This window comes from Emydura macquarii, unplaced genomic scaffold (genome assembly GCF_026122565.2).
Source record: "Emydura macquarii macquarii isolate MOO-44397 ecotype Brisbane River unplaced genomic scaffold, CSIRO-AGI_Emac_v2 contig_2636, whole genome shotgun sequence".
NCBI classification, from domain to species: Eukaryota; Metazoa; Chordata; order Testudines; family Chelidae; genus Emydura; species Emydura macquarii.
In genome coordinates, this window is record NW_027132773.1 from 16,833,531 (window position 1) to 16,977,709 (window position 144,179).

At 39.1% G+C, this 144,179-nt stretch overlaps 2 protein-coding genes and 1 long non-coding RNA gene across 3 annotated transcripts; 1 reads left to right on the forward strand and 2 right to left on the reverse strand.

Moving 5' to 3' along the window:
* Positions 1 to 3,938: 3,938 nt before the first annotated feature.
* TMEM168 (transmembrane protein 168) lies at positions 3,939 to 33,502 on the reverse strand. The gene is given in 7 exon segments (XM_067564232.1): positions 3,939 to 6,700; positions 11,029 to 11,303; positions 14,005 to 14,147; positions 25,953 to 26,459; positions 26,462 to 27,219; positions 32,292 to 32,436; positions 32,826 to 33,502. Coding segments are annotated over 5 exon segments (2,100 nt in total). The 5' UTR covers positions 27,089 to 27,219; positions 32,292 to 32,436; positions 32,826 to 33,502; the 3' UTR covers positions 3,939 to 6,152.
* A 1,968-nt stretch (positions 33,503 to 35,470) lies between these two features.
* Positions 35,471 to 40,517, forward strand: LOC137163847 (uncharacterized). Its single transcript, XR_010922854.1, has 3 exons — positions 35,471 to 35,665; positions 38,981 to 39,253; positions 40,215 to 40,517. It is a non-coding gene; the product is annotated as an uncharacterized lncRNA (long non-coding RNA).
* Positions 35,943 to 86,850, reverse strand: BMT2 (base methyltransferase of 25S rRNA 2 homolog). Its single transcript, XM_067564234.1, has 5 exons — positions 86,638 to 86,850; positions 66,594 to 66,735; positions 64,872 to 65,036; positions 44,886 to 45,000; positions 35,943 to 39,365 (listed from the first exon to the last, which is right to left on the reverse strand). The coding sequence occupies exons 1-5, from the start codon at positions 86,777 to 86,779 to the stop codon at positions 38,736 to 38,738; spliced, it is 1,194 nt and encodes a 397-aa protein (XP_067420335.1). The 5' UTR covers positions 86,780 to 86,850; the 3' UTR covers positions 35,943 to 38,735.
* Between the last annotated feature and the right edge of the window lie 57,329 nt (positions 86,851 to 144,179).

Sequence of the window (144,179 nt, forward strand, 5' to 3'; positions counted from 1 at the left end):
ACACAACGGTGATGGGGTCAAGGAAAGCAGATAATACTGCCAAAGGCTTGCTTGTGTCCATACATTTATTCTTCATCCCTACTCTGTGCAAGTACTTTTAAAGGGTCATATTCTCTCCTTTCTTCCTTATATTTCTTGAACAAGCACATTCAGGCACACGGTGCTCATTAAAAAGAAATCCAGAACTCTTCATTGCCTTTCTATTATCCTATATATTAATATTGTTGATTTTACTCATCCTGTACTTTAGCTAGGTGTTATCAAAGACGGCTGTATCTGAAAAACTTGTTTTGCATGCTTCCTCTGTATTTTTTCCGTGCCTTAGCTTCCTACTCAACAGCTGGATTATTTCTTCAACTGCCTTTTCTGAAATACAAGGGCAGAGTTATTTTAACCTGCTGTTCAAATTGAATTCTCTCCCTGAAAGTCATTTCTGTTTACATTAGTGTTCTATTTATGTTATTGTGCTATTAGCTAGGTTTGCTTTTATATGAAGGATACATTTGCTTTGCAACTGCATAATACATTTAACAACATCTAAGGAGGAACATACAATTTTAAAGTTCAAACAAGAATTAAGGAGGGTTAAGTATATGACATTTTCTACTAGAATCATGATCATGAGAATTGAATCAGATTATGCTCTTTTCTTTTTCTTATACTCACATAGGACCTCTCATTCCAAAGTTCTTTAACAAATGTAAAAGCCTTAAATACAAACTGTAGAGATCATGTCACCACTAAAATGCAGTAATCATCTGACAGTGCTCACCAATACTATACAGAAATTTAGGACAAGTAGTGAAGGATAATTAACTGAAATTACAAAGGCAGTGTAAGGACAGCAGAATGCGATTACCTGAGGTGGAATTTAGTCATGACACCTACGTTAACATCTTCATTTTTGCAAGAAGTGCCACTGGATCTTTAACACCACAAGTAGTCAGTCTTAGCTACAAGTCTCATTGAAGAATGACACCTCCAGCAGCACCTTTAACTTAATGCTGGGCATTGTTTTAGTACTGGTTCAGAAGGTAGAGTGCCATGCGATCTGCTAAGTCACCAACAATACATCTTGCGGCACTTACATGTTCCATAGAGGTCTCCCATCCAAGCAGTGCCTGGCTCAACCCTGTTTTTTTGTCAAATGTAGTATGATCTGTGTTACAAAGAAGTACTGTCGGAATCTCATCAGTAGATACTGAGAGAGTAGTACATGCTCTGTTGTGACTTCTTCAGCATTCTGTAGTGCCAGTGTCTGATGGTTTCCACTCAGTCTCCTAGGGCTTGATCCAACTCAAAGAGGAGCCTCTCCATTGACTTTCATGAGAGTTGGAGAAGGCTCCTAGTGAAGACAACGTAGAATAGTCAATCAGGCTAAATAAAAATGCTCATGCAGATGTAGCCTTTGAGCATTCATATTAGGCTATCTACTGAGAGAGAAGGAGGGAAAAAGAGAGCCTAAAATAAATAGATTCTTGTGCCAATGATTTAATCTAGTAATATTACTTTTAATTTATTTTAAAGTATCAAACTTTAGAGTATCCTTGATGATTATTTTCAGTTAGTTCTGTTGTGATTTTTATCTACAATGCACTGAAACAAGCCATGTTTAAAAACCATGTCAGTTGAGAGAGACTACAGTAAATGGAAGATGAATGCATGCTGGAGTGTCAAACCATGAACCAAAAAAAGAAAACAGCATTCAAAACAGTAAAATATATTTGAGTAATAATATTACAACGCACAAAAATTTGTGTACAGAATCTAAAACCAAACATGTCCGGTAAGAAAAAATCTCCCCAAACAAAAATTCTAACATTATTTATAAACAAGGAATTTCACCCAATGACATTATCCAGTGCAGGCAACTAACTGAAAATGCTGTGTAGCCACTCAGGTTTTGCACACTGTCAGTCAGATTATCGCCTTGCAAATGGAAGGGAAGAGGAATTTATAAGTTAAAAAAAATCATAGAAAATGTTTTAGTGGAAGAGCAAACAACAACAAAACCGAAACTCCCAAAGCACAAGTGAAGAAGTGGCGATACAGAAAAATAGTGCAACCATTTTAAAAAAGGAAATGGATTCCACCTGTGGTTAATCAGAGAAAACCAGCACTGTATATTTGCAATATGCATTCAAGACAATTGTTTTCAGGAGTCAGTGCATTTATTTGTTTCAGTAAGGAGTATCCTGTAAAGGAGGTAACTGAAATGTAAACTGAGCCAACATGAAGTGAACCCACAGCTATGGTAAAAACACACACCTTTTGAACAAGTGGCTGACTGTACAGTGCAGAAGTCAAGTACCTGTGAAATAAGTTTAAATCTTGAGTTATCTGCAGACACCATACAGCTTACTCCTAAGTATTTGCTCAAATGTGATAATTTGCAACTGTTTGCTGAGGTGCGAAACTCTTTGGAATCAGTTTTAATAGCATCTTATGGCACCAAAATTCAAATATGACCCCAACACTGCACTGGGATGCATGCAGGCAGAGTTCCACTGGGGCAGTGAGTCTCACTGAGGTCTGCCTGCATGGATCTTGTAGCAGGGCTGGAGCTTGCAATTGCAAATGTTCCTAAAATCACTTCTGCTTAACAGTAGGCAGGTCACAGTTCCACAGGATTGTCCACCACATAGTCTATGCTACACCATCTATCAACAAACTCAACAACTTGAGGTACTGTTAAATGTTGTCTGTCCATTCCTGATCAATCTTAGGGGTAAATTGATGCCTCAGGCATTTCTGATGTACTACCTTCTCCAGAGGGGTCTGCAGCGACATGAAGTTGGGGCATGGCCCTATAATTGCGTGGATGCCACAACATCTATAGAGAATTCCAGCTGTATCCCTGCTGATCTTGAGCAGAGCCAGATGCAGTACGGCTCACTAAGGAATTCTGCAGCCACTGGTGCTGATAGAAAGTGGGGATGTGGATGTTAGTGCCACTCAGAATGAATGCCTTTGAGTTCCGTAGGCTCCCAACCCCGGTGGCTCTTTCTTTGATTAGAAACAGATGGGTAGCATGTTCTTTTGGACAACAGGGGAAGGAAGATGCCAGACAAAAAGCCCAGTTAGTATGGCTATAAACAGATCTTTACATTTAAAAATAGCACTATTAGAATACTGTTGTTGTTCTTAAAAGTCTAAAAGTGAGGGATTTTTGAGTTCAGGTGAAAACACAAGTATTTAAAACTCAGGAAATTAGAATGTTGTAGTTAAAACAAACACATAGCAAAATCTAAAAATACTCAGTTAAGGTTCCAAACACCAACTTTACCTCTGCCTTCTTAATCAATAACACCATCCCCCATCTTTCCACTTGACCATCCCCACTATCCTGGAGATAACCCAGAAGACCAGTAGATAAACTGTAAACCCATCTCTTAAGTAGAGGCTGGAGGATCAGCCTTCGCTTGCCTTCCAGGTACATGCCACAGCAGATGTTATTTGACATATTACCCTCTACATTTGATCCCTAAAAGACCGTGCCCAAGCCCATCATTGTACTATACACTGGCTACCCCACACTAGGCTATTCACACTCCCAGCACAGGTCAGAGATTTCACATTTCCACATGCAGGCAAAATATCAACATTTCTATATCCACTCACAACATATAGGCCACAGAGCTCCACTATACTTTCCAATCATGGGCTCCCTTTGTACCCAACACTGGCTACAAGGACGAAAGCCAGTTATGTCATTGTACAAAACAACATACTGATGTAGTTCATATAAACACAAGCTTTCTCCAGTTGCAATTAGAGAATAAAGGATTGTCCTCCAGTCCCTAGTGAATAAGCAAGGGGCAGGGTTAAGGTTGGTGATGAAATCATCAGTATTCCCACATTCGTGTTTAGTTTTTGAATTACTGTGTTCTAATTTCTTGACTTGAAAATGTTTGTATTGCAATGACCATGTCCCAATAATGATGCAAAAAGACATAATTAAGTTTAATTCTGTTATTACAAAAAGCGTTTTGTCTGGATACTGTAAGCCATCTAGATGGAGCAGTCCATTATTGCAACCACCTTGTTACCAAAACTGCAGCCAAAATAATGATAATTTTACCAAGACAAATAACTGCCTTTTTAAAGATTCCTCCCACCTGTCCCCAAGGTTTGCCATTCAGAAATAGCTGAAAAATACTTTTGTAGACTAGCCCTACAAGATCAAGATAAGTGCTTCCTTTTTTGGAACACAGTGTTCTCTGTTCCTGTATTGCTTTCTCTTTGGAATTTCTTAGTTACCATTAGCTCAGTTTAGTTATTTTGAGAATGGAATGAAAGTTCACAGTGTATATGATTTGCTTTGCCCCTCACCCATCTCACCCTCCTTTTTTTGTGTGACAGGGAGGGAATGGTGATTTTATTGCTAAACTAACTTGCACAACAAAGGATAATAAAAGAAATTTAGGGAAACTAACTTGCCAGTGAATTTAACACATTGGAATTGACGGTTTGAAGGAACAATAGAGTTAATGGGATTGTTGACGTGTCCAGCAATTACTGCTAGAATATTTCCTCTCTTGTAGGGTTTACAAACAAATTATATACCAGGACTGGCAGATTATCTAAATGAATTGACGATTCAGTTAAAAAACCTAACAGGCTACGATCTCTCAGAAGTCAAAGAGTTCCAGAGCTCATAGCATTGTTTTTCAGGTGTTTAAACCAGTTACATTTCAGGCAACTTCCTCAGCTAATGTCATATTTATAAAGTGACTTGCATTTATACCAAAATGCTGGTGAATGAATTATGTAAACCCCAAATTTTATAAATTATTCACACACATTTATTCTGAAACCACATTAAGTGGATCCACCCAGTAGCCTGCAACTCTTGGTCTTCTGCATTTCAGGTGAGCAGGGGCTACCAATATTGCGGAGCCACAGAGTTCTGCCTTTGGAAGGAGTGTTACCTCATATTAGCTGACAAACATCTCTGACTGAAGGAGCAGTGCTGACAGGTCCTCCAAAAAGAGGGATACTCAGAGCTGAGAGGACTCACTCCCCCCACAAAGGGAAAACCCTACTTTCCCTGCCAAACTGCCTGGTTTCAGTTTAAAAAAAAAGAGATAATCATCCCCCTGGGCTCCAATCCTGTACCCAGCATTCCACAGGACTGGAGTCCTAGGCACAGCAGAGATTTCAGACAAGAAACCTGGAGGCAAGGTTACCTCTGAACTTTCCATTTTATTATTCATACATAGGTTTTTTGTGTGTAAACTTTGCATAATTTCTTTCTAGCTAGCTTCCTTTATTTTGAGTTTCAGAGGGAATAATTCAAAAGCCAAACTGTTGGAAGTCCAGGAGAGCTGACGGGACAGAACTCCTTTTAGCACATTTATTATACTTTATACCAGTTCACTCTTTTAAAAAAGAAAATATCACCTTAAAGAGACTGAATTTATTTTGAAAAAATATTGAACATTTTGAAAATCTCTCTTTGTTGGCTGTCAACAAGGACATGGTTGGAACCATAAAATGTTCTTTAAAAAGAGCCATTTTATTCCTGCTGTCTGGGGGGGCAACTCCCACTCTTGTCAATGGGAGCGTCAGGCATGGACTGAGAATGCTAATGTAAATTAACCTAAATATCCTTGTAGCTACCTACCTACAGTGCCTCTTGAGTTTTTAATTTTTGGCTCTCTAGTCTACAATACTCTGAACTTCATCATTGAAGTGTGAGGGCATAATAAAATGATTTGAACATTGGTTTGTTTCCTTTCCTGAAGCTTGAGATGGATATAATTGCCAAGTATCATCATATGAGCTATTGCTTATCAAAGCCTGTAATTTGTTGGTTCTGAATACAGGCAGCTTTCTGTTTAGCACATATGAACATGCAAACTGTCTCAAAAGTGCATGGTCATATTTAATAAATCTTTACATGTGTATATACAATTCAGTAACAAAATTCAAATATTATAATCCCACCCTCCTTATTTTAGAATGAAACTTCTAACCCCTTGCATATACGGTCATTGCTCAAAAAGATGACCACACTGAGTATAGCTACTGAAGTAGCAAGATTTCTTCAACAGAGAAAACTGTTACATATAAAAAATTGCAAGTCAATCGAATTTGAGAGAGTGAGAAAGTTCCCTGAGCTCCCACTTCTAATAATCTTTGGTTCTTAATTACGATTTGACAAGTTTGAAGCCCTGTCCTGTGTCCAGCACTGTGGGAAGAAACCAACTCATTTTTAATCTTTTCAAGCATCTAAAACAAGCCTTACAGACCCAGAACAGATTGAGACCACAAAACCAGTTTGCCAAATGCACCAATGGATAGGTAACACGAGGGAAGTACATCATCCAGTGTTTGGCAACATCACTTCCTGTTGGCAAATGTAGAGTATAGTCACTCCAGCGTTTTGACACACCGTACACTGCTTTCACTGCACGGCCCTTTTCAGACCAGCTGATGCTATTGTCAGGGTTACAATTGTATTCGACCCATTCTCTGGTAAAGTCACCAAGCTGTGGAGGGTCTGCTTCCTCAATATCTACCACTCTGGCCAGTTCTGCTCCTTGTATTGCAACATACAAGTCATTTACTTTTCTTACTTCTTTAACCCAAGGCTGGGAGTTCTCACAGTCTAACACAACTATAAGTCGTGAACAAAAGGAACCATTTTTCTCTCTCCACCATTCCAGAAGTGTGTCAAGCCGTAACGCATCACCACCTACAGGAAAGCAGAAACATATATACATTAGTATAGTTAAATTTGCAGTTTCCAACAGTAGGCCTGTTTTAGCGCTTTGTATAAAGGTGACAGGCTTCTTCCACTGCAGGGAAATGCTAACTAATCCAGCCAACTCAATGTTGCAGCTGCAATCATCAACTCATCCTGGTTGTAAGGGAGGTATAAGCGAAACCCTACCCTATTGTGAAATAAATTAAGCTGAGCAGCCTTTAGGGAGGAACCCTGGGAACAGCTAAGCAGGGGGAGAACATGTGAGCTGTACTTTACATTGTTCACTTTGTGTTAATTTATTAATAAGTCCAAACCTCAGAATGGGGTATGTTTTAAACCTACTTATTGAGAAGCAGAAGGAAGGAATCCTGCAAACATTTACACATGTGAGTAAAAACTCCACTGACTTCAGTTGCACAACTCACATGATGAACTTTACTCACAAGTGTTTGCATACTGGAGCTATAACATGGGTTTAGATACACAATATTAAGGACCCAAGACCGAAAATTTTGGCCTAATTTTTAAAAAAGATTTATTTTTAATAATCTAAAGTGACATTAGTAACAACAGGTAAGGAAATTATATTTTTAAAGCAGATATGAATTTTAAACTAGCAATGCCTCTTTAGAGATAATTTTAAATAGTGTTTAAATTATTTGAATTTATATACAAAATATGTACCACCAAAATATTTTAATTGGAAGAACAGAAAGTATTTGGTATATCAGACAGAATGCAACAAATTTATATATTAGAAGCTGAAGACTGAAATATGAAAGCTTACATTTTATTTTGGAAGTAGTTCTCCCCGACAGTATGGTTTTACTTGACTTCCAAAATATGCACATTTGTTGTATGAGAATTGAAACTAGACTAACTAGACTCAATTTAATGCTTTGTTAGATGTGATCAAAGTAGTTTCATCTGCACTCTGTTTACAAGCATATTTCAGTCAGAAAAAGTGGCATCCATAGAATCATAGAATATTAGAGTTGGAAGGGACCTCAGGAGGTCATCTAGTCCAACCCCCTGCTCAAAGCAGGACTAACCTCAGCTTTTTAAATTTTTAAACCATCTTCTTTTTAAATTGGTTTTACATTCAGGATTTATGGTGAGGATGGATGAAGAAAGCCAGTTCACTTACAACTTAGTTCTGGGTACAGAGCTGATATGTAATTTTTTTCTTAGTTTGAAATTGTAATAAAGATGAGGAAACTTTATTGTAGCCTCTGACTAAATGTTTATAAACTGACTTAACCCAGACCTCAAAAGTGTTTAATTTGTGGTAATTTTATAGTAAAATGAATCCTGTTTTTTGTTCACTTCCATATGATAGTCAATCAATCAAGGCTGTTATCTGAGTAGCCATTTCCTTTTAATGATTACTATCAACATATAGGATTCACCATACCTAACTTGGCAGTTGCATTTGAAATCAAGAATTTTTAGTGACAATATAAATCATGTGAGTGAAGCTCAAGTGGCTGTTAATAGACTTAAAATATGCTCCGATTTATAGCTATGATATTTTATAATATTTGCTTCATTCTATTCAATTTTTTAATTACTTACTACCTTCCTAAAACTGGATCAATTTCTACCAAAAAAATTCTGATCGGATGCTTGATTTAGTATATTTTTAAAGACCTTTTTCTGCAAATAGCACCCATGTATTTATTTCATCCATTTGTAAGGTGTCTAATTCAAAGAATCCAAAGTGCCATCCAATAAAAAGAAACAAATCCAATAAGAACCATCAGCCAGCCAGAATATGTGGCTATGAGTGCAGTTCTTATATCTCCCATGTCAACTAAACTCCAAGTAGTTTTGTCAGAAGGTGGCATTTTATTAGCAGCCATGGAGATGTGTAGCCAGAAGAGGTGGCATTCACTGTCTTAGAAGAACAAGTGATACTCAAGAGTGTAGGGGACATCATCTCTATCTGCAGAGTCCTATCTTTGAGAGATGGCAAAAATGAATTTGTAGTTTGTAATCTGTTACTTCCAGAGAAAAACTACATTAAGGATGGAGTTAAGGTTGAGAGTACATATTGTAATGTAAGTAAAAACATTACAGGGATGGAATTATCTCCAAAACAAACAAGAAAAATCGAGGAAATTCAGTGTCAGCTTCATCTTATAAAAAACAGAAACCTGTAGTATATACACACCAGTTTAGTGCAAAGTGGTGTGATTTATCCAGTAAACTGTATCTCTTTTAGTCCTGCTTTGTTCCAGTGCGGTGTGTCTAATTTTGGGATTTGTACTGGTGCAAATTTCTCTAATATATACAAGCCCCAAATGTAAATTAGGAAAAAGTATTTCTTTACTATTTCACATTTTCAAAGCCACAGGAATGAGTTTCTTGCATTTTAGTATGATCATATGGGGTATAGACAATTCGGAAGAGGCAATACTTTGGAAATAACCAAAAGAGAGCCAATTCAGTTTTTCTGGCCCTCCTACACAGTTGCATACCAGTGCTAACCCCATTGGCCTCAAACATAGGTCAAGATCAGCCAACAGCAGAGCTAAATGCCAAGCCATGGAAGAGACCCCTGGATGTGTAGCAGCCTCTGACGCTTTCAGCAAGCGTCACAGGCAGTTAAGCTGACAGCTCCAGTAATACAAAAAGCTTTATAGTCCAATTCTTGCCTTTTGAATTCAGTCTGTGAACATGACCTCCCAGGCTGCTTTATGCATGATCAATTAACAGTTTCTTTTATACACCACTGTGCTACTTCCAAGCTTCCAACAATGAAGAAACATCATTAGTGAACTAATAAGTACAGTAAGCCTCCCTTGAAGATGTCATTACAACGCAAATACTACAGTGCTACTGCTGTGCTACATTGTTGTTTAAGCTCCCAGAAGATACTACATTCTCTACTATATCTGAATGTTAACATTTCATTGTTGTCATCTCTATGAATCCTCTCCAGAGGTCAGAGGATGGTACAGATTAGAGAAACTAATGACTGTCTGTTCTATCCCTCACAAAACATCTGTCTGATAAACTATGCACAATTATATTATCCAATACCCTTCAGCTTATACAGCTGGTTACATTTAAAAGAAGTTCTATCAGGCAGGAAAATCAAGCTACACACCATGGTTTACCTAGATCTCTCAATGGGAAATTGAACATGAAAGTGATTCACGACAAATACTGATTGTCTGCCCCTTTTCTTTATGGGACTTTACACTATCTCTGAGTAAAAACTGGAGATGTGCCTAAATGGAAACCATTCATGGGTAACCTAGAAGCAATTTCCTCTCAAGAAAATTCAAATGCACAGAAAAATTGTGTCATGGTTTTTAAATCCTTCATTCTTTTTATATTTTATTTTTTATCATGTTTCTTCTCTATATTTTGAAACAGCAGCACTCTCATTATATTGGCCTTTATTGTAAAGTGAAGACAGAGCTTCCCTTCAGGAGATCCTATAGCACAAACTGACAAAGGTGTAAAAAAATGAAGTGGCATTGTCTTCCAAGAAAAGGAAAGCTTTAAAACTTGAAAAATACTTAGGGTAAGTCTACATTACATGTGCAATAACAGCACAGTTGCAATGCTGCAGCTATGCTACCACAGCACTGTAATGTATACTTGTTACAGCAATGGAAGGGGTTTTTCTGTCACTGTACGAAATCCACTCCCTCGAGAGGCGGTAACTAGGTTGACAAAAGAATTCTTCTATCAACCTAGCAGTGTCTACACTGGCTTAGGTCAGTTTAATTACATCTCTTGGTGTGGATTTTTCAAGTTCCTGAGTGATGCAGCTAGGTTGACTTAAGTTAGGTGTAGACCTGACCTCAATGTTAACAGAGGGGTCCACATTCTGCACCCAAAATTGAGTCATCAAGTTAACACAGCAATTTCGGAAGCCTACTTCCATGACAGCTGATGAATGAGGTGTAACCTACCAAATTACTGAAAATTACTCCTAAAATTTAGGTATAGTCTATACTGGGAAGTTAATTCGGATTAAGGTAAAATGTGAATTTAAAATGGAATAGCTATTCCTGAATAACTCCATGTATGGACACTCTTATTCCAAGCTCACTGCATACACCAAGGGCTCCTTGCATTCCTCCATTCCGCCCCACCACCCAAAGATCCCTTTGTGCCACCCTCCCTTTCCCTCTATTTCAGGCACTTGCTGCAACCCCCCCTCCCGAACCGCATCCTATTAGGGCTCCATGTGTTCCCAGTCTCCTCCGGTATGATTTTATACGAATAAAGCAATAATGATCTACTTTTAGGTTCTATCATGAAAAAAGGTATTATCAACAGTGCCAAATGCTGGTTACCTGCTAGTGCCCATTCACCAGTGCCATGGGAGTGACCACTATAATATAAAACATAGGTGTCATGTCTGGGTCCATCTGCAGTCCGGAGTTCAAGAAAAGATTTCAGCTTAGAATGAAGTGTATCAAAAGAAAGTCCACTTGTAGAATAGTCACAGCCATATGTCTCAATCATGTGATACGCAAAAAACCTCTGGATGGTGTTGAGCATGCCTGTAGACCTCAAATTTAACTCTTGCACATGCTCAGGTGGAAGAAGTGTTGGTTGACCATCAGGACTAAAACAGAAGAAAAAATATGTAATTATGTTTGATTATTGTACTCATCGCATACTTGTAGCAACTGGTGAAATCAGTTCTCTCTATGGGGAATATTTTGTCCACTATTGATATTTAAGTATTTAACTACTTTGGTGAAATACTTACTGCAAGGCTTGAAATCAAAATGCTCAATTGCAAACTGCATATACAAATGATTTTGTGAATCACTAGGGCTTATATGTTAGTAAACAACACACCACGAAAGGGAATCATATTTTGTCTCCCAAACCAGCACGAGTTAGGAGCATTCCAGAGGCTGTGTGCAGCCTGTAGGTGGGAAAAAGCATCAGTCATCACTTTCCATCAACACTCTTCAAGCACTGGTCCTGGGGGGCTTGAGAGCTGTATCAAGCCTTTTCACCTGAGTAAGGCTGTAGAAATGCACAGACGGTGCAGGGTGAAAATGTGAGGTGTTTTGACCCAGAGGATCCCTACCAGAGCAGAACAAGTGAAAGAAAAGTGATTTTGGTGCACATTTTCCCCATTACTTTTGTTTGAAATAAGTCTTTTATATAACATTATATCCATTTCCTTTTTTTGGCCAAACTGCTTTGGTTTTGCATCTACTCACTCTTATAGGACCTAAATAGGTTTATAGCGCACTGATATAATTATTAAAAAGTAAATACATTAATATTGCATATGCTTTATCTGAACAATTAGAGAATGGGCTTATCAAAATAACTGAACTTCTTTATTATTAATAAGAAAGGGTAACATTGTCAGTGTCCCACACTGTTTTTCAAGACCTTACTTCAATTTCTCAGTGGATAAACTAAACTGCCAAAGACAGATTAATTTAGCACAATGTAGGAATTGGATTTTGCCAAGGATAAGAAAGGTAATGTTATTTCTACTGTAATGTAAATGTATTAAATCTGCTTTTTAAGCCCTCACAATAATGGCTCAAGTGGGATATTAAGTCCTCAGTTTGGTGGCTGCAGAACATGGGCAGCTGAGGATGCTATAAGAAAGCCTAGGAAGTTAATGAGACACCATTTTATTGTGGATAAAATGACAACCCTTCTACATTCTAAATGGAAGAGATGCAACAATGTATTAGAGGGACAAATTCACTCCTATCAGGATCATTCTGCCATAGGAGCGGTAACAGTTTTAACTCATTTATTATCCTGGTAATTTTCTTGGGATTAAAGTTTGCACTTGGGAAAAGAGGACTAAACCACTGGACCATCTCTTTCATTTAGACTGCAGAACAATTGTATTTAATCCTCAGTGGTTTCATCAGGAAGCCCACGGACCTGGCCATAAATGGCATCCATGGAGAAGTACCTTTCCTTCAAAATACCACTCAGTGCCCAGAGGTTCCTGGACTGCATAGCTTGTGTGTTCCTCAGAGCACAGCTGCCCCAGACCACACCTTGGACAGGAGTCTTCCAAACCACAATGGGGGAAGCAGCATAAGTTACTACATTTCTGAAACTAGGCAACCACTTCTTGTCTCCTCCAAAACTCACCAAACTCCCCACTGAGGGGCTTCTGGGGAGTCAGAGGAAGGCTAGAGCATAATGCAGAGGCAGCATTTTCCCTTTCTTACTCACCCTCATAGCCATATTCCATGGATGCAGGCTCCCTTTATATAGTAAGCAGATGGGAGAGCACGATGGCCATCATGCTTACCAGAAATTAATTATTTTTACATGGGTTAACATTGCAATTAAAAACCTATTCATGCTATTACTATATGCATCAACAGAAATAACCAGTTGAAAGTAGAACACTTAATAATCTGTTCAAGGCTATAGCATTTTAAAATGTTTTTCATGGTATCTTACAACCGAACATCAGCACAGTCAATCTTTTTTAAAAAGGGGAGCCACAGGGGAAAAAAAAAAAAAAAAAAAAAAAACCAAACAAACCCATGGAACTTTTTCTTGCCCATGAAATCCATAGCCATAGCAAGCTGGATAGTTATCATACACATTCCAAATTTACAAATCCCATTTCCATGGAAACTCAGGAAGATATACATTTCATGATTTCTCTTGTGTCATTTAGAAGATAAAGCTCTTATGAAGGATTTAAATGAAAAAAAGGGATTAAAATAGGATGTTTCAACCTTAGAAGCTGTTTTTTTGTAGTTGGATGAGCAGGTAAATGATTAGTATCAAAGAAAAAATTTTTTACTGCAACATTTATTTTGAAAATGTGAATTACAATAAATACACAGATAACGTAGTTTATAAATAATCCAAAGTCATTCTCACGCCTACATATTTTTAGTACCAACACTGATAGTGTATAAAATTGTTTTGAACATGATTTCATTGCCTGCTTAGATTATTAAGTCTTTTTACATAAAATATCTGCACTGACTCCAGAATCTAAAGGCCCTGATTCTGCAACACGTATCACATGGAATCAGCAGTCTCTTCTTTGCATTATGTTTTGCAGGAGCAGGGCCTAGCATATTTATCAGCTTGTTAAAAACAAGTCAAATGTGTACAGAATTTGAAGTTATATGGTAAGTACTTAAATATTATTTTTAGAAGGCAAGCATAGGGAAGGAGACTGTTCATTCAAACACAGCCATCTAATATCTAAACTAGTAAACCACTGAATTACCTCTCATGTGTAACAGCTGCACTAATTCCAATATGACGTTGCAATGTGCATACATTTATCATGGTAACTATACCTGCAGAAGTTGGTGGGAATCACAACAGCATAGCCAACACATGTTCCTCCCAGGCAACTCCCCAGTTCATGGAAAAGCCCATAAGCCATGGACTCCAGAGGTAAAACAATCAGAAATACACTCATGAAGATCCCATTCTTTGGCTAAAAAGAAAACAGATATATTTATGTATTATGATATCCACTTGCAAATTCAAATGAAAAACGCCATGTTCAGATTTTAGTTATTTTCTTTACAACTTACCTCAGTGATTTGTGAAAATTATTTGAGCAAATCTAATTTGGTGCTGAAATGTGAGGTGTAAGTTATTATATGCTATAGATAGTCAAAGATAAACCTAATTACACAGTGCAGCATTTTAAAAACAGACTTTGGGCCAATTTCACTGGTAGCAGAAGCAACTTCCCATAAATAAATATATTTGTACCACTTAGGCAAGCACTGATTTTGGCCCCAATGCCCTGATCCTGCAAACCCTTAGGTACATGCTTAGCTTTAAGCTCGACTAGTGCCACTGATTTCTGAGGCTAATCATGTATGTAAAGTTAAGCACGTGTGTAGGTGTTTGCAGGATTTGGGGCACTAGTAAACATGATGGAGAATATTAGATATCACATATTAGATGACAGTATACTGTATCATGTAATAGGAATACAAAATTCAACTATTATTTTCCTCCTCTTTGCATTAATCCCATCAAATAGGGTGCACTCTACAAGTCCTGTCCCTCCAAAGTGCTCTGTTCAATGCCGTATGCTCTATCACAACATATGCTAACATGCTTTCCTTTATGACATCCCATAACTTCTTCCTGGGTCAGCCAGTCTTTTTCCTTCAATCTTGATCTGTTAGATTCTCTTATTTGCATAGTTGTCAGGAATGTGCTTAATGTGCCTAACTTGCAAAATTCAACTATTCATTAGCCTTTTAAAAGCTCTTTTTGTATTAACATCTCAGTATTATACTCTACAATACGACTGTACTAAACAGAATATTTATGGGTACTTTCAAAGCACTTTACTCGAAAATGACATTTATCAGATGCAGAAAAACAGTATCTGGCCCTTAAAAATCACTAGAATCCTACAACACCTATATTGCAAATCTCCAGAATGTGGTTTTATGCCTTTTAGGGACTGAATGCAGCCCCTCCACATATACTTAATAATGTTCATTATTTTAGAAGATATTTGTTCCCATATTCATCAGAAATTTCACCTTGACATTTCAGAAGTTTATCATGCTAACAGCTGTTGCTTAATTGACACTGACTCCTGGAAATTCAGGTTTCTGAGATAAGGAAATCTCTGCATGTTTTGCATAATTGTTTTAATATGATGTAAGACTAAGTTTAACAAAGTATTAAGTGCTTTTGCAAAGTAATAGTCATCATGCAATACACAGCCATTATAAGCAATTTGAAATTTATCATTATTTTAAAGTATGTCAGTGAAGTGAGCTTTCCAGCGGTGGCCTTCTACCATCTGGTAGCCAAAGCCTACTAAGTGACATGAGATATGTGACATAAAATGATGCAAACCCTACTGTGTAATACTGCAACACTAGTTATTTAATTACTGCCCAGGATATTCCATTACTAACTGATCTTTTGAGTAATCAGTTGGGACTGTGGTCTTTCAACTTAAATATTTCAGATAATGCTATGCATAGTTTGGAAGATAAGGTATTAAGAAAGTTATTTGTAACTTAGATTTGTAATTTAACACCAATTAGGCCTGTTCTCCAGTTATGCACTTTCCTTGGATCTGTCTAAACCAAAACTCTTTCAGAACTGCACTTATACTGAATTTATTTTTTAAAATAATTTATTTTTGTATTATTTAAAACTTAATATTTTCATAATTATTTTTGGCTTACAGTAAACAAAAATAATTAAGGCCCAGCTTAGCTAGGGGTTGGTCCTGCATTGAGCAGAGGGTTGGACTAGATGACCTCCTGAGGTCCCTTCCAACCCTAATATTCTATGAAACACTCTTTCTTCCAAAAGGCAACATCTGGTGGTGAAAGTTTAGTGTCTACCAGACCACATAAAATAAAATTGCTACATTATGAATTTCCATTTGAACACTTCCCTCCCCACTTCTTCAAAACACACGCACTATTGTAGTGTTTTGGGAGGCAGCGAACTGACAGAGGTCTACAATTTACTATGCTGCTTCCCAGTACACACCAAGTCTCTGGCAGGATTTGTTAAGACTCTTAGGTCACAATCATGCAAACACTTACACATGTGCTTAACTTCACTATCGTGAGGAGTCCCATCAAAATCAAGTTAAGCACATGCATAAGTGTTTGTATTATTGTGGAGCCTACGCGCCTGGTCAAGGACCTCATCATGTTAGGCACTGTACAAACACAAAAGATGATCCCTGCTCTACTAGATCAGACTAATGACCCATTCTGTCCTGTATCCTGTCTTTAACAATAGCCAGTATCTGATACTTCAGATGAAAGGGTAAGAAACTCTTAGGAGACTATTATGAAATAACCTGCCTATAGGGGAAATTTCTTCCTCACCCCCATCTGTTAGCAGTCAGATCATGCTCTGAAGCACAAAGGTATATATTTAACCCCTTAAAAAGATATATGTAAGATATCTATTTATCCTATGTAATGTAATAAAGGATGTTCTCATTATCCATTTAAATGTCTAATCCTCTTCTGAATTCTATCTGCTGTGTAAAAGCACTGAGATCTATAGATGAAAAGTTTAATAAAAGGCTAAGTTGTATTACTACTAAACTCTTAGTTTCAATGATATCCTATGGCAATGTCTTCCACAGGTTAATTATATTTGATGTAAAAATGTATTTTCTTTTCTCAGTTTCTACACCCTTGTTCTTTTATTATGAGAAGGAGTGAATATGACCACTTGAGTCTCCTTTTCTATATTAATCATTATTTCTGTAAGCTCATATCATGTTCTCTCTCATTCATCTCCTCTCTAAATTTTACAATCCCAATCTTTTCACTCTGTATCTAAATGGAAGGCTTTCCATGCCTCTGACCATTTTCATCACTCATCTCTGAACCCCTTTTGTTTCTGCTATATCGAAGGGTTTCAGTATGTTGACTTATACTATGCATTATAACAATGTTAGTATTATTATGATATATTATGTTAATATTATTTTCTGTTCCACTCCTTAACCATCCTAACATTGTTTGCCTTTCCAATCCCAGCTGCACTGAGCAGAGATTTTTCACTGAACTGTACAACATGCCAGCTCTTCCTAGAAGCAATCACTTAAGGTATCAAGAAATTGCTTTCTAAACCTTGCATCATGTGACAATGCACTAGTTTACACGCAAGTAGCTACAGTCACTCATTATTACTGGTTTATTAGATCTGGGTTATTCCTTTGATTTCCCTCAACACTGTACACTCAAAAGCTGATCAAAGGCCTTATAACCCTACTGGTATGCTATCTGGAATTTGCATCCTTAAAATCCTACTGTGGAATTTTTCTATCACTGAAATCTATAGATTCTTTTTGGCATAGTGCAACTCCGTAATCTTTATGATCTGTGGCATTTTAATATATCTAAAGTGAGAGAATTTGAAAGAACATAAAATAATATCTGATTAGCTTAATAATGGCAGTAAAAATCTTAGGCAGGCAAACCTTCAATTGTAACTGCTAACATGCAGCTGGAGTGTGTCATTGCACCACTAAATCCAAAAGACTTGATGATTGTGGTGCTCAGAAGAACAGATGGCATACAGACATAAGTGGAGACAGAAACGATTTATGTTTTTTCATCTACTCTATCCATGTTCACTGTTTTGGATTGTAGTGGCACAAAAAGCCTGAGTCCTCAGTACATCTGTGACCTTGAAGTGTCCATTTCCTTTTAAGTAACCACTCTGGAATCAAACAGAGCGCAGAGGGACTGTCTGAGTGAGACTACTGAAATCATCAATAGGCATTTTCTCTCACTGCCTTTGTTTTTTGCCCTTGACAGTCTTTCGTGAATATTTAGGATGCATATAATTTTTGTGTGCTCATTTCAAGTAATGTGCAAACTGGGTATATATTGCCAGTTGCTTTTGTCCTGGGTAACTGTTGGTATATTGGACAATAAAACATTTGTGATGTTGGTTAATAACTTGATCTTTCTACTTCAAAGGACTCTAAATCTTTTCAGATGACACTGTTAATGTTAAATTAGGGATATACCTTTGTTAACAGGATAGGAGATTAGAGGTCATTTTACATACAGGATTAATATTTATTGATGGGACATGTCTAGTTCTAAGGGGGCAAGCAATTATTGAAAGTGCCAGAGGAGTAACCAGAAAAGTACTCTATAACAGAGTATTAGCAGGAGAAGGTTAATAAAGATAACACAGAGAAAGAGTTTGAAAGCATTGATAGATAGAAATATGGTAGACAGAAATTATGTCACAAAGAACTATAGACAGAACTACCCTTTAAGGAAAAGAAATGCACGGATAGATTAAAGAAACAACACACAACATGACGTGACAACACTGGGGACTCAAAGACATATGAGCCAAATTATGCCTTCAGTTACACCCATGCAACCCTGAAGTTAGATTCTGACCCTATACGCCTGGAAAAGAAAAGAGAGCTTGGTATTATTGAAATCAGAAACTGCTCTGGACCCTTCAAACAGGAAGACTGTTAAGGAGTAAGATGAGAGAGAGGGAGACAAGGTAAGTATCTACAAATATGCGAAAGGTGTTAGCTTCAAGGAGGGAAATTATATACAGGGGTACACAGCAGAAGCTAAAGGACAAAATTAAGAAAGGGTAAATTTAGGCTGAACATCAGGAGAAACATCATTTAGTCTAAAGGAAATAGACACTTTTGTATAATATTCAAAACATGGCAATTTAGTTCTGCTTTTTGGTTGCCAATCATTTCCATTTTTGTTTCTAAGGCACCAGGACTCATTACAGCTCCCAAGTGGTTAGAGTAATAGAAGCTAGAGATGGGAAATGCCAGCTAACTCCTCCAGTCCATCTCTCTGCCAGTACAAGATTGGAAAATTTTCTGTTGAAAACAATCTTTGCCTAGTCTAATTTTAAAAGTCCCAAGCAATGGGGCTTCTGCTGTGCTTGGGAAATTACTTTTAAAATTAGACTGGACAAAGACTGGAAAACTTTCTACAAGGAACAAAATGGCTTTAGACACAACACAAATATCCCAAAACTTTTTGGGGCCTACATTTATATGATCTTTAGTATAAAAATGAATGTTTTCTCCTTATCCTTCCATTGCCCAATGACCAGGTCCTCAGCATGAACTACAAGATTTGTGCTCTCCAGGTCACCCTGTTTGCACTATATTCAGAATGGACATAGTGAAAGCAACTCAGATCAAAGCATCTGCTCAGCCTCCTTTACACCAGTAGCACTAAAGCAGCCACTGAAGATGGAAGGATGGTGCAGTGCTTAGGACACTGATCTATGACTTGGGAAACCCAAGCTCAATTCCCTGCTCTGTCACGGATTTTCTGTGTGATAAGTCACTTAGGCTCTTGGTGCATTAGCTCTCCAGCTTTAAATGGGGATAATAAATAATACTTCTTTGCCTCACAGGAATATTTTGAGGATAAACACATTAAAAATAAAAGATGGGGAAATGCTTTGATGTCTACTGATGAAATGTGTTATATAAGATTATGTATTATCATCATCATCAATTTATCACTGCCCCCTAAAATCCTGAATTTCATGCAAACTCTACATTCAGTCTCTCTTTTCCAGACTCCAACAAGGTCAAAGGGTAGATAAAAAATTTTTCTATATCCTGACAGGTAGTGGTATGGAGGACAGGATCTGCTACCCCTTCTTTAATGCTTAGGTACAAACAGAAGAGATTCCTGCTAATCACTAACAAATCTCTCTCCATCTCTGCTTGCTCATTTAGAAGGGATGAATGGACTGGGACAGCAGACAGCCAAGACTATAATTTGAGCAGATGTAGGGAAAGAGGGAACGGAGACACAAATAACGCAGTGAGTGGGTATGAGAGATGACCAGTAACTAAGGGAAAGCAAGGATCTAGGATGAGATAGAGGAAACATCTCAGACTGGATTAAATAATGGGGAGAGATTTTATGGATTTGGGGGAGGAGATGGGGGTAGTGAGAAAGAAATTAAATGAGACTGAATGGATAGGTTACAAAAGAAATAGTGAGATAGAGCACATGAGTAAAGTTAGGAATGAGGGAGAACCCTGAACAAGAGAAAAAGGGAAGGAGGAACAGATGATTGGGTATAAAGGTAAGAGAGGAAGAAGAGGCAGAAAGAAGAGAGACAGGATTTGGGAGTGAGTGCATGGAGTAAGGGTTTGGCAAAATATGGGGGGGAGGGGAGGGAAGAAATCACAATGCATGGGAAAAAAAGAGCAAGGGATATGAGGGAATGGAAGGAAATAGGGAACAAACAACAGCCAGAGGGAAAGACATACTAAAATATATAATAGGAAGAAAGTGAGGTTTAAGAATGAAGAGCAGAAATACAAATTACATATAAAGCAGTTACTTCGTAGACAATTTACTGCAACAAAATAAATAAATACCTGTAAATACTTGTATCAACTAGCTTTGCAAACTCAACAACTTAGCCCAGGAGAGTAATTTGTTTTGGAGGGTAAGTAAAATACCACAATATTTTCATTACCATCAAGGCAGTTGGAGAGCGAGTTGGTTTTATGCCAAGCTGTTATGACAGTTTTGCAAGGCTGGTATGAATGAACAAGCGCACGTACAATCACAGTAGAATCTCGCTAATTTACACTAGAGATTGGAAAATACACTGCAAGTTACTGAATTTGTGAATTAGTAAATTGATTCGTTTAAGTATTTATTATGTATCACAGTGTACTTTGTTCCATTATTTTGGAAATCAAAATTTAGCTTTATTTAGAATATCTTATAATATACTAGCCAGAGGCTTGTAGTGCATCTTGTAAAAATAATTTAGACTTAATAATATGAGACTTAGCTACAAACACTTAGCAACAAATCTTTTGGGAAAGAGACGTTTTTGCATATGGACTGTAAAATCTGTGGATTAGTTAGTGATGCAAGGATTTTCCAGTCTCTGAGGGAGTTTATTGCTCACTCCTGATCATATTAAATTAATCCTTTCTAGGGATAACAATGATCTGAAGCCCATAACAATAATTCTGAACAATAAATTTTTTAGCCTTTGGGATAGAACAAATAGCAAGGTCTGGCATATATTCAAGAGTTTCTGAGAAAAGATTTCCCAGGCCCCTCAGGTGTACAGGGAGATTCTGAATAGACCAGTAAAAGGGCAGCCAAAATTGAAAGGCCTTTCAGCAGGTCTGTGCAGGCTTGGCATAAGCCAGGAGGGGAGGGGAGCCCCTTTATCAACCTTTGACTGACCCTGCACCCTCTCCGTGACGCTCTGGTGGACGTGCTGGGATCTGTGTTTCAGGATATTATAAGCTTATTTATGCATGCCCTGTGGGAGAGATTTGTCCCAGCCTCAAGATATGCAAATTCTGTCAGCACATACCTCGCTAATTAAGTACTCTGGTAACCTTAGGTCTAGCTTTTGAAACTCCCCCCCCCGCTTTGATGCATTATTGTCTACTAACAAGGATAAATGGGGGGGGAGGGGGGATGATGATGATGATCTCTGTTTGGACTCAGAGGGTTTTTTGGATCCTACACCAACAGCTGGAAGATCTGGCCAATCGGAAAGCCGCCGCTGTTTCCTCTCAAAAGCTGCCCCAAACTTCAGTAATTATTAAGGGTTGAGGGTTGGGGTGTTTTTCTAACGTGTTGCAGACATGTGTAGTGCTTGAGCCTAAGTAAAAGTATACCTTTAAAGTAAGAACCCTCTTGTGTTGTGCTTGAGCCTAAGTAAAGCATAGTTTTGTAGTAAAAGCACTGTTGTGTTATACTGTTTCTACCAGTCCATCTATCGGCTGGATGGCCGTGTCTCCATTTGACTTATTTACTGACACCACCTCACACAAAGTAAAGTTACCACAAGCTTTGGGTTGGCAGAATCCTGGCTAACAGCAGGCATATAAATTTGTCTGCAAAATTAGTCACCGTTTTGTGAGTTGCAGTAAGCAAAATTATCTGGATCACTTGCATGTGCTAGTCTGGACCTAAGAACCCAATTATGCACAGACTTACTCACACAAGGAAAGTTACTTGTGAATAAATTCTATTAAAATTACAGGGACTGTGTGAAGTGGAAATAAACTTACTCAAGTGTAAGTTTGTGCAGGATCAGACTAAAATTTTATAAGCAAGTAGATCTTTAACAAACTTGTTACTCCTGGACTCAAACAACAGTAGTCAAGAGTGTCTTTTTTCATTAGCTAGCTGGGGATTCCTTTCAGGAGCAGTCTTTGCTGTAGGTTAAACTATTGCAACATGCCCTACCTGAAAGCTGCAGCACCTTCAAAATGGGACCAACTGTACACAGTATATTGCCTATGGTTGACTGTGAGGTGGGAGGGTCCAGAGCTCAGGCTCCAGCCTGAGACCAGAAGTCTACACTGCAATGAAACAGCCTTTCAGCCTTAGTCCCAGGAGCCAGAGTTGGCCGGCACGGGCCAGCTGTGAGTTTTAATTTGCTGTGTAGACATACCCTTAGAAATTCACACATAATGTGCTTATTACAGGATAAGCTATTCCATCACCTAGAAAAATATCTTCCCTTTCATGCAATTGTGCTAGATCTCTGATATGCTAGAGTTAATTATCTATAGCAGATTATTGTGACAACTCAATGCCTTTCCAAGATTTGAGTTTTTAACCTGTGCTATTCATTATGTAGCAGGCTGGCAAACATTGAGACATGTCTGTATCAAATGCTATATTATTAAACTCACTTTCAGTACATTTTTAGAGCAAGGGGAGTTCTATGCTGAAATGCTGCATTTTCTAGCTTATATTTATCTAATTTCAAACAAATTGCCACTTTTTTATACTGAAATAGATAAAAAATGATCCCAAATTATTTTAACTGGTCAACAACAATAAATGCAATTTCATCATACAAAGGTTAAATTATTTTTAGTCTTTAAAAGAGTAATTTAAATATATTTTAAGAGCCATTGATAGTGAGAAGTTGAGAGTTCCCAAGGAAGAAAGAAGAACATAAGCAGAAAATTAAAATGTAACTAAAAATTAGACTGCATATTGACAGTACTGACCTTTACTTATGCAAGGATTTCTTTACAAATGTAAGTGGAAATTTGTTCTTTTATTTTAAATATTTTAAAGAGCCTCTAAAATATTTTGACTTCTTAACACCAAAGTATAATTTGTAAGTGGGACACAATTCATTGATTAAATATCAATCAGTAACTACTTTTATGTTTAACTAAAATGTGTACAATGATACTTGAAAGTTAACTTTATATACCACAAAGGCCCAAAACGTGTTAGAAAAGCTAAGGCTAAACACACAACCTGTCAGAAAGAAGGCACCTATCTGCTATAGCAGCTCACTTGCTATGTTGCCACTGAGCTTAACTAAACTATATTAAAAATGAAGCTTAAAACAAACACAAAAAAAAAGGCAGCACACTATTCCAGCAAAGATTTCTGAATTGCTGGATCAAGTGTAAGTGGTGGGTTTATACAGGTATACTTTTGTAGCTTTTAATTACTCTGAAAACTTGTACAACCCCAAAAATGACAGAAATCACTGGAAACTATTGTAGTAAGTGATATTTTATCATACTTTGCTGTAACATAGTTCGCCAACAGAAGCACATATTTGACCTTTATGGGGACAACCCACACTGCTCTATCAAGAGGTAGTCACACTACCAAGGTAGAAATGTTTCTAGCAGGTGACACTTGCATTTGTAATCTTAGACTACTTTATTGTACTACTGACTACTTTATTGTAAATAAATGACTGATAACATCTTCTTGCTCCAATTCATGACTAGAATTAATTAACTGGATTTTCTAAGGGGGGAAACTATTACTTGATTCAGTACCTTTCCCTTTGATACCATAGTTATTTCTTTCTCCTCAACTGAACAGACAAGTACATATTTCCTCTACCAGATACAAGTGATGTACATCTGATTAATTGGGCCATACATTAATAAAAACCCTCCAATTTCCACTTGTTTAACTGAAAATAAATGCAAAGATCTTACGAGAAATAGGCCTGTTTGAGTCTCATGAACCTTCACAAGCACAAAGTGTTATCAGGAAAAAAGCGTAAATCACATCTTCTTCTGAATTACATATATGAGAAAATGTGCAATTGCAAAACTGTTGTAATTCTTTTCAAGAATAAATACAGCATAATTATCTTAGATTAACTTTAAAACACAGAAATTGTTTATAACCCTCAAATTAAAAAAATAAAGTTACTTTAAAGTAGCATCATATTTACCATGTAGTACTCCCCAGGATTTTAAGAAAGAGTAGGACAAACACCCTATGAAATACTTAGGTGGCTAGCTGGGGACAGAAAGAATTATTTAGTAGTAACGAATAACTTGTTTTACCGTATGATAGTCTATAAAGATTCAAAAACTTTGGACTGGTCACCTTTAAATTTTGGTGGCTCACATAATACTCAGTGGAAAAGTTATATGGGTCACTGTTAGTGCCACTGGTGTTATTTATCTCTTCCTAAGCAGCCTCATCTTTGTCAATGCATTTGTCTCTCCTCTTTTCTTCTTTAGTTGTCTTTTTAAATTAATCTTTTTGGTTTTCTGCATTTTTTCCCCATTCTCTATCTTTTTTTAAAATCTCAGGTTTCCTCCCCTCTTCTTCTTCTCTGCTGTCTGCAAAGTTAGCAGCTGTAGCTATATGCTGATGATTTACCCAAGGAAGTGCTGCAGAGGGAAACTAACCAGGATTCTAGCCAGCTTCTCTCTGCAAACCACTAATGTGCTTGATGCAGAGGAAAACTGATTCTCTGATTTAAAAAATGTTCAGTTTCCCTCTCCAGCAAGCATTTAACACATGAGTCAGCAGCAAGAATCTAGGATCACAAGGATCCTTCTGAATGGATGGCAGAATGATTTGAAAAACATTGCAGGGCCATTTCTGTGTGCTGGATTTGCCTGTTGTAAATTCTTTTGGGGTTGTGGCTAAAGACAAATAAAAAACAACTGACATTTTAAATCTACTTTTAAAATATCTACCTTTAACCCACTCCCAAATTGCTGTGGTGAGTAACACTCACCATGCCTCTGTCTGAAATATTTAGCCAGGTCCCAAACTAAGGTACATTGGCTCAGCCTGCTAAGGAAAAGGCATGTTCCTCCATTCAGGAAAGTCAAATGGGAAGAAAAGGTGAACAAAGGTAAGAAGTTTGTGGGTACTCTGGGGAAATCTTTTTAGAAGATAAAATGTATTTTCAAATATATTTGCATATGGGGCGGATGCAAGGGATATATTTGCAAGGTAGTTTGTAAGGATTTAGATGTTTGACCTCTACTGACATTAATGAGGAATCACATGATTACATTCTTGAAAAATGTATACTTAAATGTTATCTTTTCTTGGTTTCATTAAAACTACCCCATCTAAAATACGTTCACAAACCTATGCACTAACATATTTCAATTTGTATTATATGGCTATAGCAATGTGCATGTTGTCTGCTGTGAAAATTCTGGCAACATAGACAGTGGCTTTATAGATTAAATAAATTGATGTTTTAAATTATTTTAATATTTCTTCCAGCCTTGAATTAGCACCTGTCAGTTTTATCATACCAGATTAGGTTGGCAGATTCAGTGGCCCCACTAAGCCATGGTCAGACAACAAGAATCTGCTTTTGAAGCCAGGAGCTTCACATTAAAATCTGTATTACTCAATTGTATCTTGGCCCTCATACAATATTAGATATCAAATGTTAGAAAACATTCTTTATAATATCAAGGAGGGGGGAGGGAGAGAGAGATAAATATATTATAATTTACCTGCCAAGTTACTGCACCCAAAACTGCAGTTGCAACGAGACTGAAAAATACTAGTTGCTCTGAAATTAAACAAAAATGACGCATTCCTTTAGAAGCCATGACTCGATCAAGGCTGCTGTTCTCTGCCCGGTGGGTATAATAGAATTTGTGACAGTCATTTAATTTTGTATGAAACCCCCAAAGAGTTATAAGAAAAATAATGTGGCAGATCATCCAGAAAATTCCAAAAATGGAAAAACCAGGTATAACAAAGTACCAGAGACCCAAGTCACCTAGTTTAAAGGCTGCTAGAATGAAAAAGATAAGTTCAATTATTCCAACAGAGATGACTGAAAGCCTTCTGCAAATTCTACCGCAGTACAAGTAGGGCTTCCATCGTTCAGTAACTGAAAGTCCGCAGAAGTAAACATCGAGAAGAGGGTCTGAAATCAGGCAACTAAAGAAACAGGCCAAGGCAAATGGGTTTGTGGGAATGTTCAGGGAAGGAAAAAACAATAAAGATGCCAGGGCTCCAAAACTGCCAAATTTGGAATTGCGAAGAAAGACTTCATCCGCAAGTCAATAATTAGCATGGCCAAAGCCACAACCAACAAGATGATACTCATGGATTTTTCAACCAGCATAGTTGTGCTGGCAATTGCAAATCCAACCAACTCCAGAAATTCAACTGATGTCAGCAGAGTTGGTCGATGATGGACACAGCCGCAAATCCTCTCCACCAAAGCACACAATATCCTTATAACTATGGAGGTAAAGAGCAAGTATTTGGTTGCTTCTTCTTTCACATCATTTTTAAAAGAGGAATTATCAAGAAAACAGAGAAGGCCAAGCAAGAATCCAAACCAAAGATTGGAGAGACTCAAACTTGCTGCTTCCATTGAAAAATAGTAATAAAGTATGCTGGCAATTCCAAGAACAAAAAGTCCCAGAATAAAGATTACCAGTATTAATGCATCTGCAGTGTTCTCCCACCTCACATAAAGGCCCAGACATATAGCAACCAATAAGTTGATCCTGGCTAAATAGCCAAGATATCGGACCGATGAATGCATGTTCACTTCTCTATTTGCTTCTTCCAGCCTTGTCATTGCTGCATAGAGACAGTGACTAACACAGTAACGCAGTGATCTACACATGTAAACAGGCAATTAGGGGGTTTTACCCCCTCTACAGAAAGTAACTGTTTGGGTTTCATCCAAGAAATGCAGTGCAGCAATAACCTCCTGAAGTGTCATTTCATCAGTAACAGTCCTCAATTATAGAAGTCCTGAAAAAACAAATAGAAATGTCAATGCTAAAATACACACTTTAAACTTATTTACTAGCATATTAGATACTTTCCTTGTCCCAAAGAGTTTACAATCTAAATTAAAAGCATACACTAAATATCAACTATATACAATATATAGTTTGATGGGGGTGTCGGTCGTTTTTAGTATATTTTCTATAATTGGTGGATTATTGAAAATTATTCAAAACCAGTATGAATTGGCATTCTTATCTTATAAAAATACTCTATAATTTAAATAAAATAATGAGGAATATAATGTTAGCTAATCAAATCCTAACTGACAATACAATCTTTCCATGAATCACCATCACATTTCAGAATATTCCTATGACATTTCTGTTAAATTCTAATATCTGTTAATGGACAGCTTCTTAATCTTCTTATAATAGTAAAATGGTAAAAAATAAAATTTAATGAACCTGCTAAATTCCTGCTCCAGATCTGTTATTTTCATTACAGTCACTCCACATTATTTCAGGTAACAAAACTAAAATCCTACTTTTTTATTAAATCTTTTCAGTATCCTTTGCAATATTTATTTAGATAGGTACTTATAGGTCTACTTGATTATTGAAGTATATGGACGCTTCACAAACATGAATAAATGTATCCCCATAACAGTCTGTGAGACAGGGAAGTATCATTATTCTCATTTCACAGATGGGGGATTGAGACCCAGAGAAATTAACTGATCTGCTCAATGTCTCAGCCAGGAACAAATCCCAGACCTCCTGAGCCCAAACCCAAGTCCAGTGCCTTAATCACAAAACTTCCTTTTTAACCTCTAAATTCCCTGAAAAGAGAGCCAAAAGACAATAACCATCAATTGTCTTTCAAACTGACATATTTCACAAAAATCAAAGTCCTTCTCATCTACCACCATGACATGTAAAATTTCACTAGAAAAAGACTGTTATAATTAGAATCTGATAACTATTTCACCACTTTGTAAACCATTGCATTACACTAACCTGCTGTAACTCAGCTGTCCAATTTAATTTATCAAATCCTGCTGCAGAAAAGGAATAGGATATCTTTGAGACATTCTGAGAGAAAGAAACTTGAAAATATTTTTGGAAAATACTGATTCCCAGCAACTGCCATACAAAACTGACCAATGGTCCATGTAGCCTGGACATCCTGTATCTAACAGAGACCACTACTATTCTATAATGAAAATTTCTTCCTGAACCCAAGTAATGATCTACTTGTGGCTTGAAGCAAGAGGATTGGTGTAATATTTTTAATCCTCGATATCTTAACTGTAGGTAGTGTTATTATCTACAGTAAATATCTAATGTATTTTTAATGTAAATGTTAAAATACAGCTATTTGCTTCAATATCTATTAATTTAGTCATATGTTGAGTAAAAATCAATTTCTCTGCATTTTGAAACTCTTACTTTTACTGCATTTATTTGTATTAAGACAGGGTTCAACAAACCCAGACGCCAGGTCGCCATGGCGCCTAGAAATGTAAGTCTGGCACCTAGTATTTTTCCAGGGGGAGCCATGCTCCGGCCAGGGTGCCACTGCGCCCATGTGGCAGGGCTGGGAGGGGGGAGTGCTGCAGCTGCCGCACTCCAGCCAGGGTGCACCGCCGCTGGGCCCACGTTGTGGGAGAGGGGCAGGGGAAAGGGGCGGGGCCGGGAAGGGAGAGCGACTGCTGCGCTCTGGCCAGGGCGCCCTGCCGCTGGGCCCATGTTGTCTGGCTCCTTAATTTTTGGGCTGGCTCCTAGCTCCAAAACGAATTTGTCGAGCCCTGTAATACAGGATATTATGGAGGCACAGATTCCACTGTGCATTGTGGAGGTTGAATCCATGCTATATATGAAAACATGTATTCATCCCAAATTTACAGAACTTACTCTGTGAGAGTGAATTTTTTGAGAACTTACAAACAAATTGATGAGTTTATGAATTATAATTAGTTATTTTTATTGTCCTATCAAGGACCAGAGTCCCACTGTGTTAGTCACTGTAAAATAAGTATAGGACAAGAGACAACAGATGGATACAGACAGACCAGGGAGTACAAAGATACAGTATCAATCAGTGTGACAGCCAGTGGTCTCAGTGTAAGAGCTGCTTAATAGATGTCAAGTTTTTTATAGGCATCATGGCAAAGGAGATTAATATTAAAAACTATGTCCTTTAGAAAAATCAGTATCTCGGTCAGTCCTTTGCTGACAATGATCTTAATAGAACAACAGACTCTTCCAACTTCCCATACAGTCAAAATTCATAGAAATCTTGTATATAGGCTGTATATGAAGAAATTAGGACTAATTAAATTATTAATGATTGTATCTAATTGTTATGGCATGTGAGTGCCATACTCAAGAAATGCCAGATAAGTACTGGAATTGCCAAAAGATCCTGTTCTGGCTCCCGGAAACAGTGTCTCAGAGTATTCTGGCAGGACTTAAGCACTGTATTGTTATGGCTAAGGTTAAGATTCTGTCACAGGTATTTTTAGCGAAAGTTAGGGACAGGTCACAGGGAATAAACGAAAATTCATGGAAGCCACAACCTGTCCCTGACTTTTACTAAAAATACCCTGGGGAACAGAAGAAAACAATGATGCAGGAGCTTGCAGCTGGCTGGCCACTAATCAGCTGTTCCACAGCTGCTGCTCTGCAGCCCCAGGGCTGGCCGCCAGTCACCTGTTCGGCAGCAGCCCCGGACTGACAGCTGGTCCACCCCTGCCCCAGAAGTCACGGAGGTCCCAGAAAGTCACAGAACCTGTGACCTCAATGACCAAATCATATCCTTAGTTATGACTATATAAGTTCCAGGCAGGGTCAGTTCAACAGATTGATTAACTTTTATGTGGGACCACTGTGACATCAGCGGTAATTAAACTGATCAGCATCCTTCCTCTATTGTAATGAGTTAGTGGTTTGGGAGAGACTGGACATGTGCCAAGAGTGCTCTCTGGTATATGTCTGGCATATTCCCATTTATCCAAAACCCTATTACCCAAACCTCAGCATTATCCAAATCCCTTCCTTGTCCCCCAGCATGAGATACATGTCCTCTGAAGCAGGGCTGTTATGTTGGGGGACAAGGAAGGACTCTGGATAACAAGGTGGTTCAGTTAATAAAGCAGAGACTCAGTCAGGACTGCAAGGAGGAGGAGCCCTTGGCCACCCTGATGCTGAATGACTCTGTGCCAGCACAGGGAGCCTTCTGTATCCCTGCTGTCATGGGAGTGAGTGGACGAGGCCATGTCAGCAGAGCTAGAAGGCTCCCTGCACAGTTGCAGGGCTGGGGACACTTGATCCCTGTAGACAAAAGGTGCAGGGAAGGCTGTGGTCCTGGTAAGGTAAAGTCATGGCAGAGGGTCACTGGCCATATGGCAGCGCAGAGAGCTGTCTACAGCCCCGCTGTAAAAAGAAAGCGTGAATGGGGCCATGCCAGCAACGCTGCAAAGGTCTCTCTGCACTGCTGCAGAGCTAGTGACACCAGATCTCTGCAAGTGCAAGGCATCCTGGTGGGGCACAGTAGAGATTAGGGGAAGTATGAGCCACTGACTGTGGGGGAGGCCACCCTGCCACCTAATGGCTCCTGTCCTCTCAATTATCCAGACCCCTGATTATCTGAATAAAAATCCATGTTCGCCATGCTATTCAGATAATCAGGAGTATACTTTAGTCCCACTGAATTCAAAAGAACTATTCATGTGTATGAAATTAAGCATGTGCCTAAATCAGAGCTTTAGATGGTTAGCAGATTTAGCCCCTCACTATTGCGTTCCCTCCAATGAAATTATTAATAAAATGTACTGCCCGGTCATAATACTGATCCCCAGTGCAAATGGATGTTATTTTCTTTATAACTCCCACGTGTTTAATTAGGTAAGTTAAAAGTAGCAGAAGTTTTCACCTTTTCTCTGGGAGCAAAAGGAAAAGGGCAGCACTCATTATTAGAAGGACATGGTCAAGTTAAATATACTACCTATTTTAATATTCCTTATCTGTGTTACTGAACAGGTCAGGCTATTAAAATTGGAAGAGTTTCTAAATCTCATTTACCCTTCAACATTTATGCTGTTATTTCATTCTGCTTAGGCGTGAAACTAGACTAATCAATGTCATTTATTTTATTTACACAGCACCCTCCATGTTTCCAGTTCTCATTTAACAGTACACTATTGCAATGGCTGAGCTGGAAACACTGGCAGTTCACATTTAAATCCTATTATAATCATCAAGTTTTGCACACCTCTATATGTTTTAAGCAAAATCTAAATTTGGGATGCAAGCTACCAAGACACCGTTGTACTTAGGAAAACATGGGTTCCCTTTTAAGTATCTTTTAATAGGACTTCGGCCTTGTCCAAACATAGAAGTTGAAATGGTTTAACTAAAACTGGTTTGAAAATCAAATTAGATCTTGCTTAGGTGAGGCTTTTAAGGGGTCTTGTTGGAAAGTTTGACCTTGTCTTCCTTCTAGGTTTAACACAACCAGTTTAGCACACATTAAATGAAGTAGGCACTGTCTACACCAGCCTTCTAAAACATGTTAGTTAGCATACATGTTAACAACATACCTTTAAAACCTACACTACACAAAGCTTTAGATAATCTGGAAACTACTTGTGAGAGTACTCGAATATCAGTTTATTAATGAAAATTAAACCAATATAATCCAGGCTTAAATAAAATTAAGGGTCTCTCCACAGCATTCTGCACTAGTTTAAAAGCACACCTTTAAGCTGGTATATTGTGTGTTGCAGACTTTAGCCAACCAACATGGATGGATCAAAGGCTTTGTTACTAGTATGTTCTCTGAACAATATACAATACAATATACAATATACTGAAGAGCAACAGGATGCAACCAAATCCTTCCTGATATCCCTGAATAGCTACAAAGAGACTCTCTGTGACCTTCTCTCTTCAGGGAGAGCGACAGGAACCTTAGAAGTGGGTTTTTCCCCACGCAGCCCAGCTCCCTCCGCACAGGAGTCAAGATTAACTGTTTTGCAACAGCTTGTCATCGCGAAGTTTTTCTCATTTTTACCAGCAGGGTTGGGTTTTTACCTTGGGCTTCCACATTAGACGGAAAAAACAAAGGGATCATTTGGTCCCCCAAGGTGGGAGAAGAAGGTGGGAAGTTGAACCTCTGCACGAGCAGCTCTTTTGCAGCTGCTGCTGTGAACGCGGCGCTCCTCGGCTGGCTCCCGCGCTGCGTTAACACGGGAACAGACAGACAGAGCGAAGAAATGTAAAAGCGAAAGAAAATGCCAAGACAGACGGACAGACAGAGGAACCCAGGCCTCACCTGCCCTAGGAACAAACTTCTCCGAAAGTTTCCTGCCGTTGCTAACCCAGCCCAGCCCAGCTCAGCTCCATGGGTGACACCCCACCCCAGCAAGCCGCCCCCGACCGCCAGCGTTTTACCCCGACGGTGTCACTCAGCCCTGCGCTGAACAAGGGCACCGGCACCAGCGCCCCCCATCCCCACCCCACGCTCCCCGGCCTCCCTCTGGCCGCCCCCGTACCTCCCAGGCCGCCCTGGCAGCTGCAGCCCCGTGGGGCGGCTTCGCTCCCTCTTTCCCGCGCCCGGCCACTCACCCCCGGCGGCGCCGACTCCCCGGAAAGTTCCCCACCCCCAGAGCCGCTGCCGTCGCCATATTGGCGGCGTCTCCGTGTCCCAGGCAGGCTACGGGGAGCGCGAGGGCTCAAAAAACAGCGGCGCGGGCGAAGAGAAACCCACAGGACGAGCGGGTGGGCGGGGCGGCCCAAGAGCAGGGTGGCAGATGCAGAGCCCAGCCGTTTCCGCCTGGGAGGGTCACGAGCCCCGTGTGGACCTGCCCCCGGCCTGGCTAAGGGGGAACGAAAAGGGGCGGAGCCTAAGGGCCGCTCGCTTCTCCGGGGGCTACCCCAGGCCGGCCCCCGCCCCGCTCGGTGGGCAGCAGCCTCCCCGCCGCCCGCCTGAGGGGCTCGGCTGGGGCACCCGACCCCCGCTCCTCAGGGGAGAGCGAGAAAGCCGCAGCCGGGTTAAGGGCCGGAGCGCCCGGGCTACTGGCCGGCAGGGGAGCGAGCACGGCCCAGGGACAGCCGGGGAGTGAGCCCCCCCGAGGACGCAGCAGTGCAGTGCCCACTGCCCCGCATGCGCCCGGGGCAGCCTCAAGCACATGCTACGCTCCCTTCCAAGCATGGAAGGACGTTTACCCAAATTACCAGCAAGCGGCGACCCGCCGTAGTAGCTGAGGAGCTGGAGTAGGCTCCGGCTTGTCTCTCACGCCCAGCGTTTAGTCGCAGGAAACATATAAACCTCCCCCACCTTGTCTCTGTAACAGGCTGGGACAGCCACAGCTACACCAGTGCCTACGATTACCTCCCTCCAGCTTGGCTCAGCCGTGGGATGCTTAGGGCAACAGGGGCTATTTTTGCTCATAGACGTATTTATGGCAGGAGGCTTCAAATTGTGCAAGCAGCTGCCCACTTAGCATCATCACCACCCTGCCCCGCCACTTGTGCGGTCGAAGCACGCAGCTCAATGTACAAGTGCAGAATTCAAGAAAACAAGTTTACCACAAAAGGTGATTGCAGTGAGAGGGCGAGTGGCTTTGATCTAATCCAGGTGAGTATGCGAGCTGGGCCTCTTGGTATAAAAGTAGCTGTAATCATTTAAGAGTTTGTGTAGTACTTCGCACCACATCATTTCATTGTATGCAACTTCAAGTAGAGAGCAGTTTCCTCAATCTGCTACCATTACAGAAATAGATTTGCTTTCTAAATCAAGCAATAACTACAAGATGTAAATTGGAAATGCCCTACTTCAATACAAAAACATGCAAGCAATAAATAATTTAAATTCTCTATCAGGAAAGCTCTTTAGATTTTATGTTCAGTAATGAATTAAGTACATTAATAAAATATAGCAAAAGTTGTTTGATCTGCTGCTTATTTGGGCTGGATATCACTAGTTACAAAACAGCGTACCAAATTTTGAGCACAAGAATATTGTTTTCTTCTAAAAATTCCATAGGGCTTACATGGCCATAATTTCTCAATTCCATAAGGAATTTATTCAGTGGAGAGAAAATGCATGAACTTTTAATACCTCCAGTGTGTGGGCATTAGCTACAGCCTTTGAACAGAAAGCTGGTGTTTGTATTGAAAAGGTGAATCTTAATAGTGCGAGCATATAGCAGAAAGCCTATCAGTAACCATTTCCACTAATAGTTAAAACTGACAGAACAGTTAAAAGATAGATATCTCTCCTGAGAGTAAATCAGTCCCTAAAGAGGTCTCAAGAGAAAGGCACCCAAATAGTACTGCTATTGTCAGCTCAGTTCCAGGAACACTCTTGAAGCAGCCATTAATCTCTTGAAATTTTTGGAGAAGGGGGAAAACTGGTTATTACACACTTGACTGAAATCTCTTTAAAAGTTACTAGCTCTTCCAGAAACACGTCTCTTGCAACTCTCCCTCTAGTATGTTACACTAGCAGACTATCATTCACAAGTAGCTCTAAAAGAAACATCAACCAAAGTGAGAAAACTGACCAGACTATTTAGATATTTACTTTGGTGTGATTTGAGCTACAAAACTTAAAACAAGTTGGCAGGTACTAGACCCCTATTATAAATAGCCATTCTGCTGATTCCTGCAAAGGGACCACATGGGTCTCAACAGGTGCAACTGGAGATTTATTTTAAGAGGTTTATTAAGCTTCTCTTTCAGCTAGGGAGAAAAGTATGAAAAGTTTCTTGCAGGAAGAAACATTAAGAGCAGCCAAGGAACATTTGCTGCTGTTTAACAATGAAGGAAAACCCAGTTAGGAGTTAGCAGAGTGGGAACAGCATTTGCTTTCATATGGAGTTTGTACTTCATAGATAGTTGAGCAGCTTTCATAATTCTGCATTCTAAACAAAAACGTTTAAAAAACACCTCACAATGCATCCAATGCTTACAGTTTATTTCCTCCCAATGGGTTATGGGTGCCTATTTCCAAGTGTGTCTGAGAAAGGAGATGGACACACAAAACATTTTCTATCCACCTTTTAGCTTGAGAATTGCTAAAATTTCCCAGAAAAGTAACTTAAGCTGAATTTCCAGACTCTTAAGGGGAATCTCTTGTAGAACAGAAACAAGACTAATTACATTTTTGCTGAAATGGCCTTGGAATCCTGCATTTTCAACCTTTTGCATCTGCACACACTGCTTTCTTCACCACCATTCTCTCCCATTTGTACTGTGAGCTCCAGGAGAAAACATTTCAGCAGTGCCTCTGATTGATAATTAATGACTGAGAGGAAACACCGTACCTACTGTGGGTACCGCAAGGCTGTGCTCTGTAAGAGTGGCAGAGCGGTGGAGGAAAGCAGGATGTGTTCCAGTCTACAGTGAAGAAGAGATTAGAAGAGAGAAACCAAAGGGAGGCATACAAAGCAGACAGGAAGAATGTGAGTTGTATTTGTTTCTGTTAACTATGAAGAGTTATAAAATATTTAAATAAGATTGTAAAATCTCTCTTCCATCAAAATAATCTACAACACAATTATAAAAAAATTAGGTTACCCAATTTTGCATTTTAGTTACTTTCTTGCTTTATATAATGTTACTCTATCTCCAAAGTATTTTATATGTGCAATGTAAAATTGTTATAATGTATACTAATGAAAATCTAAATATAAACAGCTTGCAAAAAAAAAAAAAAAAGACAGTTCTACTGAAACAAAACACTTTACAAAAGGCTTTTAATTTTTTTTTTAATACATGTGCTTTGCTCACAAAAGTAGTGAAAAAAGACAACAAATGCAAACAAACATTTTGTGGTATGCCTGCTTCCCTCTCCTTGACACTTGGAGTATGGGGATCCTCTTTCACCATATTGTGTCCAGTCATGATTTTGAGGAGTTTCAAAACCTAGAGACATTCTTCTTGAACCTCTAAAGCTGTATCTCTAGAAGATCATGACATCTCTCCTGTTTTGGGAGGCCTGAGTAGCAGGAAACCCTTTTGCCTCACATCACCGAACCCTCCATTTCTGGAAAGCACTTAAGGTATTTAGTTTGGGCAGCAAAAAGAAACACAGCTTCTATGATAATCTGGGTCCCTGAATCACAACCACAATGTCGTCAAGCTGTCAGATAGTTCAAAAATTGAATGTTTGAATTCAGCCTATTTCTTCTGAATATGTCTGGGTCTTAATTCCAACCCGTCCCCATTTGAATGAATAGTAAATGGAGTGTAAATTACATTAACCAGTACAAATATATCTATGCTAGGTGGTAATAAATTTGTATAGCTTTTTGTTTTTTAAAAGGAGTACCAATTAAAATAGCTCATGCACACTTTGGAACATAAGCCGAATCAGTAATTTCTGTAAACAACTGAGAATTTATAGCACCAACATTTAGCTTTAACGTAAATCACTGATTCCAGCAGTGCTCAACTGAGAAGAATGCAGTCTTGATTGCCAAGCATCTTAGTTTAGCAAAAGTGAATTTTAAGCATTAGACATGAATATCAAGCTGTATTTAACTTAATTCAAAATACATAGTGGATTTCTTTTAGATCAGTGGCTTTCTGTTAGTTATATTTTTAATATCCTTTTAATTTAGCATGAGTTTTAATTTAACACTTCCATCTAGTCTTAAAATGATTACATTTTTAAATATAACTTTTGTTTTATTTGTAAATAATTGTGCCATTCATAGTTAACTACAGCAATCAAGTTTGGATGATCAGGGATTCCTTTAATCTGTGATGTGCAAGATATACAAAAAGCTTATGTTGAAGAATAACACAACTTAATACAGTTTGTGAAAATTTTAGTGTAAGTACAGAATAAAGCAAAAAAAGCAATCAAAAAGTTGGAAATTGTGAAACTTAAATGCAAAACTTCCATGGGAGTGTTTTAAAAACAAAACTAAAATAACCACCTAAAAATTCACACTAAAAATGGCAATTGGTAATCACTGGTTAATACAAGATTAGTTTTATGTGGTTTAAAGACATTTTTATTATATGTGAAACTGCATTTATAACACTGGACTAAAATTTTCAAGCCTATTCTAAAGTTAGGTTCTTAAAACCCACACTTTGGAACCTAATTCGAGATACTTCTGGTTTGATAGCTACAAATGAATTTAAGTCCCTAACTTCAGCACCCAGGTTTGACAATTTTGGCCATTCTTTTTAAATGGAGAGCAAAAGTATTTTTAAAAAAAACAAACAAAAAATAATGACCATCTGTTTCTACACCAGTATAGACATTTGTCTGCAGAAGAATATAGGTTTACCATACACATTTAAACAAAATAGTCAAGAATGTGTACAGAGCCGATTTTTGTCTCAGCATCTTAAACTGCAGAACAATTCTTAGAAAGTTACATGAAAATGTCCAACCAAATGCTTTATCTACAGTAGGATCCAGATCTTGCAAACACTTAAGGATGTACTTAACTTCACTTATGTGAGTAGTCAGTGTGGCTACTCATATGAGTAAGTATATATACATCCTTAAGTATGTGTAGAATTGGGTCTTAGCATTTACAAAATTGGCCCACTAGAATTACCATGTGTAATTTGGAAATTCTGCAACTAAGGTTTATAGCTATAAAAGAATACTTAATCTTAGCATTTTTCCCCCACCCATAAGTATTTTGCTTTAAAACTTTATGCAAAATGTAATTTCAGGAGAATATAGAAAACTATCCATTGTGGGCCATGCTGATATGTTAGTGCTACTATAATCATAAAATTGCAAACACTTTCCAGCTTTGCAGTAAAAAATAAGTTATCTAAACCTATTATACTACATCATTTGTTGGGGTTAGTCTCTCATCAACACATGTCTAACTCCTTTCATGCCAGTAAAGTTTTACATGTATGTACAGATGAGAGAGTATGCCCCAATATTTTGGCATTATCTCAATTAACTGAAATAGAAAGAACAACAAAATCTTTAAGTAAAACCAAATGTGCAAGTATTAAAGTTCCTTCAGCCCAAGCTTACCCAGAAACAGTTTCTGCAATACAGAACAAGCTTTGTTCAGGAAAAAAAAATGGACAAGTTTAACCACTTAACATCTTACTCCAAACTTATTTGCACATTTACTGTCAAAGTGCAAATTGCTTTTTCCTACAGAAACTTCTCAGAAATCCACCAACTCCAGTGTCATAAGCTCAACCGTATTAAGAGTTAAAAATACTGAAACAAGACATTTAGCAAATTAAGTAGAATTCACACTTCACAGCACTGAAGAAAAGAATGGTACCTTTCTGAAAAATCCTAAAGACTAACAGCAATTTATGCTATGACATGAGTCATTTTGCATAAAACTCGTATTCTTCACTTTTTGTACAAGAATAAATTTTAAAATTCAAAAGTAGAAAAAAATAGCAAACTCTGTAAACCTTTGCATTTTCTCTATGCAAACCATTTTTATGTAACGAGCCCATGTTAGTATAGCAAAATTAGTTAAGCAATAAAGAAGTTGGGACTTAAAGGGCATTTCAGCTGTTACATTAACTTAAAAGTAATATAGGATCTTCTAGCTCATAGAAGGGGACTGAGCTAGCCTGGCTTTCTCCAGAGTCTGAGTCATAAGGGGCATCAGGAAGCTCCATGAAACTGTAAGCTAGCTGTTCGTCTTCAGTATCTGATCGGACGTAGCAGGAAATGTTAGAGTATTCCTCATCTTCTACACTGTTGAAATCCTGTGGAATATACAGCATCCCTGGGTAGTTCCTGCTAACTAAGTCACTTTTAGTTTTCAGGGAGATTTTCCTAAATGCCATCAGATGCATGTGAGAAAACTTTGAATACTTGAAGCGTTTAAAGCCCAGGGATTCTATGGCAATTTTCCAGCTTTTCATCATCATGGCATGGCGATTCTGGTGGGAGGAGTCTGGAGTGATTATAAGCAGCAAACCATTCAGCACCAGAAGTTCATGGGCCTTCTTGCAGCATATCCATCGTTGATAAGGTGACGGAAAGTAAGAAAGGAGAAGTGAGAAAACCACAACATGGAAGAGTTCTCCAGGTAGAGAATCAATGGGATTTTTCAGCTGTTTAAGAAAGGCATCTATAGCATCTTGCGCAAGCTGGAGGGGTTGCTGAATTTGAAGGTTTAAAAAGTCACATTTGTACACACTCTGGTGAGAGAAAATATTAAAATAGATTAAGATTACTCTCAGCAACAAACATTATGCAAATCCACGGGATGATATATGAAGAGGCCCCTAGCTATTCATCAACCTTTTAATTTTTCTTGCTACTGAATTATTCTGTAGAATCTAAAGTTTAAAAAAAAAAAAAATGTGCCAGCTATCATAGCTGAACAGAAAGCCTTCAAATGTGACTCAATGCACTGACACTCAATAGCTCTGAATAGCATTTTAATCTCAATTGATGTTGACTCTGAAACCTAAAGTTGCAGATTAAAGTGTCACAACAGCTATTTCACTGTTGATCATTTTGATAGAAACATGCAGCTAATGTGCTCGTCCCACAATGAGCATTTGGAGATGCAAGATGACAAAGCCACAAATGTCTCATTATGCCAAAATCTTTTCTCTTTCAATGTAGCTATGCATTGTCAATCTAAACATTGCATCATATTAGCCAAAATTTGGGCAGCATAAATAAAATACAATACTAAAAACAACACACGGGCTACTGTATGGATTTGTAGCTTTCATTTTCACACCTAAGCCATCCATTTTTAAAAAAATTATATGAAGACACAAACATTTCCAGGAGTCTAAAGAATCCTGGAAACTCTCAGAAGAATTTAGGTCCAAATTGCTGCGGAGTACAACCATATTATAAATGGTAATTTAATACACACTGAGAATCAAGCTTTTTTTCCCTCTAAACACTGAACACTGTAAAAAAAATAATTTAGGTGTTAAAATGTTGTTCAATGTGATATGTTAATTTGACATTTTATAGTCACCAATAGATTTTAGTCCTTCTATTCACTTATTACTGATTTCTTTCAGAAAAGATGACATTCCTAGAACAAAACTCCTTGACACTGTAAAGCCTCACTAATTTACATTATTGACAGGACAATCTACTATGAATGACTGAACTGCAAATTGGTAATTAAGTGAAGATGAAAAGCAAAGACAGAAAAACATTTTGTAATGAACATTTGACAAGTGGAGCTTAATCTGATGCTATTTTACAATATAATAAAGGTTCTGCAGCGTACTTTGTACAATAACTCATTCATAGAGACCTCAACACTTGCTGCTCACTTTTCAATGGTAAACACTATGTGAAAGTTATTGAAGTGTGAATTAGAAAGCCTGTACTGTTATAAAGCTATTTGTCACTGTCTACATTAACACTTTGTGTGTGTGTGTGAGTGTGTGTGAGAGAGAGAGAATTTATATAAAGTTGTAAGATGTTATTAGTAAGTCAGGAATCTTTCAACTACTTTCACTGGCTTGCACTGTGGGTATGAAATCAACTGAGAAATATGCAGTAAGTGGAATTAAAATCTGTTTTTGCCAAGGTAGCCACATTATAGGATCTGTGCTATCACATTCTCCACCACTTTGTATTTAGAATAGGATATAACTGTGGTAACTGCATGACATTTGTTGGTAAGTGTTAAAAGAACCCCACTATGACTTCGTGTATTTCCATCTGAAAATTGTATGTAAAAAAGTAACAAGATCACTAGCAGAAAGTTAGCAACATATATTTTTGAAAATAGCAATTTAATCAGATTTGCTGATGCCTCTGTCAGTCAATTAGATGTTGAGAAGATAGACACTCGATAGAAACCAACATGGGTAAAGAGAAGGAATTTTAAAACAATTTCAGGACTCGTTACTTAACAGTGCTTTATCAGAAACTGGAGTTTTTTAAAGTTAGCCGGTAACCACTGGAGTTTTCCTTATGCTGCTTCCCAAGCTGGTTTGTACATCTGACTTTCCATGTTGGCTGCTGTTGTGCTTTGTTAAATGAACACTTTAGAACATACTGTGCTTTTATATGCTCAACAGACAGATAAGGACAGAAAACAAAAAGCTCCTCCCTATGCAGACAACCAGAGCAAGTTCTACGGAATGCTTAAATTTACTGAATGGTTCATAGGCCTTGTCCTGGCTTTCTACATGGGTGGGTTTTACTCAGCAAGAACAGCAAGGCCACCTGTATCTTATTTTTCCTCCTTCAGCCTTCTAAGGGTTTGTCTATGCATGAAAATTAATCCAAACCATCTAATAAGGTAGAATGTAAATTTAAAGATTAGCTATTCCTGATAAACTCCATGTATGAAGGTTCATATTCCAGATGAGAGATTGCACACATGGAGTTATTCAGGAACTATTTTGGAATAACTCCCCTATGCAGACAAGTCTTAAGAGTCAGATGTAACCAGCCAGGGCAAATTTAACTTTACAGTGCTTTGCTGGGATGGGTTTGGCATGCTAAAAATGATTCTTGAGTTGCCGGTATAAGCTTAGTGAAAAACTCTCTCCTATAGATCAAAAAGAAACAGGAGCATTTTGGGCAACAGTTTTTCCCGTCAGTCAGTCCAAGAGCACCCAACTGGATGTTGTACTGTACCTCTAAGTTCTTCTTGCAATTTTACTACAATCCAGGGAGCAAAAATGCATTTTCCTATCTTTTGATTTCCTCCCCACAGCCACCTTCCATTCTGTGGGCGTGCCTTGTTTTGTCTTGAGACCTGACAGAACCGGAGGACTTCAATTTACCACATAAAACTGACATCTTTTTTCCCCACCAAGCACATTTGCTGCCATCTGACAGACAGTCATGAAAAGATTTTGCCTTTGAAAAACTTTATACAAAGAAAGTAAGAAAAAGAATAGTTAACAAGAAGGTTTACTTGATCTTTTGACTTTTAACTGCACTTTTCACACTCCCCTGCCCTCTTTTGTTTTGTGTGAACTGAAGATGTTAAAGGAATTTTTCATTTGGTGTTGTACAGAAATAAATATCAAATCCTCAGGGAAGGGGAAACTGAACCCTTGCTGCTCTTAATGTTCTGGCAATACAAAATTAATAAATACAGCAACAAAATTCTAATATCCTACAAACCCTAATTCTTAGAATACGGCATTCACATTTAAGATTTTGCAATTTTGAAACGTGACCTTTAACACCTGCTCTTTGTTTTGGTTCTCTAGTAGTTTCTACTCCATGACCCCATTACTACTTTTATGGGTCACATAATGTAGGTCATGTAAGTACTTAAACATCTCCCATTCCTAATGGCAGACATGGATTAAGATCCATGAGTTATTAGCATCATCTTACAGTTTATAAATAATTCATCTGGGAATCCTCTCAAGAATAGTTATTTGTTGCTATAATTTGATCTTACATTCATCTATGCAATTACAAAGAATCTTACTTAAACTATTATCTTACTGAAAATGTATGATTATTTTGAGATAATAGTTTTGCTAAGCATGTCTGGAAATTTACATTTCTTTATATAATAGTTGAGACTAGCGTTAAATTGTACAGAAAATATTATATATAGGACTTGCACAAACCAATTTTTCTAATATAACCTTAACTAGCTTTAAAAATAGAAGAAAATCAGTAAGGGTTCATGGACTAAGGGCCAGATCCACAAAGGGATATAGGTATTGCATGGGGACAGAAAGAGAGGGAATTACTCTATAGCCTAGTGTTCAGGGCAGTCACCTAGGAGGTGAGAGACCCAGGCTCAATCTCCTTCTCCACATGAGGCAGAGGGGAAGGAAATGAACTGAATCCAGGTCTCCCACATCCAGGGAGATTGGTCTAATCACTGGGCTAAAAGTTAGGGCCCGTCTATACAGAGATTTAGTGCATGCTAAGCCACAGTGTAAGTGTACAGTGTAGTAATTTGCTGCACATTATGTCACTATTTGGATGCTGCTGCTCCACACTAAAGTTCCTTATTGTGCTCTGAATACTGCTGTAACAGACATCAGCGTTTATCAGCAACAGATAAAAGCACACTAGAGAACTTTTAGCACACAGCAATAGGGTCCACACACTAACTTAACGTGCAGCAGAGAGGTTAGTGCGCTGTAGAATTCAATCCTGGCTTTCCAAGGACTAAGTCTCTGTGGACAAATCCTTATAAGTGAGAAATATCTCCCACTTCTCCCCTACAACCTGCGTTGTATGGGGTTAAGTATCCTCAGACCACACATCGGATCAGGCTGTACAGGCAAGATGGCGGGGGGGTGGGGGGGACACCTAGTTTGAGGATCCCATTGGGACTTGGGCATGAGATAGGCACCCAGACACCTAGACTGAGGCAGCTATGCACATGCTCCTTGGGGTAATGTAGTTTAGGCACCTACATTTAAAAAGCAGCTGAGCTGAGCATTAGTAGTGCTTAAATATTGGATTTAGGCACATAAATCTTTTTAGGGATCCAATATTGAGTGTGGTGATTACACTAACATACAGAGCATGCACTGCTAAGCACAGCTATACAGCAGCAAACAATGAGCCTTTACACAAAGCAGCAGCAAACAACAGAATGTACATCTTTCCCAAAAGACAGCATTATCCTCATGCTGTTAATATTACTGGACCCACATCTATTCTATATATTCCTGACTCCACACCCACAGTGAACTGTCTGAATTGGTATCAAAGAATATGAAAGCTGAAATATTACTGTGTTCAAATATGACTGTTCCCTCTGTTTTCAATCAAATTTGGTCATGCCACTGATTTGAATAGCACTACTCACAATGGCTGCTTTTATATTTTTACTTTGGCTTTATAAGGATTAGTTGTAATCTTTAGCAGCTTCCAATTACAATTCTAAAATAAAAAATATGAAATTGCTCATTCACTTCAGGATTCTTGGAGACATTGGGGGTAGTTAAAGTTTTAAAATAAAAATCTATCCCTTTCTCTATCATGTGACTCACTTGTTGAAGGCACTCATTTTTCTGTTAGTGAGCATTAACCAGACTCTCTAACATAAGCAAGGCGAAGATGGGAAGACAAAAGCAGTACATAATGATTACAGCAGGTTTAAAATATTTCAGGACCTGTCCAAAATACAGAAGTTGCACTGATTTAGCTAAGAAGTTGTGTTGCACAGATTTAATTAAGCTAGTGCAGTTTTGTGAGGGTGGAGGGGAATCAAATGTTAAATTCAGCCATAAGTTCTGTGGTGTTTGTTGCATCCAGCCAACAGCTCTGATTACAGCATATTTATTTTAAGTATATAAATTGAAAAAAAAGTCAAGTCTTCTCTAGCTTGTTCTTAGCTAGTGAAAAAATGAAAACAGCCTTTAAAAATACCCAGCATGTCTAGACATGACCCTTTTTAAACTAAGTTATATATTTACTACTTTCTAGTTAAATTTAAAAGTGACTACTAAGGATTTGCCTGTTTTTTCCCTTGTTTCTTTTAACACTATAATTCATATTATAGGGGCCTGATCAATGTGATAAGCTTAGGTTGTTTTAACAAACTTATCAATCTTAAAAGATTTTCCCCATCAATATGGGTCCTATTGGTGGCCTTCCTCACTCCCTGCCTGCCCCTGAAGCCATTCAGAATACCCACTTTTAAAAACAGACCTATATTCCCTTAAGTCTTTTACCATAGAAATTACCCCCAAAATACATAATTCAAACTAAATATAAATTCAGCAAACATTACATACCTCAACAGCCGGGACAATGTCTATGCCGACAGTCAAGAATTCTTCAAACTTCAGAAATGGATTAAAGCAGCTGCCAACATCAAGTAATCTAGTCTTTCCTGAGGGGGGCAGCAACCTAAGAAAGCAGAAATTCAGTTTTATCAAATGCTATTTGTTGAAGGTATGTTCTGTATTACCATTTCAGACAATTAGAGCAAAAGAAGGTAGAACATTAAGGTGTGGAATAAGTAATAGAGGGGAAAGTTATTTGTACTCTGAAGGCACCTAGAGGAGGCCTACTGTGCTAAGGAGATAGGTTGTATGTTCTTCAGGGCAGGGACTAAGGATAACATGAGACACAACAGCTGAGCACAACACAGAGACTGGGTGGGGAACACAAGGCAACAATTAAACCATTCTGATCAGCACGATAAGCAGCAGCCACAAAACTCAGTATTTACCTTGGTGCTATGAGTCAATTTTTCAAAATGTGAGAGCTACCGAGGGCACTGGCTGAACCAGAATTATCAATATGAAAATGTTGAGGATGAAATTACACCAACATGTTACAATGACTAAACATAAAGATTTAGGAATATTGTGTGTTTTGAACTCCCTTGTTTTTGTTAGCCTGATTTCAAGAGTAATTGAACTAGTTTCACATTATGGTTAAAAATACCTCAAGCGAACAAGACACATAAAATCTCTAAATACATAAAGATTTAAGTATTATTTTACATATAGCATTTTTGTTCTCTTTGTAAAGAACCATGCACACATGACACAAATAATTTTACTTACACATACGTTAGATTACAAATTAGTAGTAGTGAGGTTAAAAAAAATGTATAAAGTGTTTCAGGAAAAGCTTCCTCACCGTGAGATTTTTTATTTGTGTTCTCTCAATGTCTACAGGTAGAGATTTGCCATCGTAAATGTCCAATGTTACCTTAATTGTCAGTATCGTATATATAGCAAAATGTCAGTGCTCTTAATTGCAGAATACAGCATTAGACCCAACATTAAAAACTATTTTTGCTATGTACAATACTAGCTATTTAAATAAATTATTCAAATTCAGAAATCTCTGTGTATGACAACACTTCAGATTACAGAATCTACCAATGTGTATATTATCCTTATAAGATCCAAATTTTTTTAAAGTTAATTTAATGTAATGAGATGACTTAAATTAGCTATTTTTCCTTGGATGCAGGTTACAAACAGGTGATAACTAAAGTTACTAACTGAGGGTAATCCAAAATCTTATTCTAAACTAGAGATGAACATGTTTGACTAGTGCTCCAGAGGGTTAGTCGTGTTAGTCTGTATACAGCAAAAACAACGAGAGTTCTGTAGCACTTAGTCTTTAAAGTGCTACAGAACCTTTGTTGTTTTGACTAGAGCTGCTCACAATATTTTGAAAAGAAAGAATTAACACAGTTAGTGCTAATTACCCTGATCACTGACTGTTGTTGGATTTTGTGTCACACTTATTGTTTTAAAATATTTAGATAATAAGTTTTTTGGGGGCTTGACTACGTGTTCCATATTTTCATATTGGCCCAATCTGAACCTATAATATAAACAAGTAATCAGTCTATGTACTAGTAATTTATGAAGTGGCAGCACAGGTTTCATATCTTCATAACAGTGCAGGTGTCACTGAATTAATTAAATGAATTTGGCTTTGCCATTCTTTCAGCTGGTATGATATGAAGTATTTTGAGAGGTATAAAAAATTAAAGAAAGCAGAGCAGCCCCTTCTACAAATTAGATAACTAGAGAAACACCTCACTCTTAATGATTCCAAAGTCTCTGACAAATTTGCAGTTAAGAAAAGTGAGTTTAGTGCAACCAAAAGATTATGCAAGGGCTAAAAAGACAACGGGCCTCACAGCTTGAGGCAGAGAAATAAAAACTGTCCTTTTCACATAGGGCTCTTGTAGGAAAATCAGAATTTTAATAAAGATAGAGACATGAAGTGCTTTCACTTCCTTCTGTAAATAATTCCTTTTCAATTTGTCCACTTAGGACTAAAAAGGTCTTATAAAGAACATCGGATACAAGCGGGTAAAGAGTAAAAACAAACTACATTTATTTCTTTAACAGGTTTGCAAAGCTGGGCACAACTCCAGAACAAAAATCTATTCTGAAAGGAGCGCGCCCCCCTTTCTTTGTTTAACAGTTTATATTCCCTATCCCGGCCGAGAAAATCCCTCCCTTCTTTCCCCATTGGCTGTGTAATAAAAGGTTTACAACTTTCCCGACCGCCTGTTACATACATTTTCTTCCACATACAACATATAGATCCATGTTCATGCTAATAAGCGAATTTTCTATGCAAGGTGTGTGCTAATATTCTATTACCTTTTTAAGCATGCGCTTTCCTACCCTACCTCTTGTCCTTTCTCTAATGGAATTCTTGTGCTGACATTATCAGATAAGAAAACTCTCCCTCCCTTTTACCCCTGTCTGGTGAAATTCCTGAAGCCAGAATTTATGACTAGATAAGTGCTTCTTCCTTCAGCAGAGAAAAACTCCCCTTCTTTATCAGAGGGTGAAAGAAAGACAGACTCCCTTTCTTTGGCAGAGGGTTAACCCATTGTTTCCCTAAACTTATTTCCTAATATTGGAGCCATGAATTCCTTTTCTATTACTACAACTATTTTATTTCTTTTAGACTCTTAACTCTTTCACTTCCACATCAAAAGAAAACAACAATTTGAAATAAATTCAAGAGTACACAATAGGGACTTAGGTACAGTCTGCCTGACAAGGTCTACAGGATAAGGGCAAAGAAAATAAGAAATTACTAGAATAGGAGGAGCCCAAAAGCTGCTCCCTGAAAATGGCCTCTTGGAAAAACTCCATTACTGCTTTTCTTCTGCTCCAGAGGATTAATTTTCCCTTTGATCTCAGGTTGTAGTTGTATGTACTCTCTTCTAGGCCATAAGCAACTATAAAGTTTTCCTCCATTACTGTATTTCCCCTTTTCTCCACTGGATTATTTGTGTAGGACAGATGAGGAGATGGGTTTTACCAGTTTCTAAGTCTGGACTTATGAAGGAATCATCAGGCTGTTTGGTTACAGCCTCTTGCACTGTTCCATCATCTCCTTGATTAAGGCAGTTTTCAGTGTTGCTGCTGGGGTCCTATTCTGATGTCAGTCTTAAAACATTCATGACTGAAGCACAGTAAATCTTTGCTCTGTTCTCTTCATGGGGTTGTGCTGTGTACAACATCAAAAAATGAAGCAACTCTTTTGCTAAAGCCTACCTTAATATGCACCGCTTAAAGTGATCTCATTTCTTGCTGAGGAGAGCAAAGCTGTAACTGAAATTTGGACACCCAAATTCCTCAGACAGTTTTGGCAATCTTATCCTAAATTTATCCTTTTGTAGATTGCCCGAGCTCTGATTGCAATTTTACATTCATACACTTTTCACTCTGCAACCTGCTAGACCCCTATGCTATAGTCTCATAGTCTGGCAAAGGTAGCTGGGTAACCAAAAAAGTCTTCTGCATATCCTTCAGTGCTATTGCGAGTTAGCATGAAGAGGATCAACTGACTGATACAAGCTGTTCCTTCCCATTCCATAGCATTCAGAACTGTTTGGTCACATGGTGTGACCCTACAGTTGACTCCCAAACTGAACTGTTTATGAAGTGCACCTCCTGGTGATAAAGCCTCTTGTTAGCATTCCTTTCATTTAGACATTTTATTTCAAAATTGCTCTCTCAAACCTCTTGAACCCAATGGATGTTTACCAGAAAGTCTAAATATTGTCTTTTAAGTACTTCTGTCTCTGACTGCAGAAAGAGCTTAGAGAGACTCAGTAAGACGTTCTTCTATTTTAATTTAAAGTTTCTCTTAAATTAGTTAAGAAATCTAACCAAGACTAACTGCTCTTTTTGCCTTCTCAACGTTGACTAAAAAGGTTCTGGCAACAACCGTAGAAGTTTTGGCAGGAGCAGGAAGGAGAAGGCAGGACCTTACACAGATAGATCCCCCGAGAAAGCTCTGCAAAGGTAAGACTATTCCACAGGTCTTCTACATGAAGGATGTGAGTCTCCTGGATTGAGATGGCCCCATCATCTTGAGAGGATCTGAACAGCATGGATCCAAAGAAGCCCTACAGTGGCTGTTTATGCCAGGTGAATCAGAAACCACCTTTGGATCAAATCTCTGACTGACTGAGAAGACTAATGCACACTGTTGGATTCTTGTTTGTCCCTATATTTCTTCAATCTACCTGGTTCTACTTAAAGGAACAACAAGGAGTGCCATGAACTGGCTGCTCTAATGACAGGAAAGGGATCCCAAGGCCTCCTGTCCTGATGGATGCAAGAACTTCCTTGTGACTAAAACAGAAAAGCTACCCAACACCCTGAGTACAAAAACCCAAAGAACTGTTTCACATCACATCACATCACTTGTGGGTGACTCCTGAATCAAAGCCTTTCCCTTCTAAAAACATTCAGTCCCCCAAGACTTCCTCTATCACAACAAGTTTGGATGAATATTTTGTCAGGGCAACAAGCCTTGGATCCCGACTTATTTCCCCCCAGCTTTCTAAATGGAAGGAACCTAATAGTCAAAAGTCAAGCCACACAACCACCTTCACCCAGAAACTATAAACTTGGTACTAGACAAATATTTTAAACTACCCTAACACATTCTGATGAAGGGAGAGGATTGGGTTCTGCACCCACTCAAGTTGTCAGAGAAAGGGAGACTGATTGTTGGAGTGGAATCTTTTATATCCCGGGCTCCAGAATATTGGGTCAGACAGGCATTTGCACACCCTCCAAAAAAGTGTGTCATTAAGGAGAAAAATTTGGAGAGGTGGTGGTGTGGGGAAATTAAACTTTAGAATAAAGTTGAGCTACAATCCTATTGGAAATGCACTTGTTGCCCACTCTAACCTACACAGATTGAGCATCTCTGAAAAAAGTCAGGCCCTGATAATATGTATCAAGTTGTTTTACACAAATGGAAGAATCCTCCATTCATCCTCCCATACGATTGCTCTTCAAAGAACTGGAGCAAGACATGAATGCTTTACTGCACTACCAAGAGACAATGGATTTAGGTTAACCATAGTCTTAGCTAAGGAAAAAAAAGACGCATCACCAAGACAGAATGATGCATTTAATATTCTGATTTTGAGCTGACAGGCACTTTGGAGGAAAACCTCTCTCTATAGATCATAACTCTGAAGCACCAGAGGAGATTTGCAGGGGATTTTTGTCTGCACTTGTATTTTTAGTGTATCCCACCTTAGGTAAAATTTAGTATGTTCTTAGCTCACTATATGTTTAATAATTGACAAACTTGTTCAGGTTGTGAAGGTCTAAGATGAGGCGCCACCTGCTGGATTTCTTTTGGACTAAGAAAGTGGACCAGGAAGTAGTGGCAGTAGAATGCTTCTCCTCTGTGCTGTGTGGGGACAGTTTCTATGCATCCAGTTGAAGAAGATGTTTTACTTCCTCTCCAAGGATGGGCTCGTGACAGGGATCCCTGAAAAGGGATGGGGAAAGGGGTTGGCAGGATGGCATAGCTAGGAAGGGGATGGTGTACCTTTCCTTGATTATTTCCAGGACCTATTTGTCCGAAGTTGTGAGCATCCAAGATGGTAAGAATGGAGCTAGTTGGTTGCCAAACTGATAGTCTGTTTGCTATGTTGTAGCTGATGGGAAAAGGTGAATAAGTGGAGTCTCTCTCGGACCTTCTACCACACCTTCAAAATTGTTGTTTATTAGAAGATGTGCAAGACGTCGCCCCTTGTGAAGTGGGCTGTCTGTAGTTAAGGTTGTTGGAAGGACGTTGATGGCATCATTGAAAAGTGCTGTTGTGGGTAGTGAGGTTACAGTCAGGTTTGAGGAGGGAGTTGGTATTTCCCTGATCTCCTCTTTGGTTGAAGGGTATATATATCCCCAATGATCTTAGTGTAGCTTTCGAATCTTAGAGGGAATGCAGTGAGTTGTTGGTGCCTTCACAGAAGAGCTTTTTGGGCTGCCATACTAGCGGAGTCTAGGGAGGCTTGGAGAGCCGTGTGGGCTATTAGATGTCCTTCAGCTATAAGAGGTAACAACTGTTCCTTTTTGGCCTGAGGAAGGTCCTGGCATAGCTCCTCCAATTCATGGAGGGCCTCATAGCTGGAGCTTCTAAATTGGAGGGTGGCAGGATGAGTAAGATTTCCTCCCAAATAAGTCCAGTCTTTTCTATTCATGATCAGGATGAGTGGATCGGGATTGAAACTGGCAGTTCATTTCATGGACAGCATTAACCACTAGGGAGTTTGGAGTTGGGTGAGAGAACAAAAATTGCATTCTTTGCAGGCACATAATATTTTCTATCCACGTTTGCATGTAGGTGGAATAGAGGCTGTGGTCTGCCAGAAGAGATTGGCTAGTTCAAGTAGTGCTCCATTGATGGGTAATGTGATTTTTGCTGTAGAGGTGGCATGGAGGATGTCGGTTACTTCATGATGCTGTTCCTTGACTTCCTCTAATTACATATGTAGTGCTTCTGCCATCCTCCGGAATATATCTTAGAAATGTCTAAAGTTATCAGCCGCAGTGGGAGGTGGCATGATGGCCTCATCTGGCGAGGATGATGAGAAATTAAGTGCCAGTGACATTTGTTCCTCATCCTGTTCTTCCTGCTCCTCTGGTTGTTCGTCTTGTGTCTGTGAGGACTGTACCTCTAGAGGTTGGGAGAGTGAAAGGGATGGGATGGATGGAGGATGCTGTTTTGTGGGATTGCCAAACTGAAGTCTGTACATGGTCCAAAAACCCCAGTATGGCCAGTTCTGTGCAGGGGGGATGTGGGGTTGCATCCAGGGAGGTCCTTGCCAAGGTTGCATTCCTTGAGATGTTGAAGGGTGTGCATGTGAATCCTCTTCTTCCTCCTCTAAGTCACGAGGGAAAGGAGGAGCAGTTCCTACTAGAGAGAATGAGGCATGGCTTGATTCCAGTGACAGGAAGACTGTGGTAAGTTCTGACTCAGCAGTGGAGACTCCCGGATTATCAGATACCCCTAGATCTGAGGTGTGTATGAATTCATGTGAAATATATGGCATTATTGGTGCCGACGTACAGCACAGTGCCATAGTATGTGGTATAGTAAGGCCAGTAGGTGGCACTGAGGAGATTTTAAAAAAACCAAAACAAACAAACAAACAAAAAAGAGTCATTGGTTTTGCCGGTGTCAAGGTCAGTGCCGGCAGCTTTGGTACAGAAAATTTTGTTGGTGCCAGGGATTTTTTTGGTGCCGACATCTTTGCTGGTGTTGACAATTTGGTCAGTGCTGGCAATTTTGTTGGTGCCGATGAGGGTGCTGGTGGCTTCTTTGGCATCACGAAAGATCTCAGAGCCATAGATGAGGTGCAGGACTCATTTTGGTCAGTACCATCAAAGGATGGCACTGATCATTGGTGGTCTGCTCTGGCATGGTCTGTAGGTTTCTCCAGAGGGATTGAAGAACTTTCTCTTTGCAGAGCCATGCCCTTTGTGAGAAGTCATTGACACCACGCATCTAGCCAGAGATGGCATTCTTGAAGTTTGCAGCTCAGGATCCGAGGAAGGAGCCACTCTCTTATTGCTCTCTGCCCGGTCAGAACATCTTTTCGTTTGTTTGGGCGTGGAGAGAGGGGATCATTAGATGATCTTGTCAACCATGAGGGTCTAACCAGGGATGAAGGAGACCCCAGTTCAGATGCAGCTTAAAGGGACTTTTCCATTAGGATCAGTTGGAGCCTATTGTCTCTGTCTTTTCTTGCCCTTGGTTTTAGGTTAAAGCAGTGGGAGCCATTCTGAGAGATGTGACCCTCTCCCAGGCAGCAAATACACTCTGTGTGGCCATCCATTATGAGGAATGCAGCCCTGCACAACACACACATCTTGAACTTTGGTGACCCGGGCATAGGAATGAGGTGATAGCTTCCCTTTCGAGAGGAAGGGAAGTGGGGAAAGGAAGCCTACTGTATACTAAAACTGAATTTTTATTTTCTGAAAGAAAAGGAAAGAGAAAAAGTTAAATCTAAACCAGCTATGTAAGGGAAAGATGACTATCGCAGCATCTGAAGAAAAAAGAAAATGGGCTCTGCTAAGGATTCCGTTCCAGACCGCAGTGGTAAATAAGGAATGGAGGGTGGTCAGACCGCACAGTGCTATTTATTTCCCGCGCACTGTGCAAGGCTGGGGAGGTGCACGTGCTGTCCAACGGGCACTGCTATTGACAATCTCCGACTCACATGCAAAGGCACTGCCACACCTAAAGTTGAGCACCCATAGAGACATCACTCAGAGAAGAATAAATACATCCAGTCCTCTTTTGTCTCCCATTCCACAACAAACAAATAAATTCCATAGCTAGCATTACAGCTGCACCTTCTAGGATGCTAGGTTTCAAAACTTGTCACTTTGTCTTCTGCTTGAAAATAATGGTGGACCTTCTTATACTTCATTACAGTTGAGGCAACATTTGATATTTGTTGATAACAGTAAGACTGCTACATTTTCTTACAGCACCACTGTTTGTTTATTCCTAAACCTATATTTTTCAAAGACTGATTTTTGGTTCAAAACTTCTCTGTGGCCATTTAAGGAAACCCCAACTTATTATTTTTGCACTGTCAGTCAAATATTATTGCTGTATGCAATTTCTGTTTTTTCTTTATCATATAAGATGAGATCTATGGAAAAGGGGAAGTTGTCATGCTGGTAATTTTTTTTCACAGCCTTCTCTCTTCCCCCTTCAGTCTTGTTCCCTTCTATTTTCTTTGCTTTTTTACGTAGTTATACAGTTCTCTAATTGTGGTAATGATATGACTTTTAAAATACTGAGAGGAATGAATATGGAGCCCACCTATATTTACACTGCCTGTTTTTGCCAATGTATTATTCTGCTTCATGGTAAGTAAACCTGTATTACTTGATGAATGAAATCTCATTTTGTAGGATGAGAGAAGAGAATGGACTATGACAAATTATTGGAACATAATTTTTCTTGATCTGTGGGTTGATGTGTGTTAAGCTGCAAGATTCTAATTTATCAACTGTTTGTAAGTATTAAGCTTTGTTATAAACACATCTATACACATACTACTATTATTATTACTTATTTTTAAGACTGTACTCAGGTGCACTGGGAATATCTGGGAGTGCCACACATTCAAAGAAGCACTGCAGCACCACATAATGCTTCACACCTGTATATAATCTTATCTGCACCAGATCGAAATTTAAGTGTTTTTAAAAAGGCAGAATTTTAACAAGTTCAGTATTTTTACTAGTATTGTATTGAAATGTGCTCCCCAGGCCTATTTCATATGTTTACTTCTAAAACTATTAGAAAATATAGTAAAACATGAAGTACAGACAAACTGTACTAGTTGCATTTGAACTAAATTATTGAACGTAAGCTACTGTTTATTTTTTATAAAATGCCTTTAAAAGATCTTAGAAATGAGATACTGAAAATCAGTTTTAATATTAGTAGCATCCCGGTGGACCAAAATTATGATGAATTCTTGGACATTTAAATATATTTTATATGTGCATGCCAATAAGAATCATTAACATCTACCAGCCTTTTTCCCTGCAAGTAACTGCAATATAATACCTGTTCAATTCTGTAACAGCAGCAACTTTAGTCACATCACAACAGCACTTCACTTACTTAATTCTACAGAATTGTGGATTTATCATGACTAAACCTTTTTTCCCCCCCTGCAACTGTTGCCAATATGATTAGTAGTGCAGGATTTCAAGAGAAACATGTAAAAACAGAATTAATACTACACATAGTCCCATCAGTTAAGATCCTATGAGACTTTCCATTGGCTTCAATGGTTAGGTGATAAAAATTCACTCCAAAATGAAAATGACAAATTCTCAGGTTGGGAAGCAATTTCCACAAAAATAAAGTGCTCTCCTATAAAATACTTATATTTAGATGTGCAGAAACAAAAACAAAAAACCCTTCAGATACTTTGTTGTTCTCCTATGTAACTGATTAAATTTAAGACAAATATTATTTAAGATTATTAAAATCAGATTGTATTTAATTTAAATATATTTTCATTTAAAAATAAACTATTTAAAATTAAATTTGAAGTTGTTTTATGTTAAGTCCTCAAGCTACTAGAATCTATTAAAATCATTTAAATAAGAAAGTATGCTGCATCAATGAGCCTTCCTCAAAATTTGATAAGTTAAGGGTGCTACTTAAAAAAAAAATTACATAGAGAATAAGTGCAAAAACTTCTAACTTCAGAGATTAACTCAACATTTATAAATATGTCAAAATGGCATGTACTGCATTAAGTATTTAAGTTATTTACATTCTTTACAATGGAGCAAATGCTGGTATTTTTCCACATGTAAGTACTTTCAGATTCTGCTGTGCAGAAAAGCTTTTTTGTTGTTGTTTTAGTTTAGGCAGCAGGTAGAGGATATTTTCTTCATTTGGATTAGTTCATTCAAAGTTGAGAAACTGACTGGGAGTTGAAAAAGCTGGAAAGCTTACTTCCTTTTCCAATAAAAACCAGGTGGGAGAGGATGAGATCTACCAATTCTAAAAACTTGATGGACACTGGGTCAGATTTTAAAATATATTTAGGCACCTGGAGATGCAGACTGCTACCTAATCTTCTTAGGTGCTTGGTGGTGAAATCACATTATAGAACTACCTTTATCTTTAGGTGCCTAAGAACTTGAGAAACCCTGTCCCATGATGACCAGAAACAGTCAATTCACCAACTACAGTTAATATTTCCTTTGTATAATAAATCGGTTTTAAATGCAAAACACGTTTTGATTATATTTACTTTTTTTTCTTATGTAGCCAGCACATTTGAACTTGTTATAAACTAACAAAAAGCCATTTTAAAAAAAATATGGTTTTGTATATTTAACTGAATTCCAATTTCCATCCAAATGCAGCTTGACACAAATCCAGGCATAAAAAATGCTGGAAAAAATGTAAAAAACCAAGAATCTATGTAAGTATATGTTAAATAAATGCGTGACAAAATAGTGTAAGTAATGATATAGGTTATCTTCCTGGTTAGCAAAAAGAAAGCTTTAGTGTAAAGGCTATATCTGGTTGCAACTCAACAAGAATGAATCTATCTTTAGGAAAGTAAAAGTACAAATGCAAATCAATTATTTAAATCAAGGTTTACAGCTTGCTGATTCAAATAGTGATTACAATTCTATGACTCAAAGCACTGATTTAAATCATTCCATCTTGTTAAAAATTAAACTGTCCTGCGATCTTTACTGACAAACTATTTTGTTGAATGTTAGTGTATCTGAAAATTTGGAGCAAACATTTTATCCAAGTTATAGGCTATAAGGTGAATACATGTGTTTATAAGCCATTACTAAGTAATATACAAAACCAGGTGCTGAGTTTACACAAGATTCCTCCCACCTAAACCTAGCTGCAAACCCATCTGACTTATCATACATAGCTCATGCATCCACTCACCTTTAACATTCCAAGACAGAATCAAAAGTGAAATGATTCAAATGGTATTTTTCAGCTTCATCTTTAGAGGTAGAAATACCATTTAATAATTTGTCTGTCATCCTTTTCTTAAGAATATCTGGCAAATTCCCTTGGCTATTACAGTATAACCCGCTATTTGTTAGTATTGATGCATCATCTTTCAAAACCTTATAAAAATTAAGAGGTGAGCACATAGCATTCTCTCTAGACAGAAAAGAAGAATGATGTACAGTAGATATGCAACATCTGTTGTTAGTGAGGAGGGAAACTGCTCCTGGATATGGAGAAGTTGGTGCATGGGTGACAATTCTGTTAAATAGAGCACCTCATCCTCCAAGTGTTCTGTAGAATTTTCAAGTCAAAACTTGAAACTTCTGTGAGAGAGAACATGATGGCTCTGCACAATCTTTCATATCAGGAGACTAAAGATTCTCACATGGGCCAGAGGCCTGATGAAGACATAACATTTTAAAAAAATGAAAGTGTTTCTCATAATGTGAGTATTCAGAATGTAGACTGATTATTGGTCATTGTGATCTTGCATGATTCTCCTCCACCTTATCTATTACAAGAAGTCAGAGATCCAATCTTAATATTTTTGCTCCTGATGAGCATCTCTCTCATCCTCCCCCAATCACTCTATGATCAGTGAAAATCTTCAACCTCTTTAGTACTTCCCTCAATAATCTGTTCCTAGTTTCAATGTCATTAATATGATCAGATATCAGCAGTACCATTAAGGAGGAACTGTCAGGGCTCTCTTTCCATCTCCCACTCCTTCCTATAGGCATACCAGTCAAACTGATAGAGGAACAATGTGTCCTGAAGAACTGGCTGCCAGCCTGGTCTTTGGTGTAAGATCTGGAGTATCAACTGATCTGGGGTAAATGACTGATCATTTGCGATTGGAAGTAACCTAATGTGATGTGATTTTTGGTTTTAATAGCCTTTAATCACAAAGTTCAGTTTGTTTGGGTAGCAAGATAAGCTGGAAAGTCTAAGGGGACAGTCTGACTTCATAGCAAGACTGGTACAGTGATACAGGAGTTCAGATTTGTTACTGGCTTGCTGAGATCTAACAGAATATATCACCAGTGTGGGGTGTTTTCTGACAGTCTGATGTGAGTTGGGCACTCCCAGTTGTGAGTCACTATAGAGAGCGTGAGAGGGGGGTCTTGCCCACTTGCTAAGGGTCTAACTGATCACCATATTTGGGGTCAGGAAGGAATTTTCCACTGGGATCAGACTAGCAGAGACCCTGGGATTTTTCACCTTCCTCTGCAGCATGGGGCACAGGTCATTTTCAGGTTTAAACTAGTGTAAATGATGGATTCTCTGTAACTTGAAGTCTTTGTGACTTCAAGGACTTCAGTAACTCAGCCAGAGGTTAGGGGTCTATTACAGGAGTGGGTGGGTGAGGGTCTGTGGCCTGCAATGTGCAAGAGGTCAGACTAGGTGATCATGATGGTCCTTTCTGGTCTGAAAGTCTATGAGACTTGCTTAGAAACCATTGCACTTGGGGATGGGGGAAATTCCCTGGCCTGGGACAGAAGCTGGACAGAGGGAGCTCTCTATCAAGATCAGGCACAATTTAATCTTCTGGTTCTCAATTTTAAGGCCAGGCAAAAATTACACTTTTGCGGGACACGCAACTCCTCAAGGCCATAAGTGCCCATAACTCACCAAGATAGCCTCCTGACATAAAAGGCAATGTTTAAACCCCGGAGAGCCGGGCAAAGCCATCCAGCAATCTAAAGTTCACCACAGGGTAAAAGAATGGAAAGATCAATGGTTCTTACAACAAAAACAAAAAATGTGATTTAATTATTACTAATTACTCCTCTCTCTAACTAAGCTAAGTAAAACTATAAAAAAGTGCAGTTGAGGCACCCTGGACACTGGTCTCAGGCTGAGGTGGTTAAGAACAGAGGGGTGTTTCACCTGCACAGCTCTATATAGCCAGCACGAGGCAGAGCAAAGCACGAGGCAGAGGAGGGCAAATGCACAGGCCAAACCTGCACTGCTACCTAACATCTCCAATTGAAGGCACATGCATACCTGAAGCGGAGCATCCACAGGAACACTACTTTAAGCAGCAGCAGATTTCCCACACTTAAAAGGTCTTCAGTTACTTGTGAGCCTCACTTTTTCATATTGAAAACAGATTTTTAGAGTTCAGTGTCTCAGCTATTTTAGAGTTAATTTCATCCACTTCCTCATTTATTAAGAGCAGGCCTACTTTCTCTCTAGTACTTCCTTTTCCCTTGATATATTTTTAAAATGCCTTATTTCCTTCAGAACTTTGGCTAGTAATTAACTCATCCGAGAATCCGTTTTCCCTCCAAGTCTTCAACAATTCTATTCTTGTTTGGTCGTCTTTCCCTTTTCTGTACAGGTTGTATTTTTTAACCTGATTTTTGAAAATGTCCTTCATGAAGCCACTATATTGTAACAAAACTACCAATATCCTTATTCAGAGGAACTATAATCTATTGCCCATTCTTTATGGTTCCTTTTTCCACCCTCATGGATGAATATGCCCGTTGCATCATACTCGCTACGTACCTATATTCCTCCAAAGATTGCTTTCCTGAATTTTAATTATTACTGCTTTGTTCTGTTATGCCATTTCTTACTATACTGAATTCAATTAACACCATCATGGTAGTACCAAGTTTCTCTATACCACGTTTTCAAACAGGTACATCCCCACAGATAGTAAACTATCAATATTTTGCACAAAACATCTTTAACGAGAAGTACTTTACAAATATCACCACAATACTCTAGTTAGTATTTCCCCCATTTTACTAAAAGGGAGATTCAGGCATTGTTCTAAGCTCTCGGTATAAACAAACAAATCTGCTTTCACATTTCAGTGATAAGAATTTATCTGACAGGTTTCAGTTTATAATCTCCATCCATTAACACTCCTAGCTGCTTTTGCTTGTTTGCCAAAAATCACTGCATTTCTACATGCTCACATGTTCATACTTTTCAAGCGTGTAAGCTAGGTAGGGAAAGAGGAAGAGATTTGTATTTGATCATTCAAAACAGGGTCCTCATCACAGGCATTCTAATGATCCATCCATCCAAAAATCCTCCTCTTCTGCCCATTAGTGCTTCAGTCAGGTTGGACTTAGTGATCTATTTTCCAGTCTTCATATATAATGCATATTTATATATTAGAAGATTAACAATTTATAGTCACCTACACAAAAATAGCTAGCGGGAGAATGAATACTTCAATGTTTATAAAGACTTCAAAAAAAATTCATGGTTGTACTTCAGTCACTAGAAAGTGCAAAGTCATTAACACTTAACACGCCTGATAAGAGATTCAAATCAGCAACAGCATGTGCAGATATGGTGTACATTGTTGACAGTATGCCTCAACTCTCCCAGAAGGGCCACGTCAAGCATAACATGTAATTCAAACGCCATGACCATTAAAACCTTGTCTTAACAGAAACCAAATTACTGTAAATTGTGTTTGTTGTTTGTAATGTGGCCATCTATCCCCTTAGAAAATGGGCAGATAGCCAGAAAGTCATAAGGCAAGAACTGTTAGCTGCTGTTCAGCAGTACCATATCTGAGCTGTTGATTTAGAGGTGAAGGCACATGTAGCAATAAATCCCATTATTAGTTCTTGATAGTGTTACCCCCTTCTCTGACAAGATTTAGATAACAGACCACTGCAGTAATGTCTCATAATATTAATAACTCAACTTACACTGTGAACTACACATTTTTCAAAATAAGTAAATACTCTGCTGTGAACAACGCAAGAAGGTACATCAGTGTCATCTCCAGTATTGTGCAAAAGTACAGTACATTCTTCCGAGTGTGACAATTTCTCCTCCTGAACTGAAAGAAGAAGCAAACAAAGCTCCTTGCTCTAGTTATAGCTGTGATGTGTGGAAGGGTGGAGGGACCCCAGTCCTGCAATAGGCTTTATGCTGGCAGACTGCTGGGCCCATGCAGAGCTCATAAAAGAACCACAGCCTTAATTTGTCATTGTTCAGGGCAGTGTGAACTCTCCAATTCCTCTTCTATAAAATATATTTAAATGAAATGCAGAATGAAATTTCAAGAGCAAACCATTTTAGGCTACATATCCCTTTTGAATTCCTGTAACAGTTCACAAGAGTATGATAAAAATTGCATTTTATTTATTATGATAGCATGGCAGTGCCACTACAGTTAAGGTTGTGTCACAACTTTTGTTTAAAGGTCAACCATTTTAAGTCCTATAAGACAGAGTTGCTGGCTGGATTCCTTTGAAATTTAGTGTGCCTCAGGAGGATGCAAGGTAGGGTAGGTGACCCAAATTTGAGATAATTTGAGTTAGGGGTTGCACAGATAAGCCCTCCTCCCAAACAACTATTTTTCAAAAAGTTTCTAGATGGTGTTTTTTTGTGTGCAGACCTTGAGAGCAAACTGTTGATGTGATGTGGGTCAAAATGGTCTCACGCCGTTGAGTTTTACCCAAGGCAATGCATGGCACCCACTAAATTTTTGGGGATCCAAAGAACAGTATTTACAAAAATGTACACTTTTTACAGTGCACATATGCCAGTTCAAAAAATGGCTAGAGGATTTCCATTCCTGCCATTCTATATCCTTTAAAGTTCAACTCTTTAAATGCTCTAAACTCTGATTAGTTAATTGAATTACTTCAAAATTTGGTGTGACTGATAGCATTAATGATCCAAATTTGGGTACATATGACCAAGAAGTTCCCAAGTTACAGTGCACCCTCTCCCAAAAAACCCCAACAACAAAACAGTTTCCTTCTGCTGTCTTGTACTGTTCGATTGAGAGGTTCTAATGACGGGGTAAATCACAGATCTCATTAAGATTGATGTGACCTCACCCTTCAGTTACCATAACTAAGGATAAGTTAATCACAGGTCCCCCCCAAGACAAAAGGAATATTGCATGGTAATTTTTTTCCCTTTTTGTCCTTTAATGGAATCCTGTGGGTACGAGTGAGTGGGTTGTAAAAGGAGGTGAAGTGTGTGTACATTTCAGCAATGGTGGGTTGGCAGAGTAAAGATGTATTAACAGGGCATACTGGGGCATTGCTAAAAGAGGGCAGAGTTATGATTGCCTGGGTTGTAAGTTTCAAAAGTCTGAGTTTTGCTCAATTCACCATTCTGCAGGAGGATAACATAAACCAACCAACCATAACACTGCATTAATGTAGTGTATTGCCACTGAATATACTTGGCAAATAAAATCAGAAAAACATTTAAAATTCTTTCAGAGATATATACATAGAACAAATACCAAATCTAAATAGTAATGGCAAAATAGTTTTCCCATCCTCACTGCTTGTTGCTACTTGACTCCCAAGTGTGTCAATTATTGCAGTCATCTCAGTGTTACTTTCTTCTCTACCCCCTAAGTGTCTTCTCCACTGCAAACTGAACATGGAATCTTAGCCAAACTATTTCCAATACATGCATTCTCAATAATAAAATTTTGCAGTGGGAATTTTGTTGATTCATGAAGCAGAACAGAATCCATCTTACTCTTCAATAGTTTTAGTGGGTCTGCAGAGCTAACAGCTGTAAAAAGTAGGGAAACCATGGGTCAGCAGGTTTGACTCAATACACAGGCCTGTTTAGTGAGATGACATTTTTACTCTCATTGTTCAGAACCATATTTTAATCTCAACTGACTTGTTATTGTAGTTTCGACCCAGACGGCCTTCTAAAACTTCCAGCAACAGAATGTCCGCAGCTGCATTCTGTTACCTCAGAATACAGTGCTGGTACTTCAGTGTCTTCATTTTTTAAAGAATCTCTCAATTTGAGACATATTTCCTATATTTAGAACTACTAATCTCTCTAATTAGTAGAAATCTTAAGTGTGTCCACTGTACGTATACACTCAGCCTTAATTTTCTCCACAGTTACCTGCTTAGTTTGTCACATCAAGATCACTTAAGTGCAAAGTTGACAATCAGAGAGTATGCAACTTTCTACTCAGTTTAATAGTGCCATGGACTGTTGTTTCAGACTGGTGCCTTTGGCTCCCATTATTCTGCCAAACTGTCTGTTCAGATAAGTTGTACAGTCTGGCTTGGTATTGCTGGGTGCTCAAAAACCAGATACTGATCTGTGTGCACTCATCTACTGTGCAAAATTACAGGAAGTTGGTATTTTGTTATGACCAAATACCTGAAGTACTTTGTCTAGCTTAGCTCCCACTGTTCTTAGGCTTGTCTCTGTTATTACTCCTCTTACCAGCATCTTGAGTGACTTTCCCTGATGAACTGCTTTTCTCATACTTTACAAGGCAAATGATCTAAAGCACAGAATCCTGAATATTAATGAAGTAACCACTTGCAGCTCTGATGGACAAAGACAGGAGCAACTCATTGTATCCTCACAAATAGAAATGCAATAGTGTGTGATGTGAAGACAGGGAAAAAAAAATCACTCCATAAGATACAGGTAAGGACAAACAACTATGCATCTAGGTAGATGTAGGGAGCATTAAGGAGATGATGCAAGTGGGTATAGTCTGATTTAACATTCTTATTATTAAAAAGACCTTGAATTCAGACACTAAATCAAGCCTCCTGTTCTTTCCAGCACCTCAACCCCAAGAAAACCTCTTAAGATCTACAGGATTCCATTCTTACAGACCTTAAATATTATGCACATACACACTGCTGCACAATAGGAGACAGAGCAGAGCAGGGGCCATGGGAAGGGTGGAGTAGAGCAGAGAGTTCACACCTGTTCCATTCCAAAACCTGTGCAGGAAAATTGGAGTGGGACCGTCTCCCCTGACCAGCTCCTTCTGCTTCCTAGCTCTGTCCTGCCAATATTACTATTTAAAACGTTAACTTCTAAATAAGTGTCCAATCACCTCATCTTTGGTCCTGTTCACTATTCCTGTTATCTATTAGATCATCCAATGAATCTTGCTTAATTTCTACTTGATTTTTATTTGTTTAAGTTAGGTGAACATCTCTTTAGTTTATATGCCATAATTTATTACCCCTTTACTAAATCATCTTCTACTGATGAGCAAGTGTAACTCCAACAGAGTAAACAAAATTTTGAAGAGAATAATTCTTAGTTTGATTTTAGGGGAGGAGGAAAGAAGGGAAGAGAAATCTGGCACTCAGGTTGCAACCTGAAGTATGGGGTAGATACTGCACTTCTCCATAATACAGAATAAAAGAAAAAATTGTCAATTTTCTGTTGTATTTCTACCATTTTGCACAGGGACACTTATGGCATTTGCAAGTCATTCTAACAGAGTTAAAGGCACAAAGATACCAACTGATGTGGACATAAGACCTTTGTTAATAACATTATTAACCTGCCCTTCATTTCCCCAACGAATAATACATACAACATGCAATACATGGTGTTCACAGGAGATATGGCATAGTAGTAAAATCTTGAAAACCCTTCCAAAACTGCTAACAAAATGCTGCAGATAAGTAGTCATAAGAGTTGATCCATGAATTTAAGAGCATAAACCAAATTAAATTTACTGATTTTATTTTTAGAAAGCATATATTTTTGTTCTCATTACTCTACCATACTTGTTGTACAGTATAACAGCAAGAGTCCTGTGGCACCTTAAAGACAGTATGTGACAGTTGTACAGTCTGACTCTCTTCTCACCAATTTGATGACCCACATTTCTTGCTGCCTGCCCATTTTAATAAGAAATTTTACAACTATAATAAAAAGGTACAGACGTAGTTTTATTTCAGGATCAAAAGCAAAATATAAAAATAGACTGTTACTCTGAATTAAGGTTAAAAACAAGTCAACCTCCAGGGAAAAATATCTTAAAAATGCAGTACTCTAATTTAAAAAAAAAACAAAAACAAAAAAAAAACCCATCAAGAAACCAAGAAGTTCAAAAAGGTTAGGCTTCAAGGTCATTTGGAAGTGCATAGGTAATGTCCAAGAACTTTGCCCAGGGCTGTTGCTGTTTTGCTTTCCCCTCCCCCCCCCCCAAAAGGAGCTTAATCTTAGACACCCAAGTCCATATTTAGGTAAAGTGGATTGATTTTCAAAAGTGCTTAATATTCAAGCAGTTTTCCACTGAAGCACTTTCCCCCTATGGTTGCCTTTGTCCAAATCCAAGTTGTTATAAATTACACGGAACACTAACAAGATAGGATTGTTCCACAAGTGGTTATTATGAGTTTTTTTTCCTTAAATTAAAAGGACAACTGTCATTCTGACTAAGTTCTGGGCCACTATTTTTATTATTTTTGGAAGATAATGTTATGTGATAATATCAATATGCTTCAGGAAATATCTGTATATACTTAAAGTAAAAACATTCCTTTTATAAAACTCAAAAAAGTTGCATTAGAAATATATTAGGGCAATGTAATTTCACAGAAATCAATTTTACAAGATGGGGAAAAATGTCTCTTGCAAACTTTTTTTTTTTTTTTTTTTTTTAAAACAAACAGCAAAAAGTTAAAACTTACTCCTCCGATATGGTTTCATGATTTGTAAAGCTGAAGTTGGGTAAGGGATTTTCAATTTGGAGAGTCTGGTGAACATTTAAGGCTGAAGATGCAAGAACTGCTCTTTTCTCATCTTTTTCAAGTGCTTTTCTCTTTCCGCCGTTTTGAAAATATCCTCGGCATACACTAAAAAAGAAAATATCCAAAGTAATATTTCAGCAGACCAGTGGTAATGAGGTTTAGCGATACTTACAATTATAGGTACTTTGAGTCTACAAGTTATCTAAAACTTGCAGTGAAATTATTATATTAAACTATGATTATACCAAGCCTTGAGATGACAAAGGCTTTTGTAAAAGTTATTACTGGTATTTACCTATATTAATTTGAACTCAGCAGCAGCATGACAAACTGAGAATGAAGGAAAAACAGTTTTAAACGTAATTCATTTAAAGGATACAAAAACGTAATCACTAGAGTTTCATAACCACGTCCCACATTAAAAGCTACGACACTTATTCAAAGAGGAAAACCCACAATGCCGGAAACAGCACTACCTATAGAATGCATCATTTCCAGAAGACACTTATCCTTACTTCTTTGGCCATTTGACTTCCATATGGAACACACATGAAATGATGAATGGCTTCATTACTTCCAGATGTTTTGACCCAGAGGCAGTAGTCAAAAGCTAGACTACGTTAAAGTGAGGTATAATGATTTTCCCCCCTCTTTTTTCCCCATATAAGCTATACATAAATGCATCCTAGCTTTCAAGGGGAGGTAATGTGGATCTAGTGAAGATACCTTTATCAGTGCTACAGTTAGAAGTATATTCAACCTTCTTCCGCACTTATGTACTAGCTGTGTAGTCTCCCGGATTAGGGAGGCTTAGCAAGTACTTGTAAGACATTTATTGGAAAGGAGGAATATAGCCCCGTCATAAAGACTGGTGTAAGCTGGAATCGTCTCTCCATCTCTGATAACATTGATAACATTGTTTGTACTAGGAATCTTGTTTTAAGATATTTTAATTGTTAAGTTGTCTTTTTATTTTGTCTATATCATGTGAAACCTGAAGTTGAAAAATCTTCAATTTTTTTTTTTTTTTACACTGAGAGAGATACTGGCTTTTGATAGGTCTAATTTCAGTTTCTCAGACAGTCATAATGTCTCTCTGACAAAAAGTCAGTCATTTCTGCAAGAGATACTTTATATATGGAACACTGGATAACACAGGGACGTATTTTTGTATTCTACATCTCTGATTAAATCCAGGTGCAAAAATTGATATGCTTACAAATCCACTGGGAGATAATTAAAACATGTGACTATTATATAGCAAAGATTTATCTTTAAAAAGTCAGTATAGCTACAAAAAGCAGCAGCCAACTTTTAAAAATCCTCTACAAATAAAACTTTATGAATTATTTCATAACAGTATTACCTCAATTTGAGAGTCCAGATTTAGACTAAAGAATATGGTTAGTGCTTGGTAACAAGTTTAGCTGCTAACAGTTTAATCACCTAAAAGTTTTGCTAGATTTTGCTAAAATTTTAAGAATAGTAAGATAGAACAATGGGACATCTGATGCCTACTTAAAAATAACCACACTTTAAAACGAATGCCAGAGATAAGTACAGAAGGCAAGAAACTACTAATATGCTCTGCACTGAAGACTCAGATTGCCAGTTTGAGACTGAGTTTACAATCATATCTTGCTAAACCATACAAAGGTTTACCTGCAACACCATTCAATTCGACCTTCCCCTTCACAAGATTTTGTCCAGTGATTATCTGCAAGATTTTTCATTGCCACAGCATATTCACAAAGAGTCTCCTCATCCTCACAGTGTTCACGCCAGATCTTGTCAAAGTCTCCCACTAAAAAACAAAAAGTGAGCAGAATACGATGTGTTTAATATTGAAATGACAGACAGAGTCTTACATTTTAAACATTATCTAAAGTATCATCTTCTAAATGTTAGCTAAAGCAAAAAAATGCTATACACATGCAGTCAGGTTAAAAAAATATTAATGTTTCCCTCCCTTGTGTTACAAATACCTAAAATATTAAAAATAAAAATTTAAGTTCAGTTTTAAGGTTTTTTCGGAAGGGGTGTGGGGGGAGGAGGTTTAAACCATTTATAGTGTGTGTATTTTACTCAGTTCAGACAGTAGATGAAAATTGTGGTGGTCATTTTCTAGATTGTTTTGCTTTTAGGTTTTCATAAAGATGCAAGCACTACTAGGGAACTTTTCAATAAAAGATTACACTGGAACAATTTCTTGAAAACATTCCTGTTGATATTAGACATTGTAGATGTTGTGACAAAATACGAGACATGCTTTAATCCAAAGTATAATCTTCTCTGGCTAGCTGAGCAAACATCATATGATGTGTGTGTTATATGCATGTGTGTGGATTAGGTATTCTATCAAGACTAGAATTCCAATCTATTTATCTATCCAATCTTAATCAGCCAATTCATAGATAGTGATACAGAAGAGTAAAGCAGTCAAGTAATGAAATGAAGTTAGCTGATCTCTATGAATGAATTTGTCTGCATTTCCCTCCTCTTGCTAAGCTACCCCGCAAACTGGATTCCTATAGTTCAGGTTAACCAAACTGGACATATCAAGACGTGAAAGAGGATGGAAAAGCTAACAAAGTAGCACCCGCCCTCTTCCTGATGCTTCATGTAGAGCACCCCAAAACAGAAGCAAGTTGCTTCCATTATTTCAGTAGTGCCTAACAGCTTGAAGATAACTCAGGGTTAGGTGCTGTCCATGCACATAGTAAGGTACAATCATTGCTTCAAAGAGTTTACAGAATAAAATACACAAGGATCTTTCCAATTTGACAGTACTTCCTCTGACTTTCTTCCTCTGATGCTTCTGCTAGGCATACCACAGGACGAGAGCAGCAGACACTCCCCTGCTATTACTAGGGCACTTGAGCAGTGTAAAGGTGAAAGATGAGAGAAAAAAAACACTTCCATATTTTTCATCCCCTCCTGCAAGATGAGAAAAGGCGAGAGTTGGTGCTTACACCGCATGAAGCAGCAGCAGATTGCAATGGGAGCAGTAATGCAGACAAGGATAGCATATTTTACTTTGCTGCTCCTTGTGGGTGCTGCTGTGGAAGCATCATGTGCAGCTGCAGTGAGAAACAGGCACACGTCAGAGCAAGGCGAACAAAGAAAAGGGAAGGACACAAAGAAATAAAGTGCTCTCTTCAGGTTGTGTGAAGATAACAGCTGAAGCTACTGACTCGGAAAAGCCAGAAAGGAAAGAATAAATAAATAAATAACCCAACCAACTTTCCTTTCCTCAAAATAGCCAGGAGGAATAAATAAAATAAAATATTCCCAAATTAGATGTGATGTTTCCCTGTTACTGCACTGAGTTTAAGAACCACCTCTCAACTATGGTAACGGCCTTAACTAAAAGAAGTTGGGTAGATTTGAGTTGTCAGTTAAGTCAAGAGTTGAACTGGGCTGGCTAAGCACACCAGAGCAGTTTCCATGAAAATGTAATATTGTGCTCCAGAATCCAAACTTTCCTTTAAAAGCCACCATCAGAAAGAAGCATCTAAGTTTAAAGATTTGTGAAGAAGACATTCAAAGTGTGAATCAAGCATAAACGGATGCAGTGATGTCTCCCTAAGTCTAAAGGCAGCCTAAAACAGAGAAACAAAACTGCTCGCCATTCATATCAACAGGAGTGTTAACTTATTAAATCTACTTATGACAATCTAAATGTCAACATGCTTGATTATTTACTGCTGATCAACAAGGAAGATGAGGGATGATTATGTATAACTGCATAATCCTCCTTGAATAGCAAATTGTTTCGGTATCATGAGTGGGCAAAGCATTACCTTTGCACTCCCTCCCACTATTTGACATCTGATTGCAGCAGGTGTGGGTATACAAAAATTTGGTAACTTGAACAACAGAGAAATTTAAGGCAAGCAGCTTAGCTCCTTGTTTTGTCAGACTACCTATCCAAGTGTAGTTCAGGGACGGTAAGCCCTTTACTCAGAAAAATTTCAGACAGCACAAAATGCAGATCATCAACAGAGTAAGGCATATATCAAATCAGGCATTTGAATTCTCTCATCTCAGACAGCATCCATGCCATAAGACCAAGAAGCAGACCACGTACAGTCTACATCTGACAGACAGAGACTAGGGAAACAGAGCAAACAAAAAAAAGCACTAATGCAGATTTGTCTGTCTGCTTCATGACTAGTACACAGCAGAAAAGTCACGCTGTCCCAATTAGTAAATTGGGTGGCTGATCAGAATGCTCAAACGCATATACATGGCACCTTTCATTCTCATTATTTCCCAAACGCACTGAATTAAGAGGTGTGTGTGTTTAAATTGTGTAGTTGGCAATAAAAGACATCAGCAGTTACATAGACATCAACCTGGGAGCATGCATGAGTAGGATGAGCAACAGGAGCACTCCTGAGGAGGATTTTTGGTACAAACTCTCTTCCCCCTGCTGGGTTTCCCTGGAACAGATTTCATGCAGGAGCACCCACATAAGACTGAACACAAATTGGTGGGGTAGAATGAGAAACTGTTCAGGGCCATGGCTACACTAGAGAGCTTGCAGTGGCACTGCTGTAAGCTCTCTAGTGTAGCCACTCTAAGCCAACAAGAGAGAGGTCTCTCACTGGCTTAATTACTCCAGCCCCTAGAGTGGCCATACCTGTGTCAGCAGCAGAAGCTCTCTTGCCAACATAAATGTCAGTGTGGACAGTGCTATATCAGCATAAGTTATGTCACTCAGAAGGGGTGGCTAATTCACACCACCGAGTGGCATAGCTTATGTTGACTTAAGCTGTCATGTAGCCATAACCTAGATTTCTTCACCCTCCACTGTCTGGTAAGACACTAATACAATTCCTGTAATTTCTCTCTCCTGGTTGGTGCATTAATGAAGCATGTGTATGGCCATGAAAATCCAATTTAGGAAAAGTCAACCACTGATCAGCCCAAGATTGGATATAAATAAACTCAATACCCAATAAATTCTAACACAACCTTAATGGTAGTCTTTCAACGGCTCCACCACAGTACTCTGAATCTTGCTAAATTAGGCTCATGTTAATAGGCACCACATGATAAGCTTCATCCAAGAGTCTTGTAGTTATCTAAAAGTTACTAGTGCTTTGATTAGTTGATCTAGTTTACTATTTGTTTACTGAGCCTTCTGAAGTGTGTTAGGCACTTTATAGACAAACAAGAAAGGCAGTCAAGATAAGACAAGATAAAAAAAATAAGGAAGTAATGTGAGGAAAAAAAATTACAAATAAAAGACCATGAGTTAGCTTAGTGGTATTACGCTCAATTTTACTTACAGTACTACCTTTATTTGGCCCATGCCTAGTTACTACCTACCACTGTCTTCTGACCACATTCCAAATTGCCATTATTTTTTCCTTACTAGTTAACCTTTGCATATTGCTTTTTCCATATTTTAAGATTAACTGTAGACATTCCCCCCCAATACAGTAATTTTGCCTCTTCAAATCCTTACCCAAATCTGAGCCCTCACCTACTCTTTTATTGGTAATCCTTTCACTTTCTCCCCCACCCAAAAAAACAACACTTGTCTAGGGTAGATGAAGAATGAGTTCAAATGAATTAAATTAAGCTGTGTCAGAGGAAGTCTGAGCTGTGTTTGTGGTTTTCTTTAAATGGCTGGCTCAAAAAGGTCACCAGGCAGCTGGGTCTGTGAAGTTGTTGCTGCTGTCACCATTTCTGCGGGCTGTCAAAGCAGGACCGGCATAACCCACTTTCACCTGCCCCAGGAACCCTCCTGCTACTCCAGGAACTGGACTTTTAAAACAAACACACATACAAACACATGAGTCATAGGAGAAAACATTAATTTAAACTGAAAGTAAATGAGAAATTAAGTTTCTGCCCCTTTCAAGTACAGCAAAAACTAAAAACAGACCATCTAGCTTTTAAAGCCAGCCTTACTGCCATGTCTTATTTCCCTAAACTACCTCCCTGGTAGCATAAATTTAATATGTGATTTAAGTGATAAATATGATTTAATATTGCACATTTGAGCTCCTAAAACCACAAATTTCCCTTGATGTTGCTTTCTGCTTCTTATTTCTTTTTTTCATATTTATCATGTTTACTCTAGTTTTGTTGCATTGAGAAGGCACTTCATTTTGAGGGAGGCCCTCTCCCATTACTCTCAAAGGCTTCACACGCAGCATGGCCACTAGCACCTGACAAGTAATGTATTCATAGTGCAAACTGAAAGGTTTCATGAACCTCCGGCCATCCCCTGGAATTCCACCTTGAGGACGAAAATCCTCAACTGACTTGAATATGTTTAAAAGCAGAGTTTTCATTTCAAACTGAATATGATATTGATGGAATAAGCACATTCATATATACTTTAAATTGAAAACAAAGTGTTGAAAAGACTCACTATTTGTGGACGGACTCCAAGAGGTGTTGGCAGCATCTGGATTTCAAATCAGAACTAACAGTGAATGAATATATTCTGACTTCATACTTAATAGGGCTTGCCATTTAAGTTTCAGAGTTGCAATGGAAATGTAGACTGCAGTACACTGGTTACAGAACATAATGAACCTTAAGAACTAGATGGGATACAAACTGATTTATGAATCAAAGCTTAGGTAATGGAAGATGCAGTGAAGTTTACAAGAAGGACTTTGCATAGCAACTTTGGACTGCTTGATCATGGAAATAAAAGAGTCAACGTGAAAATGTCTCATTGGCTATTTCAAAAGAATGTACTAAAGACTGTGATCATGATGTGTTCAAGTTTATGTTCAAGCATAACCTAGAAAGAATCAGAAATTCTTACATAAAATTAGAAGGGCTTCCTTGAATAATATTTCCTCCTGTCCTTATATTAAGCTCTTCACCTCAGATAATTATTGCTCCCAGTTCATCTTTACTGTAGGGGTTCCTTTTCAAATTCAGATTTGTAGACCCCTGCAAATCCATGTATATCCACGGATCATTTTTATGGATCGCAGATTGGATGCGGATACAAATTTTGTATCTGTGCAGTGCTCTAAACATAGGATCTCAAAGCAGCTCTCTGCAATTCATAAGATCTCAAAGGCAGGGAGGCAGCCTCATAGGCTATGAGCTGCAGACAGCTGCTTCCCTGCCTTGGAGATCCTATATACAGTACACACACGCACACACACATGCTCCTTCTGAGAGGCACTGTGAGATAGCATGCTACTGCGGTTTCAGTGCAGATGCGGATACAGATAAAAGACTGAGTGCGATCATGGGTCAGATACAAGGTGATTCTTCTGGATGTGGATCCACATTTTTGTGTCCCAATATGGCTCTACAGATTTGAGCGTTGTCTCCGTCTCTCCCCTCCTATGCAACTTAAATCCTATTTGAGCATGGATTCCTAAAAAAGCTGTTCAATGACCCATTCTCCTATAAAAGAAATCAGTCATGTAAGTGTCAAACCCAGGAGATTCTGATTTATGACAACTTCTCATAACATGACAATTTTACAAGCCTCGCAGGTCCTTGCAGCAGCTTTACTTTAAAAAACATTTATGTTTCTGTTTGGTTCCCTCTCTTCAGGGTTGTTAAAAATAACTTATCACCAGTTCTGTATGTCCCAGAAGATTAATTTTTTTAAGCATTTACTTGGTTATCTTTCCTTGCAATTCTGTCACTGACTGTAAACACAACTGATGACCTAAGAGATTCCTTGTGGCAGTATATTCTTTGACATGAGAAAATTCCAATCCCATGTACCTAGCTCAGATGCATTCCCCAGACTATGTTCTCTATCCATGTAAGCCTTCTTCAGGCTTAAAAAAAAAATCCAGTTTGTTATCTTACCCCCTCCACCCCATTTTTTTTTCTAAATGAAGTCTTTCACATGTACACCTTTAAGTGGTGCTAAATGTGGTGTTCATAAAAGGTAGCTTTATCATCAATTAAATGGGTAATTTCTTGGATGAGATTACTTTTAGTTAGAAAAAAATTCCTGACAGGACAAAGTTAAATAAGTCCTGTCAAACAGAAAATTTATCTTTTATTTATATTTAGAGGGGACAGTGAGGCTACAGTCTAAAGAAAGTTGCAGGCCCACTTCCCGTTTCCGGAATGGAAACAAAAACAAATGATTTATTTGAAAAACTTTAAATTTAGATGAACAAGTGACTTAATACCTGAGTGCTGATTGTACGCAGCACCATACAGAATGGAGAGACAGGATCTCTGCAGCAAAGGTGATAGGATACTTCCATACAAGTCTATTTGATTAAGCATGGTTCTTTTTCTCAGTTTCTTCTGCATTTTAGCTCAAGCATGTGTCAGCACCTTGTCTCCAACAGTGGCCACCACCAGATGTTCAGAAAAAGGTGCAAGAACTCTTGCAGAAAACAGCTGTGGGATAATCTGTCCCTCACACAAGCCTCATCCTAACACCTACTAATTGCTGATACTATATATTTGAGCATAAGACTCTAATCACCAGAATCAATACCAGTAATCAGAGCTTTATTGTTGCACAGGAAAAATAAGACCAACAGTTTTAAACATACAGATCAGGAAATCTGTGATATTTTTAATCAAAGCCCAACTTTATGCATGGTTTCCTTTCAGGAGAGTGGGGAGATTAATTTGTGCTTACAATAATCAGCAGGAAGAGTGATAAAATTAAACATTTTTTAAAAAGCCATGGCACTTACCAGGCACAACCAAGACTGAATTCACTGTAACAACTTCCACAAGAATAACAGAAATCCTGACTATAGTTTCTAGTCTTTGTCATCCATCTCCTCGACATAGCTGTCATATCGTGGTAGATTCTACAGTTAAACTCACAAGCATATACTGTTCTTCCCATTGTAGTGCTTCCAATTACATTTCACAAGCTGATTATAGCTAATAGTAAACAAGAAAACTCACATATATGACCAAGTATTACAGAGTGAATAGACAGCACTTCATATTCCATGAATTTCTTATACTAAGGGCTGGTTCACACTTACTGCATGATTCGGCGGCAGTCAACAGGAGTTATGCAAACTACGCAGAGTATTTTTGCGTAACTGATGTTGATTGCTCTGCTTCCCTTCTGCACGCTGTTCTCACTGTGCTGAGCCGACAGCTCAGTGCTACGCTACTTGAGGGGGTGGACTTACTCAGTTGACTTCCTGATCGATTGAGCAGGTCTCACTGACCGCTCAATTGATCAAAAAGATCAATCTGGCGGTGGCGATTTTGACGCCGTCAGTCTGAACATAGCCTGAGTCTTCATAACATATTACCTTCTAGATAGTGATATTTCTTACCCCCTATTGTAAAGTGCTTTGAGAACCTCAGATGAAAAAGTGTGTCTGTCTGTCATGTATGTGCAAATTATAACGCAAGTCCCAGATCACAGAAGACTCCACTGGGGCAGGTCAGCTCTTTGTATGAAGGAGGTGTATAGTCATTACCATCAATCATGCTTCCTTTGCCATTCAGCATATTTAAAACGGAAGCATGGATGCATTTCTGGTCTGGCTTATAATGACTACAGAGTTACCTTTCTAGTTGGCAACTGAAGCAGCAGAGTTCACTCAAACAAAATACACACACAAACTCTTGCCATTCACATTGGAATTTATTGCCTGATCCTGATACCTGATGTTTTTATTTTATTGGGGGGTGAGGGGGAAGGTGAACAGAAGAGACAGGTCCTGATTACCCAATGTACAATTTCAGTTTCCACAAGTTAAAAATTATGCAAACTGCATTCTTAAAATATAACTATCAATGGCTATTAAGAAAAATGATTAAATAATTATTTTAATTTTTTTACTTCAGCTGTTCGTTTTCCACTTCAACAGGACATACTTAATGTATTGACATGTCACATTATATATGTAGCTTTGTTATTCACAATTTAAATATACATAACTAAAAACTGTCATTTTAAAAAGGAACTTGCACTATTTTATCTGTGTACTCTTATTTGTAATATGTTGTAAGAAATCAGTCATCAGTGGTTCTACTCTCAGAAGGTTTAAGTGTTGTAAACTGCAAGAGTAAACTAAAAAGTTAATCAGCTTGAAATAAAGATAGTAAAAACTAATACTCAGACAATAACCTTTTAGATACAACACTATAACATTATCCTATCAAACACATTAAAATGCAAAAAGTCTAAAGTATACACTGAACATAACTTAAAAGAAATTGAAGGTAAGACATAATCACGAGCAATTTTAGAGTGCTTCAAGTCCTTAAAAAGGTACAAAATACATATCTAACTACTTATAATTTACTCTTGTAACTTAAGAGTGTTTTGGTGATTAAATCTAATATTTCACTAGAAGCATGTTTTATGCAACAGAACATATTCTCTCAAAATCTCTAGATTTAAACAAAAAGCTGAGTAAATTACACCAACCCCACAAAGTCAACTTCAAATCTTGATAACACCAACCATTTTCTTAACTTATGGTAAACCTTCTGTTACCTTTGTACATAAAAAAGATGTGCGTTGGTTGAAACTGGGGATCACAATGTTGGTTTTGTTAGTGGAATTTATTAAAATTTTGTTATGTTTGTATTGCTGACAGGGTAGAGCGTTCTATCCGTGGGCAATGCCAGTGTTTATTTATGAAAGTATTTTTAGGAGTTTTCTAAAGCAATCCAGAACTATAAGGGGACTGTATGTAGGGTAGTACACATTTATTTTGATTTGTGTGTCATCTTACTTGCTTATTCTTTTTTGTTTTGTATTTTTAAAAGGGATGCAGACCATTTTATAACAGTGCTAAAATAAGTCAGATTTGGATATAATTTGGAGTGGCCTTGTCCTCAAGAATCTAATATTTATTTTAAAAAAGCCATTTATATGTCACTGAAAAAACAAAGTGATAATTAAGCTGATGCAGAACACGCAATGTGTGAGCTCTCAATGTTGCTCTTCACCATTTAGCAAAAACATTCACAGGACTGTGCATCTCTTTGTTGGTCCCAGAAATTAAAAACAAACATAGCACATTGTCTACTGCTGGGTTAAAAAACTATCATTTTCATGTTTCTACAAAGAAGCTTTTCGATGCTTCCCTTTAATCTTCCATTTTAAAGGAAAGCAACATCTGTTAGTTGCAAGGATACAATGCACTACTGGAAGACTCCAAATTTCAAAAGCCTAGTTATGGTAACATACCATTTAGACCCTTGGGCTTCTGCTTAGAATTTTTTTTTTTTTTTTTTTTTTTTTTGTGTAAACTAGAATGTATTGCCATCAGACTAATTTTTAACATGTCCCATGTAAGAATTATAATTTAAGTGTTTGTAAGAATAGCTTTGATTCATTCACTGAAACAGTATATCAGTTTACACAGCATGCTAAACAGCAATAAATGGCAACAAACATTGTCAACTAGGGCAGTGGTTTTCAGCCTGTGATCCACGGATGCCTGGGGATCTGCAGATTATATCTAAGGGGTCTGCAAAAGAAGATCATTACCAAAGAACTGTGGTTTTCAACCAGGGGTCCATGGACCCCTGTGGATCCGCAGACTATATCTGAGATTTCCAAAGGGATCCGCACCTAACTATAAATTTTTTATGGGTCTGAGACTGCAAATGAAAAAAGGTTGAGAACCACTGAGCTAGGGCAATATTAGGTTAAAAAATTCTTAGAGAAACTCAACACGACAAATTCCACACTGTTCTTAAAGCTTGAGCTGACAACTCATTTTATTGTTTTCCAACTGTCAAATCAGACTCTAGACTTTAGATGAGATTCACCTACTGTACCAAGACCATTTTATATAATTTAAATGATTAAAATGGAATGTATTCTTACATTATAGTCCACTAATTGACTATTTTTCATCCTAGCCCCATTACCAGACCAAGTTAACATAGAACTTATCCAATTCCCTGCAGCAAGTATCTGGTATGCTATGATGGAAAAATACCCAGTGCTCCATTATGTAACAAACATGCCCTCTTTTAAGTACCAGGAAATGGTGCTACAGTACTGGAAGACATGGTAGTGGCTAGGCAGAGAAAAGGTCAATTAAATTAGGAATGCTACCAACTATCTTGTTCCACTTAAAACATTCAGCATGTTCAAAATTCTAGAAATGTACTAATCATCTGCCTTCCTCTGACACAACGTTTTTAGTATTTTAATGGAGCTCAAACTATTTCACAAGACGTGTATCTACTTTTACATTTGTCCAAAACAGAATATACTTTAAGAACTATTTACACAAAAAGGATAATCATATTTCTGATTGCACTTACTAGAAATATTTGCTTTATAAACTTTAATATTAAACTGGCATTTTGTGATCTAATCTGAAAAAGGATGACACTAGTAACTGTGGCAACTAAACATGAGCCTGCTTTCATTTAGCTATACGTTCCTGTGTCCTCAAATGTTTTGAGGCTATGCAGTACATGTTGGTTTCAATTTGTTGTCCCACAAAATTTTAGAAGAAAATTTATAGCAGCTATGATTACATTAGTTAACTTCCTGACTTAATTTTGACATAATATTATAATTACTAGTTTATTTTTAACCTGAATTTCATAGAAACAAACTGCAAAAAGTGCAGTATAACAGTTCTTTGAACATGCAGTAGCAGAGCTATTGTAACAATGCTAATACAGCTTTGCACAGCCTATGTTATCCAAGGCTCATGCAAATTCTAGTTTATAACATATGATAATCAGTACATTTACACTACTTATATAAAACTCAAATGGAAAATATTTTAACAAGAGACCCCCCCCAGTCAGACTATTTTATTCTGGCTCTAAATGCATATTCAGCATACACTGCATAAATAAATGTACGGAACCAATACAAAGGCAAATGAAGACACTTGTTAAACTGACATCATGCACCGACCTGCAATATCAGTTTCAGAAATCCTATATACAAAGCAAATACAATATACCAAACATAAGTCTTAGAATAACTATTTTGTTATTTAAAAGTAATGGTTGAAAACTACGTAAAGGATCACATGACCAATTGTTGCCTGTTTCTAGAGTCTAACATGGGGTATGGGGGATTTTTTTAGAATTATTTGAATCAAAGATGCGTGTGCTTTTTTTTTTTTTTTTTTTTAAATCTTCATTTATAATACATTTCTCTACCAATCAAACTTTGACAGTTTTAGATGTTCTTTTCCTCTGTTTTCAAAGTGGCTTTTTGTTTGGTTACTTCCTTGTTTGTGCAGTTGTCTGTGATGCCACTGTTCAGGTTGGTAGAAACTCAAAAATATAATTTGTTATTTAACTTCTGCAGATCCAGAAAAGGGAGAGCACGAACCATGGGAAACCATTACTAAAACAACAACAACAAAAAACTTGTTTCTTAGGAAAGCACCTTGCAGCTTTCAGCTGTTTATTGTTTTAAGGTCAGTCACATTTTGGGGCTTATTTACATGAAATCATTACTAAAAATTAATGCCATAATGAACTTTTGAATCTGATGGCTATTATTGTTTGAAAATGTAACTTGGTACTACAGGTATTTCCCTCTTACTGGAGTGGAATTAATACAAGTGATGAATGGCACTGGTTCTATATCATGTTCAAATTAAATTTTCTAAAAGAATCTAGAAACTGTAATGCTTACTAGACTTATGTGATATGTTATCTAGAGAAATTTTAAGTGGGCTTGGTATTGGTAGTTTCTACATACATTTTCTTTCTTTTTAAAAGAAGTCAGACGGCCCAGCCTGTTAGTACAATTTCCTGTTTCTTTTATCCACAGTCAAGTATCTTTTTAACTTAACAAGGAGTACCTTCACTGACTATCTAAGGAGAGTTTTTCAAAGGCACTCAACTTCGCTGGTTTTCGATGGGAGTTGAGCACCTAATCTGTCTTTGTAAATCTCCCTTCTAAACTATGTATAAAACCTGCATGTCCAGGGATAAGGTTGCACAGAAGACACTTACTCAGGAAGCTGTCACATGACTGCACAGTTACAAAAGGAAGAATTCACTTAAAGAGATCTACCCACAGTTATTATTTGGGAAGATTATGAAAGAACTGCCTGCATTGCAGGAAGTGAGTTTTGGGGTTTGTTTGGGGTTTTTTGGGTACAGGGGTGGATGAGGACTGGGGGAACGTTCTGCTATGTACACAACTCTTCCTTTCTGTTAGTATTTTTTTGTTAATTGCAAAATACACTTTACATTCTTTGTCAAAGACTTAACATTGTTAAAAGGAATCCTTTTTTTAAAAAATGGGGAAAATTTGTTTTTAACTTTATTGTAAAGTCAGGTGTTTGAAAATAGGCAAACTGAAGGATGAAGATAAGCTCTACAGAGCTATAAAAAAAGTTTCAGTGAACGACAGCTGAACTCAAACAGAAGTGATGACATTTTGATTCCATATAGCACGGTCGAGCAGTGCCATATTAATTATTATAGGCGGCGCTGGGAGTTACATTTACTCAACACTTTCCTTTGGAAGACCCCATTTTCAGTGGCTTGTAACTTGCCAAACTGTTTGGGCTTAATATTTTCTGTTTGGTGACTGCCTGAGGCTGAATTTTTTGTGAGGTTTCAGCTAAAATGTTTCAGCTGTTTCTGAGAACAACATTAAGGGAAACATGTTTTGCCTATGTAAAAAAATTCTTACAACCATAAGTTGAGAAACTGTATGGCCACCATGCTGTGGAAAAGAGACCAGAAATTTGGCAGGGTCACCCTGGTGTCAGGGTTTTGCCTTTTGCCATCCCTGTGAAAGTTCACCTAAATTTGGCAAAGTTATAAGTCTCTGGAAAAAAAAAATCTAAGTTTGCACATGTTCAGTAGAGCCTTCCTAGAATTTGGCAGCCAGATTCTTGAAGATTTCATCTGTATTGAGCATGCTTCATCCCCACAAAGCCTGTGGGCCAAATAAATGGCAATTGTGCCTTCCCCAGGAGCAACTGACAGCTGCAGATACAGAGCAGGACTTTTCCTACAACTGCTTCTCCTGGCTGTGGTGCCAGACACCAGAAAAGAGAGCAGGAAAAAATGTGTCTCGTGTTCTCATTGTCCCCTCCTTTCTTTGCTATGGCAAAAGAAGTAGGTGATCATGTGATTTAAGACTATCAGAATGCAGAGTCAAGAAGGGACAAAATTAGAATGCCATGGGCAACTTTAATTTTCATATTTACTAACTTCTGAGTGCTTGACTTTGCAACCTTAGCATTCTTCTAATTTAGTTTTGGGGTTGCAGTTTATTTATAAATTAAATTTCACATTTCAGAGTTGAGGGTGTTTTTAGTTATCAGTTTTATTTATTCATTGTTACTTAACTTATTTGAACCATAGAGGTCTATGATAATTAAGAGGTAACATCTACATGCATCTACCAGGTTAATTGGTCAGACATGGATTCAAGTGCAAGCAATACACAAACAACAATACACAGCTCTCTCTATACTTCATCACGTACGACCACATCACCACCTCCAAGATGGCCTAGTGCTTGGACGAGATCAGCTCATGAATGAAATAACTGGCTCAAGCTGAACCTGAGCAAAACAGAGGTGATGTTGGTAGGCAGAGGAAAGTATTTTGAGACGTTTGCAGCCACAATGCAATCTCCTTTAAGTTCTAATCCACAATTGGTCTATTCAGTCTGTAGTCTAGGAAAACTCTTGCGTTCCTCACTGACACTAAGCTCTCATATTGTGATGGCCAAGAGTAATGCTTTCTATCCCCTCTGGCTGGCTAGGAGACTCCATCCCATCCTGGCAGACAAGACCTGGCTTCATTATTCATGCCTTCATCACCTCTCAACTGAACTATAGCAATGCAACATATCCAGGGGTGAAATCTTCAGGATTTAGGAAACTCCAACCAGTATAAAACACTGCAGTGCATCTCCTCAGCAAGACAGGCTACCATAAGCACATCACATCTATTCTCCACTTTCTACACTGGCTTCCCATAGAATTTTGAATTAAATTCAAGGTCTTAGTCATTATTTTCAAACCACTTCCTGGCCTGTGCCCAGGATACCTAAAAGACCATTTAAAGCTCCAGGATAAAGACCCCGGTCAACAACTTTTGCTCCTCTAGCATTGTTGAGGGTTCCATTACAAAATGAAAGCTCATCTGTGCAGAAGACAGAATCTTCCCTGGTTGGTCGAAGACTGTGGAATCAACTCCCCAGGAACTAAGGACTATCACAAACCTCACCACTTTCCACTTCAAGTGCAAGGCACATTTCTTTCACCTTGCTTTCTCTAAAACGTAACAACAATATACTGAATAAACACAACAACATAAAGACCCTACTATAACAAGACATTTAATTCCATATTTCTCCCTCTGGTGAGCAGATGAGAGAACAAGCAATATGTAACAGATGTGTAAGCACATTGCTTAATGTACTACTGCAAGGTGCTAGATACTACAATGAGGGGCATGGTATTAAAACCTGAATACAACAGACTATATTCCTGCTCTGAGGATCTAATAGTCTAAGATAAACAGTTCAGATGGGGAACAGAAGTACAGTGTAAGAGCAAAATTACATTTATACAAAATGAAATTATGAAATAACTGAAGTTTATGCATATATAACGTTCATTCCTCATTTTCTATTTTATTTTTATTGCTTTTTGAAAGTATATTGTTTTATATCTAATTACATTTTTCCTTTTTTTGTGGGAGTAGAAAAGTTAGAAGTATATTAGATTTTCTCAGAGAAACACAATTTAAGGCCAGATCAGGTAGTTTCACATCCTATATTTCACAGATCACCAATACCATCCAGCATCTGTACACTAAACCCAACAACCAAAATTAGACCAAAGTAATACAACCCTCAGGAGACTAGACTATTATGTGACACAGGCAAGAATTAGAGGGACTGAGATGCACCAGTGTCCGAAGTCCCTGCAATGTCAGGAAAATGATTAAGTGAGATGTACCCAAATAATTCTGGCAAGTGATCCAGCCCACATGCTGCAGAGGAAGGCAAGCACCTCACTTTTCCAGGTCACTGCCAGTCTGATCGATGGGAAAATTCCTTCTCAAGCCCAGATATGGTGATCAGTCAGATCCTGACCACATGAGCAAGAACCAGCCAGCCAATCACGTGGGAGAGAATGCTCAGTGCTACCTCAGAGCCCTGGCCCTCCTTGTCCAATGTCCCACCCCCAACCGTGGTCATCCAATTTGTTTCAGAATAAGGATATTTCACTTATCAGTCCTTTCATCTAATAACTTGAGAAAAATTTGTCCACATTTGTGCAGAAGTCACTGGCCTGAAATAGTTTGAAACAGTTTATTCAGAATTTAGGGTAATTTGGTTAAAGTGTTTAACCACTGTTGATAAGAATCAATCATGTTACAACTGTTTAAAAAGAGAATTTTAAATAAAATACTCTCTAATAAACACTGATTACCTAATAACCCATATTAAAGCCATTTTAGACTGAAGCTATTTATGTTTCAGAAAATATGGTTCAGAGACAAGTGTGGACAGGGTTGAAGGGTACTATAATCACAAAACTGTTCTATGACCATTTTGGCTTACCCATTTCTCTACAAAACTTTTCCCTCTCATTTACCAACTAAATGCCAAAGGTAAACCCAACACTTGCACTAGAAATGGGTCAGACTGACCATGCCCTGCAAACAGAAAAAGGAAGTATGGGTTAAGAGATGCAAAGTAAAGATCTGAAAATAAAAACAAAATGCTTTTTTTGTGGTGATTGAGAGCTACAGAAGAGAAAACCACCATGTTTTCCAGTCTCATTTCCAGATTAAAGGGACAGATTTTAACATATGGGCTAGGTAATGACTGGTTGCAGCACATGCTTGCCACAAAGAAAATGAAATAAATTAGAACTAATATGGTAATCCATCCTAGAGATTAGTCACACTATAAATAAAATAGTCAATATGTGGGCCATCTAACATGCAATAACGGTGCTGTTGAAAATGGAGAAGCCTAAACAATCATGGAAATAAGCAAAGATGTAACTTTGAGGGAAGTGGCTTTATAGAACATTACTGTACCAACTTTTGAAAGAACTGCCTGACTGTGAATGACCTGATGCTAAATGAGCTTTCAGTTACATACATTCTATTAGATAAGATTATCTTTTAACTAGGAACTTCACATTAAAACAAACATTGTTTTCACACTTAAACAAAAACGTTTACGACTTGTTCAGACCCGCATTAGCCTGTAATATTAAAGCAAACCAATGTTATTTTTACACTGACTCATTTCTTTAAAAAAGAAAGGGGAGTCATGGAGGGCAATAAATCAAAGTGAGGTCAGTGATGCCAGCTGTAAACAAGTCAGGTAATACATGGACTTGCCTTTTAAATTCACCCAATAGTAAGTCTAACTCTAGTAATGGTCTCACTCACATCAGCACTGAAATCTGCTTATTAGAAGTAAGTCTGTATAACAGCAAAAAAATTCATCTAAACGCCTTGGGGAAGTGACTATTTCAATACTTCTCTCAGACGAAGTAACTATTAAAATCCCAATGACAATATGAAAGTGAATTCTCTGAGAATCATCTGTATTATGTAAAGTAATTATATAGTTCTCACTGAAGAAGTTGAGCATGCTCCCTTTTTTCCTGGTAGTTCGTTGCAAACAGTACGCTTGTGACTTAATATATGAAAAAGTACTGTTGGAAAGTCCATGGTGTTGCCTGCTAGATACCACCGTTCAGATGAGATGGGAATTAGCTTTACAGAACAAGGCCTGTCAAATGGGAAAATACAGAAAAAATCCCAGTTACTCCTACATCTTACTGCCTTTATCAAAGATTTGTGAAGATCAGCAGCTTCATTACTACTTGCATAAAGCCCGGTGGATGTATGTTTAAGGATTTAACTTTGTCTTTGTTTTCTGAATGTTCCACACTTACATGGAAATTAAAATGCTGGTGTACTACCAAATGAATGTAGCTTTTCGCTCCTTTAGTAAGCTGCTATTTTGGATTTCATCGAGATAATATGCATTTTACTCTGTATATCTAAGACGACAATACAGAACTCAGAAAACAAGCATTTCCAGGTATTAAAGTTCAATAAGATGTTAAAGCTCTAGAGAGGGAGACTCCCAAGCACGTTTTTAGAAGGTTAGGGTGTAGTGGAGAAGATAAGACTCAGAGCTCCACTCTACAAGTCAGACTTTACAGGAGATAATTATTTCAACTTCAATGTGAAAGAATAATTATACTGATATCTAATAATTCATGAGGATTTCAATTGATTAGATTATAATGGGTGGAAAGTGCCATGCTGTAGAAATATGATTTATCAAACAGTTTTGTTATTTTCCTAAAAAATACAATTCACAGTGTCTGCGAAACACTGAAGGTCTCACTAATGTGCAAGATGCAGTACACAAGTAAAGTCAAACAAGTTTTACAAATAACACAATGTACTTTGCTCTAATAACTGTGCATTCTGAATAAGAAAACTGGTATTAATACCAGTAAATTATTTCCTACATATTCATTTACCAATGGCAAGTAAGAAACTTTTCCTGGGGACAGGATATTTCTGCAGAATTTAAGTTTTCATTAAAAAAAAAAAAAAAGAAAAGTCATTTCTTAGCTGAGGGCTTCTCTACACAAGGGAAAAGGCCCAGAATAATTATTGTAGAATAGCTACTGCTGAATGGATCAACCTAATCCACAAAAAGGCACTCAGTGCAGAATAAGAGTGTCCCAGTAGGACAGTAGGAGTGCCAAATAACTATTGCAGTTTAAATATCCCTAAGTATATTACACTAACTTCCCCTTGACATTTCTGTGTAGAAAAGCCCTAAGTGTGACTGTCTTTTGAATCTGCAGACAGAAGCTGAAACAACAGAAAGGTGTTAAGTGCCAAAAGCCCAAATCCTGGCAACAGAAGACCATTTGAGCAGCTAAACTGTGTGTTGATAATGGTTCCTCAGCCTGGAAGATGAGAGAAATTCTCCTTTTCAAGCTTGTGTGGCCATTATGGGTATGTCTACATTGCATCTGGGAATGAGCCTCCCAGTCCCAGTTGAGAGACTTGTGTTAATGAGGCTTGCTAGTGCACTAAAAATAGCTCTGTAGACACTACAGCTTGGACTTTCAAGATTGAGGGGGATGGGGTGGGCTTGAGAGCCCAAGCTCCAGTCAGTCTGAGCCTCAATGTCAAAATGACATTTACACAGCTATTTTTACTGTGTGGCTCCAGACTGAGAGGCTCACTCCCAGATGTAGGGTAGACATGCCTAGCAAGGCTGGACTGACTAATGCTTCTTGGTCTCCAACATGAAACAGCTGATAGATCTATCTTGTAGATAGCTAAAACCAAATCCCATGCAAAGTTGGGCTAGGATACACAAGGAATGTGTGTTCTCAGGATTTGGCGAGTCCCCACAGAGAGCAGCATAGTACCATTTCTGCAGCAAGGTGGCCTTCAAGCAGCCACGGACAAAGAGGTAGGAATTAGTCTAAGATGTAAAACACTCTGAGATCTAAAGATTAGAAATATTATACAAGAAGCGAGGTATTGTTCTAATAAGAATAGTTTCCAGTTCCTGAATATCTTTGTAAAAGATACCAGCACTAGCTCAACAAGAAATGATGGCCTTGATTCAAGAATTATTGGATGAAATATTATGGCCTCTGTTTTGCAGGAGGTCAGACTGGATGATAATAAACCTTTCTGGTCTAAACATCTCTTAATCTCAACTTTACAGTTTGTCTTATTTAAATCTTCCAAACTGCTATGTCTAATTTCTGGGATGCTTCTGCTATCCCAATCCCATACCAAACATGCACACATTTGAAGCTCTCATGGAGGGTAAGGGCAGCATTCTCAGAGTGACCTTCAGGATCACATGTCCAGGGCTGTTAGTAAGTGAGAGATAGTATACTTCATAATGTAAAAGTTTGTTGCAAGAGCTCACTTCAACATCAGCTATTAAGTTTCAGGATGAGTGGAACTAATGATATCTTATGCCGATGAGACTATATCTATAATCAAGTGCAAAAGAAATGAATTAATAGTCTTGTGTTTACATCACAGTGTATCATTTATCCATAGCACTTCAGCTGTCTGTACATCCCAAGGAATAAGCTCAGACATTTGTCATGAGCAGTTGTGGGTGAGGAAGAACAGCTTCACGGTGTTGGGTGAGGGACAGGGCACTGGACAAATGGACACTTTGTCAGCTGTGAGCAGCCCAGCTGGCAGTGGAGCCCGGTTCTGCAGGATGAAGTACCGAGAGCACCTACAGAGGGCAGCACTGGAGTGGCCAGGAGAGCAGCAGAGCCTCATCACCGCCGGCCCCGGCGTTACTAACCGCAGAGGTGCACACACAGCGCTTCCCCCTTCCTCGCACGTCCAGACTCTGCGCAGCGCCTACAGCCGCAGGCAAAGATTGCAGCTCCCCGCGCCCCCGTGTTTATTGGGGGAGGGGGCCCGGAGAGAGGCACGACGCCGGGACCTGTCCCCCTCCCTTGCGGGGTGCTCCTCGCCCCCCCTTCCTGTAGGTGTAGCAGTTGGAGTCTGGGGAGCTCCCCGGGCTCCTCCCCTGCCCCTCAGGCCCCGTGCAGGGGGCGGCTCCCCCCGGGGCCCTTTCCCCGGGCCCGGGGGCGGCTCCCCTCGCCCAGCTCCCCCCGGACCCTGGGAAGGGGGCGGCTCCCTCCAGGCCCCTCTCACGGCCAGCTCTAGCCGCCCACCCGCGGCTGCCGAGGGGCTCGGTGTGGGGGAGGACCCAGCCCGGCCGTGCCCCGGCATTTACCTTCCCGGTACTTCCTGCGCAGCCGCCGGTGGACGCTCTTCACCACCCCGGAGAGCTTCTCCTGCTCCAGCTTCCTTTCCTGCTCCGGGGGTTGGGGCAGGGATGCGGCGGCGGCAGCCCCGGGCCGCTGCTCGGGCTCCATGGTGCTGCTACCGCGGCTCCTCCCCCCTCCAGACCGCACCGCACGCAGCCGGCCTGGAAGGTGAGATGATCGCGCTGTCTCTATGGCAGGGCAGAGTAAGCACTGGGCATGCCTGGACATGTGACCTGGACTCCCGCATTGCCTGCTGGGAAGTGTAGTCCTCAGCCATTGACAGCGGGGGGGGGGGGGCATGGAACGCACAGGCCAGCCCAGGATCAGATCTGACTCATCCAGGCTTGTATGCAAGTGTAGTTGTAGCCATGTGGGTCCCAGGATATCAGAGAGCCCCAGTGGGTGAGATAATATCTTTTATTGGACCAGCTTCTGTTGGTTTTGGAAGGTGTGTTGTGGCGGGTCATTGTAGCAGTGGAGAGGAAATATTTCTTTATGCAACCCACAGTCAACCTGTGGATCTCTTTGCCAGAGGATGTTGTGAAGACCAAGACTATACCAGGGTTCAACAAGAACTAGATAAATTAATGGAGGATAGATACATCACTGGCTATTAGCCAGATGGGCAGGGATGCAAAACCATGCTCTGAAGTGTCCTATGCCTCTTGTTTGCCAGAAGCTGGGAATGAGTGACAACTTGATGATTACCGGTTTTGTCCATTCCCCCTGAAGCACCTGGAATTTGCTACTGTTGGCAGACAAGACACTGGGCTAGACAGACCGTTAGGCTGACCCAATATGGTCATTCTTATGTTCTTATGAGATATGTCTGCGGGTTTTGCATCTATTGCCCAGGCATGGTCTGCTGCCGCTTTCAGTTGGTGTGTCCTAGACCGTGGGGAGCTTGCTTTTAACGAGAGCTTGGAGAGGTTAGTGGGTTGTTTGAAGACCAAAAGAAGGGGTTCAGGAAAGATTTCTTTCAAGATGGGGTCCCCATTGAGTATGGGCTACAGCGTTTTAAGTGTCGACTTGCCTTTAGTACCTTTCCCAGACCTGAAGAAGAGTTTTGTATAGCCCAAAAGCTTGTCTCTCTCATCAACAGAAGCTGGTCCAATAAAAAATATTACCTCATCCACCTTGTCTCGCTAGCCAGCCTAACTCCCTGCATCCAGTGGGGCCTGATACTGCACCATCACACACTGTGGGAGATCTCTACTGACTTCAATGGGAATGCCCAGGGCCTTCAGGCATTCACCTGAAGGCCTTTCTTGGGGCCCCTGGGAATAATTTACTGGTTTCAGCTTTTGCTCTAAAACTCCGAGAGCCATAGGTTCAAATCCCAGGATCCTCTCTAGTACAAAGGGACATACAACATGTTTCATTCAGCTTGTGCATCTGCCTTCTGGTGACAAGACCTTTATAGCCACTGTCCTGACTGCTTTACAGAGGCTTTAAAGGTACCAGACCAGTTTTCACAAAAGGAGGAGCTTTCTCTGAGATCCTTGGCTAAATTATGCACTCTTGCCAGCCCTTCCTAACTCTTTTGCAGCTTGCTGTGGCCAAGTTGGTTGCCACCCTCCACCCCAAAAGCAGTACTTTTTTTTGTATATGGTCCCAGCTTGAGACAGCCTGCAACTCTAAGGCATAATTTTAAATTGACTGATTTAGGTTTGTATCTATACAAGTACACTCATACTATCTGGAGAGATCGTTCCATGATGCTTAACGGCATAGACAGAGAGAACAGATGAAAAATGTTGGCCATAATAGTGAATGCATTGTTTGACAAATTGCATCTTGCAGATTTGACCATGTCTCTTTCTCCTAAGGCTCCCTTCCTCTGTTTTCTCTACATTGCCACTGACTTTTCAGATTGTACCCAACTGCCAAAAGAACAGACAAGCCAGGCCTCTCTGAGTGGTGACAATTTAAATGGGTCAGATTTTACATCGCACTGAAACAGGTCTGGTAAAATTGTTCCTCCCCAGTAGAGAATATTGTAAAAAGTGCCTTAAAATAATTCAGTTCAAAATAAATTCACTCAAAAAGTGAATCTTAGCAGGTGTGTCTCCATATTCTGAACCTTCTGACCTTCATAAACACTGAAAATACCCATTCTGCCTTTATAGAGCTAACATTCCTGCTTCTGGGCTCAGTTCAACTCAGGACCACAGAGGTCAAGATATCTGTAGGCAACCCACCTAGATTCTGCAGGCAGCTCCCTGGGCTGCTCTGATTTATGGTTGCCTGCAGTAACTCCCTAGGAGCCATACAGCAGCAGTGAATAGCTAGAGTACAGTGTGCTCCAATAATGTAACCTCTCACCCTTGGTTCTCTGCGTCAGAGACTGCAAAAGGTGGCAGCACAAGGCACTTCTGCTAGCTCTATTTCACATCCAGGGATATTTCCTACTATCCGTTGTAGCATGGGGCCCATTCATGCTAGTGTAAAATGCCATGGCAGACCCCAGGCTCAAAGTCTTTATTTTCTTATGAGGCAGAACTGTTCACTTTTTAACATCATTGAAATAGAAATGCTAAACAAGGTACCTCCAAAATAGTTTTTTTTTAAAGTGACTAAATTCAGTCTGGTATTATAAAATCTTAGAGAAGAATCTGCCCAGAAGCCCCTAACTCAGTTTGTTGCCTTCGTGTTTGTGGATTTACACCTAGGCTTTTCTGCCTATTGTCTTCAACTTTTTCCTCTTATATTTGCTGAATATCTCATCCTTAGGGCCACTGGCTGTTAAGAACAAGCTAGTTTCCTAGCTTGAGAATGCTTCTAAACATTGAAGTGAAATCCTGGCCCCAATGTAATTAATGGTAAAAGTTATATTGACTTCAGTAGAGGCAAGATTTAACCCCTAATGTTAACTTAGTGATGAAACAGACTACATATGATATGGTTTATTGGTCTCTTATCAGCACTCTGGCAGCACTGACAAAAGAAATTAGTTTAAAACTAATCACTGAAGACAATATAATTTGGTATTGGTGATAAACTTCTACATTAATAAAGATGGAAGAATTGATACCAAACTGAATTTCCGCAAATGGAATTCCTTCATTTCAAGTGTCTCATAATGACTGCAGAGACCTCCTTTCTTTCTTCATGTTGGGCCTGATCCTATAGTGAGGACCACCCAGACAGACCTATGTACCTGCACCCAGCTCTGCTGAAGACAAGGCACTGGTTTATAGATCAAAGCTTTGATCTAGATTTATTCAGTAGATGTCTAAAAAGTTTATCAATCTCTTTTTAGGTATTTGTATGGACTAGTGCAGATTTTCCACTAGTAAATGTTTATGTACCATTATGCTTTCTGTTGGCTAAAAAGATGTTAGATATTCTCATTTTCAATTCATTTAAAAATACAAGAAAAAAAAAAGAATGAGACATTTAAATTAATAGAACAAATTGCTATTGACATCAGGTCAAAGAACATAAATGTAAGTCTGTGTTATTTATGCTTTTAGTTTTTGGCTTTTCTTAAATCTTTGAAACTATAAAGATGCAATGTATGACAATAGGACACTAAACAAATGCATTATATAAATCAATGGTTTTGCCTCATCTAGAATAGTGTGTAGCATTGGTCATCCCATCTCAAAAAAAGATACTGCAAAATTAGATTGGTTTCAGAAAGTTATTAGGGGGATGGAAAAATTCTCATAGGAAGAGAGATTGAAAAGATTTGGATTATTTACTTTGAAAGGAGATAAGAGAGATGATAAAAATATCTAAAATAATGAATAAAGGAGCTGACAACATTAGTATCCCAATAACTGGGAGCATCTTTAAACAGTAGGCACTTTGTGTGGATGAGTTAAGTACAGACCCCAGTTCACCTGTGTAGAAATGTTGGGACTGGTACCAATTTACAACTCGTGACAACCACTGTTTTAGTACAATTTGGAAAACTCTGCGGTATCTCTAGCATTGTGTACTGCATCATTTTTCGTACTGCAGATATGACAGGCTGACTCATGTAATAAGTTAACCTTACACATTTTTCAGAACTACAAGTGCTAGAAAGAACTGGGAGAGGGAATGTCTTTCCAGCAGGTGCAATGAACACTATGAAAGAAATTGAGCTGAGTGTGAGCTTGACCTCAGATAGCTTTCAAAGTATTAGTGGTTCTGAATCTAGAGAGAAAATTCAGCCTGAGTGAGGTGGGTGTGGCTCCACTGTCTATTCTCTGCATCTCAAGAGGTATGTGGGAATATATTTTGGCTTTCATTAGGGATGGGTTACATAGGAAGTACCTGCCACTGGTATGCATTAACTATTCTCTTGTCTGTTTTTCCTCTGAGGTTCTCCAATTACTTTTCATATCCTCTATTGTTGTATGCTCTTGGGTGTTGGTGCGCTAAACTCTAGTGAGGCTCAAGTGGTTTCCTGTTAATGCTGAAAAGAATAGAGGAAAATAGAAGCAGAACAGCTCTCAAAATAGCATAAAAAAGAGGGTCATTTGAGGAAACTAAATGGTAAGAGGTTTTGAAAAAAAATGATAGAAATGCTATTTTATGTAACACCTATATATTTACCCCACCTGTGGAACTCAGCATCTCAGAAGGTTGAGACAATTGTGTGATTAACTTTAAAGAGTTGGCTAATGTGGGCCCTCATTAACATTTTAAGCTATTAAGAATTTAAAAAATTGTAATGTTCCAGAATTGGATGTTATTATTCTCTTAATAGATTTAAGGGACTGGGAGTTATGACAGTGAAGGCTGGTGGTATGACAATTGAAAAAGCAAGTAGGAGTGGTACTTCAGGATTATTGGCTACATGTACACAGAGAGTCATTGTGGTTTTTCTGTAACTGCCTCACAGACAGGATTATAGAATATTCATGTTAGTGTTAGAAGAACAGTGTCTCTTTTTGCTTCTAGAACATCTACTATACAAATGGAGACAAGAATAGCATGAATTTAACATGCCCCACACTAGACTCATTCCTATAGTTCTTTCATCGCCAGTTGCTATGGATTAGACACTTTGTGTGCTCTAAGACTGATCTGATAGCAGTAGCCCTGTCATATGGATGAGAGAATGTACCATCTTGGTTTACTGTATAGGAATAGAATGCCAAGTATTCTGGAACATTTACCATATAGACTGATGGGAAAATTAACTATATATTTGGAGTCATCAAGAATACTGTGGTAGATTTAGTCATGTGCTGCCATTCAAATAAATCTGAAGGTCCCTAAAACAGTACAGAGTGTCTCTGTAAGAGTTAGCAGCATCATAGACATTCATATTCCTGTTCAGATTAAATAGTTGAGCTAAAAAGAATTTAAAATGATAGGAACATGACTGCTACTTGATCAGATGTCGGCACTGGTCTGCCAGATATAAGAGGCATTGTTAAAGCACTGCAGCCATTATACCCACCTTGGACCTGTAAATTAATGCATGCTTAATGAGGAGACTTGAAGCCCACAACTGGCATAGCAGCCTCTGTTTGCAACTCTCCTGCTTGAAATGAATCGTCTATAGATGCTACTTGTCAGCAAGACTTTCCCATTGGTTCAAAACCTTTTGACATGTGTGGATGACTCCACTACAAAGACTATATGAGGAAACCATTTTTAATAATAACAAAGCTGGTTCAGCTGGTAGTTTTCCGCCACTGTGGGGAGGGCACAATTTTGAAAGCTATTATGATATACTGTGACCTGTATACAAAAACTGTGCTGGCTGAGCCTACTTTAAAATGTTTTCCTAGCAGATGCTTATCGTAATATAGATAAGGCCTAAGGATGGAGAATCAGATAAAACATGTGGCTGAAACAAAGGAGGCTGGTCTTCCAAAGGCAGCCCTCAAGTCCCCAGAAAATCGCAATTGTATGTTTATGTTCTTTGTGTCAACTTGCAGCTTACGTGTTAATGACATAGATCTCCCAGAATCCATGAATCGTATCCACCTCTTCTTTTTTTCCTACTTCCCCAATACACTCAACTACCAGCGTATCAAAACATGTTAAATGATCTGTGCCGGATGGCTGTGTGTTGGGAAGCACAAATCAATTCTGATATTTAGTAAGGAGCCTTTAGTATAGCAATAGCAAATGAAACCTTTGTTATAGATCTTAATAGCTTTGTAATGGAAGCTTTCTTCTCCTCCTCTTTTCACAATTTAGAAAGCTTTTTGTGGGTCAGACACTTGTATTCAAGACAATATTAGAAAAAATTTGTATTACCAAGCAGAGGTGAAAAGAAAAGGCAGTGTTGCCTATTTACAATTTTATCACAAGTGTCATGATATTTAAAGCCTCAGCCCCTCTCATGTTATTACATGGGGATCTCAGCTTTCATTTAAGAAAATAGTAAGTTTCAAGGCCGCACAGTTGTGAAGAAATGCTTTACAATGTAATCCCTAAAAGCCCCCAAGCCAGAAGGTAATAAAAAGACCCAAAATGTGCTATTTAAAAAAAATCTCATTGTAAGCCAATCTCATGATTTTTGAATCATTGAGGCTGTCAGTACTAAAAACATACATGAAAAGGGATTTTGCAATGTCTACTTGAAGATATTCCAGATCCTAGTTCCTTCTGTGAGAGGGCCCAGCTACTCCCATTTCCTTAGAGCCAGGGAGGAGTTTATCAAGCAACACTTACCCTAATAAGTTAGCTTTAGGCCTGGTCTACACTACAGCGTTAGGTCGATGTAAGGCAGCTACACTACAGCCTTGCTCCCACCAATGCAAGTGCCCTACCACATCAACATAATAACTCCAACTCCACAAGAGGTGTAGAGCTTATGTCAGGGTATTTAGGGTGATGCAGTGTCTCTGTAGACACTGCGTTACTTACATCTATTGGCTGTCATTCTTGTCAATTTCACGGCTCTCCTGGAGTCTAAAATTGACAAGAAAGCCAACTCCCCCTGGGCCACTCTCTGGTCTCCGCTCCAAGTCGGGCTGCCACCCGGGCTCTCAGCTCCCCGCTGGGAGCACAGCAACCAACTGGATTCTAGGCATGGATCTCCCCGCCGGGACTTGGCTGTCCCCCCAGGGTCTTGACTCCCCGCTCCCCACTGGAAGCACGGCTGTGCCTGGCAGGGAGTGTGGAACTGCACATGGAGCTGAGAGCCCTGGCTCTCAGACCGCCACACTGTCCCTCTTAGTCAGTGGAAGCACCTCCTGCTGAGAACGAGCACCACCAACAGAAGAAGGGCAGTGTGCACATGTGGTGACTAACATAGGTCAACTTAAGTTTATAGTATAGACATGCCCTAAGTTTAACCTGCAAGCCCCTGTAAGGGTCCTACATTTCTAATAGGGTGGGACAAAAGGAGAAATTGGTCGCTATATTACAAAGTCCCTATCAGTTTTCTTATGCTGGAGGTAGAGTTTCCATGATAAGGTGTGGTGTGAAATCTTTGGGGTTCCAAGCAGGATTCAAAGAAGATGTCTGTGCTCTTATTATTTTGAATTCCACTTTGATATGCATATTGAACATGCAGAATAACTACTGTAATAGAAAAAGATGAATTTTAAATATTCTCAAATACTAACAGTTAAGTAATCTATGTATCACTTTGTTTAGTGCCTACAATGTATAATGGGCTTTGTGACATAATATCAGTGGTTGAGACCATTTTTTGTCTAATGAAAGAGTCATTGGCCCAGAGAGAAAGAATCTGTAGTTTATAGGTCAGGGAATCTCCCTGAGAGGTAGATCACCCAGGGTTCAGTCCAGTGACTCTATTTATTTATACACAGTGAAACAGCTTTAACAGGAGATCCTGAGGGAGCCCCTTTCTCCCTCAGACTATTCAATAGCTCAGTGGTTAGCGTACCTCTTGTGAGAGGTAGGGAACCCTATTAAAACTCTTTCTCCTCCCCAGGCAAAGAGGGAAATTGAACCTTGGGTCTCACATCCCAGCTGTGTACACTAACCCCTGGGCTAAAAGTTATAAGATGGGCACCACCACCTCGAGCCATTTTGTGTGGGGTGTGGTAGGCCCCTAATTCATACTCATAAGAAACAACTTAGGCACCTCAGCTGCCTGACTGCAGGTTCCTGTTCATGGATTACAAACAGAGATAGGCACCAGAGCTGGTGCTAGGCATAAGCAGACTAAGCAATAGCTTATGGCCTCATGCAGCTCAAGGGAGCCCCCTATTCACTTTTTTAGTGTGTGTTGGGGAGGCCCCCATAAATATTCCTGTTTAGGGCCCCCAATGGGCTAGCACTGCCTCTGATAGGCGCCTCCCTGCAGCCTGGATTTGGGTGCCTAGCTCCATGAGAGAGGAAGGGCTTAGGACACAGCTTTCTCTTCAGCATTTCCCTCTGGCTAGTTTAGGGGGCTTTGTGTCCAGCATGCAGGTTTTTGTGGATCACATTCTAAGGAGCCTGTCTCTCCTATTCATTGGATGTGCCTAACTCCTGCTTTGTGGATGGCACTATTGTTTCAGGGATTTTCTAGACACCTAAAATTCCTTTTGTGGATCTGGGCTTAGATGCTACCACTGTTCACCTGTTTCATTCTTTTGGGAAGGGTTATTTAAAATAAATCATTTTCTGTATTCTCTTCATACTTGAGTGCATGTAAGGATTGCTCAGTGACTCTGTCTTGCTTGCTGGTCTGAATTTTCAAGTTAACAGGCCATGTGTGAATTCTTTAAGACTAGTCTTCTCTTCCTACAAAACCTGTCCTGTAAGTGAAGATGACAACCAAATTGCTATAATCTGAATTTGGCTTTCATTGTTGGGGATTGCTGAATTCATATGTACTTGCTATGTCCCAGAAGTGAATGGCATAAGCAGCTATAATTTCTGACAGTAGTTGCTTATCAGTCTGAATTTGAATCTTTTAAACTCAGTGGCAAGATATGAGTCAATACACATAGTAAGTGATTTTCAGTAACTATTGCTTTGTACATACTATTTCTGTAGTAATTTTACAAATGCTCAGTTGTTTCTAATCTAATATTGCAAATCTTTATCTCTTTAATACAAACACACTAATAGCTGTTAGGTAACTCTGAAATGTTAGTATCTGACACGTCTGTGTGTGGAAATACTGATAAATAAACAAAATGGTTGAGTAGATTTTGAAAATGATTATAGTTTTGGATGCAGGAAGTATCAGCCACTGTGCCTATACTAAACTTCTTTCATTCCTGTCTCACTGTGTGTGTTGACTTCCTTACAAAAACACCAGTAGGTATTTGGTACATTTCTTTCTCTCTAAACATTTCCCCAGACTTGAATCCCCAAATCAAAGCAGATTTTGCAGCTGAATTAGTAAAGCCTGAACATAAAGAATCATTTTCACAACCCCAATCAGTATAATATGATGAATTTTCTAATAATTCATTTATATGAATTTTATGGTGTTCATTACTAATATTGAAAAACTTCACAAACCCTGATGGATTTAGCCTCATAACCAGGGCTTGATTACAGCACACTATGGAACTGAGAGATCCCTTCAGGGGGCAGTTCACCCCTCCGATGCTACTCTTTCAGGTTATTCATAGCACAGATGAACATCGATACATTGGTTGTGCTTGGTTCGTATTTTGAAGCTTTTCTTCACAGTCATAAGGGCTAGAATTTTTTTTTAATGAAAGCTTGAATTCTGATCCATTCACATGACCTCAGGAGGTAAGAGTCTATACAAGGGGCCTCTAGTGCCTATGGTTTAATCTGACTCACAATGTCTATTTGAGGTAAAAAGATTACCCTCACTGCACAGATGGACAAACTGGACAAATCACTTAGGCCTAAATCCCAGATTTAGGTGCTACTGTGATCCAGAAAACCCCTGCTCAGCTGCTGCCTAACCTATAGGCACCAAAAATCACTTGGTGACTAAATTTTCGCTGTAAAGTTCCCTGGGTACCTAAGTTTCTGCCTCTGGGCATGCAACTGCTGCCTCAGGGAGGCATGTGGGTGTCTATCTCATGCCTAAACCCCAGTGCACTCCTCACACCAGGTGGAGATAGGTGTTGCTCCACCTTTCTCACCTGCAGGGCCTAATTTAGCATGCTCAGAGCTACCAGGTTATAGGATATTCAGATATGAGTCTCTCTCAATATCTCTTGTTGAAGCCGTTCCACTTTGTATAAATAAGTAAATATGAATTGGGCCAGAGAGAGAGAAAGAATGACTCTATAGTCCACCTGAGAGATGAGAAACCTCTTCTCTCCTCAGCAGGTGGGGGGGGGGGGGGATTGAACAAGGCTCTTATGCATCCCACATGAATGTTCTAATCACTGGACTACTGGTTATAAGTAAGGGCCTACTTCATTCCCAATTTCACAGATTTCATGGAAATCGTAATCATGGAATGGTAATCATGCAGTATCACTCCAATCATAGTGGATAGTTGATTGAGAATGTCTATCAAGTTGCATGATGCAGACTAAAGTGAGCACGGCAGTCATTACGGTAGATTGTTGATTGAGAGTGTCTCAATATTTATGACAATAAGTGAGCATGACAGTCTTCAGGTTGAGTGAAAGGATCATTGTTGCATGTAAAGATTGTTACACTTATGAAATAAACAGCAGGATCTTATTCAAGGGACAAGGCAGTATGCCACATTTATTATGAATAAAGAAAATATTTGAAAAAGCAATTGCCTAAAACACACTTACACACACATGCACACAGTTCTGCAGGAGGGATATAATTACCAGCCTCTGTGTTGCTTGAGCTGAATCACTGGCCAGGTGACTCAGACACGAGGATGGAGCTAGGCTCTGTCGGTTGCAACACAGTGCTCCTTGGGGTTTGCAGAACAAGCCCAAAGTCCAGGGTTGCTTTTTTTTTTACTTTTATATTTATTTATTTTTATTTGGATCTATGGATTTTGTTATGTTAGATAGTTTTTTTGTTTGATGTAATTGTTAATTACATTTGATATCGCAAGTGTGACAGCTTTCCCATTATTCTTTTATTTTTGTTTTATACTTTGTTTTGTTCCTGTCTTTGGGTGTTAACGCCCCTGTTTTTTGGGGTTATTTTGATTTTCGGCCATCTGGGTTGTAAAAGTTCTTTAGACAAAAGCATCTTCTCTTCCTCCTGCCCTTGGAGGCTGAGAACCATTACCTCAGTAATTACTTCCTCGCTGTCTTATTTCAGCAGACTTAAACTGCATTCACTCCTCATTTATACTTACTAAAAATTATTACATTTTTATTTTATTATATTGGTATATTATTTTATACTTACTTATTAACATAATAAAATCCTTATACTTAAACCAATTCTATTAATACTAATTTTACTAAAAGGGAATAAAAGAAATCTTATTTGCCCTCTCATTGCCCCATGATTTACACATCAACCACGTTCCTGATACGCCTTGAGCACTTTACTTCACTTGTAAATTATCACAATTAGATTTCAGGATGTTCCCAAACATTCATATGTAGATCTTCACAAACAGGGCCCCAATGTGTCATAAATGTTAAATCACAAAATGTTTAGGCAGGATGTTTCCACTCAATTGTTCAAGCAGTCAATTATCATAATGGAGCCTGGGTTCGCATGAACAGACAATCAATGTGTCCGGAACATCCCTATCTATAATGCCTAGTTTTGTTCTTTCTCAGTGTGAGGATTAACCCTTAAGCTTCAAATACGTATCCATGGTCTGTGCCTGCTCTGGTTCAGGCCTAAATCACAGTGCTGTGGCCTTCATTATCCCCCTTTTGACCTTTCAATTCAGGGGATTGAATGGGTCATTTCCCTTTGTGTGTTATAGTTTGAGGGCCAAGTACTGGGAGGCGATTTGAATACGTTATTCCAATTTAACATATATTCGCCTTACTCAGCAAAACATAAAACACACTCCAATAAGACATACTATACGTAATATCAGAACTATTAGCAGTGGGTGTAGGGCTATTGATAGTGGTTTTTTTGAGGTAGGGGACCAGCCTGTAAAAATACCACACTAATGATAGGCTGTTAATTTTTTTTAATTTATTTTGCTATTTTAATTATGTTTTTATTTGAGTGCATGATTTGAATGGTGCAGTTTCCAGCATGATTCATTGTTTGCTGTAATAGCTGGGAGACCTTGCTTCCCTTAAACAAGATGTCCGTTAGATCCTGCCAGTTTAAGCCAATGTCAATTGAGAAATTAGCAGATTCTACACTTACTACTATTTGTCTTTCTTTTTTTTGCTTTGGGGAGGTAGTAGGTATGTTTTTTTGTATAAATTACATTGACATTACATTTTAATTTGTTTACAGGTGGGTGGCTAACATTTTTATTTTTTAATATATTTTTTATGAGATTACACAAGCACATATACCATTATACAGTACTTGAGTTACATTTTTTAATTTATTTTATACACATGTTTTTAATGACATGTTTTTGCTGCATGGTTCAGGAGCGACAGGCAGGGAAGAGCACACCCACTTTTAGGGGTCCGAAATAATACATCTCCGGGTATTTAATAGCTTTTCTTTTTTTCCTGCCCACTGGCTCGAAATGCGAGGTAACCAAAATGATCCCATAAGCAAAGTTGGGAGCGGGCTAACTTTCCACAGTTCTGTTTCCGGTGTTTGCTGGTGGGCCATTCTGACAGTGATTTCTTCCATTAACAATTCCGGTCTGACCATGCTTGACACGAATTGTATTCAGTGTGATTTATAAGTGTAAAACAGTGACCTTCTTCTTTGTTTTAACAGTTGTGACAACACTTTAACATTTTCAGATATTACTCAATACATTCTATGTTTTAAAGTAGCCAAGCTGAGAATCTGCATTTTAGAACATTTAATAACTAAGGCTGTTTTATTACTTATTTTTATTTGTTTTTTGTATAGCAACTAAGTCTTGGTATTCAACCATTGCCACATATTTTATTTTGCTTTTAGGTTTTTTAACTTTATTTGTACTAAAATCTATATTGGTATGTATTTGCTTTTGTATTAGGCTGTTTTGTAGTTGGTACAAAGAACTTAACTTATTCTTAATAACTTTTAAATCTACGGTATTCATTAATTCTGTGCTGGCTCCAATTCCTTCCAAAATTGTATTGGTTATTTTTTGTTTATTTTTACCTTGGGGATTTTGGTGTGTTCTGACCCAGGCTAGTAGGATTGGCAAAGAGTATGGGGTGCAGATGGGTTCCAGTTTAGAGACGTTTAACCTAGTCTAATCCATGTCTACTTTTAATTTTACGAGAAGTGGGTTTAGGAGGGCTTTGACAGGGCTACTTCATAATTTAAATAGCTTTGGTTTTTTTAATGGCTTGCGGGGTGTTGGTTATAAAAACATAATTCTGCATCCTTGCCTTAACACAGGCTTCAGGAAATAATCTTATCTTCACTTCCTTTGGGATGGGACAATACCCAACAATGACTGATAACGCTAGTCCGGATTTAACATATCCATCCAAATGTAAGGCAAGTACAGATATGCGTCTGATTCCATGAGGTCTCCTAGGGGCCCTTCTATTTTCACCCCCACTTTTTAATGATCGCTTTTATCTGCAGGGACTGTAAGATTAACTTGTAAACCCACCATTCCTTCCCAAACATACAAATGTGTGTTCCCCAATGACCTCAATGGCCGACTGGTGTTTAAATCATACCAGGTTATTAGAATGCCGGGATCCTGAATATGAAGCCAGGATTGGTCACCGTCAGCAGGGCAGGAATGATTCAAAGTGTGGGCCGGGACTGCTACAGGGTCCTTTTTGTTGCAGCTTCCAGCTTGTAGATCAGGGAAATTTTTAGAAAAAATAGCAACACTTGCCAAAATATATACTCTGATATCGTCTCCATTTTCTGCAGCTGGTCCCAGTTGTGGGCTTCCCATGAAACGCTTGTATATTGGCGGGCGGATGGTTTCTGGCTGGCAACACGCCAAGAGCAGGGCACCAATGCACCCTATAGTAATAATAATAATGCTGAACCAGAATTCCCAAGGGGCTATCTTCAGTAACGACATGCAGGCTGGTGATTCGTTTAGTCTGTAAAGAATCAGGAGATGGTTACTTCATGCAAAAAACTTCAATTGTGATATGTGTATCCATTTTAACTTCCCCTCCTTGTCAATATGGTATACCAATGGACTTAAGCAGTCCACGATTGAATAGGGACCTGTCCACTTGGATTTTAAAGTGTGATCCTTTTTGCCCAATTTTAAATACATTATCTGATCCCCTGTTTCCCACAGGGTACCATCAGTATCCTTCTGCTGCTGGGTCTTTGCTATCATTTTCTTGATAGCTTGATCAACTTCATTCTTCAGGGTAGCTTTATTCTCCTGCAACTGCTTTAACCATTGATAATGGTCAGCATGGGTTACCTTGGGATTTCCGTCCATCTGCTCCTTAATTTGTTCTGTTTTAATTATTAGCTTTATTGCCTGCCAGAAGAGGATCTGGTATGGTTGTATTTTAGTTCTTAAGTGGTTACTGCTTCGGATTGCTGTCAAAATTAAAGGTAATTTCTCTGGCCAGTCTTTGCCAGTGTTATTGCCTACCTTTCTTAGTGCCTCCATGATAGTGCGATTCATTCGCTCCACCTGTCCCGAGGACTGTGGTTGGTAGGGGATGTGGAATTTCTGTGTGATTCCTAAAGCATGCAACATGAGGGTGAACACTTCCCCTACAAAGGCCCCTCCATTGTCGGAATCTATTTTGGGGGTTTCGTACCTACATACCACTTCAGCAAACAATTTTTTTGCTGTAGTCCTGGCACTGTTATTCCGGGTGGGGAATGCCTCCACCCATCCTGAAAAAGAATCTATTATTACTAATAAATGTCTGTATTCTTCCTTGCTCCGGGGCAGCTTGTCTATGAAATCAATTTGGATGCGGTGCCAGGGTCCCAATCGTCGCTGGTGCATCATTACCTGTGGGCTTTGGGACTGTGCCTTGTCCCTAGCACACTGCGCACAATTCCGGACCCAGGTTTCCACATCGTCCTTCATATGATCCCACTTCGCTACTTGTCTTAGTCTTGTTAGAGTTTTTTTTACTTCCTTGTGCATAAACTGATGAGCCACACTTACAAGCTCTTGTGTTTCTATTTTTTCTGGTGTTTGTCAGGGGTTGGTTGGGGTATTCCTTTTCATGGCCTTTTAAAATTGATTTCTGGTTATTGCCACCACATCATACTGGCAAGCTATTGCATCCGCACGGTTATTCCAAGTGGTTTCTGTCTCTGATTCTTTACCGTGTGCCTTAACATGTCTGATTCTTAAAAGATTTGGGTTAGCCTTTACTCAGGTGTGGATCCATTTCTATTCACTTTGATAGGCAATTTTTTTGCCTTCTGCCCCCTTCCAATTATTCCGTTCCTAATTAAACATCCAGTATTGAATTCCTTTCATGCAGAAGTCACTATCTGCATAGATGTATATTTCTCTTGGGGTGTTTTTATATTGTTTTAAAACCTGGTATATTGCATAGAGTTCAGCATGCTGTGCCGATCTATGGTCCAGGAATCCTTGGAGAATTTTTTCCTCCAGATCGATGGCAGCGTACTTAATCCATTGCTGTCTCTGTATTACCATGGAACTGCCATCCATGAACCAGACATGCGCCTCCCTTCCCACTGTATTTAATTCTGCAAAGGGGGGTGCTTCCACCCATGCAATCCTTTGCTCCAGAGTCACCTCTGGGCACTCGTGCCTTTTTCTTTTTTCAATGAGGGCATGGGTGAGCATGTCTGGTTTGGATACAGTTTCCGTTGTTACCCCTCAGTTAGCCAGTATTAGGGTCCATTGTGCTATACGAGTATTTGAACTTTCCCCCCATCAGTTTGCCTGATAGAATGTATTTCAGGGGTATGTGTGTGGTCTGGATGGTGATTGGTGCGCTGCCCATGAGCGGCTTGAATGCCTGCACCACCCACACTGCTACCAGACATTCCCTTTCACAAGGATCAAAATTTATTTCTGCGCCTTGCAGCTTTTTCGACTCATAGGCTATGGGTACTAGCTTACTTTCCTCATTATTTTGTAGCAGAGTCGCTGCCATGGCTACTTCATTAGCAGCTAGCCAAATGACAAGAGGTTTCGTTTCATCTGGGAATCGTAGGGCTGGAGCTAGGAGGGCTTTTTGTTTCAGAGTGCTTAAGGCGTCCTCCTGCTCTTGCCCCCATTCCCACTGTTTTTTCTTCTTCAGTAGTTTCCATAAGGGAAGGGTGAGCTCTGCAGATCTGTATATGTGTGGTCACAAGAAATTAAATCCTCCCAACAGTACTCGCAGAGAGTGAACATCTATGGGAGCCGGCATCTCTATGAGTGCCTTTGCCTTTCGTTGGTCGACTTGTCTTCCCTCCTTCCCTATGACTATGCCCAAATAGTTTACCTGTCCTTGGACTAGTTGTGCTTTTTCCAGGCTGACTTTAAAGCCAGTTTCTTGAATCAGCGTCAGGATAGTTTCAGTGAGTTGCTGCACCCATTCCTTAGTCTCTCTCAAAATTAGGATGTCGTCCACATAGGAAAAGACAAAGGGTCTTTCTGAGGGGCCCAAGTGGTCCAACATATCCACCACATGTCTGTGGGCGATAGCTAGAGCATCTTGAAATCCTTGTGGCAGACGCCGGAATGTATATTGTTGGTCCCGAAAAGTGAATGCAAATCGGTCCTGGGAATCTGGGTGCAAAGGTATAGCAAAGAAACAGTTAGCTAAATCAATCACTGAAAAGAATCTGGACATCGCCTGTACTCACTGTATGACCTGTGTCATGCCCGTCCGTATCAGCAGCCCTAGTTCAGGTTACCCGGGTTATGGCTGCCACTGGGTTTAGGACTTTTGGATCCTCTAATAGATCTGACTCCTCATCTGAATCCTCATATTTGTCTTCCTGCTCGAGGTGTGTTGGTACAGGGAACCTAGCTTCTCCGGCAGTTACGGCTGCAACTTGTTTAGTTACGAAACCCAATTTCTGTTTCAAATGTTTTATAAGGGACTTACAACGGCTGTGGTTAGCAGGGGTTTTCCCTTGTTCGAGAGTGAGTTTCTTCACTATTCCCTGTAGTGCCTGATTTTCTTTTTCTACTTTAGCTAGGAATTGAATGACATCTTCCAATCTGCTCTTTTTATTTTTCTCCTCCTGTAGTGTCTCTTGGAGTGAAATAATCTGTTTGTGGGCGTTTATGGAGGAGATTTTTCCAAATTCAATATCCCGTTTGTATTGTTCCAAAATATTAGTTAGGGATTTCACCTTTTCCGTTAATGAGGTGATTGAATCCTGGTCAAGTGCAGCTTGTATGTAGCCTGAATTACAAGCTTCCCAAAAAAGCCAAATTGCTGCTGCATCTTTCTGTTTTGTTCCAGAGGGATTGTACACTGCCAGATACTGGTCAGTTTTCCCTCTCAGTCTGCTATGGTACGGATGTCTGCTAAAGCCTGCTCTGTCCAGGGGCTTGGTCCGAATTTCTGCAGTATATAACTGAAAGGGGAAATGTCTTTAACAAAGGACAGGGATTGTGAAACTTGCTATTTATGCTGTGACCAAAATGTGATTTCTCCATGATTTAAGTAGACTTCTAGTTATAAAGGAGACTGCCTCCTCCCTCCCCCTGCTGTTTGGTGTGAAATAAGAGAGACAAGGTGGGGGAGGTAATGACTTTTATTGGACCAACTTCTGTTGGTGAGAGAGACAAGCTTCTGACTACAGGAGACGGGGTTCCTGTCTGTGGATCACAAACAGAGATATATGCCTCCCAGCAGCCTGTATTTAGACCCCTAATTCTATGAGAGAGGTGATGCTTAGGACACACCTCTCTCACCACCATCTCCCATTGGCTAGTGTAGCAGGCTCTCCACCTAGCATACTAGCATTTGTGGATCTCATTCTCAGACAAGTCTCTCTCCTCATGCATTGTATAGGGAGCTTAGATGCCTAACACAAGGTTTTTGGATTGCTCAGATTTTCAAGGCACCTAAAAGTTATATGCTGCAACACTGAGCATTGCAATGTCTACGTCTCTTTGTGGGTCTAGGTCTTAATCTTTTGTTGCTTCAAGGGAACAGAGATGGCCTGATTTTCTATGGTCTTGTACTTTTGTGTATTCATTTCCACCTGTGCAAAGTGGTATAAAACCATTTACCTTTCTGTTTTTGTACTGTGTTATATCCACTTTTCACAAGTGGAAATAAACAATCTAGGACCAAATCACTGTTGCCCTGCAGTTCCTTTATCCCACTAGCCTGAATGCAGGTCCCCTCAGGGAATATATGTGGTGCAGGAGGGTTCTGTGGCCCCTCCACAGATGCCTGGGGACAGGAACTATTCTGGATTGGAGTGCGCCAGTGATTCTACACTCCCGCAAAGCTTCTGAGGGGCCTAACCTGCAGTGGGGACTGGATTGGCCCTTATAGACCTTGAATAGAAGAGACACAAGTTGCCTCTCCTCTGTCTATTTGCCAGCCCAGCGCTAAATCTGCCTCACAAGGTGCAAGGCAGTGGATAATCGAGACATCAGTCTGTGGCACAGCAAGGAATAGAAACCAAAGTTTTTGATTCTCAGTCCAATATCTTACCCACAAGATCATTCTTCCTTGGCTTACTAATTGAAGAATAAGTACTTTTAAAAGCTAATCTCACTAGTATTGACTCTCAGTTCACAAAAAAAATTCTTTGCAGAGATTTATCTACATACAATGATGGAAGAGGTAGCTGCCAGAAGTTAAACACATAGATAAACAAAAATTGAAACTAGTACTAAATAGTTATCTTTTGAGGTGTCAGCAAATTGGTTTTAACTCTAACTGCATGCTAAGGGGATGCCTACACTAGAAGTGCTACAGTGACATAGCTATAGCATTGTAGTATAGACACTTACTACAGAAACTGAGGAGGTCGTTCCATTGCTGTAGTAAATCCATCTCTCCAAGAGGTGGTAGCTAGGGTGACAAAAGAATTCTTCTGGGGCTTAGGTCAGCTTAATGATGTTGCTCAGGGATTTGAATTTTTCATACCTAACTTTCTAGTGTAAACCAGCCCTAAAGCATAAGATAGGACAATGAGGTGGCAATTATTCCAAGATTGCTTGGCCTAGAAGTGTCTCAAGCTGAATACTAGTATCTTGGAGGAATTTTATAGATAATAGGGCAATTAGTAGGAGTCTGGATTTTTTGTAGGAACCAACTACCAATCCATTGGAAGTGATCAAATAAGTGTAACACTTAATGAGATCAAAAAGGTCATGATTCTAGACATGGTGACTGAGGAACAAAATATTTTGCTAAAAATTCACAGTATTTTAAGAAAACATGGAAAAGATATGATACTAATGAAGGTGTAAGGGATCAGAAAAGTGGAGTATTTTAAACTGATCTCTTATATTCTTTAAGAATGTAAGGAGTGGAAAAAGAGAGATCAAGAAATGGAAAGGCATGTATTAGGAACATAGATTTTAAGCTAGCCAGCAAGTTACATGAGCAATTAGAGGGTATAGGAAGGAAAGATATATTGATAGTTTCACCTTTGATGCAGGCCAGAATTTGGAGCAGAACATAGAAGACAGATCCATCTAATTAGTAACATTTGCATCTTTATTGATTGAGATAAGGGCAGTCTTTTCCCTTCATACCATTTAAGGATTCTGTAGCTTTGTCCAGGCTGTCTCTCTTTTTCCCCTAAGCAGCTCCCTTGTTTTTATTTTGTTTTCCTATTTCCTTGCTCTCACTTGTCCGATCTTGAAAAGAGCCTTATCTAATAAGAAAGATATATCAACTGTAAACCTAGAGTAGCTGTACCCAGGACTGGTTACATTAAGGGATTTGCTACTGGAATATGGAGCATTTCACCTCAAGGTCACTGGTTCAGACTTATTCCTAGTTAATGTTAGCTTAAATTAGCCTTTCAAGATAGCTCTATGATGGTCTTTGATGTTAGCTAGTAATGATGATTCCTAGTAGACAGGTGTCTGTATTGCAAACCAAGATCACCAATTGCCATCTCTAGTTGTCTCAGCAAGGGTTTATCAGCATGGAAAATAAACCAGTTTCTCCTTCCTGAAACATTTTACTCTTTAGAACACTTGAAGCACATGGGCAGTGAAATGTGGGGGAACTTGCACTGCCATTGCCTATACTGTCTCTATTATCTGGTTAGAAAATATCAGTTTCCAGTGTTTTATGAACCTGACGTACCACAAATCCTAAATTTACTATTAAATGAACAGTTGCCCCAAACTTTCTCCTGTTGAAGTCAATAGTAAAACTCCCACTGACTTCAGTGGTAGAGGAACAGACACAACAGGGCTACTTCCTTATGACTTTGAACTGTATGTTCTCATTTACATTTATGGCAAGTGAGCATAAAATGCTACCACATTGATTTGCACAGGTGTAAACAACAACTACACAAGGTACAAGAGATGCTGGAAAATCAGACATCTTGTTCTTTAAGGAAGCTAGTAACTAAAGGATACTACTCAAATTTTGTGTCCTGACAAATAGAACTCATTTCATTACAACTCACTATAGACAACAAAATGAAATTCAACAAAGACAAGTGTAAGGTGCTACACTTAGGGAAGAGAAACCAAATGCACAAACTGAATGGGCGAAAACTGACTTGTCAGCAGCACTGCTGAGAAGGATCTGGGAGTTGTGATGGATTCCAACCTCAACATGAGTCAGCAGAGCGATGCTGTTGCAAAAACAGCAAATACAATTTTAGGTTGCGGTAACAGAGGCCTAGAATGCAAGTCATGGGAGGTGATAGTACCACTCTACTCGGCACGGGTTAGGCCTCAGCTGGAGTACTGTGTCCAATTTTGATCACCAATGTATAGAAAGGATGTAGAGAAACTGGAAAGGATCCAGATGTGAGTGACAAAGATGATCAAAGGAATAGAATGCAAGCCATGTGCAAAGACTGAAGGAACTGGATATGTTTAGTTTGGAAATGAGATTAAGGGGGGATATGAAAACGGTCTACAGATACTTGAAAGGCTGCCATAAAAAAGATGGAGAAAAGTTGTTCTCTTTTGCTACAGAGAGCAGGATAAGAGGCAATGGGTTCAAACTACAGCATAACAGATTTAGATTAAATCTCAGGAAAAGCTTCCTAACTGTAAGACCAGCAGGTGAGTGAAACAGACTATCTCAGGAGGTTGTGGAATCTTCTTCACCAGAGGTTTTTCAAAAGGAGGCTGAATAGCCTCTGTCTTGGATGGTATAGACACAACAAATCCAGCATCTTGGCAGGAGGTTAGACTAGATGACCTTTGTGGTCCCTTCTAACCCTGTGATTCTATGATTCTAAAAGTCAGTAATTGAATTTGTAAGTGCTTATGATGAAACAAAAAAACAAATCTAAATATCTTGCTGCTATACTTACTCCAGGGAAGAAAACAAATTGGAGTCACAGCTGCTTCTGCAGCAGATGTCAGAGCCAGAATACTTATTGCCTTTAGGTACAAAAGCTATGAAAAAAAATCAATTTAACTAGGGAAGCAAATGTATAAAATGGAGCTATCTGAACCGTCTCATCTGTTTATTATCCATGACTGCAGGTCAAATTAACTGTAATTTTAACTTTTTCGGATCTTCCAAGTTACCCATTATATGCAAATGTAATACCAAGTGTGGGTGATTATCCAGAACTCTTGGATCTGCAAGACACAGCTGGAAGTTTCACAAGACTTCACTTTCCCATTAGTCTGAAAATGTATGAATATCATTTCTAGTTATATATACAGCACCATAAGTATGTACAGTGGTTTACAGAGTAAATAAAGCATGCCATCACTGCCTTAACACTTACATGAAACCATAGCATGGTTAATGATAGCAACAAAGGTTAAACTAGAACCATCTCAGGTTCTGTTTTCTCTACACTTCATAGCTAACTCTGCTTTTTTAACGTTTATTTTTTATTTGTAAACTAATATAATTATTGCAACTTACATTTTTGGGTGTGGAATTTAGCTGATTGAAGAGAGAGAGAAGGATATGTACCAAAAGCTGGAGGAAGATATATAGGCAAATGGGAAGAAAGTGCCCTGTGAGATTGCAGGACCTATGCCCCAAGGAGAAACCCACTTTTCTGCAACGCACACTGCTGGGAAGAGTGAGGGTGCTGGGATTTCCACCAACATGTTTTTTTCTCCAGATGATTAAGCAGTGTATTACAAACTTGCAACTCCAGTCATCTCCCTCGTACACCCTATTGTACACACAGGGTTGTGGGAAAGACATTGAAACTCTTTCTTTTTCACAGTAACATGGCTTGGGCCAGGGCCCTAAAGGCATATACACCTGGCCTATTTGCCTCCTGGGAAGGCAATTCTAAGCCTGCCTAGAACTAAAACAAATATACCTGGCTAAGACAGGGACCAGTATCCAGTAACGACATTGCCATTCACTCACCCCAGACTGCTGACTGTGGATCGCAAGCAGAGATAAACGCCTCCCTGCAGCCCAAACCTAGGCACCAAACCCAGTGAGAGGGACTGGGCTTAGGACACGCAACTCTCCATAGCATCTCCCACTGGCTAGCCTAGGCAGCTCCCCACTAGTGGGCTGGCTTTTGTGGCTCACATTCTAAGGCATCTGTCCCTCCCCATTCATAGTATTGGGAGTCTAGGTGTCTAATTCAGGCTTTGTGGCTTCCATTGTTGTTCTCGTGATTTTCTAGGTGCCTACATCCTTTTGTGGATCTAGCCTGGAATTAATGGATAAGGTGGAGGGGAGAGAAGTACGGCCTGTTTGATTGGGAGGTAACTTGTCTTAATTTAATAATCCTGAGAAAGAGCTGATTCAGGTCAGTTATTTTTATTTAAGGACCAGTTTTAAAATTCAGTAATGCAGAAAAGGACCTGGAGGTGATGGACAGCAAATTAGACAGGATCTCACAATGTGATGAGGTTGCAAAAAGCCAGGGTTTAACTGTGAACTATAAATAAGGCATCACATGTATGGACAAGAAAGGTAATTCTGCCTAATGTAGCTTTGTTTAAGTTACACTTGGGAGTACTGTATACAGATTTGGGCTCCCATTATGAAGATACTGATAAACTGGATGGAATTCAAAGGAAGGTGACAATGAAGATAAAGTATTAGAGGATATGATTAAGGAAGGAAGAATAAAGGAATTTAAAATGCATACTGTAGAGAAAAGATTACAAAGATGAGGCTGTGATTGTCTAAGTAATTCTTCTCCCTCACACATTACTTCAGGGATTGAAGATAGTTATAATTTAGGGGAAGTGTACTGAAACCAAAATACTTTTCCTCATACCAAACTCTAAATGTATTTTGGTTTTGTTTGTTTGCTCCATTTCAGAAAGGGCCTGATTTGCCATGGCAGATCCAATGAGGCCTCAGCTTCATTAGGAGAAAAGATTTGTAGCTGTCAGATGCATTAGCAAGTTGAGGAATATCCTAGGCTCCCCCATTGTCTTTACCTCCACCTGCTAACTCATGTTAAAACTACAAACTGCCTTGTCTTCACTAGGATTTTACCTCATGTTAGTTACCACCTGCTAGCTCACACAAGTTATGAACACACCTGTTTTTTTCAAGTGAAGATGCACCCTGAGGTATGTCTATACTAGAAGTTTTTTAAGTCAAGTTAATTGACCCCCAATTAGCTGAAGTAAGTTAACATGTTTGGGAATCCACGACACAAACATTTGTGGTTTACCTAAACATTTGAGTCAAGGAACAAAGGTTTGTAATTTGTGTTAACTGGCAATTAACTTGAGTTAAAAATTCTCCCTTAGTTTTAGATGATACATATGGAAATTGGCTAACTGGGCTCGTGGAGAGTGGGCAGTCTTTGGGATCCGTCAGCCACCACTACAAACAACTTTCAGTCCTGCACAAATGGCCCATTTAGGATATTTTTAGTGTGTACACTGTGGGGGCTGTTGTCATGCAAGAATGCCTGGCTGTTAATTGTTTCTTGCTACACAGGACTGTGAGTCTTGGCTATGTACAGGACATAGTGGATGGATTTGCAGCTGTGGGATTCCCGAGCTGCAGTGAAGCAATAGAAGGCAGACCTGTCTCAATTTTGGCACTAAGGTTGTGCATGTCCTGGTGGATTGCCAGGGATGATTCACTGACATCAGTGTTGGCTGGTCATGGAAGTGCATGATGCTTGCGTCTTTAAGAACACAGGACTGTTCAGAAAGCTACAACCTGGGACTGTTTCCTGACGGGAAGATTACCCACTGGTGATGTTGAAATGCCAATGAAGCTATCCACCAGCCACCTCAACAGCTCCAAGGAAAGATTCAACTACTAGCTCAGCAGGTGCAGAATGATGGTTGAATGTGCTTTTGGAAGATTGAAGGGGTGCTAGCGTTGTTTACTCAAAAGATTGGAGCTCAGTGAATAAAACATCCCAATGGTTATAGCTGCCTGCTGTCCTGCATACTGTCTGGGAAGGAATGGAGGAAAGTTGCTGTGAGAGTGGAAGTGGAGTGGCTGTCTGCTGAATTTGAACGAGGGCTATTAGAAGAGCTCAATAGTCTGCTCTGTCCTTCTCCATGCAGCCTGCAATATTCACCCTCGAGGTCCTCTGCTCAGGGTTTGATGCAGCACTGGCTTGCATGATCTTGCTGAAGATCTCATCCCGAGTCCTCTTCTTTCTCCTCCTTATCTGGCTCAGGCCTTCTGTGGGTGTGGAGAGGGAACCCATCAAAACCAAAATGGCACCAGCTACAGATAAAACGCACACGGGTACCATTGTCGGTATAGGCACAACAGAAAGTGAAACGTAAGGTTCAGAATTCCCTTTCCGTACTCCCCTAAAATTTTAAACAAGACATGCTTATTGACCTTTCTGCTTGGGCGTTCTTGTGCACAGTGCCCTTCACAGCACCAGCCAGAGTGAGTATGGCCCACCAGGGGTGAGGGAAATGAGGAGGGAATTTCTCAGTTGCATGACGCTATGAGTGTAGGGCAATGGCACTGAATATTGGCACCATTTTCCACAGGCTGTGGTGATTTTAGCTGATATGTCATTCCTGAGGGTGACAAAGTACAGAGAGCTCAGCTGCTGCTACTATCCCAAAGTTGCTTGGGCCCGTATTCTGTTAGCCTGTGTAATGCAGTGGTGCATGCAGAAGTTTTCATTGACTGGTGTGGGAAAGGGTCCTAGCGGGGAAGGAATAAGGCTGCCATTCCTGGAAACATTCAGGAGAGGATTGCAGAATAACCCCATGAAAGTTTTATCAAGATCTCTCAGGAGGATCCCAGTGTACATAAACAAACAGCTCCACATGCCCCCCGGGCCTTCCCCCCCCCCCCCCCCCCCAATTGCCTACCTACCTGTACAGGGGAATGAAAAGCAGACAACAGCTCTGTCTCTCTTTGTTGTACCGCTACCTCTTCTAGTATGAGTAAATAAATGAAAAGTCAATAGCTGTGTCCTGTTAAGTTGGGAGGAGAACAATTAAAGACTTATCTGAGGTTCCTTCTCCTGCATCAGGCTGTGCTTGATGGCTAGGACTGACTGGATTGAGGTGGAGTCTCAAACAGATCCTGGCAAGCCGGACGCTCCCTCAGTCACAGTTCCCCCATCCTCCTTCCTTCCTCCTTTTCCTTGTCCTTGCTGTTCTTGCTCAGGGGCCTGTGACTTGGGCTCTTTGGAGGTATCCACGATGGTCTGTGGGGTGGTGTTGGGGTCTCTGCCATGTATGACATGCAGCTCTTTATAAAAGCAGCAAGTCTATGGCTCAGCACTGGATCAACTGTTGGCCTCTCTGGCCTTCTGATATGCCTGCCACATTCCCTTGCTTTCACATGGCACTGCCTCTGGTCCCTGTCGTACCCCTTCTCCTGCATCCTCTGTGCAAACTGTTCACAGATGTCCGCATTTCTACGCGGGTCAGTAGCTCTGCTGGCAGAGCCTCTTCTCCTCACACAAGCCCAGGAGAGCCAATATCTCTTGTATACTCCTCACCAGAACGCGTCTGGAGCATGTAGCCCACATGATCTGCGGGGCAGTTACACACAACAAGGGAGAGCTACTTGGTGTGCTTGTAATCAAGAAAAGGCATTTAAAAATGTGTGGGGCTTTAAAAGGGAGCAGAGGGGTCTTCAGATCTGCATGATTCCTGGCCAGTGGAGTGCATAATTCTGACCAGACAAGTCACTGGCAGGTATTGTGGGAGAGCGCTGGAGGAGTGTTAGGGTCGATGTAGGTAACATGGTGTCTACACTCGCACTGCATCAATCGCAGTACATCTACCGTGGCTCAACGAGATGGTTGCTGCATCCTGTAACAGGGCATTTACATTAGTGCGAGACAAATTTAAATATAGACACATGCACAACTAGGTTGACGCAAGGCGGGTCACACTGACCTACCTCTGGAGTGTAGAGCAGGTCTTAGAAAAGCAGCACTCCTCAGCATGTTTCACATAGGAATGAAGTTTCAGGAGGCAACTTCTAACAATTCGGTATACAGGATTTTTTGCTAGTATAATAGAGGCTAGCAAGAAGTAGTGTTTAGCAGTGTAAACAAAGCTGAATAGTGGGAAGAATATACAGCTTTTTTTAACTGGCAAAAAGAGAAACAACGTTAAAATGTGTCAGATACATGCTGCGTCTTGATCCTTCTGCTATCTGTGCCATCCTCACCTCGCCCAACACACATACACTCATAAGGATAGGAGCAAAAATGTAAAATGTCAAGTTCCAGTGATGTGATATTTGTCCAAAGGTGGCAAAGACAGATAGCTGCTGCTGGAATCCTCAGCTATACACATTAAACCTGTCTTTCTTTCATTACACTTGCTCCTCACAGAAAAAATACCATGTCAAATTCAAGATCTCAGTTCTCATCTTCAAGGCTCTTAAAGATGTTGGCCTGGGAGACTACAAAAATCACTACATTTATCTGGGGTGAAGTTCACTGGTGTCAGTTCCTGCACAATGAATCTGGCTAACATCAAAAGAGTAAAGTCTGTGTAGGTGAAAAAGCTTTCTGGCTGGTCTCAGTCCATGTAACTAGCCTCCCAAAGGAACTACAAGCCACCCCTAAGTTCACTACTTTCTGTTCCAAGAGCAAAGAGCACTTTGATCTTGCCTTCCTGAAGACATACACAATCCCCTTCCCCCTATCCGCCTGACCTTGTTGTTTGAGGCATAGCTAGAAGAAATTCATACTGTGGTGATGGACATGATATAAGACTCTGAATACAGCAGAATAGCTCTGGCTGCCGGTGGAGCACTTTATTCTCTTCAAGGGCTGGCCCAAGCCCCAGGGAAGATTTTTTCCTTTAGCTCATGTGGTTGGGAGAGGGAGGCTTCTGGGGGCCTTGTGTACCTGGGAGGCCCATTTTGTTCAGTATCTGGGCATGCACCGTTCTGATGCTTTGATTTAATGCCCTTACACGTGTATACTTCCTGGGCACCAGCCTAATAATGACAGATTAATGCTGCTTAGCCTGAGCAGTTAGTCAATATTCAGGGCCTTGTCAGGTTATTCCAGTATGAGGAGAAATTGATTATGAGTCAGGTATTTCTTTGGTGTAATCCTGATTATTTACAAAAAAATGTTCACAAAGTCCTGTTCCCACAACTCAGTAGGAACAAACAACAGCAGACAGTTTCCTTATTCATAAATCCAAACCCACCTTTCCAGTCAGTCCTGCACCCCCAGGAGCTCTGTCTCTACTCCCTGTCAGGCCAATGCTCTCCACTGCTTCTCTCTGTCTGCTGGCTCTCTCTTGGCTTTGTTTCCTATCTGCTTCAGTTCAGATGCAAACAGCAGCTGCAACCAATCAATGCCCCAGCCTGGCATTTGCAATCATCTCCAGGGAAATCCTTCCAGCCCACAATACTTAGCTTCTGCTGACACCGTGCCATGCTGCCCAAGCCTGGGGTGGCGTCTTCTGTTGTTTTAGCTATCACCACACAAAGGGACATTTAATTGCACCTTCATTTAGCCTGAATGAAGGGTGCTTAATACACCCATCAGCTTTAACCAGGCCTGTGACTGATGGCAGCCATTAATACCTTCCATCATAACAATATATTACTAAAGATAGAAATGTAATGTATGGGATTGTAGCTGCCATTGTCACTTTCCTTTGGACACTAACATTTAAAAGCCTGTTTATTTATTATTTTCATATAAACTGAGGATTTGGGGTTTTTTCCCCTCAAAAATAGTTGTTGGTGCATTGATTAATGTTATTAATCCATCATATCAACCAGACCATTTTACGTATGGGTGCTCATATTTTCCAAATATTCCCTTACTTGACTTTTATCAATTCTTATTTTAAAGGGTCAACCTTTCTTACCAACTGTTTAGACTTATTTTCAGACAGTGTTCATTATCTCAGTCAGTTTTGACTCATTATTAATTTTCTCCCTGTCACCAGACCTACTTTTTCCCCTGATGTACTTGATAAAGCCCTTCATAATCATCTTAACATATTTGGCTAGCACTATTAACTAACTAATTTTTTTTTTATGTTCTTACATTTTCTGAAGTCCCCAAAATTTGGAAGGAAGGAAGGAAGGAAGGAAACACCTTTCTTGCTGTGTTAAGAAGCTTGTAGTAACTGGGTCCAAGTTTCCCTGATGCTAATCAGTACTTCACAGAGACAGCTTTTCATTTAGTTGAAGTCTTTGCTTTCTGGCTCATAAGATTGTATCTTTTGTAATTTAGGCCTTGTTTATACTTAGGACTAACTCCAATTCAACTGTTGGTGGCCAGCAACTGAAATTGCAGCACTCATGCAAACACCCAGTTACAATGGTGAATAAGCACAAATGGTGCAAATGGTGACTTTCCTTTTTCTATACTTGGAGGTCTGCACTGATATAGCTACACTCACTGCTGGCCACCAGTGTCCACATTTTAGGCATAGAAAAGGTCTAAGGGACCTTCCTGATGCATAATTCACTTCAGAATCCCTCCTTTAACCTGTCTTTTTGAGATTTCCATTGTTTATCTCTTTTCAACCAGCATATCCACACCTTCTTTGTTCTGGAGAAGTTATCCTGTCTAAATTAGATTCTATCCTCTAAAAAGGCAGGAATTATATCACTTCACATGTTAAGCAGTGCATGCTTGGAGTACTCTATAAACAATTAATAATCTATTAAAATCCTGAGCTTTATATCTACAGTCACAATGTATATTTCATGTATTCCTGTATATTGGCAGCAGATGCCAGGAGGGTCCTATGGGGCCTGCAACCTAAATTGAAAGTTGTTTTGATTTATGTGCAATGTACTGTATAGATCAGTAATTTTCTAAGATAAATTTTAGTCGCCAGGGGAGGAAATGAATTACTACATAGAGTAGAAAGTAGGACAAGAAATCTATGGCATGTCACAATTATTAGTCCATGTTCAGTAAGTGGGTAACAAGAGGAGCCATGGAAAATGTTCATCTCATTAATAATACTGGGAGGACAACTCCAATTTCTATATTAACCTCATAGTGATCATTTAAAAATGATAAATTTCTTCCTTATGGAGCATTAGCATCAAATATTAACCCTGTATATCTGAGAGTTCAGCACAATTACACTATTAAGACAATTGCTAATAGAGGTATCTTACCAAATAAACTACGTTTAAAGGACTTCTCAGAATACAGAGTAAAATTAGAGACTCTCATGATTCAGGTCAGGTAGTAAGCAAGGAAGAGAATAAATATTATGGGTTGAATTTGTACTAATTTAGTCTAAACTAACACCCAGGGGCTAGTGTTTCTGGCCAACTCAGATCACAGTTCTATATCAGTTTTAAGGGGTGTCTTCTCTGGGCATATTCAGCTTGGGCTAGGCCCATATTAGGCTAGTTAAGATAACATTTTAAAAGTATTTTTAGAGATGGGGATGAGGAATTGCAGGACAGAGCTGATTTTAGTGATTTGGGATGGGCATGTCTGAAACAATTTTTTGCCCCCTTCTTTCTTTCCCTATTTCCTTCCTTTACCAAATTTAATTTTCTCATTTGAACACCTTGTTCTTATTTTTATGCTCTCTCTTTGAATAGCAGTACTTCCTTGTCTTACATCTATTCCCTTTCTTAGTCATCTTCTTGAACTTTCCTATGTGGTATTCTCTTCCTCCTTCTGGTGTTTCTTGTCCTCTGCAGTCTCATTCCTCTGACGTACTCCTATCTCTGTCACCTTCTCTCTTCAAGGTCAGGTCTGGACGTCTTCCTCTTTCTAATTATAATATTTAGCACTTGTATATGCTTTCCAAATGTGGCACTAAGTTCTGCCTTGATTTACACCTTTTGTATTCCTGTTGGAATCTTTGGAGTTGTTGGGAGAGTATGTCAGTGCAGCTTTTGGCCCGTCATCTACCCTATCGAGTCACAAACCACAGTGAAACTGGCAGCTGCTAGTCACATTTTATGAGGAAGTAATTCAGTATTTTGATCATGGTCAGTGTCAGAGTTGGGATTAGAACACAGGAGTCTCTCATTCCTAAAGCCAGGCTTACACTACCAGACCTTGCTATCTCTTATGCTATTGAGAACGCTTTCTGGTCAGAAGCCAATGCAGAGGAGTTGGCTAAGTTACAGGCAGATCATTGGCAGCTGGGGAGGGAGCCCATGGTGGAAATCCTAGCAGCAGCAGCCCAGGCAGAGGCAGCAGCATCTCTCACTAGTGCTAACTGTTCCAGGAGCCCTCTCCAAAAACTGAGGGAACTGCAGCCATAAATTTCACTACCAGCCCTGGGCAACTGCATGAGGGAAAACTGAAGTGACACACTTTCTACCCACGGGATCAGTTTACATCAGCAATGAACAAAACACCATGATAATGTCTATGAACATAGCGAAGACAAATCTCTCTCTCTCTCTTTATTAAAAACATTTTGAGGCCCTCAAAGGCAGGGGGAGATTGTGGTTAGGTTCCAAAGGTCTTTAGATTCTGAAAAGACCCTGTCTGTGGGATGTTGTGTGGGGGAAGACTTCCAGCATGGGACATCACAGCCAAGAACACCCTGGTGACTGGTTAGCAATCCTGTGCCTCATTGTCCTCTCATTTATGCTGATATAAGTCAGTAGCAATACTGCGGAAGTCCACTAGTGTAGAACTGATGGCAAGAGAATAAGGCTCAGTGCTTTAAGGGATGTCTGAAGGAAGCCATCTCTGAGGAGATTGGGGTAGGGAGAGGCTGGGATTACCTGAGAGCCAGGCAAATTGATAAAATTTAAGAAACAAGACTGCTTGTATATATTCACTTTGCTAAAAAGTTTCCCTTGATCATATTGGAAAATTCTTCCTGACCTTTATCAGAGCGCTGGAAATCAACAGTTGAGTTAGATAAATATGCAGTGTTGGTACATGAGTTATAATGAAATGGCTATCTTGGCAAGGGCAACATACCAATGCAATAATTTAGATGAATTCAAAGTTTTGTATCAGTTTTGTTGGAGGGCTCTTTATGACTCATAAGGTTTAGTTTAACTTCACTATTTGTGATTTACCAAATATATTTTGCTGTCTGAACTCTCCTGATGAGTTTCAATCTCTTTGTGATGTTGCAGTATTGATGTCGTGTGGTCAACTTCAGCTGTATTCCTGGGCTGTTCGATGATCAGAAATGCAACTCCAAATATAGTCAATTGCCTTAACATTCAATAATGATTCATTTCAAATGGAAACTATGAACCTGTCTCCTCCGGAGAAACCTTTATGAAACTTGTAGGCAAATTTGAACTTACCAGTCTCCTATAGTTAACATTTTGTGTGTCAAGGTCACAGAGTGATGTTACTATGGATATATAAGCACTGTTACTTGGTGACCTCTTACTTGGCATACTGTACAGTTCTTCTGCAAAAAACTGTGTCAGACTGTAATTGCTCATTCCTCAGGCCTGATGCTGGTCCTAAAGGAGCAGCTGAGTATTCCTGCTTTACATAGAGAAATCCTTGGGTAGTATAGAGCTGGTGTATTTTTATTAATTAATTTATTTATTTGCATTGCATTACCCATACCAGGGCTCTCCTCTGCTTAGTGCTATACAAACACATAACAAAAATACATCACTGCTCCAAAGGGCTTACAGTCTATGTGTGAGACAAGATGAAACACTTGGATATAAGAAAAAGACTGCGGGGGCTCAAGTTACCCATGTGAAAATGCTTGTTAGCACGATAAGCAATGGTCTCCGCACACCAGCTGTTTAAACACTGTCAAGCTTTTGGGAGGCCTCACAGCAGAAGAGAGTTTTGGGGAGGTATTTGAAGAAGGACAATGATGTGGCTTTGCGGATGTTTATGTGGAGCTCCTCTTATGCATGGAGTGTATCAAGAGAGAAAGGGCAGCATAGGAATGACTGCCATGTCACAGTGAAGATGTTTGTTTGAAAATGGGCAATGAAGTCTGGAATCATTGGCAGAACTGAGGTGGGATCAATGTCTCAATAGCACAGAAGAGATGGTAGAGAGATAGAAGCAGACTGCCACTCCTTGGTTGGCACAGTGGTCCCTAAAGTTGCTCTAAATTATTCCAGAGATCAGTTTGGGCTCTGGATGGCTCAGGATCAGGAGAGTGGATGGGTGGCTTAGAACCATATTTCTTTACTGCTCTTCTCTTCTGGACTGAATATGAACTCGGCACAGCTGAGGACTGAGCCCTCACACTTTCATGCTCTGCTCCTTCACTAGTATCTGATTTGGCTCTCTTCAGTCTGTGCAACCATAGATGTAAGATTATCCTGGCTTCTATATGGGACCTGGCGAGAAATGTATTTTATCACTGTTTGTACTTCTAACTCTAACTAGGGTAATTGGGCTTGATTCTTCACTGCTGTGCAGCTTGCATAATCATTGACACTCAATGCAAAGTAGTGTAAAATGCTGCCAGACCAGGATAGTAGGTGTACCATCTTGCACACGTGTACATGACTGTGCGTGGTCCAAAGCAGTGGAGAATAGGTCCATTAAGTCCTTGTGAAGAATGAGGGCATTGTATGTACTATTTTTTATAAATGGCACATAGATCTCAGTTCACCTGAGCAGTATTATCCTGCCTGACTGCAAGGGGTTCAATTAAAGGAGGGTGTTGGGGAGAAACAAACAAGAAATGAAACAATAGCAAGGATAAAGAACATCCTGAGAGAATACCACTGGTTCTTGAGGGAACTATGTGAGGAGCTGTGAGTTGGGGAAGGTCCCCTGTTTAACTCCAGCCATGCCGGCAAGGTTACTCTGACTATGCCTGAGCCCAGGCTCAAAGTGTAACCCCCTATGGAGCTTACCTTGGTGCTGGGGTGTCTGTGTGTCAGTAACTCAGGGAGAGGCACACTGTCCCTGGGGAGCAGGAGGACCAAGGGCAGACTCAGCATCTGCTAGGTAACCAAGAGGGAGAAAGGAGAGACACTATTTTGAGTGATGGGGTCCCTGTTGGCTCAGGGAATGATAGCAGGTGAGCCTGGATGGCCACCAGTGGAGGAAGAGCAGTGTCGGGAGGAGGGGAGCATTAGAATTCAAATGATTGACAAGAAAAAGCCCTGGGAAAGTAGAGCTAGCCTAACCAATAGGAAGGTTGTCAGTGAGATGCTGGCCCCCGGGAGCACTGTGAGAGGGGAGAAGCCATTCCGAGAGAGGGTTTGGAGCCAGTCACTGAAAGAGTTGGACTGGCTGTGGGTGAGCTCGTGAGTCCAGGGCGCATGCAGGGACTCTGGGTGCCTGGACGCAAGAGCCCTATTCTTGGTCCTTTCCCTGTTCCAGGTAACTCCCAGTTTGCAGGACTGTGCCAGGAAAACTGCCTACCCAGACAGGCTGAGTTAGTCCCTCAGCTCCCTAGGTAAACCAAGTGCTGCTCTTGCTGCTAGTTCAGGGCTGCCTGCCTGTGTCTGTGACTGTATCTGAGCTCTCGGCTAGGGGATTAGGAATGAGGCTCTTTAGGATTCAGTTCTGAACCTGAGGATCATTCGAGGAGTTGTGCTTGCCCCATTTTATAGTCAGGGAAAGGGTTTGGAAACCTCCAGTTCCCTGAACTTTGCCCTCAAGCCATGAGGTAAGGGCTTTCATTATCTACTGTCTATTAAGCCTATGGATGGACTTGCCCTCTTATCCCACATGTGAATCTTTTGAGCTGTGCTGAACCAAGTTTGCCAGCTTATTGCTGCTACAGAAAATATTGTCTCAGGTCATTAAGGGCCCCGGGTAAAGTAAGCGAATCAACAGGACACTAAATTTTATTCTTGCTCTATCAAGTCATGTGACTGAGAAAATCCATGGGTATTATCAGCGTGGGGAGGGCACCAATGACTCTGAGAGTATTGATTTATCCTATTATTTCATATTTAATTTCTGTTTAATACAGTCATTGTGTCGATTATATTGTGTGTGTTTCTGTTATTCCTGGGGAGTCTCGCAACTATCTGGCAAGTAACTCAGGGTTGCCTGAGAGGATGGTAGTGTTATGACTTCAATCAAGTGGGCCCGAGCCTGCAGTCATTGAACTCATCTAACCTCCCTGGGAGTTTTGCCTGCATAAAAAGTACTGGGTTAGGATGCACATATCTGACTGATTTACCTGAGGCTAATTTAATTGTTTTAATCCTCTGGGGGAGGCAGAAAGGGGTTGTTACTAATTAAGGCCTTGATGCTATTAATTTAAGAGATCACTTTGAAGGGTACATCTGTAGAAGCCAGAAGAATCTATCTGCAAGCATAAGTGACAGGAAAACAAGTGAGGTGCCCTCCTACCTCAAACTTCAGACCCCTCCCCACCAAAGGAAATTCTATTTTTACATTAGAAAGCTCAGGTATTTGCTTTACTACTCCTGCCCTCTAGCAATGTGAGAGAGGGCAAGCAAGAAACCTGAATTGCTCTCACTGCCCCTCGCCACCACTGAAGATCAAAGGGGGACAGCCTTTCCTGTGGGGAGGAGAAGCTGTACCTCAGGTTTCAGCTCAGTCTGACATCAGTATTTAGGTCCTTCAGAGATCTTGCCAGCATCTTCCAGGAAAAAGTGAGGACTGGTCAGATCAAAAAGAGGGAATAAGGGACCAAAACATTGTTTTTTGCAGCTCATCTTTAATAAATAGAGATGCGGCTGAGCCACACAATTAAGATCTGAAGCCAGGCTGGCACCTTTACTCTATGTTCCAGTAATTCAGGAATGCTAGAATCTGAGCTTTTAGTTCAAGACCTTGCCTAATCTGCAAATACACAAATAACCTTACTGCTCCTTTGCTAAGAGTCTGGAACACTCTCATCATCTGTTGTTAGCCTTGAAGTCTAAACCTCTGCCCTATTACAGGCTCCGAGATGTTGGTGATAATCTTAAGAAAGCTCATATTAACCTTCTTCTTTTGTTTCTTCCTTTAACTCCTTTATGAGAAGATAAAGAAACTACCGTGTTTGGTATGACCACAAAAGCTTGTAAGCTTTTATCTCTAAATTGTGTTACGTGTGGCAGGAAAATAACTGAATGCTCATACCACTGTGTATGTGTGGTGTGCTTTTGTCATTAGCTACATAAACAATCTCTGTCAGATCAGAATCTTCACTTAGCCTACATTTTTTGTGGTTTTGTAATTTGTGAAGTCTACATATGGTACTATGACCTAAATTCCATCAGAACAGCTGGTAGTATTTCATTATGTATTAATCCAGGCCGTGACTTTCTGGTGAGCAAAATGTCCATATGTAATAGAAGCTACATTATATTTCTGTTAATGAATTCCACATATTGTAGGTTCTGCCTCCCTGATCCAGAATGACTCTATTTGTAGGTTCATGATGACATGTCTTTATTGCATGTCTCTTCTGGGGTCAGATTATGCCATCAAGACACAACCCTGGCATGGCCCTTCTTGCTTGTCCCTTTGGATCAGCACTCCCTTTGGGGTGGGGAGAAGTACTCTAACTCCTGCCCTTTTTATATACCTGCACAAGAACCAGGCACAACTTGCCCCTATACATTTTAATACATATAATTTTTGTAAACGAAAAGTGATTTCATAGAATATATTGCCATTGGGAGTTACTGTTACTGCAGAGTTACCTTCATTGCCCTCGAAGTCCTAATAAGCTAGTTGTGCTCAGCTTTAGATAACTTTTTTGTGGTTTGCAAATGTAGACACTAGGACCATTCTTCTCTGTTACCTTGCTTCTTGTGTGGTAATTTATTCTTGTGCAAGAAGGACGTTATGAAAGGTGTGTGTGTGAGCTATAAAAACGCTATTGCCATTGGCAGTAAGAATTCTGATTTGGTAATGACTTACACAGTTTGCACAGGTGCAAAGGGTTCCACAGGCTGGAGAATTTGATCCTAAAACTGAGTGAAATACTGCACAAAAATTGTTTGTGCATATTCCACTTGTAAACAAGTACATTTATGAGATATTCATGCTCTTTGGGCTCCACTTTCTGCAAAGCTAGCAAATGAGTTTACTTGCAGGAATGTTTGCCAAAATGGAGAATTAATTGAATATTGCAAAATACTAGTGGAAAGTAAATGCTGATTTTTTTTGTCTGCACATGGGTAAATTTATTATCAGATTTACATTAATGCAATTAAGCACAAAAAACCCCCACCATGGACATATCTTCAATCAAAACAGATTTTTTTTTTAAATAACAACTACTGGCAACAAACTACTCATTAATAAATTTCAGGGTGTGAATTATTAGCTGAAATTAATCCCTGAATAATTTTTGATTAATGCGTTAAAGAAAATCACTGTTTGCTGACAATATACAAACAGAAACAGATTAAATTAATTGCATAAAATTATTCTTTATGAAGAAGCAATTGTTACTGGTAATTTCTTTGCATGGTGGGAAAATGAGCCATATTGGAAATGAAATGGACAATTGTAGTGTCTATGCTCTTTCTGCTTCTTCTATCCAATATTAAAAGTGGATATTAAGAAAAAATTGTAATCTAGAATCCTCTACTAAAATGTAGAGTGCCATAATATATTTTCCATTTCCTTTAAGGAATAGTGAGCTAAGACAGAGACTAAAGGGGTGAAAAAAAATCTGTTCTTTTGTCTAGTCTAGTCTAGTCTAGTCTTGTCTAGGCCTAGTCTAATTTCTACTAATGTGTAAAGACACATGCATCTTTTACTCATTTGTAAACTTTCTAGCAAATCATTCACTTTCTGTGCATTTTCAATATCATTCTTAATAATCTTTATTGCTCTATATTCTTGGAATCTATTTTCATAACTTCAGAGGAAAGAGATTGAGTGTATTCTTTTGTCTGTCACTTGGTCATCATTTATTTCCAACCAATGCAAGCACATACAAAGAAAAGTAGATAAACTATAAGATAAATAACTGAATGTAATGACGTTGGGCTTCATTAGGATATATACACATTTTCCAAGTTGGCTTAGGGCCATATTGTTAAAGGTACTCAGATGCCTAAAGATGCAGATAATTGTCTAGTGGGATTTTCAAAAGCACCTTGGTTGCTGCTGATTTCAATGGCTGACAGGGCGCAGGTGCATTTGAAAATTGCACTAGGTACTGCTTTGCAACTTGAGGCATCTAAATACCTTAACAATATGGTCCTAAATTATCTTTGTATAGTAAATAATGTTATGTTTATATAGTAATAATGAAACTATATAATATTTCTATGGTTTTCATATCTTCTTATAAAAGAAAACTGATACAAGCAGCTATTTCATTTCACTAATTGAATGTAGTATTAGTAACTGTGGAGAAAGTGCTCACTTTCATAAAGCACTCAGTCTGCTTTAGGTGTGGAATTCATCCCCTTCCAAAGGGCCTACTTAGGCTTGGTCTACACTACAGATTTACATCATTTTAACTATGTTGCTCAGGGGTGTGGAAAATCCTGAGCAATGCAGTTATACTGACTGAACACCTGGCATAGACAGCACTGTGTCAACTGGAAGGCTTCTTCCATTGACTTAGCTACCATCTCTTGGAGAGGTGGAGTACCTATACTGAGTGGAGAAGCTCTCCTGTCAGTGTAGGTAGCATCTTCACTAAGTGCTACAGCATCACAGCTGCATCATCTAATTAGTCCTTTTTAGCATATAATTAAAGAGATTTGTTGAAGGTGCTGCCCCAAAATGTGACCACTTCTGTCTATTTGCATTTTCATATATTTTGTTGGTGGTAGTTTCAGAACAAATGTTTCTGAAAACAAGTAAACAAAAAACCTCCCTAGTTTTCAGAAGCAACCTTAAAATAACAAAGCTGTATACAATAAAGGAGAAAAATCATTCCACGAGAGAATAAATGTCAACTGCAGACTTCTCGGGTTTTCTAAATCACTTAAAAAGTGTAAACTTTTCTACCTTTAGTACAAACAAGCTACTTTTCACACATAAAAATACTCAGATTGTTCTTGATATATGCAGTCTTTCAAAAATGAGAGTGAATGTGAACCATAGCTCGAAATTGATGGTAGCACTATATTTGTTCCTTATGTGATTATTTGTAATCATGTGCTAGAAAACAAAAAACTATTTTTAGTTTTGGGACTTTTGTATTTTGTTATTGATTCTTTACAGAATATTCAACAAACTCAATTTGCTTTTTTGTCATAACTGGGTCTTTATTGTGTTATGTCCTAGTCAATTTTCAGCCTGTTAACTAAATCACTCTGTGCCTTAATAAGACAATGGTTGAATGAAGAGAATGTAATAATTCATTTTATGTTTGACTTTCTTCCTTAGCTTGGGAACTAAAATAACTTGAGAGCCGACAAGAATTCACCATTTGAAAGTCTTGAAATTTACTTCCATGAAAACAGAATCAGGCCCTAATTCACTTTCTCCTGTGACTTCATTGGAGGAACACTACTCATTCTCTCTCCCTCCTTCAACCTCCAAAATAAGAAACCCACTCAGGAGATAGTGGCTTTTGGGGAGGAATTTTGAAATAAAGTGATACAAAATTAAAATGAACTGTCTTTATGAGCAAAAAGCAATTTGGAATAGGCAAAATATAAATTTTATTCAGATTTGATTAAGCACATGAAAAATACATACATGGTTTCAAAGTGCACTCAGACACGTAACTTAACATTGACTTCCCATATATAGAGTGTGTTTTAAATGTGGCTGGTTATTAACCATAACATTCTATGGAGTATTGGGTAATTGATATATTCATGAACATGTGCAACTTTTCCTTTAATGACTAGAAGTTTTTGAAGTTAAAGAATCACTGAACTATATCAATAATATGCTACTTACAAAAGGACTCTTCAATTACCCATGCTTCATTATTATGATGTATTACTGTAATTCCTACAGAATTTTGAGCGGAGGATAATGTGTTAGTTTTGTGGATGTTTACAGGGAGTTTATGCCAAGTGAGGGTATGGCTACACAGAACAAAAGAAAAAAAGCAGTGCGTCTCAGAGCTTGGATCAACTGACTCTGGCTCCCGCTATGGGTCTAATAGACATGTAGATTGTTCACGTTGGGGCTGGAGCCTGGGTTCTAAGAACTCCCCCTTCACTAGGTCTCAGAGCCTCAGCCAAGCCTGAATGTCTACATGGCTATTTTTAGCCCTGTAGTGTGAGCCCAACTCAGTTCGTGGACTGAACTCTGAAACTTGCTGCCACAGCTTTGTTATTTCCTGTGTAGAATTACCCTGAAAGGAGCAGTAGTGGAGACAGCATATTAGGGTGCTAGTTTAAATGTTTAACAAGTGGGCAATGTAGGCTTATGCACAGATCAGAGGGTGTCAACATCTTGGTGCTGAATGAGAAGTGATAGGTTGGGAGGGAAGAGGCTGTGAAGGACTTTGAAAGAGAAGACAAGTAGCTTATGTTTGGTGTCAAATAGACTGCAGACAACAATGTGCTTGCATGGTATTGTAGGTGTTTACTAGAAACAATAGGTCAAGCATCAAGCTATTCTATGGTAAATAAAACATATGCTTTCATGGCAAGCAGAGCCAAAGAAATCTGGCATGTTGTGTGCACCTAGGCAGCATGAATAGTAGCTGTCAATAGCCTATGGTGTAGTATGGGGTTTCACTACTCACAATCAGAAACTAATATATGGTATAGACTTCTCCTGACCACAGAAGAGATTTATCAGAGCTCTCTTATTGCTAATGGAAAAATCCTCTGAATGTTGTTTTTGTATCCCAGTACATAATACTGAAGAGTATTAAGAGAATAAAATTAAGGCACATTTGCTGTTGAACAGTCTCTATTCATCTTTTATTGTGAAAACTTTTCAACAAATCAAGTAAAGATTCAAGAATGTTGTACATCATATTAATGAATGTTAAAAATATAAGCATAGGAGCATGCTGTGTTGCAGTTCTGATGCTGTCATGCTGATTTCCCTTTGACAAAGGAATAAACCCATAGAAAAAACTCATAAGTTTTTCTGTATACAAAGAGCCATATACATGATGAGTTTTAATTTCTATGAGAGAGCACAGAGTGTGTCTCTTTCACATGCATGTTTCACAGAATGGAAGCTACATCTTTGGATAGCAGAGCCTCAGAAATTTAAACGTGCAATAAATACACAGAAACTCAAGATCTTGCTGACATTTTATGACACTTCTTATCCTTAACCCATGACTGAGTTTCAGCAATTCTAGTCAGTTTGAGAAGATCGTCATGTCAGCATGTGGTTTCCACTTTCTGCAATGTCTCGTTATCAGTCTGAGCTGAGACTGTTTGTTGTGTCTTTCAGTTCAATAGGATCTACATTTGGAACCACTCCCTGCTCTTTGTGAGCTATTACATGGTAATCATCAGATATTTGCTTCCCTATACTTCTTGTCTTGCTTACAGGTGGCCGGTTCTCCTATTTCATTTTTATGTCGGCTGTTAAACTGTCAGATTAAACTAGTGCCTTTGTTTACAGGATTAGAACTATCTTTAGTTTTCTGCTGCATAGTTTATGCCATGTATCTTTTGATTCCTATTGCAGTATCTTTTACTATCAATGAATTGGCGGTTGCAACCTTCACAGTCTACTCCCCTTCAGTTGTGGATTTCTCTTGTCTTGAAGACTTACATCTTTGATAAAGGTTCACCATCATAATCAGAATGATTAAAAAAATTATGCACACAGCTCACACAGAGCTCCCAGAAAAGGGAGAAGAAAAGAAAACTCTAGGAACGATCACAGACCTCACCGTTCAGTTCTAATTTCCTTAGGAAATGTTTAGATAGTATTTGGGGTGAGCACTATAGACAGCCTTTAGGAAGGAATTGTTTTGGGGATGAGCAGCAGGTTCTGTTGGGATTATCCCTCTTCACTCTCAGAGGGTTGCAATACAGCCACCCCCCTTTTTGAAATCAGCAAGAAGGGTTCAATATAGCTACTGTTAACAGTGCTCTGTGCATTAGGTTCAAAAGCAATGTGAAGTTCTCCCTCCCTCTAGGCCCTGCATTGTATCTCTCTCTCTCTCTCTCCTACTTCCTTCCAACTTGGACACTTGAGACCAAGTCTGATTCCACAGAATGGTGCATTGGCTATGCCAATGTTCTGTTTTGGCCATAAGAGCAATTGTCCACCACTGTCAAATGTTTGATAGCGTTTGAGGAAAAGGGTTGATTTTCCAGATTTAAATCAGCATCCTTCTACTACTACATGATGGGAAAATTTGCACCAAAATGTGTAAAGTTCTTCTGAAGCCTTTTTCCGCCCTGCAATGCCTTTTCATATGTATTTATTTAAATTCTAAGCAAATATATTGTAATGAAATGTCCTCAGCTGGCAGCAGCATCGATTAGATGATAAAAAATTAAATGGTCTCTTCCATCTCTGAAGACCATATATCCCCTTTCTCACACAAACTAGTCATATGATTTCATGTTTGCACACACTGAAAACTTAAAACATTATCCGCACCCCTCCCCGCCCGGGGTGGATGGATTAGAAGTGGTGCCAAATAGGATGTATGTATGTGTGGCCTTCTAGTTACATGGAGCTTGAGGAGCCCTGGGAAAAATTATGGCTTTCTATTTATCTTGGAGCATCTGAATGGAGGGTCTTTCCCAAACCACACTACCTCTAAATGTCTTCTCCTGGCATCCTAGCCTGCTTGATTACAGAGCTAATATTAATATCCTGGTTCATCGCTATGCAGTACTTCCCCACTGGGAGTGAGAGCGGGATAGAAGCCCTCGATCAGAAGTTAAAGCTGCCCTGAACACCATTAACATTGGCCGTTTGCCACCAGAAACTATGTAGGTTTTGCAGGGAAGGCTGTTACTTGGACTGACAGCAATACCCGCAGAGTTTCTGCAAAGCCCCAATGTGTGCTGTTTGTGCTAAGAGGCTGTTGGAGGCTACAATCCGGAGGAGAACATATCAAGCACCTACTGTTCTTCAATTACTTTCCCCTGAAACAGAGAGGAGCATATGACTCTATTATTATTCAATGTAATAGAATATCCAGTTCTTGAAAATCTTTCTTTCTCTAAAGCTTCTGTTATTGTATATAATCTGTCACTTTGCTTGTCCAGTTTTCCTCCTGTCATTGCCCTTTCTGTGGTATTTAGTACAATGTTTGTTTCTGTGTTGGGTATTTAACTATTTGTTCTTTTGTGATAAAATGTGTAGTTCATTCCAGCAGAAAAAACAAGTTTCTAAGAACTATGCATCTGACTAATAATGACCTCTTAACAATCATTCGTTGTTTTCCAAATCTGAAACAGGCTCCAGGCCCCAGTGTTTGTGTAAATTGTCTTGTTGACAAAAAAACTTTTAGAAATTATTTAAAAAAAAAAAGAAAAAGAAGTAAGAAAGCCTGGATGTGAGTGAAGTAGTGGCTTGCGGCAGTTTGATGTGGGATCTATCACAGCAAAAAGATGGTTGGAACGCTTGCTCCACTGCCCTCTTTCAGTAAATTTTGGCTCGTGTATCATCTTTCTTGGCAAAGTACAGTAATAATACCAGTATGGTACAGAAATCAGTGTATATGGCTGCACTGTTGTAGCAATAAACAATTCTGTTTCATTTAATAGATGTTCTGTGGGTATTGTTTCTTCATTCAGGAATGAAGAGGTACTTCCTTGCTGCCTCTTCTCATCATCCTATCTTTCTGATTAGATTGCTTTTGCCCTCAGAGCTTTTTCTTAAAGCGCTGAAGAAAAAGGTGATTTTTTTGCACATTTAAATATCAGTCGCATCTTAAGTGTATATAAAGTATTTGAACACATAAACGAACATCAAAATACAACATGTAGTGATAAATATTGCAGGATGATTTCTGGTGGGAGTTCTTTGCAAAGGATCTATTTTTCCTATTGAAGATTCCAGCACAGTTTTAGCTAATTATCCCCACCCATCATTTTATTATCTTCCACTTTCCCATGCTAGCAAGTGCATCCTTGGGTGGTATATTGCATTCCCTAATTCTCCCATTATTTCTGTGAATCTCCAGCTTACAGACGCCTTCTTTGGTTCCCATCCATTTTTGAGTATTCTGGAACTTTTTCAGGCTGAGCTCTGAAATGAAAGGTTTTGTTCCAGCCTCCAGTGCTTGCAATAAAATATCAGACACAGAAGTATGAAGTCTTGACAGAGCCTCTTCTTTGAACTCCTGGAGCCAAGTCATTCCTTAACTGACCCCCTTCATCCTTCTACCTGTCTAGAATTAGACAAAACAAGAACAGAATAGAAGCCGCTGAATGAAATGTATTAAAGCACACATCTTTAGTTCTTCAAGCTCAAGCCTATGCAGAAATACAGGGATTCCTTTTTTCTTTTCTTTTTTTTTAAAGGAATAAGCTTATTAAACAAAAAACAAACTCCCAGTGCAGTATAAGGAAAGATGTAATAATTGACCTGGGGGATGGGAGATAATCTGTTAAATGAAAACATGTATCAAACCTTCATTAGATTTATATATTTCAAGGCCAGAAAGGACCACTGTGATTATCTCGTCTGACCTCCTGTATAACACAGCAATAGAACTTCCCCAAAATAATTCCTCGAGCAGATCTTTTAGTAAAACATCCAGTCAGGATTTTAAAATTGTCAGTGATGGAGAATCCACCACAACTCTTGGTAAGTTGTTCCAATGGTTAACTACCATCACTGTTAAAAATATACGCCATATTTCCAGTCCTTATTTACTGCATACCTCTTGGATAGAATCTGTTACAAGACCAGAATGTGCTGGCAATTATTTATGTTTGTTTTGTACTAGTGCCTGCCTTCTTTGCACTGCTGTGTCAGCACAAAGCTGTTGCAAGTGGTGCCAAGAATCCATTTTTGAACATCAGACGTGTGCTAGATGCTTCACAGGATCTGACACGGTCCACCCCCAAAGAGCTCAGAGCCTAACTTTCTGAAGTGGCATCCAGTTTTGAGCACTTCTGGGTGCCCACTTTGAGATAATTCATCCCCTGTTTTCGGAGAGACAGAGCACTCCAAATTCCAGGTGACATCAGTGGGAGCTGCAGATGCTCAGAATCTCTGAAAATCCAGGTCACAGAAATCTGAAAAGGAGACCTCCCCAATCAGTGGATATTTTTAAAAATAATTGCCTTGCAGCTTAAATTCAGACATGGCACATGATGAGGGGACTGGGGGAAAGTGTAAAGGGAAGGACCAAAGCACTAACAGTTACAGTAAAATCATGGAATCATAAACATATAGGACTGGAAAGGACCTCAAGAGATCATCCAGTTCAGTGTCTTGTGCTGAGGCAGGACCAAGTATACCTAGATTCTCGCTGACAGGTGTTTGTCTAACCGGTTCTTAAAATCCTCCAGTGACAGGGATTCCACAAGCTCCCTTTTAATCCTGTTCCAGTGCTTAACTATCCCTGAAGTTAGAAAGTTTTCCCTAATATCTAACCTAAATCTCCCTTGCTGCATATTAAGCACATTACTGCTTGTTCTACCTTCAGAGGACAGGGAGAACACGTGATCTCCTTCCTCTTCATAACAGCTCTTAACATATTTGAAGACTGTTATCAGGTCCCTCCTTAGTCTTCTTTTTTCAAGACTAAACATACCCAGTTTTTTTAACCTTTCCTCACTTTTACCATTTCTGCTGTTCTCTGGATTCTTTTCAATTTGTCCAAATCTTTCTTATAGTGTGGTGCATGGTACTAGATACTCTATTCCATCTGAGGCCTTACCAGTGCTAAGTAGAGTGAGGACAGTTATCATGTGTTAACCTCAAGATATGTAACATCTTGATGGTTCTGCTTAACCTAGTTGTGTTTTTAACTCACCTTTTCATAGTGACATAGCAGATGTGAACTTCTGCCATTTGTAAATTGAATCCTTCCATTAGTGACAAGTTGGAAGGGCATATCTAGTGGTATCCTGCAGGGATCAGTTCTGGGTCATGTTCTGTTCAATATCTTTATCAGTGATTTAGATAATGGCATAGAGGGTAAACTTATAAAGTTTGCAGACAATACCAAGCTGGGAGGGGTTGCAAGTGCGTTGGAGGTTAGGATTAAAATTCAAAATGATCTGGACAAACTGGAGAAATGGTCTGAAGTAAATAGGATGAAATTCAATAAGGACAAACGCAAAGTACTCCGCTTAGGAAGGAACAATTACATACAAAATGAGAAATGACTGCCTAGGAAGGAGTACTGCAGAAAGGGAAGCATTTCAGTGAAGATGTGGACTAATTGGAGGAAGTCCAGAGAAGAGCAACAAAAGTTATTAAAGGTCTAGAAAAAAAGACCTATGTGGGAAGACTGAAAAAAAATTGGGCTTGTTTAGTCTGGAGAAGAGAAGACTGAGCAGAAACATGATAACAGTTTTCAAGTACATAAAAGGTTGTTACAAGGAGAAGGGAGAAAAATTGTTCTCCTTAACCTCTGAGGATAGGACAAGAAGCAATGAGTTTAAATTGCAGCAAGGATGGTTTAGGTTGGACATTAGGAGACACTTCCTAACTGTCAGGATAGTTACGCTCTGGAATAAATTGCCTAGGGAGGTTGTGAAATCTTCATCATTGGAGATTTTTAAGAGCAGGTTAGACATGGTCTGGATAATACTTATTCCTTCAATAAGTGCAGGGGACTGGGCTAGATGACCTTGTGAGGTCCCTTCCAGTCTTACGATTCTATGATTTTATGATTCCACTGTAGATTTTTTTCACTGAAAAAGTCCCTTTTAATTTTTTTCTGTCATTCCTAATGTGACATGAAATCTAAGGAATCAATAATCTTTTACATATTTTCTGCTGTCCAGTTGTGGATGTTGAACAACTAAGTTTTTTCATAATAAGCCACAATGATCAGAACAAAAGACAAATAAATATGCTTAATTTTAAAACTTGAGAGAGGGGATAAATTGATCCAAAAAACAGAGCAGGTCTATGTACATAACAAAATGGAGGCTTTTTAGTTATTAACACTTGCCACAGTAGTTAATCTACTTCAATGTCTTCCAGCCTGAGATGATTAGTGATATACTATTAAGTAAGACATTTCTTACTATTAGAAATCCTCAGTCTGAGCTACCGAGTGAATGCTCTGAATCTCAATGGTATACTGGCTCAAACTGCCAGAGCTTTGTCATTCAAAAACCAATTACTGTGCTGTCACCAACAGATAGACTGAGAAGCAAAAACACACAGGTAGTGGTAATTTTCAACACCTTGATACTCTAGGAAAAGAGTGCTACTCACCTCAGAGTCAAACACATACTCTGAAAGGGCACACAATTATTCCCACAATAGAAATTTTAAACAACTAGACACTGCAAGTGTTGTGGCTTAAATGAAAGTGCAGGTCTGACACTTTATTTTATTTTTCCATTGGTCAGATATGTAGGGAAGAGCATAATAATGAATACTTTTATTTCAAAATTGATTCTTTTCCTCTTAATTTGAACATGATATGATTAATGGGAAAATCCGACTAAACCTAAGCAACCCTGTGTTGTGTGTGTATTAGCTGAGGTGAATCTTATATATGATCAGTAAATAAACATACAACACAAATTTTACATTTGCCATTACAATAACTTATCACAACTGTACTTATAGATCATTAATTTAAAATAGAATTTATAAGATTTTGTGTGGCAACTTACTCTGCTCTGTCACTGGAAATATTGCTTGCTCTGCCAGGTGGTGGTTTTAAAACAATGTTTGTGACTTTTGGAAACTGTTATAAAATTAAACCCACAAAAATTACGTCAGTATGGTAATGTTTCACAATTAAATGCTGCACAATTAAAATGTAAAAAGATGCAAAATTAAAGGCTTTGTAGTAACCGTCACTTAGGCCTGGTCTACACTTGCAGTGAATTCAGCGGCAGTTAACAGGAGATAGGCAAGCTACATTGAGTAGCTTGTGTACCTCCTGTCGACTTCCTAAATTCTGATTAGAACAGCATCTCTATATGCTGTGTTGATGGAAAATGCCCTCCCATTGACACAGCATTAATGTTTTTGTGTGGGGTGGACTTATTGAGTTGTCTTCCGGATCAATTGAGCGGGTCTCCACTGCTGCTCAGTTGATCCCGTAAAATCGATTCTGCACTGCCGACAAAGCCACTGGCAGTGGAGACATACCCTTAGATATCTTGTATTTTTTGTGCTAAACATTTAAAATGCAAAGTAATATTTTAAGGATTACATTTAATAAGGGAAATGGAAACAAAAAACACTACATGTGTAGAGGAATCAACATAACATGGCTCTGTTATTCTTTCACTTTCTCACCTCTTAACTCTGTAGTTTTTACCTCTTTGCCCTTGATGATGCGTTAACTTAATTTTTGGCATTTTAACTTTTCAGGGCCACATTGAACCATGCCATGATAAATCAAAGAGAACATGGTCAGAGATCCCAGGCAACTGAAGTGAGAGCCATGAACTAATATTTAATTCAGTGGAATGAATTTGAGTCATACAACCTCCTTTTATAGCCTCCAAGCCGTATGGAATCATGGAATAGAAACTCCATCCCCATGGGCAGGCTGCCAGCTGGTCTCTCCTCATCCTCCACTATCAGCTACCAGTGTCTCCTATATCTACACAAAACCTTTACTCTCGGGGGTGTGTGCCGGCATACAGTAAGAGTTAATGCTGGAAGATGCAGCAGGCATAGGAGTTATGGGGTGGGCTAAGCTTTCCCAACTTCCTTGGCTCCTAGAGTGAGTAGTGGGAGTGACTTAGCTCAAGTAGCCATCCCCATCTGGAGCTACTTAGGCAGGAGCCCCACAATCTTATGCTTCCCCAAGAGTTGGAGTCAGAGTCCTTGCAAGAGAAAGACAGACTCTGGCTGCTCCTAGACATGCAATAACAATAAGAGGGAAAGGAAGGATTGCGGGGAGGAAGAGGGCTGGACTGAACCTCCCACACCCTTGAAGCAAGAAGCAGGGGACCCTGTTCAGCACACTTTCTCAATCTTTGAACTCTTGGTGTTAATCTACGATATCAGACTGCAAACTTGTGCTTGGGAAGGGGATGTGTTTTGTGGGGGAGGAGAGCACAGTGATTCCGGAATGGGGGTTGGGCTCAGTGTGGCTGGAGAAGGTAGCACTAGCACTACAGGGTACTGGTCCATGACTGTAGCTCTTAGGTGCTAGAATAATGCAACCAATAATGGTGGCAGGAAGATGGGGAAAGGAATTTAGTGTGTTTAAGTAAGGAGGGAAAGAATTAAAAATAACAAAATAAAACATCGAGAGTGAAACTTAAAAACATTCACAACTGAATGTCATTTGCAAAGCATTATGGGAGGGGCAAGCATTTGGAACACTAAGGAATTCAGTGTCAATGGGTAGTGGAAAAGAAATGGAGAGAGTAGAGAAAATAATAATTTAATTGAACAGAGGTAGATCTCAAATTTGGTATTGGCGGTTGTGGCTGTTTACTGAATTTTTATCATCTCACTCTGAGCTGTGAACACAAGCATACTTCAGCCAACAATTTCAAGAGCAGCCCCTGATTTTGGATGTCAGTGTTATTGTGTGCTGATCTTGAGATGCCTTACATTGGGCACCCAAATCAGCAGACATGAATGGAATTATAACAGTTCACAATTCTCAAATCAGTAGACATGGTTGGAAATCTGTATTTCAATCTGCATATTGACAAGTGACCCCGCCCGGAGAGTGGACATTTCTACTGTACACGTGCAGTGTGCTGTTTTCAGATAAACACACCCTTCAACATTTCCAGTCAATTCTTTTTCAGGCCTAGCAATAGCACTATTCCTCATTGTAAAAAGGTATCCAGCTTTTTTTTTCTTTTCTTTTTTTTTTTTTTACAGTGAGAAGGTATATTTTTATTATTATTATTTCATTATTTGTTTGACTGTAGGCTAGGAACCTCTAGTCATAAACTGGGATTTACATATAATTTTTTTTTAAACGCTCACTTAAAAAATGGCCTGATCCATTTATATTTTGTCTAATAATAAAATCTAGCTCTTATCTAGTGCTTTTCAGAAATACAACCTGAATCACCAAAGTCCCAGTCCAGTGTTCCATCCAGTAGGCCAAATTACTTCCCCTTAATGCCAAGTATGAAAAATTTAAGCCCAAAGCCAAATGTTAGACATACGTGCTAATAAGTGGTTATCAAAACCCCACAACCATTTATAATCTGATTAATTATAGCCTTCACTACTTAACCAACTGGCAAAATCAACTGCAAAATTAGTGGTCCATGTATTAGGTTCAAAACAACTTGATTCCTTATATTGCTGGTCTGAATTCTGGCAGGGCTGACTCAGCTCTATTCATATGTGGTTGACAAACTGAGTTCCATGTTTACTGCATATGAATCTTTTGCATGAGACCTTAAAAAGCTGAGCTCCTGCGTGCACTGCATGGACATTTAAGATTCAGTGTCTCTTTTCTTAAGAATGGGGATTTATCCCATTGGCCTTCACTGGAATTTTCTTTCTGCACTCTGTTATGCAGCATGCTGTATGTTAGCTGGTTGTTGCCCCCCTCTTACTAATTACAATAATAGCTATTATTTTTTACTGAGGGAAATACAGAGATCAGGGTAAGAAATTAGTGGAGAATTTGTCTCCTCCCCTACACTCGAGAGCACTGATATTGAACTTCCTATGTAAGCCACATCGGGTGAAAAAGGTCATTTTTAGCATATATCGTTTGAAATAGTGCAACATTAAATAAGAGTACTATACAAGGGGATCATTTACATACTTCAAATAAATGAGCTTCTGATATTTTAAAATGATTTCCCAGTATTTTCTTTACCATTCTCGAACTGAAGGATTTTAGCAGGATCTAAATGTGTTGAAAGGCATATTAACCAAGAGGAAAAAAAGGAGCTATATATAGTTTTACTGTCCCTTTGGGGAACCATTGCTCGAGCCTCATTAATATGCTTTTAGCATAATCTAATTTACTCATGTATCTGGCCTCAGGTGTTTGGAAAGGCAACCAGAGGAAAAGCAGATCATACTAAAAATTATAGACAGAAATATTGTTGCTTTCCCTTTTAGGATGTTGAAATGCACATATGTATTATAACAGTTCACATTTATGAAAACTAATACTACAAACAGCTCTACTAGATTAGTAGACTTTTTGTTTATTTTTGAAAAATGATCACTATCTATAAACATATTCCAAGCAATCCATGTAGAAAAAATATACACTACCATCTCAGAAAATGTCAGACACTTATGTGCAATGCCTCATGTGCTACCATTTCAATGTCCATTTACAGAGAAAAATCCAAACTGGGACCCAGACCTGCATTTCTTGTGTCCCCCCCTACTTACATTATGTCAGTAAGAATTTTGGTGCACAAGTGATTCAGGATCAATTCCTAAATCTCTTCCTCATTTTAGCTGTAGGATACGCTATGGCAAATGGTTGTATATATTGATTTCACAAGAGGCTTCCGGCACTGCAGCACAGAAGCAGACAAAACAATGTCAAACAAATTCGCTTTAAGGAGCATTCTGACCAGTGCTCAGCAATTTGCCTTTTTTCTGTGGGCTCTGAATGTTGAACTATTCAACGTGGGAGATATTTGCCTATGGGAGGGACTATTCCACTTTAGGTCTGAAATAGCATGACTAATGTGTGCCAGACTGATAATTTCCTGCAATATCCTGAATGAACTTTATTGAATTCAGCTAAACCTTGTTGGATTAGGTATAATACCTCTGGGGACCATTGTATTAAAAATGCAGTTGTGTATGTGTTATTGTGAAATTGCATGTACATAACTTCTTTAGAACACTGAGGGTGGTCTATATTACAAAGTTAGATTGGCTTAACTACATCGCTCAGAGCTGTGAAAAATTTCATTCCCTGTGAGATGTAATTAAGCTGACCTAAGACCTGATGTAAACACTGCTAGGTTGATGGAAGAATTCTTTCATCAACTTTGCTACAGCCTCTGAATTTGAATCTGAGAGAAGAATTTATTTCAGGCCTGGTTTACGCTAGGAAATTAGGTTGGTATAACTACATCACTTGGAGAAGAGGGTGTGTGAAAAAAACCACATTCCTGTGCAACACAGTTAAACCAACCAAATCCCTGGTGTTGACCGCACTAGATTTATGGGAGAATTCTTCTATCAACCTTGTTACTTCTCGGGGAGGTAGAATACCTATGACGATGGGAGAACCTCTTCTGTTAGTGTAGGTTGTGTCTTCACTGAAGTGCTACAGTGGTGCAGGTACAATGGCACCGCTGCAACATTTTAAGTGTAGACAAGCCCTCAGTGATGGACGAGCCCCTTCTGTTGCTGTAGTAAGTGCTGCAGCAGTGTCACTGTAGTGTTTCTAATGTAGACATATGCTGACGAATACAATCTCTGGAAGGTATTAGGAACTTAAAAGAGGTTTTTGGAACAATACCTGTGAAGTGGAATTCCTAAGAAGTTCCTAGGGGTAAAAGGAATGCAAATGATCCACTTTGAATCCACCCTTTTGAAGTTATGCCCTGGAGAGGAAATCTCATTGTGTACTAATTACCTGCTCCTGGAAACTCCATATCAAAGATCCCTGAACTGTATAAAGGGTTGATTTTCTAACCATTTTCTGAGTGTAGTTATTCTGAGTTGAAGCTGTGATGAACTTGAAACCATAAGGAAATTTCTTGGGTGGCGTTTGGAAGGACTGCTTCAGCCAGAGCTCACAGTTGGGATTGAAGTTAACTATGATAAATGTATTAGCATGCATGCAGGTTTTTATTGTTTTTAATATGTTTTCTCTAATGCTTTTATGTTAAAAATAAAATAGGCTTGCATAAAACCTGCTGTGTGATAACTTATATCTGTTGAGAGTCATTCTGTTATTAGACTCTGAACAGAAAGCAAGCAGGTGTGTTTAGGTAGCCTGTCTCTTCTGGGAATAACATAGTGAAGCCAAAGAACTGTGAAGCTTGAAAATACCTCACTTAGAAGGGAGAGAGATGCAGGTGTCCACCAAAGAACGACAATGGCTGGGGAGCTGGAAGCCTGACAGTGGGTGTCCTTGCTGGACCACTGAGAGGAAATACAGGTGCAGTTGCCCTGAATTGTGACATAATGTAACAGTGATTCTGGACTAATCTTCATGTGCTATGAAAACACCTACTCATCCGGGTGAACTTATCATTTAAAATACTTGGTATTCTCACTGTTAAAAAATCAGTGAGACCTGACTACTAAGGAAAAAAAACAACATGATGATTAGTAGAAAGACCTGCTTGAATTGTGCTTGTAAAGATAATGTTTACTAACCAGGTTGATTAAGATAACCTCGACGGGGATCCAACATATGTTAGGCTGGTGAAGAGCTAAATTAACACCAGCTGAAGTTAGTACTCAATAAGGAACCAAAAAGATCACTTTCTATGATACACTATTGTAGGACATATTTGGATAATTGGACATGAATGAGGCCTCATTCTTAGGATACAGGATAGGGTGGTAAATGGATCAGCAGGCTGGAAGCAGAATGTCTGTATTAGCTAAAATAAGGGGGAACACCCAGGGAACCATTACCATGGACAATATAAAAATGGATAAAATAAGCCTGGAACATAAAGCGAGGTAAAAAGTAAGTCATACATGGACAGTGTGCACAGAGCATGCTGTACAGAGATTGGTTCCTACAGAGTGACCAAGCCAATCCCAAAATGATGCATTGTATACTAAATGCTATGTGATATGTGAATGCATATAAAGGAAAAGACTTGTTACATGGTATGCCTATACTTACCCTCTGTGCCTGAGTCTGATCAACAAAGCATAGCTTTGCTGTATGCCAAATAAAGGAACCTGAGTGACAAGACTGGAATTCAAGTGGAAGATGTTTTGGGGAAACTGCAACATAGTGGTGTCATGACTCAGAACTGCTTCTCTGAGACATGTAACATCTATACCCCTTCATGTGATGGTCAGAACCTAGCATTAAGGGAAATGGCACTGAAAAAGTTTAAGGGTTTAAATATGAGGAAGTTAGTACCATGCTGGAGAAGTGGGTTAAATCTAAGGGTGGGCCCTATGGACTCCCCAGAGAAATATCAGGAAAAACTGTGATCAGGTGAAAGAAGAACCTTCCAGACAGTGATATTAAATTAAAAAACAATACTTGGCAGAGCATGGCAAAAATCTGTTGAATGCTATAAACAAATTGCACAGCAAAGGCCTATTGAATGCCATTGAAATTTCAAAAAATAGTATGCATTGGCAACCAGAAAAAAAATAGATTTAGGGTTTTTTATCCTAAAGCAAAGAAAGCCCAAATCAAAGCAGCAGTTTTACAAGGATTATTTCTCATGGCTAAAACTTTACAAATAAAATGTGCCACCTTGAGAGATGAATGCAAATAGCATAAAGAGCAAATCAAAGTTGTAAAGAAAAAACCAAAGTAAGTAAAAAAATAAAATCCTGAAAGATCAGGGGAGAACACGTCTGTTACCTATTTGCATAAATCCAAAGTAAAAAGCAGCCGTCTTTCAAGAACTGTATTTAGTGACTACAGCTTTGCAGTCCAAGTACACTAACTTAAGAAATAAGTGCAAAAACCATAAAAGATAAGCTTAGAGCTGTCGAGAAAAAGAAATGTGTTACTTTGGAAGATAAAATAGAAGAGTTACGGTCTCAGAATTTAGTAGCTAGTGAGATCTTGGAAGGTGTCTTATTAAACAATGAAAAACTGAACTGAGTGGTTTAAATAAAAGGTATGTGCAAGTTAAAAGGAGCTTTTGCACAAATTAACACTTTAGAGCTCAGAGGGTACTAGATAGTTGGGGATAGTGGAAATGATAAAGTGTTAAAGAGGATGTTAAAGTGTTTCACGGTTAGGTTGTACAGCTACGTTTTTTTCTGTCCTTGTATGTCATTTTTTCCTTAGGGTATTTCTAAAACCTTCTTTGTTTCGCTGTTTTTTTCCCAGGTAGTTTTATGGCTTGTTTTTCATCTATATCCACTCCAATATTTTTTTGCACATATTGAATCCATCTTGTTTGTTTGTTTGTTTTTCCTGAAGCTTCTTGGTGGTTTTATGCAATCCATATTTCTTTGATTCACTTCCAAAATCCTGGACTGAAACATATCTCCTACTCTTCCTTTGAAGTTTTGCTGTAGGTCGCTGTTCTTCAGATGGGTATTCTTAAAAGGATAGTCTCTTGCTGTCAGTAAGTATATCTGAAACTTTGTAATGGCAGCATACTCTATTAGTCACCTTTAATGTCACCCTGCTTAACACATCAAAGCAATATTTGCCAGTTTCTCTTCCCTGAGATATAATGAAAAGCACATCTTACAAACATCCTATGACTTGTATGTTAGTTTTTAAATCCAAATGTGCTTTCTCCAAATATTAAATCACATTTCAAACAGAATTAACTATTTCTCTTTAGGAATTAGCTCAATAAGGCTAGATCCAACCTCAAATAACAGGATTGTCCCCTACTTATGCAGCATCATAATTGTATGTTACTCTGACCAGCACATCATAACCATTGGTGCTCCCCTGAGACCTCTTCCACTTGGTTCCCCAAGAACTCAGTTCAACTCCACTCTCATCACTCTGCTTCCTTTATTTGGCATACAGCAAAGCTACCCTGAATTAATCAGACTGAAACATAGGGGGTGGGTAGACAACCAACGTTACACAGCAAATCTCTTCTTTTATATACATTTATACATTAGATTGCATTTACTGTACATTGTGTCATGCGTTTTGGGATTGGCTTGGTTACTTTGTAGGAACCAATCCCTGTACAGCATATTTTGTCCATGCTCTTTTCTTCATCTTACTTTCCAGGCTTATCTTACCCATTGTTATCTTGTTGTGCGGGGTGTTCACCCCACACCCACCTAGAAGAGGTTAATGATTCTGAGGTGAGGCCAATTAACTAGACAGGCCACCACTGAGGGGAATTAGCTGGCCTATATAACCCCTGAATAATGATGGAATCCAGCTGAGAAGCACTAGGAGGGGCTAGGATGAAATCAAAAAAGTGGCAGTGGAATGGGGCTGCAGTGAGGAAGCCTGTAGCCACTCTCTGACCAGTAGAGAGGGAAAGAAGGGAAATCAATCCCTGTACAGCATACTTTGTCTGCACACTGTCCATGCACAACTTACTATTTACCTTACCTTATGTTCCAGGCTTATCTTATCTGTTGTTATCTTGTCCACAGTAAATGGTTCCCTGGGTGTTCCCCCTTATTTTAGCTAGTACAGACATTCTGTTTCCAGCCTGCTGATCCATCTACCTCCCTAATCCTGTCTCTCAGAAAATGAACCCTCCCCCATGCCCAATTACTCATGGCAAGCCAGGCCTGCATTTTACCACTTTTTTCTTTTATATATTAGCATTTGTTTTATTTGCGATATATTCTTGTTTTTCTGTGCTTTCTTTTTTCACTACTCAGCAACACATTCCCAAGACCACAGTAGTTGTAATCATTTGAACCACCACTAATACTAGGCTCAAAGTACAAACCAAGGGATGCAAGCGGACCTCCAATAGCTCACCAGGGTGTAATTCCAAATTATAAGATTGCTCTGCTTTTAAAGCATCCTTCCGTAATTTTAACTTTGCTTTTATTACATTATAAAAAACTGGTACAAAATATAAAAATTGTTTCATTTATTACCACAGGAAATTTAGGTGTGAAACAAAATATAGGCCAATTAAAATAATACTCCCTGGGTCCATACCAAAAGTGGGCCTCTTCAGCCACCACACAATATTTGTTGTTACCAGCATAGGCAGTTTATACTTTACCAGTGTCCCAGCATCACAAACATACTGTGCAATTTGGAGACTGTTTCCCCAGAGTGAACCCACATGTCGACCACTCTGTCTGGAAGACATTACACCTGTGCATGTAAGTGTTCCCCAGCTTTCCAGACCTTGCATTGTCTTGCAACAGCATTTGAGGAGGGAAAACAAACTTATTCCCCACCATATGGGTTACAGTGGTTTCACATTTTATGTCATGGTACTGGACCTTTGTTAATTCCTTTACCCTGCACAAACTGGTATCACTTCTCTTGTACCATATTTTTACCTTTTTTGTGGTGATAAAAGAGGGCAATTTTTCTTGCTCTGTATCACTTAAGGCTGTTTTTACTTTGTATAGTGTGTATCCCCCACATACTATACTTCGTTCTTATTAGAACACATTGATTTAATTTTATACATTTTTAAAAGCAATTAGAACATTATATATATTATATACAGCTTGCAAATCTTTATTAATGAATCCTTGGTTTTGATCATTCAGTGGACGCAGTAGATTTGCTACTATTTTTTGTTGAAATGCTTGGTTATGTTTTCACAACATATTTATGTTAGCAACATACCGATTTTAAATAGTTTAGTTTTAGTGCTAATCCCATTGAGCTTCTTTCAGTGTAGTTCCCCCCTCGAGTCCCCCCCCCCCCCCCCCAGCAATTTTATGCATTTCAAAGTATACATTTTTATTTAGAAAGTTCTTTTTAACAGTTTTAAACTATATTTTAACAAATTTTAGTGGATGCAGTTTTTAAGTAATGCAGATTGGTAAAATTTAGTAACACTGACGCTAAAATAAACTGAATATTTTTGTACAATATTTTTAATATGTTTTAATTTTAAACCATTTGGACCTATTTTCAGTCTAGGACATTTCAATTTTTTTTATTTACAAAACTTCACCATATAGATTTTTTTTACTTTTTTTAGTAACATTTATTTTACCCCACATTTAAAGAGAACTTTAGGATAGTATTTTAATGGCTGGAGGTTTTATGATGTTTCTGAATGTCCACCGCTTCATTCAAAGGGACTTCATTGTTCACAATCAATCTGTTAAAAGAAAACAGAATTTGAATGGTACTTTTGAATGGATTTTGGTGGTTGGGCTTTGCTTCTTATGTTTACTGACTTTTTTTTTCTTAATGCTGGGTTGGCTCTCAAAGCACACAATGATCTGAAAAAGAAAACAACTTATTGTGGCTCCTCCTTGGAGCTATGATAGGATTTAAATTAAGTAGCATATTTTGTTTACATTTTTTTAAATCCTTTTACCATATACATCGCATGTTTCATAAGAATGCACACTCCTTTCATAATTTAACTTCCACTTTTTATTTGCTATAACAGTATATTAGCCATATTAATTTAATTGTATTTTATATATTACACATATAATATATAATATTAGTAATATTTTTGCAGCTCTTTCAGCTGTTGCTTTAATACTGAAAAAGGGATTCAGG

Coding starts and splice junctions, on each gene's coding strand:
- BMT2 (XM_067564234.1), bottom strand. CDS start 86,779: ATGGAGCCCGAGCAGCGGCCCGGGGCTGCCGCCGCCGCATCCCTGCCC. Junction 65,037..66,593: donor CGAATTGAATGGTGTTGCAG/GTAAACCTTTGT, acceptor TTTCTTTTTTAG/TGTATGCCGAGGATATTTTC. Junction 39,366..44,885: donor ACATTGTCCCGGCTGTTGAG/GTATGTAATGTT, acceptor TTCTCTCACCAG/AGTGTGTACAAATGTGACTT.